This window comes from Durio zibethinus, chromosome 1, assembly GCF_047325235.1.
Source record: "Durio zibethinus cultivar Kanyao isolate XHJ-2024 chromosome 1, ASM4732523v1, whole genome shotgun sequence".
Classification (NCBI taxonomy): domain Eukaryota; kingdom Viridiplantae; phylum Streptophyta; class Magnoliopsida; order Malvales; family Malvaceae; genus Durio; species Durio zibethinus.
Genome location: NC_143162.1, coordinates 2,257,533 through 2,379,428, shown reverse-complemented (window position 1 = coordinate 2,379,428; position 121,896 = coordinate 2,257,533). Strand labels below are relative to the sequence as shown.

General features: G+C 31.6%; 16 protein-coding genes and 4 pseudogenes across 30 annotated transcripts; 10 read left to right on the top strand and 10 right to left on the bottom strand.

The window, feature by feature from the left end:
• The first annotated feature begins 1,134 nt into the window (after positions 1-1,134).
• LOC111311606 (eukaryotic translation initiation factor 3 subunit C-like) lies at positions 1,135-5,080 on the top strand. The gene is made up of 4 exons (XM_022911125.2): positions 1,135-1,195; positions 1,441-1,500; positions 1,616-3,409; positions 3,975-5,080. Exons 2-4 carry the CDS (start codon positions 1,477-1,479, stop codon positions 4,926-4,928), a joined length of 2,772 nt encoding a protein of 923 aa, XP_022766860.1. The 5' UTR covers positions 1,135-1,195; positions 1,441-1,476; the 3' UTR covers positions 4,929-5,080.
• Positions 5,081-5,229: 149 nt separating this feature from the next.
• LOC111311611 (Calcium-binding EF-hand family protein) lies at positions 5,230-5,983 on the bottom strand. Its single transcript, XM_022911139.2, has one exon. It carries the CDS (start codon positions 5,711-5,713, stop codon positions 5,429-5,431), a length of 285 nt encoding a protein of 94 aa, XP_022766874.2. The 5' UTR covers positions 5,714-5,983; the 3' UTR covers positions 5,230-5,428.
• A 2,411-nt stretch (positions 5,984-8,394) lies between these two features.
• Positions 8,395-12,136, bottom strand: LOC111311607 (uncharacterized). Its single transcript, XM_022911126.2, is given in 4 exon segments — positions 8,395-8,897; positions 8,900-9,176; positions 10,395-11,330; positions 11,995-12,136. Coding segments are annotated over 4 exon segments (1,488 nt in total). The 5' UTR covers positions 12,004-12,136; the 3' UTR covers positions 8,395-8,631.
• Positions 12,137-12,493: 357 nt separating this feature from the next.
• On the top strand, positions 12,494-15,005 carry LOC111311610 (mediator of RNA polymerase II transcription subunit 7a). 4 transcript variants are annotated; one of them, XM_022911137.2, is made up of 6 exons: positions 12,494-12,590; positions 12,833-12,978; positions 13,066-13,135; positions 13,454-13,620; positions 13,718-13,791; positions 14,547-15,005. In XM_022911137.2, the coding sequence occupies exons 2-6, from the start codon at positions 12,844-12,846 to the stop codon at positions 14,605-14,607; spliced, it is 507 nt and encodes a 168-aa protein (XP_022766872.2). In that variant the 5' UTR covers positions 12,494-12,590; positions 12,833-12,843; the 3' UTR covers positions 14,608-15,005. The 4 variants fall into 4 exon arrangements, with proteins under 4 accessions (XP_022766872.2, XP_022766873.2, XP_022766870.2 ...); XM_022911138.2 differs by having other exon boundaries at positions 12,507-12,590; positions 12,827-12,978; XM_022911135.2 differs by having other exon boundaries at positions 12,554-12,727; positions 12,827-12,978.
• A 392-nt stretch (positions 15,006-15,397) lies between these two features.
• Positions 15,398-29,405, top strand: LOC111311605 (Cleavage and polyadenylation specificity factor (CPSF) A subunit protein). 5 transcript variants are annotated; one of them, XR_016340887.1, is made up of 15 exons: positions 15,398-15,806; positions 17,175-17,309; positions 17,599-17,678; positions 17,799-17,882; positions 18,037-18,124; positions 18,230-18,390; positions 18,541-20,521; positions 21,872-22,182; positions 22,360-22,667; positions 22,763-22,918; positions 23,906-24,047; positions 25,357-25,433; positions 26,625-26,761; positions 27,883-27,991; positions 28,382-29,405. XR_016340887.1 is itself a non-coding variant. In XM_022911124.2 (15 exons), the coding sequence occupies exons 1-15, from the start codon at positions 15,618-15,620 to the stop codon at positions 28,577-28,579; spliced, it is 4,164 nt and encodes a 1,387-aa protein (XP_022766859.2). In that variant the 5' UTR covers positions 15,398-15,617; the 3' UTR covers positions 28,580-29,405. The 5 variants fall into 5 exon arrangements, 2 of the variants coding, with proteins under 2 accessions (XP_022766859.2, XP_089614428.1); XM_022911124.2 differs by having other exon boundaries at positions 22,360-22,675; XM_089758302.1 differs by lacking the exon at positions 27,883-27,991 and having other exon boundaries at positions 22,360-22,675; positions 28,382-29,036.
• A 1,057-nt stretch (positions 29,406-30,462) lies between these two features.
• Positions 30,463-34,863, top strand: LOC111311609 (serine/arginine-rich SC35-like splicing factor SCL33). Of its 3 annotated transcripts, none has more exons than XM_022911129.2 (7): positions 30,463-30,582; positions 30,700-30,859; positions 31,194-31,271; positions 31,791-31,955; positions 32,180-32,296; positions 32,377-32,519; positions 33,081-34,863. In XM_022911129.2, the coding sequence occupies exons 2-6, from the start codon at positions 30,711-30,713 to the stop codon at positions 32,498-32,500; spliced, it is 633 nt and encodes a 210-aa protein (XP_022766864.2). In that variant the 5' UTR covers positions 30,463-30,582; positions 30,700-30,710; the 3' UTR covers positions 32,501-32,519; positions 33,081-34,863. The 3 variants fall into 3 exon arrangements, with proteins under 3 accessions (XP_022766864.2, XP_022766865.2, XP_022766863.2); XM_022911130.2 differs by having other exon boundaries at positions 33,137-34,391; XM_022911128.2 differs by lacking the exon at positions 33,081-34,863 and having other exon boundaries at positions 32,377-32,739.
• LOC111311608 (F-box/kelch-repeat protein At2g44130-like) lies at positions 33,193-34,644 on the bottom strand. Its single transcript, XM_022911127.2, has one exon. The coding sequence runs from the start codon at positions 34,642-34,644 to the stop codon at positions 33,559-33,561; it is 1,086 nt and encodes a 361-aa protein (XP_022766862.2). The 3' UTR covers positions 33,193-33,558.
• Positions 34,864-44,891: 10,028 nt separating the features above from the next.
• LOC111310927 (uncharacterized) lies at positions 44,892-48,284 on the top strand. Its single transcript, XM_022910301.2, has 3 exons — positions 44,892-45,255; positions 46,194-46,538; positions 47,436-48,284. The coding sequence occupies exons 1-3, from the start codon at positions 45,049-45,051 to the stop codon at positions 47,961-47,963; spliced, it is 1,080 nt and encodes a 359-aa protein (XP_022766036.2). The 5' UTR covers positions 44,892-45,048; the 3' UTR covers positions 47,964-48,284.
• Positions 48,285-49,235: 951 nt separating this feature from the next.
• On the top strand, positions 49,236-52,160 carry LOC111310564 (fatty acyl-CoA reductase 2, chloroplastic-like; annotated as a pseudogene).
• Positions 52,161-52,832: 672 nt separating this feature from the next.
• Positions 52,833-58,646, bottom strand: LOC111286923 (akuammiline synthase 2-like). The gene is made up of 5 exons (XM_089768820.1): positions 58,445-58,646; positions 56,720-56,843; positions 56,540-56,634; positions 53,669-54,293; positions 52,833-53,634 (listed from the first exon to the last, which is right to left on the bottom strand). The coding sequence occupies exons 1-5, from the start codon at positions 58,644-58,646 to the stop codon at positions 52,833-52,835; spliced, it is 1,848 nt and encodes a 615-aa protein (XP_089624946.1).
• Positions 58,647-63,171: 4,525 nt separating this feature from the next.
• LOC111311602 (lipid phosphate phosphatase delta-like) lies at positions 63,172-67,492 on the top strand. Its single transcript, XM_022911120.2, has 8 exons — positions 63,172-63,501; positions 63,701-63,796; positions 63,881-63,955; positions 64,078-64,208; positions 64,611-64,714; positions 64,802-64,930; positions 65,330-65,445; positions 66,801-67,492. The coding sequence occupies exons 1-8, from the start codon at positions 63,340-63,342 to the stop codon at positions 67,209-67,211; spliced, it is 1,224 nt and encodes a 407-aa protein (XP_022766855.1). The 5' UTR covers positions 63,172-63,339; the 3' UTR covers positions 67,212-67,492.
• A 227-nt stretch (positions 67,493-67,719) lies between these two features.
• LOC111311603 (serine/threonine-protein phosphatase PP2A-4 catalytic subunit) lies at positions 67,720-72,586 on the bottom strand. 2 transcript variants are annotated; one of them, XM_022911121.2, is made up of 11 exons: positions 72,350-72,586; positions 72,019-72,075; positions 71,788-71,871; positions 71,275-71,346; positions 70,548-70,619; positions 70,304-70,344; positions 69,971-70,037; positions 69,094-69,285; positions 68,908-68,997; positions 68,447-68,554; positions 67,720-68,267 (listed from the first exon to the last, which is right to left on the bottom strand). In XM_022911121.2, exons 1-11 carry the CDS (start codon positions 72,440-72,442, stop codon positions 68,202-68,204), a joined length of 942 nt encoding a protein of 313 aa, XP_022766856.1. In that variant the 5' UTR covers positions 72,443-72,586; the 3' UTR covers positions 67,720-68,201. The 2 variants fall into 2 exon arrangements, with proteins under 2 accessions (XP_022766856.1, XP_022766857.1); XM_022911122.2 differs by lacking the exons at positions 69,971-70,037; positions 70,304-70,344.
• Positions 72,587-75,238: 2,652 nt separating this feature from the next.
• On the top strand, positions 75,239-79,984 carry LOC111311600 (DEAD-box ATP-dependent RNA helicase 37-like). 2 transcript variants are annotated; one of them, XM_022911118.2, is made up of 7 exons: positions 75,239-75,418; positions 75,609-76,496; positions 76,569-76,652; positions 77,353-77,595; positions 78,039-78,206; positions 78,405-78,518; positions 78,913-79,984. In XM_022911118.2, exons 2-7 carry the CDS (start codon positions 75,753-75,755, stop codon positions 79,396-79,398), a joined length of 1,839 nt encoding a protein of 612 aa, XP_022766853.2. In that variant the 5' UTR covers positions 75,239-75,418; positions 75,609-75,752; the 3' UTR covers positions 79,399-79,984. The 2 variants fall into 2 exon arrangements, with proteins under 2 accessions (XP_022766853.2, XP_089614410.1); XM_089758284.1 differs by lacking the exon at positions 76,569-76,652.
• A 448-nt stretch (positions 79,985-80,432) lies between these two features.
• On the bottom strand, positions 80,433-87,300 carry LOC111311601 (carbon catabolite repressor protein 4 homolog 1-like). The gene is made up of 12 exons (XM_022911119.2): positions 86,646-87,300; positions 84,206-84,959; positions 83,587-83,673; positions 83,419-83,502; positions 83,255-83,341; positions 83,077-83,163; positions 81,992-82,045; positions 81,809-81,900; positions 81,551-81,665; positions 81,219-81,363; positions 80,921-81,075; positions 80,433-80,729 (listed from the first exon to the last, which is right to left on the bottom strand). Exons 1-11 carry the CDS (start codon positions 86,801-86,803, stop codon positions 80,930-80,932), a joined length of 1,809 nt encoding a protein of 602 aa, XP_022766854.1. The 5' UTR covers positions 86,804-87,300; the 3' UTR covers positions 80,433-80,729; positions 80,921-80,929.
• Positions 87,301-89,067: 1,767 nt separating this feature from the next.
• On the bottom strand, positions 89,068-92,437 carry LCR56 (low-molecular-weight cysteine-rich 56). 2 transcript variants are annotated; one of them, XM_089758275.1, is made up of 4 exons: positions 92,048-92,437; positions 91,801-91,949; positions 91,166-91,345; positions 89,068-89,259 (listed from the first exon to the last, which is right to left on the bottom strand). In XM_089758275.1, the coding sequence occupies exons 2-4, from the start codon at positions 91,850-91,852 to the stop codon at positions 89,075-89,077; spliced, it is 417 nt and encodes a 138-aa protein (XP_089614401.1). In that variant the 5' UTR covers positions 91,853-91,949; positions 92,048-92,437; the 3' UTR covers positions 89,068-89,074. The 2 variants fall into 2 exon arrangements, with proteins under 2 accessions (XP_089614401.1, XP_089614395.1); XM_089758269.1 differs by having other exon boundaries at positions 91,801-92,437.
• A 151-nt stretch (positions 92,438-92,588) lies between these two features.
• LOC111311599 (large ribosomal subunit protein eL21z/eL21y) lies at positions 92,589-94,097 on the bottom strand. The gene is made up of 2 exons (XM_022911117.2): positions 93,754-94,097; positions 92,589-93,047 (listed from the first exon to the last, which is right to left on the bottom strand). Exons 1-2 carry the CDS (start codon positions 93,988-93,990, stop codon positions 92,790-92,792), a joined length of 495 nt encoding a protein of 164 aa, XP_022766852.2. The 5' UTR covers positions 93,991-94,097; the 3' UTR covers positions 92,589-92,789.
• Positions 94,098-96,183: 2,086 nt separating this feature from the next.
• On the top strand, positions 96,184-97,459 carry LOC111310926 (dirigent protein 22 pseudogene; annotated as a pseudogene).
• Positions 97,460-105,758: 8,299 nt separating this feature from the next.
• LOC111310925 (dirigent protein 22 pseudogene) lies at positions 105,759-106,632 on the bottom strand (annotated as a pseudogene). The gene has a single exon (XR_016329719.1). The product of XR_016329719.1 is annotated as a dirigent protein 22 pseudogene (transcript).
• Positions 106,633-108,423: 1,791 nt separating this feature from the next.
• LOC111310924 (uncharacterized) lies at positions 108,424-110,964 on the top strand. Its single transcript, XM_022910298.2, has 6 exons — positions 108,424-108,630; positions 108,749-108,799; positions 109,894-109,945; positions 110,020-110,078; positions 110,233-110,278; positions 110,587-110,964. Exons 1-6 carry the CDS (start codon positions 108,505-108,507, stop codon positions 110,727-110,729), a joined length of 477 nt encoding a protein of 158 aa, XP_022766033.1. The 5' UTR covers positions 108,424-108,504; the 3' UTR covers positions 110,730-110,964.
• Positions 110,965-118,703: 7,739 nt separating this feature from the next.
• Positions 118,704-120,468, bottom strand: LOC111310923 (zinc finger protein GIS2 pseudogene; annotated as a pseudogene). The gene has a single exon (XR_016329494.1). The product of XR_016329494.1 is annotated as a zinc finger protein GIS2 pseudogene (transcript).
• Between the last annotated feature and the right edge of the window lie 1,428 nt (positions 120,469-121,896).

The following is a 121,896-nucleotide window of genomic DNA, read 5'->3' as shown; positions in this document are numbered from 1 at the left end:
AAAGATCTGCTAGGATCCAATTAAAACACCCAAACACAGCTAAAGTCTACTACTTAACCCTTCCAACTAGTCTCACTTTCAGTCACTTAAGATACCACCAGCTCTTCCTTCAATCACTTTCTCTTCTATTTATGGTAGGAAAATCTGATTTTCCACACCTGACTTTCTTTATTTCTCTTTCTTTGGCTCACTTTTTATTGCGTTTTCATTGAGTATACAATATCCAAACGTAAAATCAAGTTTAGAACGTTGAATTTCAATACGACTAATTGTTAAATTTTACTTCCCATTGCTTTACTTAATCAGGGATTTATAAAAAAAAAAAAAATGGTAATGTTCAACAATTATAATTGTTCACGAATCGAATTATTAACGAAATTAACTGATTAGATTTTAGTTTTTTTTTTCTTTTGGAGTTTGAATTTAATTTAATTCTGTTGAATTATATTTTATTAATAAAATATTTTCGTTCAAATTAATTTTAAAATAGATTTAAAATAGTAAAATATTTACATGGGCATGACATAATTATAAAACCCATTATTATATTTACATAGGCATGATATAATTCATATAATGAGTCGAGTTAAAATTTTATTCTTAATAGGATTATATGTATGTGCTATCTAAAGCTTATTTCTAATAAGATTATGTGCTACATAAATATTTATATATACGTAATGAAATTAACAAGTATAAATTTTAATTACGAATTTTTATCTAATCTTATCGTAAAAGTTATAGAATTTGGATTGAATTAATCAATAAATGGATATTAGGAATTTAAATTGGGATTGGAGTAGTTAATCATAAGATCTGCTTAAGTTTCTAATATAAAAAACACAATCTTTATTAGTAGTATTTTTAAAATTTTTTTCACTTTTATTGGTAGTAATTTTATCTCTTATCAAATTTGTAAGTACCAATAAAACCTAATGGTTTTATATTGGGCTACTTGGCCTATGAGTTGAATCGCAGAATAAATTAGCCTTTTAAATTTGGGCTTTAAAAAATAAAATCCAAAATTGGCCCAAATGTTTCAAAAATTACTAAATCGACCCAATTAGATTAAAAGTTCAGACCCAGCCCAACTTGTTTGCCCTATAAATACATTATTCTTTGTTTTTGTGCTTCATCGAAACCTAGCGGACTCATCAACTTCCTTATTAAACGTTATTGCAACTTCTGTCTCCAGGTAATTCTTGTTTCTCCGTTTAAAACCGGTCGCCGATTCCGAGTTTCATAGGCGTTTAAAAATTTTAAAGCAGTAATTGCTTGTTTGTTGTTGATAAATTAACTGAAAACAAGAAAAAGATCTGTTTTTAATGTGAATATTAAGAAGTTTCAATAATTTTTCCTTAATTGTACTATGTGATTAACAGATTCGAAATTTGATTATTGCTAATTTTATTTAGTTTTGATTTTTTTTTTTTTTTGCAGCTTTCAACTAATTTAACTTGGAAAAAGAAAAAGACAATGGCATCCCGATTCTGGACTCAGGTTTGTTTTTTTGGACGTTTGAATTTAATATATGTAGCCTTTACGACATGCTAGTGGAAGGATCGATTTTTGCTCAATTCTGATGATACTTTATCTTATTGTGAATTTACAATAGGGTGGTAGTGACACTGAGGAAGAGGAGAGTGATATTGAGGACAGAATTGAGAAAGGTGGAGCAGGGGAAACCACGGCTAATGCGCCCGGAAGCAAATATCTAGAGAGGAATGCTAGTGATAGCGATGATTCTGATGGGCAAAAGCGGGTGGTTAGATCCGCTAAAGATAAGCGGTTTGAGGAGATGGCAGGTACGGTTGATCAGATGAAGAATGCAATGAAAATCAATGACTGGGTTAGCTTGCAAGAGAGTTTTGATAAGATTAATAAACAGCTGGAGAAGGTTATGCGTGTTACTGAGTCGGACAGAGTTCCGAATCTTTATATTAAGTGTCTTGTTATGTTGGAGGATTTCTTAGCTGAAGCTTTGGCTAATAAAGAAGCAAAAAAGAAAATGAGTAGTAGTAATCACAAGGCTTTGAATTCAATGAAACAGAAGCTGAAAAAGAATAATAAGCAGTATGAGGAATTGATTAATAATTTTAGGGAGAATCCTGAGAGTGAGGAGGAGAAGTTTGAAGATGGGGATGAAGATGAGGAATCTGATGGATCTGGTTCTGAGTTTGAGGACCCATTACAGATTGCTGAGTCTAGTGATGAGGAAGATGAGGGGGAAGAACCGGAGGATGATACTGCTGATGGGGCTTGGGAGAAGAAACTGAGCAAGAAAGATAAGTTGATGGATCGGGAGTTTAAGAAGGACCCTAGCGAGATCACTTGGGATACGGTTAATAAGAAGTTTAAAGAGATTGTGGCTGCTAGGGGAAGGAAGGGAACTGGAAAGTTTGAACAGGTTGAGCAGCTCTCCTTCTTAACAAAGGTTGCTAAGACTCCTGCACAGAAGCTTGAGATCCTTTTCAGCGTTATATCTGCACAGTTTGATGTTAATCGAGGTCTTAGTGGACACATGCCTATAAATGTATGGAAGAAGTGTGTACAGAATATGCTTGTCATATTGGACATTCTTGTTCAGTACCCTAACATTGTGGTTGATGATATGATTGAGCCTGATGAGAATGAAACCCAGAAGGGAGCAGACTACAATGGCACAATCCATGTTTGGGGAAATTTGGTGGCCTTCCTTGAGAGAATAGATAATGAGTTCTTTAAGAGCTTGCAGTGCATTGATCCACACACTCGTGAGTATGTTGAAAGACTGAGAGATGAGCCTATGTTTTTGGTACTTGCTCAAAATGTTCAGGAGTATTTAGAGCGTACTGATGATTTGAAATCTGCTGCAAAGGTTGCTCTAAGGCGTGTTGAACTCATCTATTATAAGCCTCAAGAGGTTTATGATGCTATGAGGAAACTGGCCGAGCTATCAGAAGCTGCTGATGGAGAAAAAGATGGTGATGAGCCTAAAGTGGAGGAGAGTCGGGGTCCAACTGCATTTGTTGTTACTCCAGAGCTTGTGTCTCGGAAGTCCACCTTCCCTGAGAACAGCAGAGCTTTGATGGATATCCTAGTGTCTCTCATATACAAAAATGGAGATGAGCGGACCAAAGCCCGTGCCATGCTTTGCGATATTTATCACCATGCCCTTTTTGATGAGTTTTCAATAGCTCGTGATTTGCTGCTGATGAGTCATTTGCAGGATAATATTCAGCATATGGATGTTTCAACACAGATACTTTTTAACCGGGCAATGGCACAGGTTGGACTTTGTGCCTTCTGTGTTGGACTAATTGCTGAAGGACATGGCTGTCTTTCTGAACTGTATTCTGGTGGGAGAGTGAAGGAATTGCTTGCACAAGGTGTCTCACAAAGTCGATATCATGAGAAGACTCCAGAACAGGTACCGATCACCATATCATTCATTGAAAGATTTAATCCACAATTATTTTAACTAATAATTGTAAAGTATGTATAGTTTCAGTGTTTTTACTTTTTGCATATGATGTTTTTGAATGTTAATTTCGGATTGGTATGGATTTTTAATAATAATTTTTTGATTAGTTGGTTAGATGGTATTCGTTCTAATGAGGTTGAATGGACGATTCTCTATTATATGATGTCTCTATTAGGCACATGGATGTTTAAGTGATGGAAACAAATATAATAGCATAAACAAGATGACGAACTCATGGAAATCTAGTTGAAGTATCTTTGCTACTTGTCATTTTTGTTATTTTGGAGTAATTGAGCTGTAATGGATATCCAATCATTGGCATAATTGTAAGAACTATTGTGATAGCAAGTAAATATTGACTTTTTCAAACCCATTTGTGGCTACTGACTGGTCTTAAATGTATGTAAATTTGACCTTTTGTAAAAGTTATAATTATGAGCTTTAATAGGGATTTCATGTTATTATGCAATTGTTTAAATGCTTAAACACGTGAATCTCTGGATTCTATCAGGAAAGGTTGGAAAGAAGGCGTCAGATGCCCTACCATATGCACATAAACCTTGAGCTTCTGGAGGCTGTGCATTTGATATGTGCCATGCTGCTTGAGGTGCCTAACATGGCAGCCAACACTCTTGATGCCAAACGCAAGGTAATAAGTAAGACATTTAGGCGGTTGCTTGAGGTGAGTGAGAGACAGACATTTACTGGCCCCCCTGAAAATGTGCGGGACCATGTAATGGCTGCCACCAGGGCCCTTTGCAAGGGAGATTTCCAGAATGCCTTTGATGTCATTAATTCTCTCGATGTTTGGAAGCTCCTTAGAAACCGGGAGAATGTGCTTGAAATGCTGAAAGCCAAGATCAAGGAAGAGGCTTTGAGGACTTACCTATTTACTTACTTCTCATCCTATGATTCGCTAAGCTTGGACCAACTCACCAAAATGTTTGACCTTTCAGATGCCCAGACTAATAGCATAGTTAGCAAGATGATGATAAATGAAGAACTCCATGCAAGTTGGGACCAACCAACGCGGTGCATTGTCTTCCATGATGTTGAGCACTCGAGGTTACAGACTTTGGCATTTCAGTTGACAGAGAAGCTCTCAGTACTTGCTGAAAGTAATGAAAGGGCAGTGGAGGCTAGGATTGGTGGTAGTGGATTGGATCTGCCACTAAGGCGACGAGAAAACCAGGAATATGCTGCTGGAACAGCTGCTGTTGGTGGTAGGTGGCAAGACTTCTCCTTCACTCAGGGAAGGCAAGGTAGCTCTGGTCGTTCTGGTCGTTCTGGTGGTGGTAGACCATTGTCGTTAGGACAGGCTGCTGGAGCTGGGTATTCAAGGAATCGGTCAGGTCAGTCACGAGGAACGGGTGGATATTCTGGGAGAACAGGTTCAGGAATGAGAGGCTCCCAGATGGATGCTTCAGCTCGTATGGTCAGTCTCAACCGCGGGGTTCGTGCTTAATAACGCTGCAGTAATCTTTAAGCTAATTTTGTTTTTTATATGTTATCTACCTCCAGTTAGAATTAGAAGTCTGTTGTACTTTGATTATTGGATTTTTAACTTTTTTATCTATGGATGCTACCATGCTAGTGCCATGGGAGTTATTGTTGCAATTTTCTGATGCTATCTTGTATCCATAAGATTTTTTTTTTTGCCAAGTTTCATTGATTCTTTCAAATGGTAAAACAAGGTTTTAATCGGGAGAATTAACTTCAGTTGAGGTTTTAAAATCTGATACTCAAGAATTCTGAAGTGAACTACATTGGAAGAGAATACTTGATGGGATATCTTATTGCAGCCATTATTGAAAGCTTGAAACAGCCTTAAAAACCCCGACTTGTTAGATTCGGGACAAAAGATGGCTTATACTAAAGATTTAGATCCCAACATTTTCACAACTGGCCGTAATTACAACAAGAAGTACATAAATTTAAGTTGAGAAATCTTGTAGGATCGATCGATCAGGAAGCCTCAGCATGGCTCGGGTCGAGCTTGGCAGCCTCAAGGTCAGCAGCCTTCTTTAGAAAACTTTGGTCATCATCCTCCAGAGCCATCTGGATAGGGCAAGACCCCAATCCATCAGCAATAGCAAGCAAGATCTTCTTCATCTCAGATCTGAACTCCCGGAGGTCAACGGTGCCGCTGCCATCGCAATCGAACTTATCGAAAATGGAGTCGTAAAGCTGGGTGAGCTGCTCGGGGGGCGTGGCAACGTCGACACCGAAGTGGGCCTCGATGAGTCGCATAGACTCAAAGGCCTTGCGAAGCTCGGACCTGGAAAGGACACCGTCGTTGTTGAGATCGAGAGATGCGAAACTCTCATCCACACTCTTCGTGAACTGTTACTCATCTTTCACAAAGTCTCTCACCGTTGATCCGTCGATGATTACCACTCCCATCTCTGAATCAATCAAACAAACAAACAAACCCTGTGCTACTTTCCTCTGCTTGAGTGTGAAGCGTGTGGCCGTGGAGGTATATGTAGATAAAAAGTGAGGACAAAATTACTCTGAGATTGTACCAAGATTTTTCAACTGTACGAGTGGTGGATTAGGTGATCGTGAGCTACGTGTAGGCTTCTGCTTTAATTGAGAGTTTGACTAAGTTGATTTCGAAAATTTTAATTTTCGAACCGGCCTTTAAATTTATTCAATCATCTATTTACTGTTTGATAATCTTAAAAGATATTCTTGTTAATATTTCAAAATAATAATTTAAATGGATCCGATTTACAAGCTGCAGTCAATCACCATAAGGTGTTTATAGCGAATTTAAAGTTAGAATGGGTGAAAGTTAAAATCATATGCCAGTAGTATGCTATAAAACTATGAAATAGATTGACGGTGATACGGAGCACGATGGATTAATGCTGCGGAATTTATGATATAGACCATATATTAATTGATGGGTGGATTTAAGGATATAAATGATTCGTTGTTATTTGTAACTTATTTAAATTTAATTTGATTATTATCTAATTGAATTTGAATTGTTTGATTTATCAATCTAATTAAATTCGAATATTTTTATTTTGATTAAATAATTTATGAGTGTAATTAAATTTTTATATTTTTATTATTTTAATGAATAAAATATCTCGATTACAAATAATTAAATTTTTATCGAGTATAAAATAAATTTTATTTTTATATATTAATTGAATTTAATTGAATAAATTCAAGTAACTTGATTTTTATCTTAAATCGAATTCGAATTAAAAAAATAAAATTCGATCTAATTTGAGCTGAATTTCAAATTTTAAATTTTGAGTTAAATTTAAATTTAATATTATATCAATTCAAACTCAATTAATTACATTTCTTCATAAAGTGAACTTAAATTTAATACTGTATCAATTTAAACTCAATTAATTACATTTATTGATGCACCACAACATTTTCAAAACTCTCGTATAAAATATTAAAGGAAGAATATATTATTGATTATTAATTATGATTGTATTATTAAAATAGTTATTTAACTAATTTTTTATAATATTTTTTTGATAATATAGATATCATTTAAATTTCATTGGATATTGTGATAATTTGGTATTGTGATAATAAAAACTCTGATGATTGTCGTGTTATTCATAAACTTTTAAATGATAAAATAATATTTTTTTATTAATAGTGATAAACAATTTAAATTAAATAAATTTTGATTTAATTTTTTAAATAATATATAATATTATAAAATTTTAAAATTCGATTTATATTTAAATAATTTTTTTTTGACATCGATCAAACCTAAATTATATAAGTTGGGTTTATTGATTTTTAAAATTTAATTTTTAATTTTTTATATATTATTTTAATATGATATTTAATAATTTAAATATATTTAGATATAAAATAATTATTTTTATTATATAAAAATTTTAAAAATATATAAAAGTTAATAAAAATATATGATTATATATTTTTTTAGTTTTTATTTTTAAATCCAAAATTAGACTTAAAATCTAATATATTTGTTTAATATTCGAACTCAATCCGAATCAAATAAAAAATTAAATTTAAACAAAATTAAATATTATATTTTTGAATCAATTTTTTATTTTTTTAATTTTTTCTCATATGTAATCTCTACAGTTAAAATTTAAAATTTACTAAAAAAATCTTGATAAATAATAGACTCAAGAATCATAAGATTTTTTTAATTCTTGTATGAATTTGATTTAATTTTTATATTATATTTGTTTAATTATTTTTTAATTTAATTTAATTTAATAATTTTTATATAAATATATATTTAATTATAACTTCTTTATACATAATTCTAAAAAAATTTGATTTCGAACCTCAGGATAAAATTAACAAAAAAAGAGAATTATTTTTCATAATACAGTCCAATATCAAGTATAAAGACAAAAACTGAATCAAGCATATGACTGAGCAGATATTTTCTAAAGTTGTCACACCGAAAGCAGTAGCAACAATAACAAAGCAGCGGCATATAATGGTAGTTGTGGCTGTCATCCTCTCATATGGCTGATGCATGTACTAGAAAATAAAAAATTTTCAAAATTTAAAATATCAAAATCTTTGTTTCTTTTTTGTAATAGATTTTTTTCATTTTATTATTTTTGTGCTTGCTAAGGGGAAAAATCCCAAATATATGAAAATAAGATACTAGATGTAATTTTTTTTTTTTCATTTTTCAAAATTTTCTTCTGTAAAATAAAAACTCAATATCCAAAAAGGAAAATAAAATTTTAAACATATAACATCTGAATTTTTATTTATTTTCCTTATCTATTTTCCTCCCATCCTTTTGTTTCTGCATTCCTAAAGGAAAACAGAGTTACAACTTGCAAATTTATATTTTTCACTTTTTCTTTTTTCCTTCAACATCTTCCTTGCTTATTATTAAAAAGGGAAAAAGCAGAAAAAAAATTAAGAAAGAAAAACGATTGCACAGATACTTTGCATAAATAGATATCCAAGCTGGTTCTTCTCTTATGGAAGAGAAGAACCAAGTTTACCGTTTAATCTCTCAAATTTGCAATGAAAAGAATGTCAAAAAAATGAATGCCAGCTAACAGAAAGGTTGAGGGGCATTGAACATAATCCAAGAATTCAACAAAAGGAAAGAATACAAGGGAAAATCCAGATTCAGGAAGATTTCTTCATTTCATGTATATGGTTGGTTAAAGAAACTATTAGCCAACAAGTGAGACCTTAGGAACATGGTTTGAAGTACCCTTACCATCTTCACTAGTTTTGTTCGTTGTGCTAACTTCTGAAGGCCAAAGCTTTCCTTCAACTTCCTTGACTAAATTTGCTGCATCATTAACTTTGTTAGTTGGAGTAACTTCTAATGGAGACATTGCTTCAGAAGGATTGACTGTTGTTTCTGGAGCTTCTTTACTATCATTGTTTGTTGTAAGATATCCTAAAGATCGTGGCTTTGCTTCATTATCTTGACTTCAGTTTTTGCAGCTTCTTCACTATCTTTGTCTGTTGGAGTGACTTCTAATGGAGGCTTTGCTTCAGAATTGATGACTTCAGTTTCTGCAGCCATTTCAGTATCTTTGTTTGTGTCACTAACTTCCAGAGATTCAAGCTTTGCTGCAGTCTTTGTGGCTTCTTCATCAATTTTGTTTGATGCACCAACTTCCAATGGCCCAAGCCGTGCATCAAGATCCTTGACTCTGGATGTTAGAGATCTCACATCTCGGATGTCTGCTAGCTTACGAGAAGATGCCTGTAGTGAAAAGAAAAAAAGTAGCTTTGTTTCAAAGAGACAAGAAATTTTCCATCTAGATGTTAACAAAAGAGGATCAGAACAGCAGAGCAAAATGGAAATTTATGTCAGAAATGACTTTCATCCGTTCCTGCACCACCATATATGGTTAATGCTGCAAAATTGAACTCGAGCATCACTGTGAACTTTCATGCATTCTGATCTCATTATAATTACATAATGAAATTTGGAAGGTCTATCAGATAGCAGAAACTCTTTTCTTCTAAACCTTCTTAGTATTTAGCATGTATACATGCACACATATCAATTCACAGATGGGTGCAGTAACTAATCATTTGTGTTTTAGTTAACTCTATGTGAACGGTTGTTACTACCTTTCTCTCCTGAAGTGTTTAAATAATATCACATGTTTGGTGGAAATAAAATTATAAGCACAAAAAGCCAGAGGAAAAAAATTGTCCAATTGCATGTGGTATTGCAAAAATGTGGTGGCATCAATAAAAGCTACTTGATGTTAATGATTGTGAAGGTATTGGTGATCAAAGGAAAAGGAAAAGTGCTCAAAGTTTGGTGTTCTGAAAACAACCAGTGACATGTAACAACCAATTCTTTAACTCCTAGGTTCGAATCCCCAACCCCTATCTGTGTGAGAGCATTGCTTGAATATAAAAAAAGGAAAAAAGAAAGAATCAATATGGTCACAAATATATGTAATCTACAGCTTTCATTTGAATAAACTACCTATAAAGCATATCTCGAAAAGCAATCAACCATATGAGAGAAAAAGGCTGCTAAATGCATGTGCATTAGCAACTCATCCTAATTTCATATCGATCTTGATATCCTATATCTTGCAGGCATCTTTATATGACCTCTGTTAACATTTCTTCTCTGCTTCCAAAGTTGCAGTTCAATAATATAAGTACAGACACTGATTTGGTTCAAAGCAACAGGTTAATAAAGTTTTCTCCTAGTGTGATTGCTTTGAGTGAGAAATTGAAGTTAGACATACAAGTTATGATGTTTGGTAATTCTATAAAGTCCTTCATCATGACGTTTCAAGGAATGGCTTCATAAACAAATGGAAAAGAAAGAAATCCAGTGCTTAAATAGTAATTTATCTCTCATTTGATATTTAGAAATTGGTTGCCTTCAGAAGCAAAAATGAAAAATAAAAATTTATTGGAGCAAGAAATTCTCAATGACATCTTGACTCACCTTTTCTAGTTGCTCCACCCGTTCTCTTAGTACCTCCATGGATGCTTCCTTGTGAATGCCCTGAAGAATATATAGCATATGAGAATGGAGGTTTGTGGAATGATGTTCTTCAATCTTGCATTGAGGTATGGCTGATTTGCAACCAACTGAATAGAAAGGGCAGTTCACAAGCTTCATCGGACAGACGGTTATGCAGTGTCTGTCCATCTCACGTCTCATGATGTTGTCTGAGCACTTTTGCTCACATGGAATTATCTTGAAAGGGCAAATAGAATCATGCTTCTCTGTTTGATTAGCTGAAAATCTAGCATCACAGCCCTCATTTTCGCAGTTCATTGATCTATAGCTGCAAGTTGGCACATGCAGAGCAAGTTCATCTGCTGAGTCAAATTTCATGTCACAGTGGAATTCATTCTTGAAGTCAACATTCTTCAGCAGAGTTTGTACAATTGCTTCTCTCTTGTCTATAGACCAAAACCCATTAATTTCCATTTCTTGTGCAAAATCATCTATCTTGTCTTCTCTAGTCTCACTTAGTAGCCATCCTGAAACTCTACTAAACAAATTCCTCTTTGAACTTGCAAAGTCATCAACAAGATAAGCAATGATATCATAAGGATGGTCAGATGCTTCTGCCTCTGGACCACCATCCAAGACAATAGATTCAGCCACAAAAGTTTCACTTCTTTGCAGTAGATACTCCACCATTTCTTTTCTAATATCGGCAGCTACCGAACGAGGGGACCTGAAAACATCACCTGTTGTATTGTCGACACAAGCTGTAGCTAACCCCGGGAGGAATGCTTGAGCTATATTGTAAACTAGTTCTACATCACAAAGGTCACAGTAAAATGCAGGACCTCCCTCTTTTCCATCTTTGATCTTCTCTGGTACGAGTTCTACATCACCTGCAGGAGGATCCGCACTTGGAGATTCCTACAAATGATGTCAGCTACAACATATCACTACCTGGTTTGATAAAAAAAACTACTTGGCAACCAAAAGGAGTAGTAGACTCAATATCTTTTAAATTCAAAATAGCCTTAACGGCAACAAGGACACATATTGATCCAGCTTCTAATACAAAATCAAAGACAGGCCGACATCTCATTGGGGTAATCAGATTTCGACTATCATCAAATTAAAAACATTAATCTGTCTACCTTTTTCTGCCCTTGGATATTCACCCAAATCAGCCACACAAAATTCACTAAAAAAAAAGAAAAAAGAAAAGGAAACTCCAGCAAATGATCATGATTTTCTCTTTAAATTTTAACTCATCAGAAAATAAAGTTAAAACTTTTTCTATCCTAAAAGATAATTTATACCCTAACTAAGAACAAATTTTCACTTTTTAATCTCTTAGCAAATGATTATGATTCTATTGACTAAATCTCAATTAATTTTCCGAAGATCCAAACACCGAAACTTTCAATATAAGCACTCCCAATTCCCAGGCAACGAAATAAAACAAAACCTAAAAATGCATTAAATTCCTAATCTCCAAAGGATCATAACTGAAGAACCAAATTCTAATAATTTCATTAATAAAATGTAGAGCTAAAAGTAGAAAAAAATTGAAAAAATCGAGAGAAAATACCTCCATCATTTCGAAATGCTGACGAGTCCAGAGATCTGATAAAAGAAAATCACCGCAACAGTAAGTAAAAAATAAAAAACAAGTTTAATTAGAAAAAAAATGTTTATCGAAGGTAAAAAATTCGAGGATTTAACATTCAAAATTGGCTTTAAAGTTCTCTTTTTTTTTTTTTTTTGTTTTTTTACCTCTCTCCTTCTCTCAAAAAGAGAAGAAAAGACAAAGTGAAAACCAAAAGCTAAAATTAGAGTATACTTTTCCTTCGTTTTCTTTTTATATTTAACTGTTTTAACGGTTCTTTCGGCTTTGACGTTGAATGAAAGCTCTCCTAGTCTGCTAGCTTTCTTTTCTAATTTACCCAGACGTCTTTGTCCCTGTTTGGTTTGCAGAATTACCCCATTCCGATCTGGTCCAATTCTGGGCCCATGGGCTTTTAATTTGGTCTGACCCGGAACTTAACCATCCTTTTGGATCCAGTTGTTTCATTTAGAACCGGTCGTTGTTTTTCCATCTCTATCTTTGTCTTGATCGATAAAAACTCAAACCGCTCAACTCGGTTGCTGTCGAATGTAGCTCGAGCAACTCAAGAAGTCAAACGAGTTGAGTTTCTTTTTATGCATATCTTTCAATTAGTTATTTACAAATTTACCACTCGCTATTAAGAAAAACCCTAATTTTTCTTTTTTAACGTTTCTCTCTATCTTTTTCACTGTTCAATTTCAAAGTTTAGTGATAGGTATTGCATACTACCAAGCTTGGTTTTTTAAATTTTAATCTGCAGCAATCTTAATCCCAAAGATTTATTGAAATTTATATTTTTAAATTTTTTTGGAAGTGTTAGGGTGACTAGCGATGGCAACAGCTACGTACCCTCCACCACCGCCGTATTACAGGCTCTACAAAGATTACTTGCAAAACCCTAAATCGGCACCGGAGCCTCCGCCACCAATCGAAGGCACCTACCTTTGCTTTGGCGGCAATTACACCGTTAGTTTTCCCCTTTTATCTGTAAATTACTTACTAGTATTATTAATTGGATCGGCTCTGAATTATTGGTGTTTCTTTTTGGTGTAGACTGATGATGTACTTCCAAGCTTGGAAGATCAAGGCGTACGGCAACTCTATTCCAAAGGACCCAATATTGGTAATTTCTTGTTCTTGCTTTTTCATTTTTGTTTCTTTGATTTTGTGAAAACATTAAGGGTATGTTTGGTGTATAAGATTATGATAAGATAAGATAAGATGATATTATGAATGGGATGACATTAAGGGTATGTGGAAAATTAGGAGACATTTTTTAATGAATTTTTCATGCAATTTATACTTAATACTTGTTCTTTCTGCAGGTTTTTATGGCTATAGCATAGTTGGATAATCCAATTCTCTCATCAATATTTTTCTCTTTGATGAGTAAAATGGATTATATGAGATACTTATTGATAAATATTTTGACCATTTTTAGATTTCAAGAAGGAATTAAGGTCGCTTAACAGAGAATTGCAACTACATATTTTGGAGCTTGCTGATGTTCTTGTTGAGAGACCATCACAATATGCAAGACGAGTGGAGGAGATATCTCTTATGTTCAAGAACTTGCACCACTTGCTCAACTCATTGCGTCCTCATCAGGTAAAACATTGTTGCATTATCTGGATGCTTTTTTATTTTTTTTTGGGTAAATACTTTTGAATTCATTTGGTTCTATGTTTGTATTTTGTTTATGCAGGCTAGAGCAACACTAGTTCACATTCTAGAACTTCAGATACAGCGCCGTAAACAGGCTCTGGAGGATATTAAAAGGTATGTTCCTAAACAAGCTCAGAAACTGCCCCAAAATCAATTTTCTGCCAAAAGAGCTTGATTTGTTCTTTGAGCATGCTTTTAATAAATAGTTGCTTAGAAGATTTATATGGAATAAGATCAATTATAGCAATTTGAATTTTACTATCATTACGAAGATTATGGTAATGCCTCGTTAAGGAGTTTGATTTGATCTTTGAGCATGCTTTTAATAAATAGTTGCTTAGAAGATCTATACGGAATAAGATCATTTATAGCAATTTGAATTTTGCTATAATTACAATGATTATGGTAATGCTTTGTTATGCATCTTGTGGAAAATGGTCAACGGCCTTGGAATGAAATTGAATCTTCTATTGTGTGCGTGTGTGTTTTTTTTTTCCTTGTCACTCATTCACTAGGGGTAATTTTACTCCAAGAATGTAGAAGAGTTACTACCCTTATGTTATTTATCGACTTAATTGCATTTCCTCTTCACAAGAGACAGAGACATTCCCCAAAGAATTCTGTGGTTATGAGATCTTTCAATGTCATTACCATACTAAATGCCCTTCTCAAACATTAACCTAACTAGTTTAGGCATATGGCTGGAGTTTCTTGCATTTAAAGCCATGTTGTTATGTGGCCAGGACTGCTTGTTGCTTTGTTGTGCTAATAGCCGGCAATTGTTTGCATACTATTTCTTACACCTAATGGTAGTGTTAGCAAATGACGTAGTTCAGTTGCATGGTTCTGACATATGGTTTCTTTGCCAGGAGGCGAGAAGAAGCACAAAGGCTGCTCAAGGAGTCACTCGGGACCTTAGATGGACAGTAGCAGACTGAGTTTGAGCTTTTGTTGCAAATTGCTTTTGTCATGATGTCCATTCCATAAACAAATCTTATGTTTCCCTGGAATCCTTGGAGTCTGAAATATAGATGGATTGTAGTTAAAAGCATGTCAGTTTCATTTTCATTCAAGAGGAATGTATCTCGGTCTATAAATGTATTGAAACCACTTGCAGACTGTAAAACCATCTAGGATTGACAATTTGTCATACCATTTTCGTTTCATTCAGCAGTTTAGTTTAGTCATTTTACTCGTAACTTTTGATTCCAAATCTCACCAGGGCTTTAAAATACAAGTTTGAATCTTGGGACGGGAAGGGATTATTTTCCATTGTGTACTGTAGATCAATATTATATGTACCAAAAAATTCGCATTGGTTTGATTTATTTTCATTTATCTTCATATTTCATTTTTTAATGCCCGTTTTAGGGAGTTAGGTAGATTGAAGGATGGGAACAAGACGGATGGAGACGAGTTTATGTTCGGTTCATTTTGATTTGATTTTTTAATAATTTCATTTGATTTTGTTTTGATTTAATATTCGATTATTATTTTTAATATCGATCTCGTGTAATTTAGATATGATTTAATTCAAAATTAATTCAAAAGGATTTTAACTTAGATAGAGATTAGAAGTTAAGTATAGATTGGAAATTAAAAAAATACCCTTCGTGTATGTTATTATTAAAATGCGTAATTTGCTTTTTCTGTCTCCGTTACATCCGCCTGTTTAAATCACGGTGATTCCAATAAATTACTAAATTAAGAAAAAAAAATTGAATTGTAGACTCTTGACGGAAGAAAACCTCGGATGTTTATTCTTACGCACCTCATGGAATTGGAGCCACTCTCCTCACCAAACCTTTCCTCTACAACTGTAACCTAAAGATTAAAAATCCTTCTCTTCTCCATAAACAATAAGTGGAATTCAAAAACAAAAATCCGATCAGGAAAGAGATAAACCCTAGCCCTTTCACTCCGAAAAAAAAAAAAGGTAAATGGCGCTCTCGGAGGAAGAGTGCTCAACCGCAAAGGCATCTTCCTCTTCATCATCGTCGTCATCGGCGACTGCTTCTTCCCAAGGCGTTAACTACCTTGCAAAGTGCGTTCTCAGAGGAAGCGTTGTCCTCCAGGTTGCTTACGGTCACCTCCGCTCTCCTTCTTCCTTCGACGTCGTTTTCGGCAAGGTCCTTACTTGTTTTCCTGGTTTTCTATTAGTTGTAGTTTTTAGTCATGGAATTCGATCAATTTTCTTACTAGTAGAAAGTAGAAACAATAATCGACTTGCATTTAGACCGTATTTCTTTTTCTTTTTTTTTTTTTAATTTTAAGGGTTTCTGTTTGGTTAGGCTTTAAATTTAGTTCTTAAAGTACACTATGCGTGGTCTAATCTTAATTTGTAAGAGATAAATTCCAATAGGAAAAGAGTTTAAATATTCCTTATAATTTTTTTACTGTTTTGATATTGTTTTCACTTTTCCACTAGGTGTTTTGTTCTATATATGAACTGGAAATTACTGGCATTCAAACTGATTTTCTTGGGTCATCAAAGCGCTTGTGCTGCCATTAACCCTGCCTATAACATTTCCATAATAACAAGCTTAAGCTCTTCTTAAAGTCCCCATGCTCGAAAAATTGTCCTTTCTAATATTTTTAGTTTATCTTATAGTTCCGACTTTTAATTTGTCATGCGTCTCTTGGAATCTATAGCCATTTAGTTGTTTATATTGTTTTTATCAGCTTACTCATTATTCATAATGGATGATGATACTAATGGACGATGATACTTTGATCTTTTGACTTCAGATTATAAATTTGCTTGAATTCCATATTAGGGAATCATATCAACACACACTTGCATACTTGCAAACCGCACATTATGCATGAGCAAAATACTTTTTAATGATTTACTGTAAAAATTACTTCAGAAAATTGGGAGAATTGTAGATAATGGAGAGAGAATAATGTTAAAAAATTTAAAGTACTCTTCTCTCCTTAATGTCTTTTGACTTTAATTGAACATTATATAAGGAAAGTACAGTAATTTAATTCCTGGAGATCACTAGGTAAAAAAATTGTGTTTTTCACAACTTGACTCAGTCAGTGACTCAATGCAATAGTTGAGGTAGGCATTCTCATGAAGATAAAATAATTTAGTAACTAATTAGGTGACTATCATTCGTTTCAATTTATGCTTGGAAATGAATTATATGCAGCGACAATTTTAGTTTTAGAGTTGTCTTGGAAAAACAATCTAAAAAAAATAAAGGGTCTTATTGTTGTGGAATAGTGGCATCATGAGCCAATATGGAAATTGGGTTGGCATTGGTTTTTTAAAAATGGAATATAAATAATGAATAAATATGGAAAATCGGAAACTTCACTCACATAGGTTTAGATGAAAGGCATAAAGGGTTATGGATTAGGATTTTTTTGGATCATTGATCTAATCCCCGAGAAAGCTGTCTAAGTTTGTTCTGCTTTGAGCGTGACTCTTTGTTGTATCAGATGAACTTCTTGCTTCTGAACTGATTGTTTGATGGTGTTTTATTCAGGAGACGTCCATAGAGTTGGTAATAATTGGTGAAGATGGTATTGCAACATCTGTCTGTGAGCAGCCTGTCTTTGGTACAATAAAGGATCTTGCCATTCTCCCCTGGAATGAGAAGGTCTCTGCACGAAATTCTCAGGTCTACACTGAAACTTATAATGGTAGCATTGTATGACATAACATCTTGCCTTTAATTTGTCAGAGTGAAGTGATTTCTTGCTTTATTTTTTTTTTTGTTAATAAAAAAATTTTTAGAGTGGAGAAAAGCTAGTAGCCGACCCCAGAATTATTGGATATAAAACTTAGTTTTTTGTTGTTGTTGTTATTGTTGTAGTGGAGAAAAGCTAGTATGCCATGAAGCAGTTTTCTGCAATACAATTATAGTAGAATTTTGTTTTGAATTAATTTTCTTCTTTTTCTTTATTTAGATGCGTGGGAAAGACCTGCTGATTGTTATTTCTGATTCTGGAAAGCTATCATTTCTCACATTTTGTAATGAGATGCACAGGTTTTATTTTCTATCCTTAAGTTACATTTTCCATGGTGAAAATGAACCTGCTTAATTGCTCTACTGTTGACAATGTGGTATGTTTACTTTGACTATGATAATACATATTTTTTGAGATAGGTTTTTCCCCGTGGCCCTTGTTCAGCTTTCTGATCCTGGAAACTCAAGGTATCAACTTGGAAGAATGCTAGCTGTTGATTCCACGTAAGTTGAATTGTGCCAATGACTAAGCTGTGTGTATTTTATTTTCTTATCTGTCTCTGCTTGTGGAAACTGGATTAATTTTGAAAAAACTGAAGAAATATTGTATCTAGCAATGCAGTGTATGACCCTAACTTACCTGATTTTCCTTTTACAGAGGTTGTTTCATTGCTACTAGTGCTTATGAAGACCGATTGGCTCTTTTTTCTCTTTCAATGTCTGATGGAGATGATATTATTGATAAGGTAGTGCTTTTTCAGACTAGATTTAATGTTTTGGCGGCATTTTGTTGGTGACTTCTGTTTTACTGTATATATGGAGTTATGAGGTCTTATTTGTGAGTGTTTCAGAGAATATTTTATCCTCCTGAGAATGACGGCAGTGGTAGTTCTACCAGAACTACCCAAAGAACTATTATACGCGGTACAATATGGAGCATGTGCTTTGTTTCAAAAGGTTCTGTCCAACCAAATAAGGATCACAATCCCGTTCTAGCCATTGTTCTAAATAGGTATGAACTGAATGTATAATTACCATCTAGGAAATAGTCACATTTATAGTTTATTTGTGTTCTTATGGGATAATTTATATATATATATATATATATATATATATATTTGGTTAGGCTAGTCTAAGGAAGGGTTACTTTTTGTTGCTGCAGGAAAGGAAATGTCCTGAATGAACTGGTTTTGCTGGGATGGAATATTAAAGAACATGCAGTTTACGTCCTTTCACAGTATCTTGAAGCTGGACCACTAGCACATAACATTGTTGAAGTTCCTCATTCCTGTGGCTATGCATTCCTGTTGAGGGTTGGTGATGCACTCTTGATGGATCTTAGGGATGCACACAATCCCAATTGTGTGTATAGAACAACCTTAGACTTTTCAGCCCATGCACTAGAGGAACAGAATTGTCTTGAAGAGTTATGTGTAGCACATGATGTTGATGATGATGGTTTATTTAATGTTGCTGCATGTGCTTTATTGCAGCTAAGTGATTATGATCCAATGTGTATAGATGATGACAATGGCGATGGAAAATCAACTTGCAAACATGTATGCTCATTTAGTTGGGAACCGAAAAGTGATAGATGTCCGAGGATGATTTTTTGTCTTGATACTGGAGAATTTTTCATGATTGAGATTTCATTTGATTCTGATGGTCCTAAAGTGAATGTATCTGATTGCCTCTACAGAAGTCAACCTTGCAAGTCCCTTTTGTGGGTTGATGGTGGGTTCCTGGCAGCAATTGTAGAAATGGGGGATGGTCTGGTCCTTAAGGTAGAAAGTGAGAGGCTAATATACACAAGTCCTATTCAAAATATAGTGCCAATCTTTGACATGTCAATAGTGGATTACCATGGGGAGAAATGTGATCAAATGTTTGCATGCTGTGGTGTTGCACCAGAGGGATCATTAAGAATTATACGAAGTGGTATAAGCATAGAAAAGCTTTTGAGGACTGCCCCCATTTACCAAGGCATAAGTGGAACTTGGACAGTTCGGATGAAAGTAACAGATCCTTATCATTCTTTTCTTGTGCTATCATTTGTTGAAGAGACCAGAGTACTGTCAGTTGGATTAAGCTTTACTGATGTTACTGATTCAGTTGGTTTCCAACCTGATGTCTGTACTTTGGCATGTGGTCTTGTGGGTGATGGCCAGCTTGTCCAAATTCACCAAAATGCAATTAGGCTTTGTTTGCCTACAAAGGCTGCCCATTCTGAAGGTATTCCTTTGTCTTCTCCAGTTTGCACAACTTGGTCCCCAGATAACACAAGTATCAGTTTGGGGGCAGTTGGGCAAAATTTGATAGTTGTCTCCACTTCTAATCCATATTTTCTATTTATTCTTGGGGTGAGATCACTATCAGCATATCATTATGAAATATATGAATTGCAGTATGTGAGATTGCAGTATGAGTTATCGTGCATATCAATACCTCAAAAGCATTTAAGCTCTCCTTTAAACCCGGTGAATGATTTTGGCAGAGCCGTTGTTCCTGTTGGAGTTGGCAGGGATATTACCTTTGTTATTGGTACACATAGGCCATCAGTGGAAATTCTGTCATTTACAACTCAAGGCCTAAAAATTCTTGCTACTGGAACAATTTCATTAACAAGTACTATGGAAACTGCAATCAGTGGTTGCATTCCTCAAGACGTTAGGCTAATATTAGTTGATCAGTTTTATGTTCTGTCAGGATTAAGGAATGGAATGCTGCTTCGGTATGAGTGGCCTTCTGCCTTTGTGACTTCTTCATCAGAATTACATGGTTGTAGTTTTTCTAGTCCTTTTCTTGGAAAAGTTGAGAGAGTTTTGTCAAATACAAAGACCGCAAATCTGTTTGGTTCAGAAACGTGTGCTGTTAATATGAGTGAAAAAGATGATGTTCCTATTACTCTTCAGTTGATCGCGACTCGTAGAATTGGTATCACCCCAGTTTTCCTGGTTCCCCTGAGTGATTCACTTGATGCTGATATTATAGCTCTCAGTGACAGACCTTGGTTATTGCACACGGCTAGGCACAGCCTTTCTTATACTTCTATATCATTTGAACCTTCCACGCATGCAACCCCTGTATGTTCTGTTGAATGCCCTAAAGGAGTTTTATTTGTTGCAGAAAACAGTTTACATTTGGTAAGAATCATTATCTACAGAACATTGAATTACTGTGGTTGTTTAGCTATCAGTCTGTTGAGGATTTTCGTTTTTTATTTCCATCCTTGAAAACTAGCTTCTTGACTTATTGGTACTGTTGGGAATAAATGCTCTGAAGTAAACCTTGGATAGGAACTATTTGTTCATGATATTTGTGGTTGTATATGTTTATGGGTTTGTCAAAGTTTTCTTTCCCTCTTCCGTAAATGCAGTGAGATTTGTCTGTCTGCCTCTGAACATATATAAAATGGTATGGATTCATTGGTTTTAGCATTGCTTGCATGAGATTATTGAATTTAAATGCTTTCTTGTGGATTGCTTGGTCTTTGGAATATTGTAGTATCACAAAAATTAGGTTGGAAAATTAGATGGTCTACATATTATATGTGGAACTTTAACTTTTTAGAGCTATCATTGGTGTCTAATTGAAAGGCATCTTGCCATTCCTGCCCAAGTTGGATTCCTTCTACTATCTGTATGAGTGCATAGAATGGGGTGAACCTGATTTCAGCATTTCCATACCCACACTATATCTAAATGGAGTCAAATAAAGCTGGTTAACCATTCAAAATGATAAATGAACTTGCAGGGTTCTAAGTTCTAAACTAATTGGTTCACTTTTACAAAAGTTGGGATATGATGTTGTCGTTCTTATCATTGATGCTTATCCATCCTGAGTCTTCCTGGATGTTTTGCATTGTATCCATAATCTATCCCTAATATATGAATTAATTGACAAATACTTGGAGTCTTGGATATTTTCCTCTGTCTATGTGTTTTGTTATTATCTGAATAGGTTTTTGCCTTTTTGTTTTCCTGCATATGTTGAGCTGATTTGTCACGTAAAGGAAATCCAAACACATGGTAGTGGATAAAAACTATTGTGTGCATTTAAATATTTACCTGATCAACTGAAACTATGTAACTTTCTATTAGTGCAATGTATGCGAAATTTTGATTGATGTTGGTTGCTGATGGATGTTATCATGAGAGCTGTAGGAATGAACAAGTAGTAGGTCATGAGGGACCTCCGAGTGGTCGATTGACGTAGGTGTAGTGGTGGGCATTTTAGGAATTTAGTAAAGGTGGTCTTACATGACTTAATTGATATTATTGGATCCTTTGTCTTCTCAAGAAAGAAACCCTGATTAATAAGAAAAGTAGTTCTTATTTATTATAAGAACAGCCCAATTTCAAACTGGTGAATGATTGGCTCAAAGTCACTAGCTGTTCTAGTTTTATGATATTATAATTTCTAGGTATTGCATTCAAATGCTTCTTTGTTTTCCTTTTCGGTTCATGTGTATGATCAATTACATGACGATTTAGGTGGAGATGGTGCACAGTAAGAGGCTTAATGTGCAGAAGTTTCATCTTGGAGGCACTCCGCGGAAGGTCCTTTATCATAGTGAAAGTAAGCTTTTGGTTGTGATGAGGACTGAGCTAAGTAACGACACATGTTCTTCTGATATTTGTTGTGTAGACCCCCTCAGTGGGTCTGTGATGGCATCTTTCAAACTCGAACTTGGAGAAACTGGAAAATGCATGGAGCTAATTAGGGCTGGAAATGAACAGGTTCTGGTTATTGGAACTAGCCTGTCTCCTGGTCCAGCAATAATGCCCAGTGGTGAAGCAGAAAGGTTCATTTACTTTGTTATCCCTATTTTTCTTATTTTTCAGTATTGAAATGCTTAAAATTGTATCTTTGCTTAGAGGTGTGGTGACTAATACTTGATAGTTTTCTCATTTTCCTTTTTATAGTTATGTATATTATATGCTTTTAATTCCATATATATAACTGGGCATTGCTGCTACAGCACCAAGGGCCGTCTTATTGTCCTCTGCATTGAACATGTGCAAAATTCAGATAGCGGTTCAATGACATTCTCTTCTATGGCTGGGTCATCTTCTCAACGAAACTCACCATTTTGTGAAATTGTTGGCCATGCCACTGAACAACTATCAAGCAGTAGTATCTGCAGTAGCCCAGATGATACTAGCTGTGATGGAATAAAACTGGAAGAAACTGAAGTATGGCAGTTACGGTTAGCTTACACAACCACCTGGCCTGGAATGGTACTTGCTATATGTCCATATCTAGACCGTTACTTCTTGGCATCTGCTGGTAATGCTGTAAGTTACAAATCATAATGTATTCCTTTAATATGCCAGAGTCATGCTATCAATTAGCTTACGAAGATGTTGGTCCTCTTTTTTCAGTTTTACGTATGTGCTTTTCCAAGTGATAATCCTCAAAGGGTGAGAAGATTTGCAATAGCGAGGACACGGTTTATGATAACATCATTGACTGCACATTTTACTAGAATTGCTGTAGGTGATTGTCGTGATGGCATTCTTTTCTATTCATATAATGAGGTGAGAAAAAATGCAGACTTTTAACAGTAAATTTGTTTCCAATGTCAACCATGTCCTCTAATGCTTATAATAGGTAGTTTTGGTATGATTTTTGAGACTACGATGGTAATCTAATCACTATGGTGATCTCATCACTATTGGTGATCTTGTCACTTGTGATTTGGAATCACCTTGTTTAGTTAATAATAATTAATTTTCTGGAATTAAAGATCTTTGTGTTTGGTATTACTACAATTCAATTATTATTTTGTCTGAAAGTACCAATAGCCATATTGTAGTGGTTAAATAAGTTAATAATTTCTATATTGTTTAAAAGATAACAATTTGTAAAATATTAGTAATATTTTATTTACTTTATAGTATAAGATATAACTAAATTATTAAATTAACAAATACAAAAATATATTAATTGATAGCTAAACTAACTTTCATAAAGTAAATTAGGGAAAAAGAATTTGAATTAGATCTATTAAAATTATAATAAAAATGAAACAAAAAATTATATTATATAGAAAACATTAAAAAAAAGCATGCAATTCTTTGTAAGTTTGGTACAATTAATATTATTTTGAAAAGGTAAAAGCTAAATATAAAATAATTACAATTTTGCTCACACATTAAAAAGGTTATATTGACTATAGTTAATTTTACATATTACCTCATCTTGATGATAAAAGGTCCCATCCTTTTGGATGGGACTTAGATGACCATCTAAGGTAGTAAACTAAACACTCTTTGTGATCATATGTCACTGTCATGGAAGATCATTGAGGTCTTACCAAACACGGTGATCTAATGATTCTAGTCACCATGTATAGATTACCATGGATTTTAGGTGATCACCTCATACCACCCAACACACACCACCGTAGCATAAGCAGTTGTTTGTAACCATCCCCAACTCCCTTGCCAATTGCATGGATGTGGTGTTATTAAATTATTGTCTTTGCATTTGTTCTGAACTGACTGTGCTTTCTCATGTTTTAGGACACCAAAAAACTGGATCAAATGTATTGTGACCCATCACAGAGGTTAGTTGCTGATTGTGTTCTTACAGATGTTGATACTGCTGTTGTTTCGGATCGTAAGGGCAGCATTGCTGTCTTGTCGTGTTCAGATCGTCTGGAAGGTAAGTTCTGTGTGAACTTCTATGTGAAACGAGGAATCTGTTTATAGTTTCCTGTTATATAATATTAATTCTTCAAGTTCTGTAAAGCCTACTTTTCTTCTTCAAGTTCTCTTAATATCTTTTGCTACAGTTGGCTAAAGGCTATGGCTTTAATGTTGAGGAAATAGACTCATAATGTGCAAAGGAAGAAAATCATTTTCTTTAGAAATTTATTTAATTATTTATCACAAGACTTATTAACCCACCTGTTGCCAATTTTTTTATGCAAAAACAGTTTTGTAATAGTTTAACAATATATACAGTTAGTGTGCTAAAAGTATTATTATGTTAGTAATGAATCCTTTGTAAAACATAATTTATATAAGTAAAGCATATCTTTGAAGTTTTCTTAAACAATAACAATTTTATGTTTAATTAATTGATACAACTACATTAAAATACAATTTAATTAAGTTATGATTAATCATATGAAAATAATTTTTATGTATATTTTTGTAGTTATAGGAAATATATTTTCTATGCTAAATTCTATTCTAATGAAAAACTTTGGATTTTTGAATATTACTTATACAGCTGAGATCTTATCATTGAGACGTTATAATTGCTTTGACCATATACACATAGCAGTGATAAATCCTAAAGCCTTAATTCTTTTCAATATTCCTTGCTTAAATGAGAATTTTATTCATATTGGTTTTCTCCCTCTCTGTTTTTTCTTTCATTATAAGCAACTTTTAGCATTGCATATTGTAATTTTCTTATGGAGATATATGCCAAGGGCAATGTATTTATTAAAAAAAAAAGAAAAAGAGAAATAATACTGTAAGTGCAAGGAGGGAATGTGGAAAACTGGAAACCCAACTAGCAACTACCTTCAAGACATTAAAATAGTTCAAAACCTAAGTAACAAAAAGGGCCCAAACCTTGGAAAAAGACAAAGTAAAAAACAGGAAGCATTCAAGGAGTGAAAGAGATGAGTAGAATAATAAAACTATGAGAGAAAGTAGTGTTTTAGGATCAGTATCAGTGGGGAGAGGGATTCTTGCTTGGCACTACCTGCCTTTTTGTTTGTGGAGCTGGCACCAGTGGTGATTAGATCTTGTTGGTGAATGTTAACAAAGCCTATTAGCCTGTGTCAAGGACATAATGGGATTAACCCCTTAGCCCAAACAATCAAAGAGAGTGAGAATGAGATGAAATAAAAAATGACAGTGTGATATTCTGTTAACTTGTATTTTACCTGCTGGTATGCTCGTGCTTCTGGCAGGGAAAACTTACTTTCTGTATTTATTTTTCTTTTATGCCCCAGATAATGCAAGTCCAGAACGTAACTTAACACTGACTTGTGCATACTATATGGGTGAGATTGCCATGAGCATCAGAAAGGCAAGTTGTTTAACCTCATGATTACTTTTTCTTTTGAGACATTTGGTAATGTGCCTTAGGTTTTATGAGATCCTGCTAGCAAATTTTTAGGCCAAGTAAAGATCATTGTTTTTGGTGGCATTATCAACTATAATATGTCTGGTATTATCAGTGAAATTGTAAAGGATTACATAAATTCCAGGATCTACTTAAACTGTGTTGCTTTCAGAGGAAATATATTAACTGAATTGGTTGTTCTACTGATCTAATTATAGAAGTCTTGCACGTGAACTTAGTGCTTATAGGAAAGAAGTAACGAGGAAGGTGAGAATGGAGTGAAAAGAAGTTACTATAACGAAAATCTAGTATAGTAATTCAAAGTTGGTGGTAGAGGTATTACTGTTTTCTGGATGCATATAACCCCAAGCAGCGGTTTGTTTTATATAATTCATGGGACCCCTTTTTGTATCCTGAGGAGCTTGATTCAATTTGTTCAAGTATGGAGTTCTTTGGGAATCCATTGGAGGGTTATCCTGAGAAATATGCACCATCAAGCCCAAGCATTGAACTTGGATTTTTTGAGTATGTGAAGTCAAAATATGCTAGAATCTGTTGTTTTGACTAGATAGTAACTGTATTTTATTAAAACTTTTTCTTTGGCATAGAATTTCACCTGTTACATGTTGTTAATTTGAAATAAATGGTAGACATCGTCTTTATAATTAGTTGCTATTTTCAGTTCAATGTAACAATTTTTTTTTTTGGAATTACTAGAGTATTCATAAGAAGAGAAAAAAAAATCTCCAGTAGCTTTTTTGATCTACCAGATTTTATCTGGTAAATGAAAATAATACACATAAATAAGAATTTCTAGTCTGCTACATATCTTCTCAAATAGATTGATCAAACTGAAATTAAGTTGTTCCTTTGTGATAATACCATTTTGATAGGTCAGACTGACATGCAGAATTCTTGTTTTCCCTGCTTTCTAGAGACTCCTTTTCTGAGCTTAAATGCTGAGCATTATACCGTGGTTATGTTGTCTTTTGTATCTTCTTTAGGCAAATACTTTACATTGTTCTTTTTCGGGCATGATTTTTGCCCTTTAGCTAGCTCCTCGATGATATTCTATATACTTAAATTGTTCTTTTTGGGACATGATTTTTCCCTTTTAGCTAGCTCCTTGATGATATTCTATATACTTTCCTGTAGGGTTCATTTATTTACAAACTTCCAGCTGATGATATGTTGAACATCTGTGAACTTAATGCAAGTGTTGACCCTACACACAATTCTATAATGGCCAGCACGCTCCTAGGAAGCATAATGATCTTCATTCCAATATCAAGGTATGGATTAATATTTGGGGCAAAATAGGCCTTTTTTCTTCTCACCTCTTTTACTCTTTCTCTTGAAGAATGCTATTGTTCTCTGTAACTCTATATAATGGAACTGGAGGGTCGGTTTAGGATTGTTCCTTTTTCCTTTTCAAGTAATGATTGTCTTAGGGAATCAAAGTGAGATAAAAGATTTAGATCTACGTGTGTGGAATTTTATCTTGGGATTTAATTATATACTCATGCTGCATTGGTTTAGTTTTAAACTTTTACGGTTGAACATTTTCATTTTTGGCTCTCTCTATTTTAAATGTTTTATTGAATTAATGTTTTATAAAATAAAAATATGAAAAACTTTTGATCTAGCGTATTAGGGATTGTTTTTTATTTTAATCAATAAGTTAAAATTAAAAGGTAAAAGATGAAATGTTTCACCTTGAAAGGTCAAAACCATACCAATGTTTTTGAGACTGAGGAAGTAGCTAAAGCTTTGATAGAAATCATTGTACACTAATGAAGTAAACAAGACTTATTACATTATAGAATTTTGCTGTTGCTATTGCCTTTCCTTTAGGTGGTTGTTCAAAGATTTTCTTTTGTCTATTGTGTATTTAACTAAACTATTCCATATAAATTGATGGCTGCTGAGTTGTTATTAGTATGGATTATTCTTGATGACTATCATGTTTAAAACTCTTGGATTTTATCGATTTATGAAATTTGATGGAAGGGCACTCTAGTCTGTATTTCGTTATGGTGGTTGTCTGGTAAATAAAATTGTGTTTGGATTGATATGTAGAGGATAAATGAAAAGCAATATCAAAGATGAGAGAATTGATTTCTAGTGAAATTTCGTATCTCTCTTTGTTGTGATCGGAGAGAAGTGAAATGATTTTACGAAATAGAATTTCTTTGTTTTTAATACTAGGGAAAGTAATACTCTATGACATTGAAGTGTTGGATCATTTAATTATGCATAGAACTAGACTGGGTGTACCTATTTCAATTATGAGCCAAGGTTGATGTCAATAAATGTGGTTGGTCATTAGTATGCATAGGCTTTCATATGGTCTGATATGTTTATTTATGTCTGGATTTGGGGTATTAGTTTGATAAATTGCATGCTATTGTAGGGAGGAACATGAACTACTGGAAGCTGTCCAAGCTAGACTCGTTGTCCATCCATTGACTGCTCCTGTACTGGGCAATGATCATAATGAGTACCGTAGCCGTGAAAACCCAGTAAGAAAAAGTTCTCAAAGAGACTTAATCTGAGCAGTAGGCACTAGTTACTTTAATTATTAACCTTGTGGAAGGTGATGAAAATTGTAATGGTTCTAGTTTTATTCAGCAAAATAATTATTGAAATCTAGGAGTAATTGAGTCTCTATATTAGCTGTTTGGTGTGCTCTGTTTCTTTCTTTCCTTTTTTCCCCAATCATCCTCTTATTTTCAGATGTTAATGCTTCTTCTGTCATTTGGTGATTGCAAAATGGGGCAGTTAGTGTGGTTGGGGCTTTAAAATATAGTCTTTCCATGCTGCTTCATTCTCCTCTTTTATGTTAATTTAGGTATTCAGAAAAGCATGCCACTTTTCTTACTGTCCTTCTGTGTTTGCTTGTCTGGAAAAAGGTTGGAGTCCCGAAGATACTTGATGGTGACATGCTCGCTCAATTCCTGGAGCTTACAAGCATGCAACAAGAGGATGTATTATCATTTCCCATCGCATCTTCAGATACACATAAGTTGAGTTTAAAACCACCGTCTTCACCCATCCCCATCAACAAGGTCGTGCAACTCCTTGAGCGGGTCCATTATGCCTTGAATTAATCACAGCTTTGTCTTTTCCTGTCTGACATATCATCACAAGTCAAGGAGACAACCTTGATGCATAAGGAGAAGAGCCAAATGGCTCGTGGTTGTATTCTCAACTCAATTAATATGAAGTGCAGCCCCAGGACCATCCAAAGCGTTAATTTTGAGGCTGATACAAGATAACAGGCTCCGTAAATTCACATTCATTACAAAGTCTTCAGGGTAGGCAAGCCAACAACTGCACAGGGAATAAATATTTGAAGTTGCTGCTATCCTTTGATGGTAAGGAATACTTTGTATAGTAGATATTTTAGATGAAATTGAAAGGCCTGGAAAACAGTTGAATGGGCTTTTCTTCTGCCCCTACTTAGGCCATTTTTCCTTGTAATATTATTGCATTGCTGAAGCAACAAAACATTTCATGTTTTTGTTCATTTGTTTGAAAGCACTGTCAAGTGCAATATTTCTTTCATTAGTAATCTCCTCATTAAGACAGAAGCTAAGTCTGTAGTAGACTTGGGTCTCTATGGTTATATCTGGTTGCTTGTCGGTATCGGATTGCGGAGGCAGAAATATCTTTCTTTCATGACGGGGCGACAGGCCAAGAAAGAATCGGTTTCCTGCTCTCTGATCAACACCAATATTCTAGAAATCTTCTCAAGCTCAAGTTTTTCTTTTTGTGTAATAATTAATCACTGTGATACACTCTTCGGGTTAGCAGAAACTTAAGCTGCTCTGTGCGGTTGGATTTCGAGGCATGAGTTAAGAGCTTATTGTTTGTTTCCATATTTCTTGTCAGTCGAAGAAATTAGCATTAAAATTATATTTTGAATCATTTTCATACCTTGTGTACATTGTTGGTGTGAATGCCTATGCCTCAAAATTGTGACATGTTTTGGCAATTATTTAATAGTACTATCATACATAAAAGAGACAACGACTTACTTGTATGTTATTTCTGAATGTCAAGATTTACCTTAGACAAATGTGACTTTGATCCTATTTTAATTATCTTATTAACTTCATCTTGTTAATTACGGTTTGACGAGATAGTTTGTCGTTACATTAAAGTTATATACACATATATTGAAATATATAGAACTTTCAAATTATTTTCTTTCACTTTTTTTTTTCACACGAAGGCATCATTTAATATTGAATCCCCGAACTCTGGGCAATTGTTTTTCCTATTTATTCCTATTAATTACAAAATATTAATATTTGCCTTTTTAGCCGTAGATAAATTTCCCTCATTTTCATTTCTGACCTTGCCTTGAGATTGGCGTATGAAAGTGATTTTTCCTCTGGCTAGATACCTTCAATAAAATTAAATTCGATAAGATCAACACCACTTTCTATGCAAATTGAACTTTGGTTTCCCTTAATTGGATTTTTCTTCTGAAATTTCTGTAAAGACGCTGCCATTTTTCCTTGACAAAAGATGGGAAATTCTAAACCCTAATTAAAAAGAACGGTCTCCGATTAAGAAAAGAAAGGCTACGAAATATTTGAAAAAGTGGAGAATTTTTGGGAGTTCAAAGTATGGGGGAGACAAAGGGTTTAGAGACTAGAGAGGTTCAAGAGGCAGCAGAGAACGGAAGAGTATAGGGCACAGCGGATGGCAATGTCGGGTCAGGTTTTTATATATTGACCTACTTGGATGGAGGCCCATGATCCAATTTGTTCAAAAGGACTCGTTATTTCGGGTCATTTAAACTAGAACCCTCAGGCTTCAGGCCCTGTTCTAGTTGGATCAAGGTGCATGTTGTTGGATCCAACCATACCAACTCAAGTGACGCTCCACCGTTGAGTTTCTTGTTGGAGTACACGTGGACGGCTAGGATGCGGAGAAAGGTTTGAACGCGGCAGATAAGAAGAAGCTTCTGGAGTTTCAATTTAGAGGGTAGGTGAACATCTTAAGAACGCATGTTCAACAACCAGAGGCCAAAACCTTTGAACAACAGGAAGAGCAGAGAAGCTTGTGATTTTCTTTGTCTTCTTAAAGCAATTACTAAACTGTACGTTTTCAGTTTCATCTCGCTCCCTTCTTCGTTTATTTTTCCTTTGGATTTCTGTGTAAATCTCTTCTTTGTTTCATTAAGATTTTAGATTTAATAGTGTATTTTTGTGCGTAGGTTTGTTGCAAATGAGGGGAAGAAGCTACAGTTACAGTCCCTCACCACCAAGGGATTATGTCAGGAGGCGTCGCAGCCCCAGCCCTAGAGGCCGCTACGGAGGTCGTGGTGGAGATCCTCCCACCAGTCTTCTAGTTCGCAACCTTCGCCATGACTGCAGGTTTGTAGTGTCTTCTCCTTTCAATTCGTGTCAGTTATTTCAAACCAAATATTTTCTTTCTGTATTCCCTTTTAATATTCCTGCTAGTGATTATGCTTCACATGTACTTAATGGTAAAACTATATGCAAAGGTTTTTGAGGAGACCAAGACACCTAAACACTTTACATTTTTGTATGATTTGTTTTTTTTTGCTTACCCTTCCAAACATAACAAACAGCTGGGTTCTCGTCTTTTGTTAAAAAAAAAAATGATTGACATAATACAAGTCAAATTTTAGTCGCATCATAGTCTTTTCTTAGAGCCAATAAATTTGTAATTGTGCTTCATTTGCAGACCAGAAGATCTGCGTGGGCCTTTTGGGCAATTTGGTCGCCTCAAGGACATCTACCTGCCTCGAGATTATTATACTGGGTAAGTATAATCCTTATAGGTTCCTGAAAAATGGTAACTCAGTGTGTGTCTGATAATGTCAACTTGTCTGTCTTCGTCCCGTTTCACATGCGTGTTTGGGTGATGGGGGTTATTTCTTTATCATGTGCATTGGTTTATGGGAATTTGGTTGTTTTTATTGAAAGTGTTGAAGACACCAATGAAGTATAAGAGTACTCTGTTGAAGTTCAAGTAATGAGTATTGTTCAAGATTACCTTTATTTACATCAAGGTTGGAAGGAAGTTGGTTTTGAATTCATTGTGAAGAAGTGCAAGTCTTGAAGAATATCAACTCAATTAAAATTTGACTCCCACAAGGTTAGCAGCCACATAATCATATTTACTTGTATTATATGAAGTATCGGCTTGCTATCAAGATCTTCCTGTTACTCTGGAATCTAGATCATGTTTGTGATTTTGAAAATCACTGAGCATGTGTGGCTTATGATGTATAATCTTCTATCTTTTATATTTATGATAGCTACCTTGTTTGTAATTCAGGGAGCCCCGTGGTTTTGGATTTGTCCAGTATCTAGACCCTGCTGATGCTGCTGATGCAAAATATCACATGGATGGTTATGTTCTTCTTGGCCGAGAACTGACTGTTGTATTTGCTGAGGAAAACAGGAAGAAGCCTTCAGAAATGAGAGCAAGAGAACGTGGAAGGTGAGCATGGGTTCTTTTTGCAATGCTCATATTTTACCCCACTACTTTCTCAAATTTGCTACTGTTCTTAGTTGATGTTCTAATTTTGTTATGCATTAAGGAATTTAGGAAGATAGGAGACTTTTATTTGTTAAGGATTTCTGGTTAGAGAAATGAAAGGTGTTAATTGAACAACGGTAATGCTGATTACATGTATTGCATTATGTTCTTGATATTAATGACAGTGGTCAGGCATATAGGCAGTTCCCGCTACAATATTCTCGATCACCACGATATTCTCAAAGTTATGCCCACAGTCCAGACTATTACTCTCCTTTGCGTAGGCAAAGACGCTACTCGAGGTAAACTGTGCAATATTGTTGTTTTAATCATTTGTGTTTTGTGAATGGTCTTGTTAATGTTGCCTTCTGTTTTTGTATAGGTCTATTTCACCTAGAGATAGGAGATATAGAGGGCGATCTTACTCGAGGTCACCCTATGGCTCAAGGAGTCCAAACCAGAGCTTTAGTAGGAGCAGGAGCCGAAGTCTGGACTATCCTAGGTGACTGATTTGAAGGTTTCTGGGTTAGTATGTGTCAGGAGATATATCTCTATGCTAGTTGTCTGGATAATAGTTTAGCTTTGCTTTAGCAGTGTATGACTGACTACAAAGCTGATTACTATTTTTAGTTTCTAGTGCTTATTATGGCTAGTAATAATGTTAAACAGAGACGTGCTGTTTTGATTCTTCTATGTTGACAATGATTACCTTCCTTGAATGATCTTTCTGAACATTTTTCAATCATCAGTTTTGTTTCTTGCACGGGTAATTAGATGCATGTTTCTGTTGGAATTCCTACCTGGATTTGATCTATATGTGATATGCAGCGGATAGTTTTGATTGTTCTTTGTTATAGATATTGTTGCCACATCCAAGCACTTGTAAAAGATTGTCACAAAAGGGTCAAAAAAACAAGGCGTTAGGAAGTTAGAAATAGGGTAGGCCCTTTTACATAACGTCTATGGATAGGCTTTCTTTCTCTCGTTGATATACCAAAGTCAATGGCTGTGCTGACACGTTGATGGGGTTAATGGGTTAAAGAGTTGATGTCATAGCCTCATGCTGTGCTGTAACTGCTGTTTCAGTTTGATATGGAGTTAGCCATTGGATACTCAAAAATGCAGTTATTCGACTGCTCTAGGTCCATTGATCTTGCGGTTCATAAAACCAGAAACCAGAGTGAAAGGAGAAAGCATCTGCAGACAAGGTATGTGTAATACCATAATGTACATTATATTGCAAAGTTTATTATACATATATACATACACATCATTTTTTATAATGCTAGATTTTATAGATAAACTCTCAACATCGCTCACTGCATTAATGATAACAAATGTTATCCTGCCTAATCTTAGCATTTCTAGACCATCATGCGACTGTGAGCTTTGGCTCACCTGTCTTACAAGTTACACCCAACTTGGATGAGGGAGTCTTCATGCTTCGAGGGGACCGAACAGGGCAGCTCTGCATTCTTAATGGAATGTCTGGTTCTGTCCCAAATTCCCAATTTAACTAGAAAAGGGAAACAGGTATGGTATAACTTTAGATCTAGATATTGATTTAGATATCCACGCAACAACCAGATTGTACAAACCCAGAAAACTCGACTGGAACAGCTATACTGTTGAATTTTCCACTCTGTTCATCCACCAAGAAGAACCCCTGTGGACCACCCTGGTAAGCTGATCCAGACACAAACGTCCATTCTCCCAAGGGGACCGCACATGCACCGACTCGTATCGCCGAGTCACAGTCAGCCCAGCAGAAGAGTGTTTTCTCTTTCTCAACTCCCACACAAGACCTAGGACACTGACTCGGCTCCCAAGCCTCTTCAACTCGGCTCCATTGACCTGTCCCCAAATCCAGAAACTCAGCGCTCCCCTCAAAGCCTCCTTGAATATCTGTTCTATATCCACTCACCGCCCAGAATTCCGACCCAATCACCATCCCTTGACACTCATCTCGCTCCTGACTCATCCGGGTCAACTCAGTCCACTCATCCCGATTTACATCATATTCCCATGCTGTGCTTAAAGCGTTTTTGTTCTCATCGTGACCACCCGCCACGATAATGCGACCATCCAACTCACCAGTCGCAAAGAACGATCGAGTTTCCGGCATCTGCTTCCCTTGTCTCCACTTCTGACTTGTGAAGTCATATATGAACACGTCCCTCACTGGGTCATAACTTGTCGGGTCCCATCCGCCCATCACCACAATCTTTCCTTCAGAGCTTGTTATCTGACAGAACAAAGGAAGCCCATCAGGGTACTTAGGAACGGGTTCAATTCGATCCCAGGTTCTGCTAACGGGATCAAACACGGTGATCCCGTACCTGAGTGGACCAACCGATTTGGACCCATCAGGATCGGAGTCACTGTTAAGTAATTGAACCAAGCAAGCCGCTTTCTGAGTGTATCCGGTTTGCTTTCTGAGATGGTAAAACTCTCTGCTTTGGAGAAGGTCTTGCCATCTTCGGCAAACTCGAGCTGCGATACTGTGAGTTGAATAATGAAACCGAGCCAAGCACTCGAATCCGATTTCCTCAGGTAAACCCGGAATCAGCTCCGATAATAACTCAAATGAAAGCATTTTGTGTTTCTTTTTCTTGTTTTCAATTTCCACTTTCCAGTCTTGAAATGGCATGTTAAAAGAAGGCTATTTATAATTAGAAAAAAGGAATTTCGATAGGATGTGCTGTGAAGCAAATCCTGTTGTACCACGTAAGCTAGGCTGATTTTTTCTTGTCGGTTTCTGTGTCCTTTTGAGGTTTTTGCATTCTTTGTTTTTCCGGTTTTTTTTTTTTTTTAATGTATCTAGACTGGTTGCTGCTTGCAATCCACTTTTTTCGTTTTCTTTGACCAATTTTTACCTTTGTTTTAGTGGGGATATTTTGCAAAAAAAACAAGAAAAAAAAATCTTCTTGTATCCCAAAAAAAAAAAAGTTAATTTGATTTGTTTATAAAATAATTTAAACTGATTTTATTACAAGAAAGAACGTTTGTTGATCTGAACGGCCTGATTGATATCAACGATTGAATTTTGTTTATTGAGATTATTATTGAAAATTATTACATGAATCAATTGTTTTAAGTTAGTATATGGCAATTTTGTTTAAATTATATCATGTGATAATATTATTTAAAAAATTAATTATTTATTACATATTATTTTTATGAATTTATTAAAATAAATATTTATTATTTAATTGTCATATGTAATATGTAATAAATAATTTATTTTTAATAATATTATTACATTATATAATTTGAATGAAATGAGCATATATTAATTTAGAGTAATAGTTTCATACATTTTTTCTATTATTATTATCTTTTAAATAAGATATTTTTTTGTAATTAAATATTTCTTTTTTTAGAGAAAATTATAGAGATGGAAAAGCCAGATTCAAGGGCACCATATTCTTTTATGTATAATAGTTAAATAATCAATTTTTTAAGAATATATTTTATCTAAAAAAATTAATTGGCTCATATATAAAGATACAAATTCATTCTTTCACGTAACGAAAACAAGGAATAAAGTGTAATAATACTACTAATGGAATAGTTAGTGCGTTATAAACATTTAAATAATAAATAAATAACATGGAGATTATATAATCAATAGAAGCAACTGCTTCATATATTAGTATGCATACGTATAATCCCGGCTCCTCAGTTACGTATTTGTGTACTCTACAGTCTACATCAATCAATTATTTAAAAACTCGGTGCAAATTGCAATTAAATTATTCTATTGAAATATTAAAAAAATTTCAACAAACATTAAAAATGAATTAAAAACACAAAAGTCTTAAGCATAATGGATTTTAATATTTTTTTATGGTAATCACAATTAATCATTTTAAAAATTAAATAAAACTACTTTCAAACTCTTATTAATATTAATATGAATTATATTAGAACTGAACTAATTAAAACTAACACCAAATAGAATTGTTAATTGATTATAATATTAATTTTTATAAATAGTAAACTCAAAATAATTTAAAATAACAGATGGCATTTTAAAGATAAAATAAAAAAAAATTGTCTATTTTCACTAGTTAAAAAGATTTTTCACATCTATATTTATATTTTTATATATTATTACATGCCCAGGATATCTGCATTAAAGGAAATAATTCTATATTATCTTATACTTAAATCTTACTTCTTTTTATTTTTGGATTTGAATTAATTCTAGTTTTTTTTAATTAAAATATCAAATTAGACATTTGGAACTAAAATTCTAGAAGTTACCGATCCTGTTAATATCATAATTGGTCCATTATCGAGATATAAAAAACAATAATACAAATATCGAATTTAGATAAAGGGGGGACATTATCCGGATACCAAAGCAAAGAAGAAAAACGAGTGGAGAAACGAAGTGATTGACTGAGACCGACCGTTGTTATGGATGTGGATAAGAAGAGTTGTCTCGAGCTTAATGAGTAAGTGGGACCATGCCAAGCAGATGCTCGTATAGATAAGTGAAAGAGAACGGAAGCTTCATTGGAAGCGCTCGCTCAATGATCAGAATTGTCGTCAATTGAGGAAGTTGATGAGTCAGATAGATAAGCTCTTACGCTTTTTTTTTTTAAGGGAAACACGACAACTATGGTACTCTGTGTTTCTGTCGGCCAAATTAGTGGATTTTAAACATTTTTTAAGATAATTATCATATAAAATTAGAAGTAATAGGTTTATATGTGATTTTTTTTTTTTTAACGGGAGGAAGAAGGTTAGAACATGATTGTTTAATTTTATAATGTGGCCGTTGAATTGCGATAATGCCAAACAAATTCAAAAATTTATAGTGATTTGCTACTTGTTAAAAGTCTATTATGGAATAGCATTTGGTATCTTTCATTAGATGACCTAACAACTATTTATATATTAAAAGATTTGTCTGGCAATCTAATATCTAAGCATATTACATTAACATTCAACTAAGCTAACCCTTCTTACCATTGGAAAGTTAATACTACAATTTATTAAGGTTCAAATCATTCAAAACTTAACAAATTTTCATATACATGTTAAAAAAAAAAAAAATTAAGCTCATTCACATCATTAAAATGATATTATATTACATTTATTAAATTTTAAATTTATCAAAATTTTATATTTGACTTTAATCTTTTTATTTATAGTCAATTAATTTTATTTTAAATGCTTAATAAATACATAATTTTTTTTGAATTATTTATAAGAACAATATATAATATAATAAAATTAAATTTCAACTCAATTATAATATAGTCTCCAAGCAAAGTAAATATACTACTAGTATTAGATACCTCAATTTTGCACAACTTGTCAGATGGTGAATAATGGCTTGAGGAAGTTTCTTCCAATAGAAATGGGACTACTCTATTGAAAGACTTTCATAGGATACATAGTAGCAATTATATTATTCTAGAATGTTTAGATTCTAGGCTTGCCAGACTGTGGGGTCTCTTGGCCTTTGTTTTCTTTTTTAGGTTACTCATTTTCTCTATTGTTTTCTTCTTCTTTTTTATTCCATTGGAAGAAAATAAAAATGAATAGTAAAACTAAAAAAAATTTACATTTTAATGAGTTGCTATCAAAATGATTTCAAAAGTAACTCAAAACAACTCATTAAAATTTATATTTGATATATTATTAATATATAAATTTTATATATAAATTTATTAATTAAATAAATTAGATAATAATATTTTATTAATAAAAAAATTTTAATTTATATGTATTTATTTAAAAATTTTATATTTATTTATTAATAAAATATTACAATTTAATTCACTAATAATATATAAATTTTATATATTAACAATGTATTAAATATCAATTACGTTTTATTTATTGAAAAAGATATTTCAAATTCAAAGTAATGATTCTCATGTCATTAGTGATTTTAATATAATTTTAATTTTTTTATAGGATTAGTTGGCTTTTGAATTTTTAATAATTTCATATCGCAATCACATCGAATTTTATATGAAATGAAATTGTGAACATTCTCGTCTAGCTAGATTTCGAATAAAAATGGTAAAAGGCGTAAAGAATTCCGAAGAGATGGCTAACATTTTTGGATTGTAATCCAATGATTTTTTGCGTGTTTTCATGCAGGAAAGAGTAACGACATGAACTTAAAATCTATAGATAAATTGCACTTCAATTTTAGTACTTGAGTTAAGTTGAATGGCTTAATAAAATAAAAATTCATAAAAAATTTAAGTTCAATTCAATTGATTTTTTTTATTTTTAATAAAAATAAAAATATATTAAAAACAAGAAACAAATAATAAAAAAATAAAAACACTAACTTAAGGACGTAAATAAGTAAGGAATGGAACGGATAGAGTATTTTTTATTCTTATTTTTAAATCTTTATATTATATTTATATCTATATTTATATTTAATGAGTATTTTAAATTTATTTTTATTTTTACGGATATTTAATAGATATGAGTAATATCTATACTCGTAACTTTTTTTAAAAAATAAAAAATTTATTTTTTTGCTTTTTTATTTTTTACATTTACATAATATTTTAATAAATATATATTAATAATATATATTTTTAAATAAAAATATATTAATTATAATTAATCTAAAATAAAAATTAATATACACAAAAAAAAATTACTAAATATATAAATATATAAGATACAGTCCTCATATCTAATAAAAAATTTAAAATCATTCTTATTCTTGTATTTATCTTTAAATTTTAATTTCCATTTTAGACATTCTTACACCAACTAAACAAGCCTTATTAAATATCTAAAAAAGGAAATTAATATATCGAGAATGGTAAGAATAAATTGTGTTTTTGATCTTTTTCCTATTTTTAATTTTAATTTTCTTCTCACATTATCTATTCTTATCTTATATTAATAGAACAAAAAAATCCCACCCGCTATTAGTGAATTTAAATAAATCACATTAGCATGTGACATGTGTTCCTATAAGATATATTAAAATTTTAATATATTAAAAAAATATTTATTAATCTTTTAATTTCACTTATGAAATTTAAAAATTCAACCACTAATATATATAAAAAAAAAAACTAAAACAATAAATCAAGATTGTTAATATCATATCGAATAATGCTTCGATTTTTTTTTTAAATATGATATATATCGATATCGGTTGTTTTGACATATTGTTTCGGGTTATTTAGTTTAGTATAAATATATTTATAAATATATATATGAACTTATATATCATAATATTATTAATAATCTACAAATAAATATGAAATAAATTCAAAAATCAAATAAAATAAATTTAAAATATAAAAAATAATATCATAAAATTTTTATAATATTTTTAAACGCTTAATTTATTCATAAATATTTAAATAAGTATTTTTCATATAAATATTAAGATAAAAACAAAGAGATGAAAATAATTAACTAAGATTTTATTATTATTAAACTTTATAAAATGAGTATAATTATTTTTTTGAAAAATAATTGAAATACTTATAAATTTTGGTTTGAAAATATAAAATATAAAAAAATAAAAAAAACCCAACTTTCAATGGTTATTTTGTTAATTAATTTTATTTTTATTAGATTAAAAATAATTAAATAATAAAAAATAAATTAAAAATTACTAAATATATTTCATATTCACGTACTGATCAAAACATGCTATTTCATTGAAATTTATTGAAACAGATTGAAATTAATGAAAACAACTGGTATTATTTATTATCAAATATGATATGAAAAATCATTTTTAGATATATCGTATTTTGATATAACTAAAATGTATCGATCGATATAATTGATATCAAAACGAATTTAACAACTATGCAATAAAACATAAACTTATCTCATCATTTACTCAACATAATTAATCCTTTCATGGGTTAGATTTTGTGAGAATAATAAACCCTTAATTATACTTGCATGGAATCACAAAATTAATAATAACAAACATGGTATATTGGTTTTTTTTTGGGAACAAATCAACCAAAAAATTAAATTAAAAAAAATCATAAAATGATAAAATTAGGTTAAATTCAGGTAATTAATATTCCTATTTTGCAGCGTTGAAATTAGGTTTCATTTATTATTAATATTTCCACTTTCGTACTTGCCCATTTAATTGTGAAGTTATTGGTACATTGTGACTGATGAATCGACAAATTACTGCATGGGAAAGTGGGCAATTATCAAAGGTCATTAATGGAAGAGTGATGGTTTCACAAGTTCTATTCAATGGAAGTAACCATAAACTTTTCAATGAGCCTGCAATTTCTTCTGGTACTACTTATCAATCAGAAATTTTTTGGGGACAATACTCATGATGTCTATTTATTGGTAGAGTCTGAATTATTATTTGAAGTAATTAGAATTTAAATTTTTATAGTTTTAAATATAAAAAATATTCATAAAATTTTTTTAAAAATTATTAAAAAATACTTAAAATCGAATCCCAATTTTATTAGAAAACATCTCTTAAAAATTTTTGAACTTCTTGAACAACTTACGACTTTAAAATTTTCAAGTAAGATATATACTTATGCTTTTATAGTATAAAAATCCTTTAATAAATAGGATTAAATACTTAATAAATTATTTATTAAATACAAAATAAACCAAATTATTTATTAAAATTACCATTTAGTGTCTCAAATAATCATTTTATATTCACCTGGCACACCCACAATGTGGATGAAAAAAGAATTTATGTTTTAAAAGAAAAATAAAGGTTATGTGATGAGTTTCATATAAAAGTTCATCTCGTACATATATCATTTGTAATTCCATTTTGTGAATCGAATCTCACACTTCAAATCTTCAATACCAGAACTGGGCCTTGATAAAGTTTTCAGTATACAGCAGGCTTATCCATGACTTGTCTGAGGCTTTAATTTCCAAGTCCAGGATATGATCCCATTTGGACCTCAAAATTTATTCAAGATTGCTTCTAGATAGCCAATTTTAAATTATTGAATGGCCCAAATTCAGACTATTATCTTGAATACTTGAACTATTCTTTTTTGAAAATTTTAGAAATAAAAAACTTTACTTGCCACTTCTTAGTTCAATTCTATGGTTGATCCTCCTAAACTTTACTTGAACAGGGAAACAGTTTAGTAAGATTTAATCTTCTAGTGTTCATTTTGCAAAACAAAACAAGTTTGAGCTTTAATAAGTTGTTTTTAGAGGCAGTTTGAATTGGGGAATATTGTTGTTATTATTATTTTTTTTTCATCTAGATTTCACTCACCTTACTACAACATTTCAAGCAACATTTTGATTTTGTTTATCTTGTTTTTCAAACTATCATGGTAGCTCTTTTATTCATTTTTGAAAGGAAGTTAAGGCTTAAAATTTTTGGAGGAAGAAATTTTTCTAATGTTATGGATCACAATTTCTTTTGTTCTTCTTACATAAGTACTTACAAAATTTTTTTTATCCTAATGAACGAATCGATTAAATCACCCTTTTGACTATCATTTGCAATTGTTAAAATAGTATTGTTTCATATTTATTAAATTTTAAAATTTTAGTGATTTTATATTTATTTTGAATATTTTTATTTATTGTTAATTGATTTTAAGTTGAATATTTAATATGATACTAAATTTTAAGTTCATGTATGTAATTTTTATCTTATACCTTTTTTAAGTTTGTCACATTATAATTACATGTTTCACATATGATAAATCTTAAGGTTTTTATTTTATATTTAAATCAGACTCTTATGTATTGCCAATTGCTTTTAAATTAAATATTTAATGTAAGACATTTTTTAGCCATTTGTGTTTATCTACTTATTTTTTGCTAAGACAATTTTTTTTAAGCATGATGCACTGATAAAGTGATTTTTTTTTTCTTTTAGTGGTTAAAATGAAATAGTGATTTTTTTTTTTAACAAATTTTCAATAAATAATTAAAAATAATTTTGATATTTGTATCGATATGATATATTAAATTGATCTGATACATTCAATATCATATAAGTTTAATATTATTTTTATTATTTTTTAATAATTTTTTATCATTTATCTATAAATATAAAAATTAAAGCATCTTGAAGATAAATTTTTCGTACCCCTAATATTTTTTATTATTTTCTTTTTTACTTCACTTATTTTTAATTTATGTATCAAAATATAAACGTAAAAAATATTTTTTATTTTTGCCTCTATGTCTTTCTCTTCCATGAGCTCAATATAAACAATTAAAACAAAAGCTTGAGTCAAGACTCAAGACAAACAGAAACATTTTAATTTTCCCAAACCAACTTTAAAAAAAAAAAATCATAAAAGGTTATTTTCTACACAAATGGTATTCAAAGGAACAAACGAAAGAATGGTGAACGGACAAGCGCTGTGTTTTGCGGGTTATATTATAGCGTGTGCCAGAAATTCCTAACCAAATGAAAGGCAATTAAAGCAAGAGCCAAAATGTAACCAAACTACCGGAAATGCCATAATCGCTTTATGAGAATGGATGTGGACATTTCACCGGCCTTGCCTCCCTTAAAAGCTCTTCGTTACCCCAACCGACACCTTCCCCACGCGCCCATTCTGCAATTCCTCTGTAATATTATTGTCAAGTTCTTCGACCGCCAGGGAAAAAGTAGTATTTTAGGCAGGGATGGGAAAAAATTAATTAAAAATTATAGTTTTGGTGTGATTAGATTGATTTTTTTTATTTGATTTGGATGAAATTTAAATATTAAATTTAAATTTAATTTAAATTGAGATGTAAAAATTTTTAAAAATCTAATTTAATAAAATTATATATTTTATTAAATTTTATATATTTTTAAATTTTTATAAATAAAAATTATTGTTTTATGTAAATTTATTTAAAAATATTAAAAATTTTATTAAAATAATATATTAAAAAAAAGATAAATCAAATCAAATTGATAAAATTTAATTTGAATTGAATCAATTTAAAAGAAAAATTAATTCAAATTTTAAAAATTTATAATATTATATTATCCTAAAAACTTGAATCAAATTTAATTCGATTCAAATCATTATTACTTATAATTTTAATTGTTTTTTTGTTAAAATAAACTAGTTAAAAATAATTATTATATTTTTTACTTTTTTTTTTGTCACACACTACTTTGTAGTAAAAGAATACTTAAAACATGTGGTATGGAGTTAAAACATTACTATGTTAAATGCCACATCATAAAAACACGAATAATTAGTGAAATCTTTGCCCTCTATCAATGTTATTTATTATCTTTTTAATACTGGTTTAAGGGTCTATTTTTCATATTTAATTGAAAATCTTAAAAATGATTTTGATGAAATTTATTGGATATTATTTTTTAAAAAATAATCGTATAAATTAATTACTAATATTATCATCGCTTTTTTTATTTATCCTTTTTTTCTATGAAAATTACGGTTGCTTTTTCTTTGTGTACTTAGCTTGGAGAATTATGCTAAGGTTTTTTTTTTTGAAAAAAGTTAAGTATTCAATTGCAGGTTAAAGCTATTGAATGATAAAAGGAAAATAACACAGAATCTGCTATAAGGTTACCATCTCATAATTACCCTTGTACAACTTGTCGAGTAGGTGAGGAAAACATTAGATGTTTGGTTATAACTTGCCAAGGCTTGTGTTTGCTTTTCCAAGATTTATAACCGAAATTTTATTTATATACACATAAAGCATATATTATATAAATTAATTTATAACATAATTAAAGTTTTACAACCTCCCATTACCATGATTGAGAGGAAAATGATTTTATGTATATGATCCTTAATGTGTTATTTAATTAGTTGGTTTTCATTCTTGTGTTTTTATTTATTCAAGAATTTTATTATTTGATTTATTTATTTTTTTATGTTTTTAATTTCTTTTTAAACTCTTCTTATCCTGTTGTATATCTGATTCAAAAAAAATATTATGCATTTAAATTTTTTTGAATTTATAATTTTTAAATATTAATTCTAATGATATGCTAATTATTCAAAGGAATAATCGACTGTTATTTAATTTATTAAGTATTAATTAAAAGATGAAAATTTATGATTGAGTTCGTTTTTTTATTTTATTTTTTTTTACCAACTATTTTTTAATTAATCCATTGTTGTTTTTTTAAAACAAAGTTTGATATTAATATTTATGAAAAAATTGTAAATAAAAATAAAACCTTAGAAAATATTGTAAAATCTCCAAATATTACTACTTTGGCAACCATCGTTGTTAACTTCAGGTTTCACCAATACATTTATAGGAGTAGTTTAGAAGGAACAAATAGTAGATAGAACAACACAACTAATTACCTCGGCAAGTCCAAAATCCAAATGCTGGCTGTCACTATCTTACAAAAGTTGTGCCATTTGGAAAAACATTACTTTTCAGCTACTTAGATCCCAAAGAATTTGCGAAAAATGTGTTCATTCTAATCAATTTTTAATTATAAAAAAAAAAATTCAGATTCCCTTTGTCATTTTTGCATGTCAAATAGATTTAATTAGGACTATTCACCAAGATTAATCAAACTTGCAAATAGAGACTATCTAGGTAAAAAAAAAAAAATGAAATTCCATTCTTCTGTTTTATCATTTTTTTTTACATTTTTATATCATTAAATTGTTGAAGTGCTACAAATCTGAAATAACAAATGTTAAAATGGAAAATTATATGTAAAAAAAAAATCAAATGAAAAATTATTTTTAAAATAAAATTTAATTAATCCTAACAAATATGGCAACTCCACCCTAGTTTTTTCTTATTACTTTCTGAATTGGGGAATAAAATAATAGTAGTTTTAATTTTTTCCGTTGACAAAAGTCAACTGAACCGAATAAAAAACAAAAAAGAAACATGTGCCTTTATGTCAAAACAAAGGAGGGAAAAGGAAAGCTGAACTGCACGCACTGAAGCTGCGTGTGCACAAAGTTGATAACCAAAGGGGAGTTCTTTAAGTAATCTTTCTCTCATTTCCTTCCTCTGCTCTGCTGCTGCCTTCTTGATATTATTATTATTACTTCCCTTCCTCTTTCTTTCTCTCTTTCTCTTTGTCTGGTAACAGAGGCAGAAGGGGCAGATGAGTCGCCTAGCACCATTATCTGAAGAACCCATAAACGAAGAAGACTCTGCAAACTGTTCAAAGAAAGGCTTGTCATGGAAAAACTGGCTCAAAACTCATTTCTCCCTTGTGTTTAACAAGAAGTCTGACCTTAAGATCCTGTTGAGCGTTTTGGGTTGCCCTCTTTTCCCTGTTTCAATCCTTTCTAAACCACCCATCAATGAGGTAAGCAAATGTGGTCATGTTTTTGCTTTTAAATACATTTTATCTTCTCTGTTTTGTTTACTAACTATTTCTTGTGAATGAAGTTTACCGGTATTTGGATCACTTGATATTAGATCCATGTATTGAGGTTTAGACTCGTCGGAGCTTGTTTTTCTGGGTCTTTTTTTTATTGTTTTTAAGACGAAAAGTTAAAAAGAAGTAGTATTTATTTATTTTTTTAATTGGGAATCTATGAAAAGCAACCAATGGCTTTTTGATAAAGTGTTACTGCCGAAGAGAACAAGGTTGGGTTGGTATCGTTAGTGCCTCACCACTGATCTGGCCTGAAGTCCCCACTGGCCTCCCACCATGAAAGCATAAAAAAAATAAAGTAGCATTTTCTGTGGGTCCATTTTTTTTTTTTATATAAAAGTTGAGTTTGTGTAAAAAGCTAGGAGATCTAATAAATTAGAAAGTCCTTATTGATTTTTTTTTTCCTCAAAATGAGCACACTTTCAAGATGGAATTACTTATATCAAATTGGTTGGGTCTTGATCCTTTCAATCATCTTTTAAAGGATGTTTTCCTAGGAATCATGGTTGAATAGTATCCAAATGCCTTTGTCCTCCTCTAATTTATTGCCTTCTTTTTAAGGATGGACCCATTGAATTGTCATGTTAGATGGTTTGATAGAGTCTAGGCTTTCAAGCATATTTTGTTTGATTTTAATGAACAATAAGGTTCCAAAATTGTTGGGCCAAAGAAAATGAAAAACAAAGCAGTACTGATAACTGAGTTTATCTTTGGTCTTTTTCTTTTTTTTAGGTTGGTATTAGTTGAATCTAATACTCCATATGTAGCAGATAGTTCGTCTTTCTCGATAACTTGAAATTGAAAATTTCAGATTCAACTTAAAGAACCATCTTTAATTAAGAACCAAAAAGTGTTGTGCATAGCAGGTATCTTCCTCAGCACAGTACATTATACAACATTTCACAGCAGCAACAGGATGCCGGAAATCAGAAGGGAGAGTAAAGAACATTTTTGTGACAGGAAAAGTAACAATGGCAATGGTAGATGAGCTAGGTGCCACAGCAAGCTTAGTGGCTGGATCTGCTGAAGTTGCAAAAAAAGGTTGTTTTGTTATGTGGCAAATGGTTCCGAATAAATGGCTGATTGAACTGGTTGTGGGTGATCACAAGGTTGTAGCAGGTAGTGATGGCAATGTGGCTTGGCGCCGCACGCCTTGGCTAGGAGCACATGCAGCCAAAGGTGGTGTTCGTCCTTTAAGGCGGACTCTTCAGGCAAGTAACCTTTGTTAGATTTAGTTATCTGCGAATCATTGTTATAATTGCATGTTCTTTTTCCATGGCTTCCCATTGCTATAGCAATTAGTGGTTTCATTTCTTAGCTTAAACTATTATTGGTCCCATTTGTTGGTATAAACAATTATTGGGGCACATTTCCTCACTTTTTAATAATTTCTGAGCTAACTTAGATCTATGCTATCTTGACTTGTGTGACTGTTTAGGTGTAGTGGGGTGGGGGTGAATTACCGTGCATGAGAATATGAGATCAGTTTATTGGTGATATTTTGATGACTTGACTTGTTTCCACTAAACCAAAAGCCTAATATTTTTTAATCCACCTGCAAAATATGACTGTTGAATTCATAGTATGAAGCGCATAAGACACTTGGTCTATGTTAATGTCTAATATACTCTTGTATGTGGGGATGTTAATTAGAGATTAATCCACTTTTGGAGTCTTGTTTTCCTTACAGACAGCCTGGCTGATCCTGTTTTCATCTGTAATAAATCTTACCTTAAAGTAGATTTTTATTCTGTAACTGATTCTACCTTAAAATTAGATCCAACAACCCAAGATGTCGGAAATTGTTTCCCTGACACATTCTAGGATATGATCAAATCAGTAAAAATCATTATGCCATTTTTAGAAAAGAATAGTCAAACAGTGAAAGTTGAATGTCTGAGACTAGAATTGGTTATTACCCCATGGGTTTCCTATCATTACTTCTGAACATTGACCAATATTTTCCAGCTTTCAATTATGAAAAATCAAAACACATTTAGCTTTCAAAAGTAAAAAATGTGCTTTTGACTACCAACAACCAATACATAATTGTTTCTTTTATAAGTAGATGGTCCCATTTTATAATCAATATCAAATAATTCATGTAGGGACTAGATCCTATGGCAATATCAGCAGTGTTTTCCTCAGCTCAGTACACGGGAGAGAAACGAATCTCTGGCACTGATTGCTTTGTGTTGAAACTATCTGCTGATCAAGTGGACCTGGCTGATAGGAGTGATAACACCGCAGAGATGATCAAGCATGTTATATTTGGCTACTTCTGCCAAAGAAGTGGGCTGCTTGTGTTTCTAGAGGACTCTTATTTGACGAGAATTCAATCACCTGGAACCTACCCTACATATTGGGAAACCTCAATGGCCACGAAAATTGAAGATTATAAGATAGTGGAAGGTGTCATGATTGCACATTCTGGTCAATCAAGTGTTATCATCACAAGATTTGGGGACAATTTAAAGGCAGGCCTTTCTATAACTCGCATGGAGGAGATATGGACCATTGATGATGTTGCATTTAATGTCCCTGGCCTTTCCCTCGATTGCTTCATTCCTCCCAAAGAAGTTCAGAAAGATTATCCAAAGGAGAGTTTGGATTGGCGATCTCCTTTGCATCAATGATAATGGCTGATCTACATTGCTGCTAATTGCTTCATTGAAAGTCATTATGTCATTAACTTTGACTGGAGTAGGCACTCATGTGTATATAAAACACATTAAATATATATATTTTTGTGTTTAGAACTCATAGAAGGCTTTGATATTCATTTAACTGATTATGGAATCATTTTGTATCACGTAAAGTGTATTTGTGCAATTCATAGTACTTTTGTAATCCTCGGATCTTTACAAAATTTTGAGAAATACTACTCTATTGTTTTGTATCAATGAAGTATCAAGGAATAAGCTGTATATACTTTGTATGTTACTGACCACTTCACTGTTATTATGTTTCCCATAATTAAAATCATTGGAAAAAGAGTTTAGATCTGAGGAAAGCATCAGTTTCAATTTTTCATCGTCATATGATAGATGAGGCGAGAGATAACAGTAGATGTTTTCATACTTGTTCATTCATGCACACAAAACGAAATGGCAATGTTGCAGCACATAAGTTAGCTAGGCATGGGATAGGGATTGATGAGGACATGTATTGGGTAGAGGATTTTCCTTCATTTCTCCATGGCTTTGTGTTTGATTACTCAAATGGTTTCATTAATGAATGATTAAGAATGTTTAGCTTAAAAATTTTTTTCTTCCTTTTATATATGCACCAAACATAAGATTACATGATAATCATTCAATCTTATTTATAATTCTATTAATGATATGAAAAAATAATATAAATGGGATATGGTTTAAAATTTTAAAATAGTTATATATAGATTTAACAAAATAAAAAATATATTTGATGTTTTTGTGAAGATACAAATTATGATATGTAATTTTTATGTAAAATATGTCACGAATATAAACCAACATATAGTCAAAGATTAATGTTATTAATGGTTTTTGAATTGTATTGAAATATTAAATGTGATATTTAAACTTTAAAAATCTTCAATGTTATTTGAACTATAAATCTATTAATTAATATGATATTTAGATGACCTTTTATCTGGTATCGTATAAAGTTAATATGATATTTAGATATTTAGATGCCTAATTCTCATCTCCTTCTCCCCTTAAATTCACCCCATTGTTCTTGCTCTTTTTAATGCTCCTTTCAATCTATTCTTATGATTCCAAACCAAGCTATTTCTGTTTTTGTTTTTCTTCTTATAGACTAGTGCTAAGTTGTTAAGCCAACCATTTTTTTTTAACTACCAAAATTGCATTAATTTGTTGATCATATTTTTCCTTCTTCTCGACTTCTATTTTTCTTGGAACCTGATGGGAGCCTTGTCCCTCAATTCTTTCTCTGTTGCACGAAGCAAAGTTGCAAGAGTTTCCAATAAATTAAACACCATTTTTGTGCATTGCCAGGGAAGAGGCAATGCCATAAAGACTAGTGGGGTTTCTTCAGTTTTGAGAGAAAGATAAAAAATGGTTAATGCTGATCGTAGTACTGCTGTCAAGGATGCAGGAACCTTAATTGTGTCTCCAAATCCAAATGGGAATAGTCGGTCAGATATTGCAGTTAAAGATTTGGTGCCTTACGGAGGATCAACTGCTTCTTTAATGGAGTTGCAACAGGGCATTGGCATTGTTAAGTTTCTTAGAGGGAAACAGTTTTTCATTACTGGTTCAACTGGGTTTCTTGCTAAAGGTATGTTTTTCTACTCATCATTTGCATTCTACTTTCATAACTTCATGTTTTTAGATGACATTTTTTTACCAGAAAACTATGTACTATAATCTTCTCAAGAAAGCATTTTATTCATTCAATCTTCTTATTATATTAATTATATGCAGTTCTCATTGAGAAGATTTTAAGAGCTGTGCCTGATGTGGGGAAGATATTTCTCTTGATCAAGGCCAAAAACAAAGAAGCTGCAATGGAAAGATTGAAAAGTGAAGTAGGTTATGTATAATTGTGTCTTTTGTTGCTTATGCATGATTGATTCTCACATGTTTGAACGATTTTTCCTGGTATTGAGTCAAATTTTAGTTCTTTTTGTTTTGTTTTAGATCATAAATGCAGAGCTTTTCAAGTGTCTAAAACAAACATATGGAAATAGCTACCAAAGTTTCATGTTGAGCAAACTGGTCCCTGTTGTAGGAAATGTGTGTGAACCTGATCTTGGATTGGAGGGTGATTTAGCTGATGTGATTGAAAAAGAAGTTGACATAATTGTGAATTCTGCAGCTAATACAGCTTTTGATGAAAGTTTATGGTTTTTTTCATCTGATCTCTAAGATTGTGGAACTGTTAAGAATAAGATCATTACCACAGAAAATTTAATTAAATAGTTGTCATTATTGAATTCGCAGATATGATGTTGCCATAGGTATAAATACAAAAGGGGCATGCCACCTCATGACTTTTGCCAAGAAGTGCAAGAAACTTAAACTCTATTTACAAGTATCAACAAGCAAGTATCAAAACCAAAATATGATCAAAACTCGTGATTTGAGGAAATTTTCTTCAAGAACAATTGATTTCTAGTGTCAATTTGGACATCTAGTTCTTTGTGGATAAGCAGATTTGTTCTATTTCATGTGCAGCATATGTTAATGGCCAAAGGCAAGGAAGAATTATGGAAAACCCATTCAACATAGGAGACTGCATTGCAAGGGAAAATTTAATCTCTGAAACTACTGCAACATCCATGCCTGAGTTAGACGTTGAAGATGAGTTAGTACTGGCTCAAAATTCCAAACATACTGGCTCAAAATTCCAAACAAGGTTTTGATGAAAGTGAAGTGGCTCAGAAAATGAAAGAATTGGGTTAGAAAGGTGAGAATTCTCATTCTCTTATTTTCAGTATTTCCTTTGTGAACTGTGATTAATGAAAGCTTTCTGTTTCAAATATGACAAAGAAATGGGGCTTTAATCAAAATATTGACATGATGATGACTAATACCTGATCAGGGCTAGAAACTTTGGATGGCAAGACACATTCGTGTTCACAAAGGCTATGGGAGAAATGATGATCAAAAACATGAGAGGAGAAATACCATTAGTGATAATTCGACCTAGTGTTATTGAAAGCACCTGCAAAGAACCATTCCCAGGATGGATGGAGGGCAATAGGTATCTCTTATTTGACTTTTTACATGATGCAATTATTTCTGACAAAATTTGAGATACTCTTTTCTTTGTCTGTTAGGATGATGGATCCAATAGTATTATGCTATGGGAAAGGGCAGCTAACTGGTTTCCTGGTTGATCCAAATGGAGTACTTGATGTTGTACGTAATTGTTGTCAATGTCATACATCATTTTTGTACTCTAGTGTTTGATGAATTAACATTGGAAAAACATCCATCCCCCACATTTTATTTCAAACTCATGAATCTTATTGCATTCTTGCCATGGCGGATTACAGGTTCCAGCAGACATGGTTGTCAATGCAACCTTGGCAACCATTGCGACACATGGAATGACTCCAAACCAGATATTAACATCTACCACATTGCATCATCAGTTGTAAATCCACTGGTTTTCCAGGATTTAGCCAGATTGCTCCATGAACACTACAATTCCTCACCTTTTCTGGACTCGAAGGGTTGCCCAATCCATGTTCGATCAATGAAGCTGTTCAACTCCATGGAGGATTTCTCTGCTCACCTCTGGAGAGATGCTTTTCATAGAACTGGATTGACAGCGGTCGCATCTTGGAGCGGAAAACTGTCTCAGAAGCTTCAAACAATACGCTGGAAGTCAGGAGCAAGCAAAGTACTTGGCTAATATATATGAGCCATACACATTCTATAGTGGAAGGCAAGTCAATTGTGGCCTTAATCACTGTTCGGTCATGGATTACATTCCCCTGCAATCTTCAAATAAAAACTGACATAGATGAATATCAAATCAACAACTGTCAGGTTTGACAACAGCAACACTGAGAGACTAATGGAGATCATGTCCGAAGAAGAGAAGAGGAACTTTGGATTTGATGTGGAAAGCATAGATTGGAAAGATTATATAAAAAAATGTCCACATTCCTGGTTTAAGAAGACATGTTATGAAGGGTAGAGGGATGTGTTCTTCACCTATTAGCTAGATCTTGCACTAATTATGTATGCAATAAATGTTTTCTAAATGTTACAAACACTAAACAAGGCAGAGAAGTTTTGCCTTCTTATTTGTGATATAATTAACTCTCATGAGGGTTTTATAAGTAAAGTTTTATAGGAGTTTTACAATTTAAATTTTTTAATCTCCGGTTATGAAATACATTAAATTCGGTAAACCTTAAATTGTACGTTCAAATACATCGAATCTGATAAATATCAATATCAGAACAAAAATAATACGTTTACTAATACAATATGGACTACTTTGATTCATACCAAAAAAGAAAGAATTTATTTTGCAAGATTCATTTGATTACAAATTATGTTACCTAATTTGGAAACCAAGAAGCAAAGATCAACATTTGGATTAAAGAAACAATTAAAATAAAAAAAATAAAGATTAACTCTATTATTTATTCCATTCAATTAATTATCAAATAAACATTTTTATACGAAACTGTTCACTTATATGATGCATATACTTCAACATAAAATTATTGCTAAAAAACATAAAAGCCACTAATTAAGTATGCATCATACATGACCAAAGAACAGCTCGCTTAGGGTCCATTTAGAGCTCAATTGGAAGACTTTCACCGTATTGAAAGATGTGTTTTATGATTGAGATCTTCCGTACGTGAAAGCCCCACAATCGGCTGCCAAATGGACCGTTATTCAACAACAATATTATTAATTAACAGAGCTACGACTTTGTCCTGTAATGGTGTGAAATTTTGATTTTTTTTTTCTTGGATGATTGAATTTCCATTCATATCCAAAGAAGCAGGGAAAAACCTCACATGAAACTTATTGAGGATTTGAAGAGCCAAATGCAAGGAACTCGGGATGATTTTCCAGTATAGCCATATTTTTTTTCTCTGAAGTAATCCATGCTTCTATTGCCTTGCTTTGCGCAATCTCTTTGAGAAAGGTGGTTTTAGCATGCCCACTGCTGCTTCTCCCTGGGACACCAAGCAAACTTGGGTTTCCCCATCCACAGTCAACTTCTTGAAACCCAAAATTCAACCAACTAGCGAAAGAATAGAATTCCATGTCTCCTTCGGAGGCAAATTCTGCTGACAGATCATTTAGTTTCTCGCTTATGAATTTGACACCTTCACCACTTTGTAGACGAGTCAAGTGATCCCCCTTGAAAGTCTCAAGTCCTTCCTTCACTAGATAAGCCAATTGTTGTAACTCTATGTCGTTCTCAGCTGAGTTATAGGCAGAAATTGAGTACCAAAACACATTTCCAATGGCATAATCTGGCAACTGTGGCTCTAGTCTTCGCCGTATGTTAACTGCATAGGCACACAGAGATGGCCTTGAAATTCTAGATGCTGATCTAGAAGCCAACATGGAATATTTCCATATGAATGCAGTCGGTGGTTGGACTCGTGTAGGATGCCCAAGATTTTTGCTTCTCACTTTGCTCTTTAGAGTGTCAATAGATATTTCATCGAACGCAAATCTTCTCGTCTTGCGCCTGCCTTCACTAAACCATATGCCTTTTATCAAAGACAAAGTGTTTGATGGCATGCTATCCACTGCAGGAAAGAGTTGTGAAGCTACCGTAAACAAATCCGGACCGGGTATTTCACCATTAGACCTCGAGAAAAGCTGTCCAACTTCTAAAGAAAGCAGATGCGGTGCATGCATCAACTATCTTGTGGGAAGTACAAACAGCTACTGCTATTCCACCACAATTAAAGATGTTAACTTGAACAGTTAGCAGTGGCGCTGTTAGGTCTGGAAGATAGCAGAAGGGTTTGGATGGAAGCAGCTGGTTCAGTTCATCTACTAATTTGGCGCGTTGAAGGTAATCAGATAAACAACAGTTTACCCGAGTTTCAATGTATGGCACACCCTCGTCATAAGAATCAATGCAAAGGTTGTCCCTAGGCCTGCCAGATAAAGGGTAAAAATGATTCAAGGTTTTAGAAAGAGATGTTTTCAATTGGTCTGAAATTCGGGCACTGTTGGAACTTGGAACTGGAATCACTCGAGTGGGTTTGGGAGTAGAAGAAGTTGGAACATAAGATGGTGGAATGAGTTGGTCTAGAAATGAGAGCTTAAGTGGCTTTAGAAGATGAAGTACTTCCTGGGAAGATGGTTTAACAGTTTGTCTTGAAGTAACACGAACTTCGGCCATGGTGATCCTTCTGCTAAACAAAAGTGTATATGCTCTTTGGCTGCTATAGGCTAAAGTTGTAAAACTTCGCTTGAGACGATGAAACAGATGATTGAGCAGGTATTTATAGTTAACAACTAAGGACGAATTGTCAAACTAATATGCTATAAGCTGCATTCGAGTCAAGAAGTGACGGTTCCATTAAAAGACAGAAAGGAAGCAGCAAACCTAGTTCTATCTCAGTATTTTATAACCATGAGATTAATTTTAATAAAATTAAAAAAATAATAAAAATATTATAATTATAATTTAAAAAATTCATAAAAAAAGTTATGTAGAATGAATTTTATTATAGTTAACATTTAGATTTAATTAATGATATAATAAATTCAATTATATTGTATTAAAAATATAATAAAATTTAAATTTCCACTTACTCATTAAAATAATTAAAAATATACACTAAAAAGAATATATATATATATTCCAAATTTCCTCTAAAATTTTTTTAATATAATTGGTTAACACGTCCACTTTATCAATAAATATAGCTTTTTTTGTATGTACGAAAAGTTCAAAGTTTAATGGAGAATTTTTTTTAATAAATTCTGGAGCTTAGTTAATTGTTCTTAAGAGGGATAATAACTACTAGACATATAAAAAAGTGTACACCTAGTAACTCCAACCAATCCCATATAAATCATTTATTTTCTAAAAATAAATGGCATTAAAAAATAATTTAAAAAATTAAAAAATAGAGGGGTGTATGGCTTAACAACTCCCACCTTTATAAATCATTTCAATTTTTTTTTAAAAAATAAATGACATAAAAAAATTTTTAAAATAAAGTGGACTTTAGTTCTTCTACTCCCATCAATCCTATTTAAATTATTTCATTTGTTGGATGAATTTTTTAAATATTTAATACAAACAATTCAATAAAAAATGTAAATAATGTTTCAAAAAAAAGCAAAAAAAAAAAAAAAGAAAGATGAAATGGCATGTAATAAGGTAAAATATTTTATTTGTGATTGATGCGAGGTTTAATAGATAATAGGCTTTATTCTTTAGAAGAAAGTGGGACACTTTATATGCATTAATAAATTTTTTTAAAAAAAGTAAAGAAATGTTAAAAGAAAAGAAGCTAAAACTAAGACATGACAATTTTTTTGCTCATTTATATTTTTTCTCATTTTAATTTATTTTCTATTAATATATTCTATCGAGTATTTTAGTCACCAAAACAATTAATACATGTCAAAACATCAATCCAAATTCTCTCTTGTTTTTTCTTTTGTAAGAATTTATATTTAATGTATTATCTGTATATAAATTTTATATTATATTAAAGAATTAAATGATGTCATATTATTAATAAAATAAATAAGATGATGTCATTAATAAAATGGGTAGATTTAAAAAAATATTATTTTTTATATATTTATTTTAAAAATTAATATTTATTTAATAATATTATCTAATTTATTAATAATATATAAAATTTATACGATGATAATATATCTAACATAAACTCTTTTTCTAATTAGCTGTTGCGTCTAACCTAGGCCCATTGGATCAGATCATGCCTCCAGTGCAGCTCCAATTTAACGCTTTTAATTTCATTTCGTACTACTTCAAGTATTTGGATAATAAATATCCGCATGTTTACATCCATTTATCTGAAAATTTAAGATAGAGGGAAAGGCGTTCCTTTTTTTTTTTTTTGTAAACATTTAAGATTATAATATAGGGACGAAAATGTCTTCATACTTAGGCTGCGATTGATTAATGAAAATATATATTTTTTTAATTTTTAATTTTTAAAAATAATTTTTATTTCTTATTTTTTGAATTTAAAAAAACATATTTAGCACATAAAATAAAAATTATAAAAATATGTTTGGTATCTTTATTTTTATAATTAAAATAAATTACTTTAAGAGAATTTAACCATATAAAACATTCAAAACTTAAACGTTACATAATATGATAATATAATGGGCAAAACATTATACAAAAAATTAGGAAAAAAATCAAGTTTACTAATTAAAATATATCGATTCATCCAGATCAAATGTAACATTAGTAACATCAACCCTTTTTGGAACAATGCTTGTTTAGGTTCTAGATGAATCATTAAATGATTATAAAACACTATCATTTCGATGAGAAATATTAAGCATAAAGATAGATGAATACTTTTCATCGTATTAAAGTAATATAGATAAATCATTAAATGATTTATATTGCTGTAATGTTAATTATATATAAAAAGATGAAATAATCTTTCTAATAATAATGGATAGCAAAATCCAAAATTATCACTCAAAATTCATAAATTCACTCGTATCTCAAAACCAAAACCCTAGTTTCACCAAAAAACCAGCCTTCAACGCTGCAGCACTGCTTATCGGAGTATTGGCCGGACTTTCAATTTTCGCCAGAGAAGGTGTTGGGGAGATTCCAATGTATTTGTGCCTTGGAGACAACACAACCACAAACAACTTCTAGCCTTGCTCATAATGACCCTTAGCTCCATTAATGAAATATTAATGGCCTTGACTTTTTGAGCTTAACGTTGGTTTTGCCATCTTTCTGCCTTACAATTGGGTTTAAGGTATTGTAGCTTGCATAAGCCTCCTTAGTCACTTGTAGCATTGAGTCTTTGCCATCATCATATTCCCACACTAACAAAAACACCAAAAAGGAATTAGAAAAACTCAAGCAAAACAATCCCATAAAGTGAAGTGCATCGTCGTATTAAAACTCAGAAAAAATAGATTTATTATTAAGAGAGTCGCCAATGCAAAAATGGGAATTTTCAGCCCATTTGTTGAGAAAGTCTAATTCAGAGAATGGGATCTTCCAAGTGTCTGTCTCCCACCAACTAAGATTTCTCTTGCATTTGTAAAGCTTACAAATAGAAACAAAAGCACAAAATAAGTTAAGCCTCGTTGGAAAAACGGCCATGGGAAATCATATTTTGTAAAAGCTGAGCAGAAATAGCAGTCGAGGAAGTGAAACAAATTTGGGTAAAACTCCTGTAGAAAAGAGAGAAGTGAAATAAGTTTTCGTGGAGCAATCTCTTCGAAACTAGGACCTTTGTCCCAAAATTGGAAAAAAAATCTCGTATTTTTATATTCTCCATTTCTTTTAAATGTTTCCAAGTTGAAAATAATTTTTTTTATATTCTCTAAATTTAGTCTATTTTTATTTTCGTTTTTCAAAAGACAATTTTTGTTTTTTTAACCAAACAAGTTTTTTCATTCATTCTCTATTTTTTATGAAAAAAAAAAAAAATAGAGATATTTTAACGAACCAAATATACGCTTTATTTTTTATTTTGAATTTTTATTTAAATATGTTCAAATAATTTCAAATTTAAATATAATAAACTAATTAATAATTAATTAATTAAAAACTAAATAAATACATATACAAATTATTTATTTGATATATTTCTTTTTTTAAAAAAAAATTATCTATTCTCGAATCTTATATCTTAAACTTATTTGATTGAAAAAGATATTATACATATAAATTCTTTCGAATTTGTAACTTTCAAACATCAATTTTAAAAACATGTCAATTGATTCAAAAATCAATTGGCATTTATTTGATATATCTCTAAAAAGCAAATAATTTAAAATTTTTACTATAATTCTATAATTATACAATTACAATTAAAAATTATGTAAGAGTTTATCACTTATAAGTATGAACTCCATATATAATTTTGATAGATTCTATATAATTTTAAATTGTGATTGGTTAATTATGCTAAGAGTTCTTAACATCATTTTTTTTTTCACTACAACCCACCTATCACTATTATAGTAATTTTAATGTCATTTCTAAACACTTATCACACTATTGATTTTAATATATTATTACAATAATTAATCTCACTTCTATCGTTATTTTTATCTTACTATCTATTTAAATGAATCTTAATAAACACGAAAGTATAGTAAAAAATTTAAAATAAAAAATATATATTAAAAATATATAATATTATTTATTAATATATTATATTAATAGTATATTATTTATGAATTAACATTATTTATTTATTAATATAATATTATTTATAAGTAAAATTATTTTTAAAAATATTGATAAATAATTTTACTTATTAAACAGTTCTTTTCGTAAAATATCTTTTCTTTTAAGATAATTTTAAAAAAATTGAACTTATTTTTTGTTGACCAATAAATTATTTTTTGTTAATCAAATAAATTTTTATTAAATAAATATCTAAAAATACAAAAATTATTTTTTACAAAACATAAGGAGCGATAAAGTGGTGGAATGAGAGCTTGGATGGCTTTAGAAGTCGAACTTCCTCGGAACGTGGTTGAATAGTTCCCCTTCAAGTAACACAAAGTTCCGTCTTCGTGATAATTATTTTTTGCAATAAAAGTGTACATAAAATTGTTGCAAACACATTTCTTATAGCTTGTATATGTTCTATCGGTATGATTATTCATCTCGGCAGTGATTTTAGGCTACTATTTAATACTATAGTAAAAGATAATTTCCAACATCTGTGTCTAACCCCCAAAAAAAATTTTTTTTAAGCAACCAAACCAATTTTCTCTAGAATATTTCAATCGAAAAGAATTGGTCCTATTTTTCTTAGAAAAAAAAAAAGAAATTAGGCTCCAATAACAATGGAAATGGTGAAGAAACTGCCAGATTCTATCATATAATATTCAACCTAAATTTGACAGGTCTGGCTTCATGTGATGGCAGCTGACCTAATTGCCAGAGTCCCCAAAACTTGAATTAACGAAAAAAAAAAAAAAACACTTTTAGAAGCCCAAATTAATATCAAAATCAAGACTACATAAACAAAGTTATAGATGGAAAAATCTGATGTAATTATCATTGTTTTATATTAACTAAACAAGGGTGCAATAGGACCGTTGCTTGACATGAAACAATTAACTTGGACGGTCAGCATTTTCTTTCCTCCCCCTTTGATTAAGAGGCCATCAATGTTTGGTCAAAATTGAATGGCGTCAACAAACACTCCTCTAATTGTTTTAAGTTTTTAACTAACCTAAGAGACCCTTTTATTTTAACTTTTAAGTATGTTGAAATTTATGATTCATTAAGTCACAGAAAATTCACTTTAACATGATTAATACGATGATATAGTATAAAAATAATAAAATAAAATAATTTAAAATTTTATAAAAATTATGTGTTTAACATAAAGTCGATTGAATTTGAGTTTTATGAATATAAAATCGTATTAGATTTAAAACAAATAAAAATTTGTTTTGATCTGATTTGTTGTCATCCTAGCATAAGGGAAATGTTTTTTTTTTTTTTTTTTTTTTTTTTTTTTTTTTTTACTTTTAAGATTGTAATATAGGGACGAAAATGTCATGATACTTAACTTTTGTTTTTTTATTTTGAATTTTTATTTAAAAATATTAAAATAATTTTCAAAATTAAATATAATAAATAAAATTTGTATGATTATATAATAAATTATATAATAATTAATTAATTAAAAACTAAATAAATACATATAAAAATTATTTATTTGATATATTTTTTCTTTTTTTTAATTGTCATTTATTCTCAAACATTATATATTAAACTTATTTGGTTGAAAATGATATTACATGTATAAACTCTTTTAAACTCGCAACCTTTAAACGTGAATTTTAAAAGCATGTCACTTGATCCAAAGATTAGTAGGCATTTATTTGATATATTTTTAAAAAGTAAATAATTTAAATTTTTTATTATATACAAACTTTACTATAATATCTTTAAGAGTATTTTACGTACAATTATTTTTATTACAATTTCATAATTATTCAATCACAATTAAAATTTATGTAAAAGTTTATCACTTATAAAAATGAGCTTCATATAAACTTTTAATAGATCCCGTACAATTTAAATTATGATTGATTAATTAATATTACAATTATTATAAATAATAAACTCCCAATGTCCTTAATGTCATTTTTTTTCACTATAATTCACCTATTATTATTATAGTAATTTTAATATTATTTTTAAATATATATCTTACAATTGATTTTAATATCATTATTACAATAATTAATTTTAGTTTTATGGTTATTTTATCTCATTCCTTATTCAAATGAATCCTTAATAAACACAAAAGTATAGTCAAAAATTAAAAATAATATATATATATATATATATATTTAACGTTAACTCTGCCCCGTGTACCATGGCTGAAAATTATAGTCCAAATCTCAAAATTTTGCTATAACGAATATTAATTATCTCTCCCGTCAACTCCACAAAGAGTAGAATTACTTTCAATCGTACCATGAGTTGTCGCAACTCTAAAACAAGCACATCCCTGTCTCCAAGGACATAAACCTGCCTAGTTCTAATGAACTAGTACTAAAACCTTGGATAAACAGTGACAAACCTTGGATTTTGGATTAATAAATTATCATCAGCCTTTCATAAAGAGGAAAACAAATTGAGATTACAGTTATTTATGAACCCACTAGTTGAGGCATATACTGTTGGGTATGAAGGGTAGCGAAAGGGTTCGCAGGGAAGCAATTGATTTAGTTTTTCTAATTATTCGATTTTTTGTTTATTTATGATTTTTTAATGTTCGATAATTATTTTAGATATTAATTAATTTAAAATTTAATCATTCAAATCTTATAAAAAAAATAAAATTTTTCAACGTTTATTTTTTTTATTCATAAAATTTAAAATTAAAATTTATTTTAAAAAATCGAGTTGCTTAATCACTTGGATAAACAGTAAGTTGGATAAGGTTATATATTCAGATAAGCAGCCATCTACTCGAGCTTCAATGTATGGCACTTCCTCATTAAGATCAAGGGTAAAATTGGTTCAAGGTTCTGTGAGAGTGACTTTTTCAATCGAGCCGAGATTTGAGCGCGTCGAAATACGAATCAGTAGCTCGGGTATAGAAGAAAATGGCTGGAACATAAATTGATGGAATGAGTTGGTCCGATTTTTCTAAAAAAACAAGAAAAGAAATTAGGCTCGAGGAACAATAGAAATGGTGAAGAAACTGCCAGATTCTATCATATAACATTCAACCCGAAATTGACTGGTCTGGCTTCATCGTAATGGCAGCTGAACTAATTGCCAGAGTCCCCAAAACTTGAATTAACATTAAAAAAAAAAAAAAACTCAGTTTTGGAAGCCCAAATTAATGTCTAAATCAAGATTACATAAACAAAGTTTTAGTTGGAAAAATCTGATGTAATTGTTTTGTTTTATATGAACTAAACAAGGGTGCAATAGGGCCCATTGCTTGCAATGAAAACAATGAACTTGGATGGTCAACAGTTTCTTTCCTTCCCCTTTGATTTAGATGCCACCAATATTTGGTCAAAATTGAATGGCGTCAACAAACACTCCTCTAATTGTTTTGAATTTTTAACCAACCTAACAGTCCTTTTATTTTAACTTTTAAGAATGGTTGAAATTTATGATTCATTAACTCACCGAAAATTCATTTTAATGTGATTATTTAAAATATAATACGATGATATAATATAAAATAATAAAATAATTTAAAATAAAATAAAAAATTATATATTTAATAAAAATAATATTTTATATTTTTTATATTTATATAAATTATAATGCATAATTTTTATGTAAAATATAACATAAATATATAAATCATTAATATTTTATGTAATACTAATATGCGAATTGTCAAGTTTTATCTATGTTATATCTAACCAACTTTTTGTTATAGGTTAGTTTTCGTTTTCAAAATTAGATTAATTTTTTTTTACAAAAGAATTTGTAATTTAAAAATAGGAGAAAGTGTAAAAATATTAGAATTTAAATTTTAAATTTATCAGATATCATTTTTTAAAAATAATTATATAAATAAATTAAATTAAAATTTTGATTCAAATTAAATTAATCTTTAATAAAACAATCTTTCTAATAAAAAAGAAGACAAATTTGGTCAAATTCTTTAACTTAGCTAGCCACCATGATAAATGCTATTAATAGTCATAAATATTATTTAACAATCTATCATACGCAATAATCCACCTTTAAAAAATTGAAAAAACATTGTTGTAACGTAAAGATTAATAAATTAAGTGAATAACATAGTCTTTAGCATTATCTCGTTTCCTACTTCATTTTCGTACATGAGAGATAAGATAAAACATACATAGGCATATGCTTTAAGTATTTTTAATTTTCTAAAATTACATTGTGCTTGTTGAAATTTATAAAAATTATAAAAGAAATCCATAAATAAATAGAACTTTTGATGCGTTTCATTATATATTTTTTTAATTACATCAAAAAGATAAAGTCTTAATACAAATAAAAAAAATTAATTCGAAATTAAGTTCTTTATGTTTTCTCAAACAATTTTAATTATTAAATTAAAGGCTTGAGGACCATTCTATTATGTTTTTCACCTTAAGAAGAGTGAATATTTTTCAATCAATTAAAATGCAAAATATTAGAAATCTTAAAATAAATAAATTTCATCAACAATAATGTGATTTATTAATTAAACTTGAACGTAATTTTTATTTTTAATAATTAAAATTAATTTTAATAATTTTAAATATCAAATAAATAATCTTTAATTAAAACGTTTTAATCAATTGAGTTAATTAAAGAAAGCGTTAAAAGGAAAAAAAAAATCCAAATGCCATTATTAACACAAGCAAACACATAAATACCTAGGGAACGAAGGACATGGGAGTTGGCTAAACCGGCAACAGCTTATTGTCTTTAAGGTTGACTAATTTAATGGGAACCTAAAAGGTGGAATCAAGCATGCAATGCTCCATGTCAAATGTGTGGTCTTAACTTTTTTTTAGTTGTTTAGAATGTTCACCCGTGTTATTGCTGACCGTTCTCACTGCCAGCCAAAGTCCAACAAAGCTATGGACCCAATAGAAAATTCTCTTTTTTTTTTTTTTAAAGAACAAAATTTGAACCAAATTATTAATTAGCTCACTTTCTTTCTTTTTTTTTGGTGAGGGGAAAATTGAAAACAACAAAATTTAGCCAATTTCTGCCTAAGTTTCCTCGCCAAGGCCAAGTCTTTCTAATAGTTTGAAAGTTCAAAACTTTGGATTGTTTTGGTTTGTTTATTCTTCTGATCGCACGTTTGTAGGAGGGGAAACAAAGAGAAGGAGAGATTGAATGGAGACTGTTGCAGTGTGGCAAGGATTGGCTTTATCTGGAATTTTTTCATGGATTGTAATAACTTCATATTTCAATGTAACCAAAAAGATTAGATCTTTGCTACAACCTTGGGTGGCTCACCATGTTGTAACGGGCACTTCAATCATCCTCAAGATCCAGGTTTGGAACGAAATAAACAATACCCAGATTGTCATTTTTTTTCTTTGATCATTTGGGTTTTTCTATTTTTGTTGGTTGTCATTTTTTTTCTTTGATCATCTGGGTTTTTCTATTTTTGTTGGTTTTTAAGCTTTTTCTGGGTGAGTTTTTTTTTTTTTTTTTTGGTTTGGCGGTTTTATTTTTATTCTTTTTTTGGCAGAAATATCAGCATAAATTCTGGGATGCTCTCTTCTCTGGGTTGTCCTGTGTAGTTTCTGTGCCCTTTTACACTGCCTTCCTTCCCTTGCTTTTCTGGGTATGTATCTGTCTCTCTTTCTCTTTGTGGTTAGTTTTGATTTGTAATTGTTCTCATCGGGTATTTCTTTTATGATGTTTCCAGAGCGGGCATGGAAAATTGGCTAGGCAGATGACCCTGTTGATGGCTTTCTGTGATTATTTAGGGAACTGCATAAAGGTTTTTTTTTCTTTTTTTTCCCCTCCTTGCATGGTTTTATCATTTCTTTGGTGGTAATGTTTTCAATGAAGTCTTTAAGCTAATATTTTATTTGGTTTCTGCTTGATGGTCTGTGTTTTTAGGATGTGGTGTCAGCTCCTAGACCCAGTTGCCCTCCCGTTAGAAGGATAACAGCCACAAAAGATGAAGAAGAGAATGCCTTGGAATATGGATTGCCTTCTTCTCATACTCTCAACACAGTATGCTTATCAGGGTATTAAAGTTTCCTATTTACATAAACCTTTTGATCTACTGCTGTTCTAGCTCATATGATTCATATTTTATCAAAACATCATTAGAAATAATTATTGAGACGAAAGTCTTCAAGGATATCTGCCAGGTGTGAGTGTTACTTCTTATTAACCCTTCAATATTTGTCAAGAAACCCCTCAACAATCTGGGAACATAGCAGATATATTGTTGTTGGCAACCTCATAATCCTCATGTGTTGATAGGACAGGTAAACAAGGAAAACTAAAAGAAAAATCATGGGTCTGATGGGTTGCCAATCATTTACAACAAATTAAGTACTCTTATATATTTACTTGTCAATTCATCAGTCGGTATTTTCTTGAGAATTGAAATTAATACTAAATTATTATGCTTTTGCATCCAGATACCTTCTATACTATGTTCTATCCTACACACAGAGTGAAGGTGCTTGCGTGAAACTTCCTGCAATCACCCTTGGTTGCTTGCTTGTGGCCCTTATTGGTTTTGGTAAGTTTAATTGTTTTAAAAAATTCTTGATAGTACTCTTAGCATTCCTTATTGCAAATGTTTAACCGAATTTTGTTTCCTTGGTAGGAAGGATCTACCTTGGTATGCACAGCTTGATTGATATCGTTGGTGGTCTTGCTATTGGATTGGTGATTCTTGCAATGTGGCTAACAGTTCATGAATATGCAGATGGCTTTATTGTCTCTGGACAAAATGGTAAGTAAACCTATTGTTGGCACATTTGTGCTTTCAGCAGGTTGAATCGTTATTAATCCAATTACATGAATAGGGATCTAAAACAAGTATAGATTTTTTTTCCTGGTAGGGATAAGAACTCCATTTGATAGAGTGATCTTTGTAGGAAGAGACATTTTACGGAGGTTGAGTTGTAGTTCCTGTAAAGATGGGGACTTTTAGGGGTAGTTAAGTCAAGTCTTCGATTTCCCTGCCCTCAGTTCTGTTGATTAAAATGACCAATGGCTTTTTAGGTTACAAAGTACAATTGTTAATCTAAATCTTGAAACAAAATATATACTCCCGGTTCTAGTTGAATATTTGAATGTTGAAGCATAATACACGCTTTCAATATTTTTATGCTTACTTTTCCTGTTGCAGTTACATCCTTTTGGGCTGCCCTGAGCTTCCTCTTACTTTTTGCTTATCCCACTCCTGAGCTTCCAACTCCAAGTTTTGAGTATCATGCTGCCTTCAATGGTGTTGCATTTGGAATTGTAAGTAATTGATCATCCGCATAGCATTGAAACAATTCTTAGCCACTTTCTGTTATCACCAGGACTGTTATAGTGAATGCATCTTTCACTTATTACTGTCTCTAATAATTAATTAACATTATTGAATGCATAGAGTTAAGATCATAGCCATAGGCACAGAAAACAAGGAATTGATATTTGTGAGATGCATTGTTTTCATTTAAGAAAGTACGAAACATGTATCGGTCTCTGGTGAAAAACTATATTATCCTGTTTTAATAAGTTAGCTGCTGTTGCTTGTGCGGTGAAAATGTCAGAGTTGGTCTGTACTGTTTTGTGTCACATCATTTGCTTATACAAACTTCATGCTTGACAAACAACTGATAACCTTGACATCTATGGTTAGGATTAGAGGTATTTAGAGGTGATTATTAGATGTTATAGGGGTGGTTTCAGGGTATATAATAGCTTATGGAATTACCATATTAGACTCTTTATCTATTGAGTACAATCATAGTTAGCTTTGGTTTTTCAAATTCTTTTAGGAACTTAGGATTTGCGTGATTTAGCACAACAAAGAGAATTTCCCTTTGCTTCCCTCTGGAAAGCCTCTGATTAGATGGAAAATCAAAAGTTTTCACAGTTTTATTGCTCTCCTAACTTAGGGGAATGCTGGTTGTTGTGTCAAAGAAAATTTCTGAAGCTTTCAAATCATTTAGAAGATTCATCTGGAGTAATTATAAGCGAGGGTTCTGCATTTTGACAAATATGATTAGAATGAATAAAATAGATATCAGCATATATGACAACATAGAAAAGATGGACCAAATGCCGTGGGTAGAAGTTATGAAAGTATGTGGTGGGTGTTTTTAAAAAATCTGTGCCTTATTTTTGGTATAGAATGTGGTTATGGAGATAGCATTCATTTTTCTATGAAATGCTTCCTATTCAACCTAGTGTATTAACTTTAGATCAATTTACTGGGTAACGGGACCTTCATCTGGGTGGCATTGCATTCAGTTCTTCCATTCCATAGGCAGTTAAGCACAATACCTTGTAGACGAAATAGATCAAATGATCAACTACTCTACTAACATCATAATTAATGCCTTTGTATTTATAGGAACTCACTCAAAATTACTCATAGCAGTGCAAAGACGTGCATGTTACTTGATAAGTGAGCATCATTTATTCAGATAATATAAATATCTCTTGTTTAATAAATGCCATTATATAGAAACAAAAGTTTGTCATTCCTATTTGCATTACCAAAGAAAATATATAGATCCCTCCCCTCTTTCAACTGCACCCAACAGAGACAAAAGATTATGCTTTTAACATTCATCCATATAACCTAAAGTGGTAATGTCAACCAGGTTGCTGGGATTCAGCAGACGTACCACCAGTTCCACCATGAAGCAGTTCCACGAATATTTACCTCGCAACTGACAATCCTTGCTTTTTTGGGTAGAATGCTTGTTGGGATACCAACAATCCTGATTGTCAAGTTCTGTAGCAAGGCGCTTGCAAAATGGATTCTTCCCGTAGTATCAAATACGTTGGGTATCCCAATAAAATCAACCAGCTATATCCCCATGCTTAAAGGTTCAGCTACTGAGAAGAAATCCAGTGAGATTAAGCAATCAGGTTATATCCATAAGATGTTATTTTTCTCTCGCCAAGATTTATTTGACGTCGACACAGGCATTAGATTCATTCAATATGCAGGCCTTGCATGGTCCGTGGTCGACCTCGTCCCAACTCTCTTCTCTTACCTGAGATTGTGATGCTTGTCCTTGGTAGTACATGATTAGCATGTTTTAATGCTGCAGGCAGCTAATCTGTGAATCGTATTTTTGTTTAGTACTGAACTCTCCATTTTTTAATGTGTTAATGAAATGGTCCCAAAGGGCACGTCCAAGCGGTTAGAGCTTAAAACTTCATCTTGGAGATCTGGAATTCTCATATAGGGCTGGAGAGGACTACCTCCCATTGTGTAGTTCAATATTCCATGTAAGATTAAAAATGAAAAATCATCTGTAATTATAAGGTCCAATTTAAAGTTAAATTTATTGGTGACTGACAGGAAATATCATGCTCCGAACTCTGAGGGAGGGCATATTTTTGGTACTAGGGGGAGGGATCCTGCTTGAACTCAATTATAGGGTACTCAACCATTGTTAAATGAGATCATTCTAGCAAAATCCCCAGTCCCATTCTATGATTTATCCGTGCATCAGATCATTCATGTTTATCCAAAAAACGTGACAATTATCGATAAATGAGGGAAAAAGAAACACAAAATGATAACTCAAATTAATCGAGCTGAGGCGTAAGAAACGGAATAGCAGTTGAATGTCCACATTTGAGTCAGTGGTAAAAGAAAAAAGATAGAAAACCCACTAAATATTAAACTTTTCCATCTCCGGTACAGAACCCAAAAAGATCGGATGAACCATAAAAAAAGGAGGGGAGAAACAGAAAATCAAAACAAACACAAAAATCTACATAATCAATACATTCTGTCAGTGTCAGTCTTTCATCCGCTATGGCAATCTCTTTGACAGAATATCCAAGTGTAAGATTAAAGGCCATCTTCCTAGCCTCGTATACATGCTTTTGATGCTCATCATCACCAAAATAAGCATGACATGTAAACAGGTAGGTAGTAGATGAAACAGACTTCGCCAAAGGATGCACGACTACCTGACTATGTAAGGGGAGGGAGGAGAGGAGGAAAGTAGAGTATCTTGAATCAGTTAAAGCATAGAGCTGCTTCAGAGGAAGTAATCAGGCGTTCTACGGGTAACATCAGGTTCTCCTCTCCTTGGAGCTGGCTCAAACTGCAGCAAAATGAACTTAACAATTTTACAAACACAAAAAGCATCCAAGAATTCAATTTCAGAAGTTAGCTGTTGCTGTTTTACCTTTTATTTGTGTACAAACATGCATGAATGGATAGGAAAAGGAAAAGAGGGAAGGGAAGAGAGAGGACAAGGGGGAGATATGAGAGACAAGAGACCTGGATGAATGTGTGACTCTGGCAATCATCAACTTCCAAGATAGAAGCCATGTTTCCACAGCGATAACAATAATTTGGGGCACTAAATATAGTAACCACCTTTTGTTCCTGTTCAAAGGAAATAATTGTGAATTCAAAACAGGAAGCAATTTATAGAGAGCATACAAGCAAAAATAATACTCACTCCGTCCCATTTTCTGTCTCCCTTCACTTTTTTGGATGTCCCAAAATTATGTCTTTCTTTTTTTAATACTAAATCTCTTTTTCTTTATTCCAAAACTATTTTTCATGATTTTTTTTACTTTTTGCATTAAAAATTATGAAACCTCAAATTCTTTAAAAAAAGTTCAAAATTTAATATTATATGGACCAAAGCCAAAGCTTTTTTCTCGAACTCTATGAAAGTAAATGACATATGGGACGGAGAGAGTAATAATTTAACTTTCGAGAATCATGATTACATGGGCCCAGTTAAATCCATCCATAACCAGCTGATGAGCTCTAGCAATCAATTTTAAGCTGTTTGTGTGATTGAATTGTTCAGATATATCCTGCAGAGAAGAATGTAACATTTCCTTATTAAAAAACTGAAAAAAGACAAGGCAACCACAAATTGTCAAAGAATGGTCACATTGAACACTAGTTACCTGGCCAAAAGTATATCCAGCACCACGTGGTGAGATACCCCAACCGCATCGATCATCTGGATCAGACCACAATAAATCACACATAGGCCCTTCGTGAGGAACCTCTTGAACACGATCAAAGTTTCTTATATTATCCAGGGTTTCAATAGAAGGGGACAATCCACCATGCAGACAAAATATTTCTGACTCCACCTAAAATGAAGAAAACTGCACTACATCAGTGAATGGAAACACCAAAATCATTTTAACTACCATCATTTCCACTTCAGTTCTATGAGGTACAAAGGTAACATGTGGACATTATAAAGGTTGCATATCTCTTTAACCAGCACTAAAACAATATAGTAACAAAGTTGGTTATCTTCATTAAATAATTAATCTTGTGCAATGAAAACCATATTTGTGAAAATTTTTAGCAGCGTCTTTAATCTAGCTTAAACAAACACAAGACAAAGCCAATTGCTTCCAATGACATTCTAGAAAGATTTGAAGCCATTTTTAAGGCAGGAACTAAGAGACCTCTAGTTTCTGCTTAAAATGTTCTCAATATGCTCTACAATGAAATTATAGATAGAAAGCTATAACCCAAAATTTTCTTGCCTGACCAAAAAGGCAAATTGCGAGTTATTCAAACTCCAAAACTGAAATAGGAATACATATTTTAAACTAAGATTATAATACTAATACCACAACAATAAAATGTATGAATGGAGGACAACAATAATAGTCAACTGCAAAGCTAAATGAAATAGAAACCCAATAAGCGTAAAGGTCAAATACCAAGAAGACTAAGGCCGATATCTATGTCTTCAGTTCTTTCTTTCCTTGAATTTACATTGCTATTACTTGAAATATACCTTGTATTAGTTTTACTCACCAAAGCAGTTAACGGAAAATAGTCAAAAAGGTCTGTAAAGATCTTCCAAACATTAGCATTGCCATACCTGTAAGTACATCAGCAGAAAAAGTATTATCACAGATTAGCAAGAGAAAAAGCAATTATATTGTCTCTACATGACTACAATTTATCTGAAAGGGATACCTCCAGAAACTCAAATCTACCACTTTATTTTCTTAACTGGAAAAAAGAGTAGTTTAAAAAATATCATTGAAAAGAAAAAGGAAAAAGAATAAGTCATTTAGTAAAGTTAGTACATCTATGGCTCATAATACTATATCCTTTCATATGAAGGTTGTTCACAGAACTCACTTTCTCAGACATTCGTCATAAAACCCATAAACTTGAGTGATCTGCCAAAAAGAAAAGGAATGACTAAAGAATTAGCTTGACATTAACTAATATAGTTGGTCAAAATTTCATATCAAACTCTGAGTTATGACTCATATGCAAAATATAACACAATAAAATGTCAATCTTTTGTGTATGTGTCTGTGTATATGCACATGTGTTTGGACAAGGAGGGAAGGGCTGGAATAAGATGCAGACTTCATACCTGGCGGCTTTCATGATTTCCTCTGAGAATGGTAATCCGCTGAGGATAACGGACTTTTAAAGCCACCAAGAGCTGAAAGAGCAAAAACAGAAAAATCAGTATCATCCAAATGGAATGCATTTAAGGTTTAAGTTTGCTATTGATATCTATAATTGTTGATCTCAATTTACAAAGCTTATGCTAGCAAATGCAAAACTGTTGATGAACATAACATAATATGCATCTTTATGAACGGAAAAATAATAGTAGACAACATCATTTGACTCATGTTTTAAGAAATATCTAGCATCAATCTAGCATGGAGTATGCTCTCATTGAAATGGAATGTAGTGATAAAAACCACCAGAAAAAAAGTTTCCCATCATATTCCTCCTGAATTACAAAGATGCTTCCACTAGACAGAGAACTAAAAGTGCTAAATAAGAGAATAAAGTAACTCTAAACTCAAAACTCCATCCAAAGGAAAATCTTCCAAAAGGCAAAGGCATCTCAAATTGATAGTGTTACTGGCTACCGATATTAAACTAGGACAGGTGTTTTTTTCAGGTGCTGATAGGAGGATCTGACCAAATACATTCACACAGCTAGCAGCCACAACCCTAAAAGTCTTATCAAAATTTCTTCATAATACATTGTTTCTGCCTCTAGACCACACTTTAGCAGAAATTAAAAACAAATTTCCATGACAAGGATAGAAAAAGAAATTTGTAACTCAACATGTACATACCGTAACGGTTTCAACAGAATAGTAACCACGATCCACATAATCTCCCATAAACAAGTAGTTTGTATCTGGACACTGTCAATTAGGATAAACCAACTGTAAGGCATAGGCTCAATGGAATGACTGATCATGAGCACAGAAGAAAGCAAAGCAAAATTGTGTAACAAATGAGGGAATCCAAAGCATATGCTAAGTTGTAATGAATCCTAAGAATGCCCGAGTGACACCGGTAAGGTCATTATCTGATGATTAAATGAGGTACAAAATTTTAAAAATCTCTTATCAAAACAGAACTCTTATGCATGAAAGTCCCAGTGACAAAAAGCTTACATTTAACACATTCAGAAGAACATAATCTAAAACTATTCTCAATACAGTGACATTTGCTAAATCAGAATACCTCTGCAGAGCTCCGATCTTCAAAACATTGATGTCTCAACTAGTTATTTCACACATTCCCTCAGCTGAAACATAAGAACTGAATACAAAGAAAAAGGTCACAATCAGATCAAGTACCTTCCCTCCAATTCGAAAGAGTTCTGCAAGATCATGAAACTGCCCATGAATATCGCCACAAATTGTCACAGGGCTTTTCACAGGCTGTGACAAAAAAAAAAAAAATCAACATTTTCCCACTTCAAGGATGAGGAAACTCAACATCTCCAAAATACACCGGCAAATAAACACATAAAGATCACGGATGCCTGATATTAGAGACTAAACACAAGCAAGACTAAAATAATAAACCTGGACATTGCTTTCTTCCATTAATATTTCCTTTGCCTTGTCGCATACTGCTCTGACCTAAACAAGGTAACACAAATAGAGTTTACTGACAATTATTAATTGTACTACAATTAATACTATTCAAACGGCAAAACAATTAGTACTAAATATTGCAATAATAATATCTAAAACAAATTCAATTCAAAATCGTTTCGGATATTCATTTCGCAGCCAAAAAGAGTCTAATCGACTATTCAAAAATTATAAAAAAAATTATATTATTGAGTTAACTCCTCAACCTTTTCCGTACTTTATAGGGAAACAAACAGATCGTGAGAAAAAAAACATGTACCTGCTGCTCCGAAAGTGGCTTACACTGCATGAGCTGCGAGATCTGCTCATCGAGATCAGAGCTTAGGTCTGTTGGTGACGGATTAGCGCCCATCTTTGATTTATCAGTTGGATGAATCGAGCGTGGAAATCGTTATCCGGATTAGGGATAACCCTAACCCTAGTTTGGATTGGGAAATTTTCTTTTTTATTTTGGTCTCAAATTTCTTTTTTTTTTTTTTTTTCGTTTTCTCTCTACACTCTCTTTCTGGCTCGCTTGCTTCTGTCACGAAAACGAAATGACAGAGCGCGTGAAGAAGACAGCGAGTGGAGCATGAAGCGTGAGAGTATCCGGCTTTAGATCTGAGTTTCAAGTTTTTTTATTTTTTTATGACTTTATATTTGAAGATGATGGTTAATGACGTGATATTAGTGAATTATATAATATTTTTGTAAAAAAATTAATTTTAAATTTATGTTTAGAGTTAAGTGCATTTTTTATAACTTTACAAATTTTTAAAATAATTTTTATGAGATGCAATTGAATGATTTATTAATAATGTAAAATATTTATATATTAACAAATATAAAATCTTTTTTATTTTTATAATAATATTTTATATAAATCATATGAAAATATATATTTTGCTTTGTTGATTTTATATAATAAGTTATTTACGTAGTAAAATTATAATTTTATCTTTAATTAATGTTTATATATAAAAGTTCATTAAATTTAAAAAGTATCTCCTCCATCCTCATCCATTTGTTTGCTTTTTATTTTCATAAAATTTTTAAAAGATAATATAAAAAATTATTTGTGCTTTTTAATAAATAATTTAAATTAATAAAAATTAATATATCAAATAATATTTTATCATATTAAATTAACAAATTTATTTTATTATTTTAAATAAAAAATTATTTTGATAAAATAACAAGGTAACAACATTTTGCATAAAATGATACGAGAAAAGTTAATTTTGGATAAAATTTATTAGGGATGATAATAGTTTAAATTGGATCAAATTTTATTCGGATTTTTAAATAATATATAATGTTATAAAGTTTTAAAATTTGATCCAAATTTAAATCAACTTCTAATTATAACTAATATGATGTTAATTAAATTTTATAAATTCAGTTAATTAGTATTTAAATTTAAAATTTTTATTATATTTTAATTTAATTTTTAATATATTTAAATAAAATTAAATATAAAATTATTATTTTTTGAAATTTTAAAATATATATTAAAATTAATAAAATATATAATTCATTCAAATATTTTTTTATTTTTTATTTTTTATTCAAAATTTAATTTAAATTTAATAAAAATATTTAATATTTAAACTTGAATCAAATAAAAAATTGAATATTACAATCTCTTATTATTATTATTTTTTTACCCCAAGATTTAGTAAAGATTTTCTTTAGCTTGGCCTGTCTTCCATTACAATCAGTCGCCAGACAATGGAAGGAAGAAGAATAATTGAACTAACAAATCCACCATCATACCCACTCAACAGTAAAAACCACTAAAGCATCTTTCGTCCTTTTCACACACACGGAAAAGTTATTCACCGACAGTAATTACTCATTCACTTTTACATAACCACAATTTATAGCAATTAATTAGTTAATTAATTAATTAATTATAAAAAGTTACTAAAAAATTCATCATATTATAACAAAACATAAATAAATGAGGTTATTTTAACTTTTCATTTTAAAACAATATAGTTTAAATCTAATTTTTTTAACACTTACATTTTCATTTATTTTTTTATTTTTAAAATTGTAAATGAGTTATATTCTTATTTTTTATTTTATATTTTCAAAGAACCGTATTCTTTCGAACTTAATACTTAGAATATAATTATAGTGCATTTGTCAAAGACTATTTTAGTTAATACATTTCACAAGTAACAGTTATATAAATATGGTAGTATATTTTTAAATTTATTATTTATATATAAGATAAGAGTTTAATTAATGAATGTGATGTTTTTTTAAATGTTAATTATAGTAATATTTTTATATTAAAATTAACCTTTTTCACACCCATTAGGTGAAAATTATTATACACATATAAACAAAATAAAAAATAAATTTAATAATTTTAAATACGAAAGAGTTATATGACATGATAATAATATAAATAAAAATAATATAATTTTAAATTTTAACAAAAATTAAATAAATTATTAATATTTTAGATAATACGAATACATAAATTATTAAATTTAATAAAAAAATTAAATTTTAAAATTGAATTTTCTCTCTTAAAATTGAATTACTAATTTAACCTTCTTAATAGTTATGTATTTTTTCATTTATATATATATTTTTAATTGAATTAGTATTAATTGACCCGTGATGCTAAATTTGATAAGAAGTTTTATAAATAATATAGATATAATAATTAATGATTTATATGATTTTTTATATATTTAATTTAATTTATCTTCTTAAAAATGAAAGCTATAAGCTTCATCGATAAAGTTAATGATTTAATACATCAAAAAAATTATTTTTGACAAAATGGGAAATCTAACTATGAAGTCAAAATCGGTCAAAGAAGAACTCCGATTTTTTTATACAATTATTTTTAAAAAAATAATATTTTAAATAAATGATTATACTTAATTTGATAATTAAAAAAAACTGAATTAATATGTTTGTTTAATTAAAGCAGGTAAGATTATTATTTCTTAAATAAGATCATTTTATAATTAGACAAATTAAAAATTAACTTGAACACTTTATTATTATTATTATTATTATATCCATAATTAAACATGGATTTGAGAAGCCATTGGCCGTTGGGGAGCTTTTAATTATGACGCAAGCCCCAGATTGTACGGTCACCAAATACCTTTTTTAGATTTTTTTTCTCACTCTCTCGTTTGTAGCTGCAACCTGCACGCAACAGCAAAGCAGAGAAACGAATAGAAAAGAAAAGAAAAGAAAAGAAAAGAAAACACCAAAGAAGAAAAAGCTTTGATCTGATTTTTCAAAACCTTAAAAAATCAAGGCACTCGATTTTTCAGCTTTCTGATCCCATTTTTCAAAAAGAATTTCCAGCAAGGTTTCTGCCGTTTCTCTCATCAATTCTCGTTGTTTTTGTTTTAATATTTTTTCTTTGGAATTTTCTTTTTGGAATTTTCATGATATTTTTAATTTTTTTTAGCAAAATTTTGGGTTAATTAATTGCATTTATTTAATGTTTTCTTTGTTGATCTTTATTTGTTGACTTTGCTTGCATTTTCATTGATCAGGTTTGATCTACAATAAGGGAGAGGATAAGAAGACTTTTTGGAGGATTTAAAATTTTGGGTTTTTTTTTCTTTTCTTAAATTTTGGTTCGATTAGGTTTTTGTTAGAATTTTTTTATTTTTTGGTTTTCTTAGGTTTGGGAAATTATGAGAACTGCATGGGCAGATTCTGTTTCAAACTCTGCATTTGAAATTGCAGTTTCAGACAACAATTCCTTACCTCGTCCAGCTCGATCCACTTATGTCCCGCCCCACCTTCGAAACCGTGCAGCTTCCAACGCACCTAACCTGTCAGGTCCGGCTACTGAGAGGGCAAGTTTTAGCGGGACCGCTGGTGGGTCCCGATGGAGTGGCGGTGGGACTAAGCCCGAACTGGGGCGTCCGGGTCAGGGTTATGGCTATGCTGGTACTGGACGAGGTGGCAGCGGCGGTGGTTGGAGAAGTGGAGGTTGGGATAGGAGAGAAAGGGAAGTAAACCCATTTGGTGATGATGATGAAGCTGATGTTAGGGAACAAGCGTTTAGTGAACAAGAGAATATGGGGATCAATTTCGATGCTTATGAGTATATTCCGGTGGAAACTAGTGGTGAAAATGTACCACCGCCTGTAAATACATTTGCTGAGATAGATTTAGGGGAACTGTTGAATCAAAACATTAGGAGGTGCAAGTATGTGAAACCGACTCCAGTTCAACGTCACGCTATCCCTATAGCATTAGAAGGCAGAGATTTGATGGCTTGTGCTCAAACTGGGTCAGGGAAGACAGCTGCTTTTTGCTTTCCAATTATTAGTGGAATTATGCGGGAGCAGTATGTACAGAGACCGCGTGTAGCACGAACTGTTTACCCTCTTGCTCTCATTCTATCTCCCACGAGGGAGCTTTCTTGTCAGGTGAGATTCTTAGAGCATGTAGCCTTTTAGAATGGTTTAATGTGTTTTTGTTCTGATAATTATATGCTTTAGATACACGAGGAGGCCAAAAAGTTCTCGTATCAAACTGGTGTCAAGGTTGTAGTTGCCTATGGAGGAGCACCAATTAACCAACAGGTTGTTATTCCATTAAATTAGGTTTTGAACATCATTCTTGTTCTGTATTATTTGACATGTATAGTTCTTATTTACTATGTCTCATGCTGAACTATCGATTTTTCTATTTTATATCTATTTGTACTACAAATTTGATCTGTTTTATTTTGACATTAATCACAATATTGGAATTGGTTTCAGGATTTCTTTCCAAAATTTATGTTGTTTTTTTTTTTTTTTTTCTGGTATTTCTTTACCAATGGAACTAACAAAAGGGAAGGGGTCTATGTATTGATGGGAGGAACAATGGTGCTGATAGATTGCTGATTTTGTCTCAATTAGTTCTTGGTTTGTTTAAAATGTGTTGTAGTTTGCTTTCATTTTTGTGTACCATCCTCATTAAGCTGGGGTGTGAGAGGGAGGAGTCTGTTGTGCATAAGTTATTGGATATATTCTCCCTGGAAGATGTGATTAGGTTGAATTGTGCTAATAGGGATATTAGCCTGTTTAGATTAAGTATCAAGGAAATTCTGTTTATGTGCTATATCTTATTGTGTTGCCTGACTTTTCACTTTTATGTTGTTATGGGATCTTTTGTTTTTCCTCTTTTTTCTAAATATCTCTTCTGACATTTGGCTTATCAGTCTTCTTACAAATCCCCTCCTTTGAATACCCGATTTTCATTTTTCTTTTGATTACTAATGCTTTGTCCTATACTTAGTTGCGAGAGCTGGAGAGAGGAGTTGATATTCTTGTGGCAACTCCAGGACGGTTGGTTGATTTGCTAGAGAGGGCTAGAGTGTCATTGCAGATGATTAGGTACTTGGCCCTCGATGAGGCAGATCGCATGCTTGATATGGGTTTTGAGCCACAAATCAGAAAGATAGTGGAACAAATGGACATGCCTAACCGGGGTGTGAGACAGACGATGTTGTTTAGTGCAACCTTTCCAAGAGAGATACAGGTTGGTTATAACTGTTAAATAGGGTTTCTCTGTGGGCTATAGCTATTTCTTGAGATATTCCATTCATGCTTTGCACTTATAATTGTAATGTGTTTCAAGTTGTGAATTGATTTTCATGTTCTTCTGGAATATAATTTTGGTACTGGCTTGAATTCTTTTTGCTATCTTTATATATGTTTTGTAGAAAATGGAAATTGTTAAATTAATCGGAGTAAAGTTGACTTTGCCCTTGGCATTAGCTCACGCACCAAATGGTTGGGTGGGGTTACTTATTTCAATTTAAATTTACTATTCCAAAAGAAGTAAAAATATTATTTTACCTTAAATTTTACTTTAGAATAATTGTCAAATGCAATTAAGATGATAGTGAGTTTTTTATAATAAAAAGAAAGACTATCCAAATTACATCGCATAATTCTTTTTGTAAATTGGTGGCTGTGCAGAGACTTGCATCTGATTTTCTTTCAAATTACATATTCTTGGCTGTTGGAAGGGTTGGTTCAAGTACAGATTTGATTGTTCAAAGGGTTGAATTTGTTCTCGAGTCTGATAAGAGAAGCCATCTCATGGATCTTCTGCATGCACAGAGGGAAAATGGTGTTCATGGCAAGGTAATGTGAGACTGTCATGTATGGACTTGCTTATTGAAGTTCCTTTATCCATATATTTTTGGATTGAAGTTAATTACTGGATATATTTGTTTTAATAAATATTTACTGTTCAGGTGCTAATTCTGGTATCTAATCTCATTGAATCTATAGGTCTGAGATAATTAATAGTTGTTGATAGGTGTTTCCTTTAATTTGCAGCAAGCTTTGACATTAGTTTTTGTGGAGACTAAAAAAGGAGCTGACTCATTGGAACATTGGTTGTGCATTAATGGATTCCCAGCAACAACCATCCATGGTGATAGGACTCAACAGGTAATTGTTGAAAAATACATTTGCTAAAGAGAAGTGAAAGAATATGGTCTTTGTGGTTGGGTGGAATGATATACTTGTCCTGTGATATACTTGTCTTGTGCTGAGAGGTAGTTAACAAGTATTTCCTCAATCCTCAATGGGGATGGCTTTTATTTTTTGTTCAAGCTTAAATTTGACTTGAAATACTTATACACTAAGGGGGCTTTTAAATTTCTTGTGTCTGATTAAGTTTGGTTTAGGAAAAAGTTATTGCGTCCGCCTCTTAGTAGTACAACAGGTTTTTTAGTTGATAGCTGCTTTGAGATGTGTTGCAATGTTTCTGCCATAGACTAAATATTTACCTTAATCTGGAAAGAACGTCTTTACTTAAATGCTAGGGTTTGTTTGTATGCAGGAGAGGGAGCTAGCATTGAGATCTTTCAAGAGCGGAAAGACCCCAATTTTAGTAGCAACTGATGTGGCTGCTCGTGGTCTTGATATACCCCATGTAGCTCACGTGGTCAACTTTGATCTTCCCAATGACATTGATGATTATGTTCACCGGATTGGAAGGACTGGGCGTGCTGGTAAAACAGGGTTGGCTACAGCTTTCTTTAATGAGAGCGATTTGTCACTGGCAAGGCCACTGGCTGAGCTAATGCAAGAAGCAAATCAAGAGGTACCTGCATGGCTCACACGTTATGCATCCCGAGCTCCTTATGGTGGTAACAAAAATCGACGATCTGGAGGAGGGCGTTTTGGCGTGCGTGATTTCAGAAGGGAGGGTTCATTCAGTAAGAATCTGGATTACTACGGTGGTGGGAATAGTAGTAGTGCATATGGAGTTCCTGGCAATTATGGTGGAGGATATGCTCCAGAGGTGACAAGTGCTTGGGATTAGGTCCCACCTTTATACTGGACTATTTTTTCCTGTTTTTCTTGAGTACGAGTATATATATTTTCCATCAGATTTCAAGGATTCTTTCTCCATTTTCACTATTTCAATTTGCATCTGGGTTCTGACATAGGTCATATTCTGGCGAGTTCTGTAGAGGGCTGTAAGATGGTGACATAGGAAACTATAACCAGTTAGACTTATCTGCTGGTCGCTGATAAGGAGGCTGTGGTTGGGGAGGGTGATATAGGAAACTAACCATTTAGGCTTGGTTGCATCTGCCCTTATGCATGCTCCATTTGGCACAATATAGCTAGGAGCCTAGGATGAAATGTAATATGGTGTGCGTCTAGGTACATTTGCAACCAAATTATAAGGAATAGGGTGAAGAAAGAAGAGATGGGCATCTGCAGGCCTTCTCCTGTTAACAGGATTCTGCTGATTAAAATGATTGTTTGTTTCACATACCAGAGATAGGGATATAGGAGGAAATGAAACATGATCATCATGTTTTAATAATGTTTCTACGTCTCTCACTAATTGATTAATATCTATGGGAGAAGCAAATGTGCCTTTATTTTCTATTATTCTATCATTGTTCTTGATGTTCTATTCTGATATAAACAATGATAAAACATGCTTCATTTTGATGTCTGTGCCGCTCTCAACGCAGAGCTGATTTATCTAAGAAGATACATGTTATTATAATTTGCTTAGATGAAGAAACTTGGCAAATATTACATGTTAAAGATTTCTACGAGATAAGGAGAGGCAAGACAGAAACACCCTTCTTGAGAGCTTCCATGTTTACAAGCACCGACCACATTTTAAGTTTGGAGTTGGAGGGATGCTTGAGTGAAATAAAGATTGAATTTTGGGATTAAGGCCCGCTTGGTCTAGCCTACCATTGATTATTTATTTGTTTTGAATAAAGTCGAAATTTTAGATATAATCCCAGCCAAATCTGGTTGAATTTGGTTGCAAGAGAGAGCAAAAAGTGTAAAATATATACATCATTCCTTGAAGACAAAAATGAAACATTGAACTTAAAGATGGAATGCATGCCACTAACCACTTGATTTCCAGAGAATTTGGAGGTACAATGACAATTGGCTAATTATACCGAGCCGGTAGACATTTCTATTGGAAAAAAAAGAAAAAGAAAATGAAAAAAGCATAATGATTTTTCTATGAAACAAAGGTGTGACATATTACAAAGCAGATCACAGTAAGGATCCCTCATAAGGATGCCTTGAAAAGGCAGGGAGCATGATCTACCATTTCTTACAATGAACTTATCTGTATCCATCGGCCATTTTCTTGGGCATCTCCGAGACCTAAACAACAGGCAGCAGCTTGTTATTAAGTAAACAAAGCCTTCAGGAGACCTCAAACCGCATAGATAGACACATTGCATGAGCACATATGCATAAACCTAGATGGATATGCATTTTATCTTTTCACTGAAGAATCACAAGCTCAGTTGTATATGTTGTGGAATTTAAAATCAAGGGTAGTAATAGCATACCTTAAAGTGTCAGCGTCTCAGCCTGGGCATGCACCGAAATTCAGCTAACAGTGCTATATGATCAGAGGACCACTCTGGAGAAGGAAGGGCTGTATCTTTCCTTAAGCTATCCTCGTCCAAGAGTTCCAATAACGATTCCACCGTTAATGAGTCCGCTGAAAGCACAAACCAAATACTCGTAAGCAGCTGCAATAACTAAAAATCACATCAAACATCTAGAGAAAATGGCATTCAAGAAACATTAAAAAGTAGTACACGCACAATTCAATTGGCCAATTGTTTCAAAAAAATGACCCACCTGTGTAAAATATGTAATCTAGAGTGCCAATAAAATCCCTTGTGCAATTTGTGAATAAAGGTTCATTAGTTGTGGGGTCCATTCTTCTTCTCTGTTGTTCCAATCCAAGACCAACACCTCTTGCAAAGGATGAGTAAGCACTAACCTGTTCGAAAACCTTACTTTGTCAAAATAACCCCAGAATAATGCATAAATAAAAACCCTGCCCCCTTTTCCACTCAAGGCTGTTTCCATTGTTCTCTTAAAACCCTCTTAAGACATCATTAACCATGATGGTAGGGTAAAAACATAAGCGACCTCTTGAAGCAGTTCATTAATGGAAGAGAGGTTACCAGTGGCAACTGATGAGTCAACTTGCTGTGAGGACGCAAAATTGCAAGAGGATCTATCAATAAATCGGGATGCAGTGGATCTACCTTTCCCATAGCAAGAAGTGAATGTGGAGCACTGCACAAAATTCAACAGTATATTTACTTAAGCAAAAGTCTAATGCGAACAAGATGGGATCTGAAGCAATAAATAATCTAACATTGTGTAATTGGTCTAAAGCACTAAATAATCTAACATAATGTAAAGCATAACAGACTTACCTCCCAGGAACTGAACTAAAATCTCCACACACCAACATTGGAATGTCTGCACTTGCAGCTATTTTCTCCAATCCCTTTAAGAGAGTATGCACCTAAATTAACATTAGAAAAACACAGTAATTATTTTGAATTATAGAAACATGTATGTATAAACAATTATACAGATTAAAGAAAAATTAGAACCTGCCAGATTTTGACATCCTTCAGCTCTTGTTGAACATTTACATGTGTGTTTGCCTGTATTCCAAAACCAGGAATAGTACGAAAAATTACATGATGAACGTATAAATTATGAAAGAGTTGCAAAGAATATGAATAAACAAGTAAATATCACCATTTAGATGAGTCTACTTTCATGATCGTGCAGAAAAGCCCCATTTGAGAAAACAAAAGAGCAAAAGGAGTAAGGATGGGGGGCTACAATAACCAAAATGTGAACCACATATGAGTGTGAGAGAGAGAGACAGAGAGAGACAGAGAGCATATAATAATCAATTCAATGTAATACAATTTGGGACTTGATTAGTCATAATGAGATACAGGGAAGTTTCATGAGATTCTTATACTTTTAATTGCTAGAATGTGATTATTATTCACAAGACAACTTCCTGCCGACCAAATTATATCATTTAAGTAAAAAAATCAAAATCCTATTATTCAAATATTGGTACGCTTATTAATCAATCTAAGTACATTACAACAGTTTTCTGCATCACAAGCAGCCTGCCACCTGCAGCCCACAGATTTTGTTTACACCTCTATATGGTTTAGACGAACCATCCTGCCTACCAGACCAATTGATAGGACTAGATAGCAACAAATCAGGCAATTTCAGTTTTATGAAACCAGCCAAGGCTACTTTACTCAAACCTAGGCAGACCCCAAAAATATTACTCCTCTTACAACATGTGCAACAAGTTGTGCTAAACTAGCCATTTTAATTCTTTTTAGATTATATAGGACGAAACCCAGGTAACTTAGCCCATTAGTTAAATTCATGACTATAAGGCTAAAGATAATCCCAAACATCCTTTCTGATTTCAGAGCAGAACAGCTGCAGCACGATTAAATCACGTTCAACTTGCCAATGGCCCACTAAAAACCCCTGATCAAAAAGCTAATCACAGAATAACAATCACAACTAGCAATATGACATCATGTTTTGATCATAAATAAGGCATGAAAGTAAAATCATGCAAATTACAGAAGCCCATAATAGAAAAGGCCAGGAAGATATAGCGTAGAAGAATAAAATCAACAATCCTTACCACACAAAGTAGCTGCCGCTTCCCAGGATTGTCAGCTCCCTGATTACTAAATTTTGCTTCCAAAACCACAATTAGTGCAACATTATCCTGCAGACAAGGAAGAATTTACATGATATCATTAAAGAATATACCATAAGGGAATGGATATATATCCAAATTAGCTATAAATGTTTATTACCTTAACCAAATGATTTAAAGCAGCCTTCTTCTGAGTAGTTTGAACTGCAACCTCAGTCAAGGATTGAGCAGCCTTATTAAATTCAACCTGCAAAAGACATGATTTACTTTAGCATGGCAAAAGCATGCATAAATCCATATACCATGCAAGAAATACTTCCAAACCTCATATTTTTTGACATGGGAAAATCTATCTCTACGGAAAAATGTAGCACAGCCATCAATAGTATCGATATTTCCACTGTAAACCTGCATCATAAACAACATAAATTATACATAAAAGAGCAATGTTACTAAATTAGTGTGATGAGAATCATGGAGTTCTTAAGCAACCTCATTTGTCTTCCTCTTGTATAAAGCTTGATACCCATGTTTGTCCAGCTCTGGGGCAAAAAATTCGTCAAAATGGTCATTTTGCACCTGAAAAGATGAGAGCAGTTGATATTGAGGCATGTTCAACATTCACCTAGATGCTCAAAGGCTGAAGACATTTTCGCGCTAATTATGAGGTGAATCTACCCAAAAAGAAATTCTGGCATCCAAAACCATTTCTTCCCATTTAACTATGGTCTCTTCTTTGTTTTCTAAAAACTGCATTCTTTATTAACAAAAATGGAGGAAGGGTCAAATATTTCCTAATTAGCATTGCTCATACAATATCTTCACTCTTAGATTAAAAAATTACAGGAGCAAATAAATGCTTCTAGGCTAAATATACCTAAAGACACTTTCCATCTAAAAGGAAAAAAACAAAAAGGATACAGTTGAGTATAAACCCATATCTAAATTTAGACCAATCAAGGTGCACAAGATCAGATATCGCCACCCAAAAAATAATAGATTTTAAACGTAGAAGCAGTTTTTTGTCATACACTAAACTTCAAAGCTGTTCAGTTCAAAATGACAGTTCTGAAAAGAATAACTATCATCAAACAATAAATGAAAGTATCACCTCTTGAAGACAAACAATGTCGGCACGATAACCAACAATTTCCCGCAACAAATTCTGCCTGCGATATGGCCAAGAGAGAGCCCATGAAGGGCAATAGCTGTATAACTCACTGCTGGCATACGAGTCAGACAAAATGTTGTATGAGAGAACAGTAAAAGTTCCAGAGGATGAAATACGGCCATCTGAATCTAGATGTCCCATCATATCAGCTCCACTAACTGGGATCAAGTGTCGAGGACTAGGGGATGGCGCTGGAATAACACGAGATGTCAAAATAGTATTGGGATGTCCCACAGGCAGTCTCGTTTCTGCATCAACAACAACACATTCGAACTTGAGAACATGGCCAATATCATCTGCTGTTGGTGTATATGTTTTTGAGCGTCCAACTTCAAACCAGGTTTCACCACCACTCCTCTGTGTAACTGCAGCAGGATACAGAGGTGTTGAACCATTTGCAAAGCTAGTGCTTGATGCTGAACCAGTTAAACTAGCATTAATAACTCCAGACCCTGTGCCATTGAAACGGCCAAATATCTCTTCCTCCTCATTTCCATTTTCGTTTACAGAACTTGCAGCACGGTCATGCAGAACACGGTGATGCTGCCATGCATCTGAGAAGCACTTTGGAGAGCAATGGTAACTTTTAGCAACAGGTATTTTAGCCTTAACACAACCTAAGCACTGCAATGTGGCTTGCTCAGAGGGATGTACACTACATATAGCAACTTTTCTATCACTTTGTATGCGATACCTGCAAAACAGACCAAGAAAGGAGCAACATGGATCAGATAGGTAGCACAAACGGAAAATTTTGAAACAATCAACTTACTAAATAAATTTCCACCTAATCCCACAAACAGACAACACAAACTAATGAAAAGATAAAATTACGATAGGCACACAAGATACAGTCAAAATAATATCTTTTCTAATATAAGAATCCAGCAATTACAACAAGAACGCATAATATCCTTGTCTCAGAGTTTAGTGAAACGACAAGTCACCCAAAGCATGTGTCAATCATTAACAGAGATAGTATCCCCTAGAGGTTAAAGATTTTTGTCTTACCACAAAAAGATCTAAATCCCATCCAAGGACTGAGCAATCAATTAATTCAACTTTATATTTACTAATCATCTTTATTATATTGTGAAACATAACTGATATCAAAACCAAAGGATAAAGTTCTATTATCTTTTGGATGTAACATATGGCAACTACTATAACTTTCTATTACCTTTTAAAGATTCTCTAATAATTTTGCTAGTGCAACTAGACTTACTTGGTCCGCCAGCAATTTACTTTAAATAGCAAAAGCTTGACATAGGTAGTAACACATTAAATGCCTCAGCAGTACCTTTTCAATAGTTAACATGGGGTGATTATTATGCATCCACTCTTTCAGCTGAATGATTCTTTCCTTGTATGACCAAGATTTTAAGTGTAGTACTTCTCAATCTAAGTTGAAACATTCTAACAATCTTCACAGACATAGTGGAGCCAGGGTGGCCACAATAATGAAAACAATGGTAACAATTATTATTAGTGATGGAACATTCTAGATCATAAAGTCCAGTTATCATGACATGTTGTATCTATGACGTATCATTCCAATTTAAGCAGAGACAGCAGATAATGACAAAGAGATCGATTGCAATAACTTTAATTTTTAAAATTAAAAAAGCAGTGCAAACTAATTCCAATTATAACCAAACAAAATAATGTGAAACTCAATGCCATAACCGGAATGAAGAAACTACTTTTTAGGCCTTCAAAAATTACAAAAACACATCACTAAACATACAAGATAAATCCGGCACATAGAGAAACAAAAGGCGGATTGCAATCAAATCAAAAGCAATCACACTATCTCCAAATGCACAGGCAGAAAAGCTTAACTTATAAACCTTAATTGCACGCTTCCCCTTATGAAATTATTTATAACTACCTAACAAAGAAGATCATATATACCCTATTTACTAAAAACAATCAAATTATATCACACCCAAAAAAATAGCTCAAAACCCAATTGGCCAAAATGAGAACAACCCAAAAGACTAAAAAACCGAAGAACTAATAAAACATAAATAAGCTGAGAACTTTTCTTAATGCAAACACTTATCACACAAAGAAAGCAACTCAAATCAGATAATAACACACCCAAAAAACTAGCTCAAAATCCAATTGGCCAACATGACAACTAATACAAAAACCCCAAAAATAAATAATAAAGCCAAAGAAAAATAAGAACTTTGACTTTTAATTCAAAAGTTCATATATTAACAAAAACACTAAATCAGATAAGCTTAGCTAAAACCCCAATTAGCTAAAATGAGAACTACCCAAATGACCAAAACCCCTCTCTCCCCCCACCCCAAAAAAAAAAAACATAAAATAGCTTAAAAATGACACTTTTGACGGATTTTAAAACACTTACCACTTGTACCTCAAGAAGTGACCATCAAGTGGGGCAGACTCGGGCACATCATCGGTGGTACCGGTCTTGTCAGGTCGGCGTAAGAGAACGTAAGGCGTGAGCTCGCAGCCAACAATTGGTATTTCAGAAGGGAGGTGCACCCGTAGCACGCTCAGCATGCTTTAATTACTCCGGCTTCCTTTGTGTGTCACAGTTCGCAACGGTCACCGCTTTGCAACCCTATCAAATCCAATCCCACACTAAGAGCAGTAGCAGACCTACAAATGTCCTCAAAACGATGAGCAATCTTATCGGGGCGGAGTCCAGGCGGATCCGCCATTTACTTGACCTCAAAACCCGCCAGCCTCGACCCGAAATCACCCTCTCTTTTCCAACCAAAACAAACCCTAGAAAACCTCTAATCTCGAAGAAATGAAATGTAAAGCTAACAACAGATCTTGGAACAAAGTTTAGGGTTTTGAAAAGAAATGATCGAAAAAAGAACAGAAAAATTGGGATTTTTGAGAGAGGGAAAGAAAGGGGGAAGAAAGAGATCAAATGACAAATATTAGGGTTTTACAGAGAAGTGAATAGGAAAATCTTTATATATCTATTTATAATAGAAAATTAGATAAAAATTAGTAGCACTAATTAGTTATGAAAAAATAATTTGTACGGATTTTTAAATTGGGGGGGTGGGGGGGGGTTAGTGGAAGGTGGCTTTGTATGGGTTTCCCTTTTCCACGGGAAGCTAGCTCTTTGTATAAACAAGAGAAGGAGAGGGAGTCATAGTGTTCTTTTTATCTTCACCTCTTTTTTGTTTTTTTACAATTAAGAGTTATTAGATTTAGGAAGTGTAATCGTGTTGAATTGAATTAATATAATAAAAAACTTAAATTTGACTCTCAATTCGATTCAAATTCAATCGAATTTTATTTTTTTAATTCGAATTTGATTCGTGATCGAAATTGAATTATTCAAACTCACTCGATTAAATTTGATTAATATATTAAAATAAACTCGATTTTTATATTTTATAAGAATTCGATTATTTGTACTCAAATTCAAAATATTTTATTAATTAAAATAATAAAAAAAATTAAATATAAAAGTTCAATTAGTCTCGTAAACTACTTAAGTCGGATATAAAAATATTCGAATTCAATTCGATCGATAAGTCGAATTACTCGAGTTTGAACTCAACTCGATAATAATCGAATCAAATTCGAATTTTATTCAAATCAAATTCGAATAACTTACGAATATTAATGTATCATTTACACCCCTAATTAAACTCAAGTTTAAATTTTATAATACATCATAATTTTTTTAATAAATATGATAGTTTATATATTTATATAGTATTTATTTTATAATAAATAAATAAATAAAATTTTAAATATATATAATATAAAAATTATTATATTATAATTTTAAATTATATTAATTTATATATTTTAAAAAATTTTTTGCTATAGTATCTTATTTAAAATTATATCAGATTTATCTTTTAATTATTCCATCAATATTATACTAATCGTCTAATTGATAAATATAATAACTAATCTCATTATTAAATAAAATAATTATATGATCTCTTCATTTTTATTCAATTTTATTGTGATATCGAACAATTAATGACTAAAATTGTAAATATTTTTTTAAGACACACCATAATCAAGTAGAGTTTCAAATTCTATTTTAATGATCTCGAATTTCAATATTGATGAAAAAAAATGAAATAAAATTTATGAAATTAGATTAGTTGGTTTTCATCACATAACTTTAATAGAACAGGTAAAAAAAATTATAATATATATAGTTTGAAATTGATGGGTTTTTTTTTTTTAGTACTTGATGTATGTGTTAAGTTTTTTTTTTTTTTTATGACATTTAATTTCTTTGTCTCTATGGTTTGAATATTATTAAAAAATAAATTTTCAATGAAGAGCGTTAATAAGTTTAAAAATATATAAATTTTTTTATTTGATTTGATATTTTAATATAATTATATTAAATATAAAATTTATACACTAAACCAAATAATATCTCTTCGTTACTAATTAATTTTTTTTTTTTGTGGCAAGTAGTGAAACTTGCAAAGCCAAGTCCATCCACATTGAATTAATTCTTTAAGGTTCCTTACGAGCTTTCGTTGTTGTTATCAACTACGATTGATCTTTTCTCAATGTTTCCTTGATATGTAATGTTTGACTTTTATGAGATAAATAAAGCAATAATTACCCATTCAATCTAATTAAGAAGAAAACAAAATTCTGTTGATGAATTTATACGTACACACACGTAAGAAGTAATAATTTGATAATAAAAAATTTTTTTCGAACTTATTAAATATTATCGAAATTATATGAATTAATTAAATTAAATTTTATATTCAAAATTAAAATTAATTTATCAAGAGATATTAACATGAGTAGTAATATTCTTCTCTAGCTGCAAGGCCAGGTACAGTGACAATTGTAACGGTTGATGTAAGTTTGAACGCAAGTTCCCATGCTTCCTGGGAAGGATTGAGCACAGTGGCCGTTGCAAGTTCCAGCATCGCAAGAACCATTACCAGGAATTTGCCCATGGCACATTTCTTGCCCGTGGACTTGATGCATCGTCAAGGCAACTGCAACAATTACAATGGAATTGATCAGATTATAGAAGATGGAAACACAACTTAATAATAATAATAATAATAATAATAATAATAAACCTGTGAAAATGAGGAGTATGGCAAAGAAGATGTTGCAGGAGAGCTTGGACATTTTTGAGAAACGATCTATCATGAAAGCCAAAGAAATGAGTTTTATGGGAGAATGAAAACCGTACTAGAGTGGGATTGATATTTAAAAGGTAGAGTGGAACAGGGCAATTTGTCTAGCGAAACAAGAAATTCCTATCTTGACTTAAAATTTTCGGATCTCTTGCTATATATGTTCTTTGATTTGAGGCCAAGTTAATTCCTATCCTTATTAATCCTTTTTATTTGTGAAAACGGAGATTTTTAGTAAATGATAAATATGCACTTACCATTTATTAGATTTTTATAGCTTTATATAATGATAATAAATGAAATAAGATTTGTGAGATGAAGAATAGAAGAAAACTACCTCTCATTATATAATTCAATATCACACATAAAATATATTTATATATATATAATGAGGAATGGCAGTCCATATAAATCCATATGAATACACAAAAATATAAGTAACTTATCCTTGGTTGTTATTATAGGTTTCATCATTGTTAATTGTTTGGACAAATCAGCATGGTTAGCATTGCAACAATCATTGAATCCTGTTTAGAATTTGGGTCATGTTATTTCTCTCTGGTTGATGTTTACCAAAAGTATAGCTTTAACTTTTAATTGATAAATTTTAATTAGTAGCATCAAAACGTTGTTGCTTCACTTGTTATTTTTCTCTCAATTGATCCATTTCTTATTCTTAAATGAGTGTTTTTTTTCCTAAGAAAAACACAGATTGTTCTGTACAAGGACAATATGAGCTTGAAGCACTTTTTTTCACTTAACTACATAGTACAATTTTTTTTTTCTTCCAAATGATTTTGAATTTTACGATACGAAAAAATTTTAATTAAAGTTTATTTATAATTTTAGCTCGTAATATTCACTTCAATCAAGTGTGTAATCGGATAAAAATGTTTTAAAAAAAATTAAGAATTTCAAAAATATATATTTAATTACAAAACAACTCTAATTAAAAGTATAAATATATATATATATACTTGTTTATTGTATTTGTATTGTGGGTTCAAAATTTTTGTAGTAACTCCTTTTTCCAAAAGGAAAGAAAAAAGAAAATTATACTTAATGCCAGTCAAACGTGGTCGATGACTAGTAGTTCTTTTGAGTGAGCCTATGAGAACATGGACTCAAAATTCAAATTCATAACTTTAGCTTCACTGTTAAGCATAAAAGTAGAAGAATGCCCTCAACTTGAAATGCCTAAAAAGTTGAAGGACTTGTGAAGGAGACATGACATAATCAATTCTGGCAAATAAGTATTAAGAGGAACTTCGTTACTGGGCTTAATTGTCTCGTTTCTTATACGCTTATGCTGAAAACATTTGTCACACTCATAAATTCAATGAATTTTCTTATAATTCGGAGATAAATAGGTTTTTCCTTTGAAAGATCAAAACAAGATATGTTATATTCTATAAGAATCATCCATTCGAGAGGCCATAAGTAATGTTTGAAACTAAAACTCGTTATGGTCAAGTCATTATTGATTAAATCTTTTTAAACAAATGGTTTAAGCTTTCTGTTTCCTCTAGTAACCTTTCATTTATATATAGTTCCTTCGTTAATTTTGCATTTAGGCATTGAACAGTTCTAACCATACGCAGACATTTGTACCCTGATGAGTCGCAGGGTAACTCAAACATCGTTAAGTGTCTGTCATAGAACATGGAAAACAGTATCTTTAATTTCTAATCTTTAGCACAAACTCAAAACAACAAAGGCCGAAGCGGAAAGAAAATGAATCACACTGGGGGATCCTTACAGTAGTATGTGCAATAACAAATATTGTCTCTGCAATCTCCCTCGCCAGCAGGTTCCTTGGAACATTCCTGCATGCATTTCTGCAACTCGCACGTGTTTGTCTCAGTAACCTTGTGACATGTATGCTCAGGGATCCTTGCCGCGTACACCCCACGTGTAGCCAGGACGGGGCTAAACTCGGCTGTTAACATGAGAGACAAAAATGGAAATGAATAGTTAGCATTATCAGTTTGAGACACCTGTACGCAAATAGCAGCTTATAATATCACTGGAGAAAATGCTCTCAACCCCACAACTCTGAAAGTTTTGCTAGAAACAAGAACTTGATCTTAATGAACGCTAGAAAACGTAAAATCTTCTTAAGTATTAAGAAAATTCAAAAAGCACTTGGAAAAACTTTAAATTTGTGAGATAGAGAACATTAGGAAATGAGTCCTTCCTAATGTTTTTCCGATATAAAAGCAAGACTACGACACACGAATAAATCCTGTCTAACATTTTATTGCCTGATCCTAGATGTATTTCTTGTTTGGTTATTCATTAAGTGCAAGGCATGAGTAGAAGTGATTTCAGAGGGAGAGAAGCAAAATGAAGATAATTACTAGTTTGTAATTAAGGTTGAAGTGAAGAGACAACCTGAGGCAAGAAGCAGGAGCAAAAGAGAGAAGAACATCCAGGATATCCTCATCTTTAATCTTCCTGGTGGCCCAGACTCCAAGATTTTGCTCTGTAAGATTTGGGAGTCCCCTCAAGGCAGTCTCTTGTTTTATGTACTGGCAAAGATTCTTCCAATAAAGATGGTCAAGATTAACTTAAAAAAATAGCATACCAATCATTACTGAAAGTGTTCATTCAAAGAAGGAATAAATTGGTGTCGTTCTACCCCGGGTCACTTTCTGTAGTACTTGTGGCAAGCTTCTTGCTTTGAGCACATATTCTTTACTTTGTATGTACTTCTCAAAACTGCAATTTGGCATACGGAAACCTTCATACTTTTCAACTGCCCTGGTTTCAGCAAGGTTCAAGAGCTGTCCATTTCTGTTTCTCCTTCATTTTGGAATTATGATTACTCTCAGAAGATGCATTATCAGCTACCCCATCCCATCAAGAATCAATTCTATAACCCAAACACCTTGATTTATGATATGATGTCGAGAGCAAAATGTATTAGTAAATACGCCAATTTGTTGCATATCGTTGGATTAGTTAGTGGGATTTGATGATAGTTAAGGGCAGCAGAAAACCGAGCAACAGACCCTTTACATAAAATTTTTCAGAAAATTAGAGTGAAATTAGAATTAATATTCTACTGATTCTGTCAATTTCGATTGTAAGGGATTATTATCAAGTTTTTAGCCTCCCATTCCATCCTCAAAAGAACATTTGAAGATTTGGTGAAGTTTTGGAACTTAAAAAACAATGCATAAACAAATATAAACTTTGCATTTAAAGGCATCCATAGTCTCTAAAATGATTGATAAGTTCAAAGTCTCGGGAGAAGCAGTACCTCTTAAAAAAAAAAACTATTAATGAAAACAGCACATCCAAATGACTAGACCAGTTCACTTATGTTTGGCAAAAATAAACCAAAACAACAAGACCACAAGAGAACAAAAAGAGTAGATCTAGTAACCACCCTTGAGATCATTAACAACATCATATGGGATGGGAGTAACGGTTTCCAATGTAGCACCCTCCACCATGAAACCAGGCTTAGGGCCCTCAGGTTGCCTCTTTGTACTAATGACCTCACCCTTTGCCTTAGCCTCTGCCTTGAGTTGATCATTCTTTACCTTCCTGAGCTTGAATTCCTCAGTGCATCTTGAAGGCTGAACATGCTCCACCCGCACATGAATCCTCTTCCTGATAATCCTGTTACCAACCTGAAATCCATAAACATATTAATGCAAGTACACAAATTTCCATTCTCCCATATATGAAGCATGCATAGATCACATGAGAGTAAGGCACAAGATTAAAATATCAGTCAGGCAAAAAAATCAAACAAGCCCTACAGCAAAAGTGACAAGAATGCAATAGTGCTAATACGATGACAACCTCAAATGCTGGCACATTACAGCCGATTCATCAAAATGATTACAAAAAATTGTAAGTCATCTTTGTTGAAACATAAAATTTAAGCTCATTCAAAGAGTGAATTTAGATTTTTTTCGATCGACAGCAGCCCCTACATGTCATAAAATTAAACAAATGTTATACTACTGCTCTAAGAACCAAGCAAATCTAACCTTAAGATAAAAGAAGCAAAATCGCATTCCACAAGTAGACATAGCAGAACAGAATAACACAAGTTAAGAAACAAATCCGATCGGATTATCAGAAGCAGAACCTATGTAATATTTTTAATACATGATACCCATTTTCTAACCAAAAATTGAATATCAATGATCAACATTTGCAAACATGAGATGAAACAGAGATTCATAGTAAGACAGATAATAAATCAAAATGCAACGAAAAACTCACAAATATCATAGACCACAATCCCATAAAACAAAAACCGATGAATAAAAAAACTTAATTACTCAACAGAAAGAGTACCCAAATTAAGAAAACCCCTTTCTATACCTGCTTGTTGACTTCAACGCCGATGGCGCGTTTTGTGACGTTCCAAACACGACCGGTGCGGCCATGGTAGAACTTGTGGGGCATACCCTTATGAACGGCGCCGTTTACCTTGATGTCAACATAGTCACCGATCTTGTAGGTCCTGAGGTAAGTTGACAAGGGAATGTAACCCTTCTTCCTGAAGGGTCTGGCAAACAGATCCCTTGTTCGAGAGCGGAGACCGTGACCAGCTGGCATTTTTTTCACTCTCTCAAATTATCTTCTCTCTCGCCCGTTCTCAAATTATCTTCTCTCTCGCCCGTTTGAACAAGTAAGTGTGTGGATGAGCTCCGTGGACGAACAAAACCCTAATTGTGATCATTTTATAGCAACTTCTTACTTCTTTAGGGTTTCCTTTTTTCGGGTTTGGGCTTTGGTTCCTATTTGGGTTGTTTTGCATTTGTATTGCTATGGACCAGAGCTGGAGGTGTCCGCATTCACGAGGGCCTATCCTGGCATCCAAGATAGACAAAGAGCCGTCAAATGATATAAATACACGAATTTTAATATTTTATATTGCATAAATATTATAATCATCAAATCTAAATTCAAGATGAAAAATTATTTTTCAATTCAATAATATCTTAATATTTGTTATGCACAATTAATTTTCAAGTTGATCTGATATTTATTTTAAATCAATTGAGAATACTTTATTTTATGATATAAATTTAATGATTGAAAATTCTTAAGCGAGTTGAGATTGAAGTTTACTAGATTATTGAAAATTAACATATAAAGAGATGAGGCTATTGTTTCAATGAATCAGCTACATTTTTCACTTAGTTTATATATAAATATTACTGCACAAACATATATGCTATCACAATCATTGTTTTGGAATGTTTTGATGGGATTAGAATCCCATCTTTTCTTTTTTATTGCAATGTTTTTACAAGCTTCTACCTTTATTAGGAAGGAGTAGGAATGGTATTTTAATTTTACATCAAACATGAAAAAGAGATCATTAGGGTTGAAAAAACGTTGGTATTACATATCTTGATAAGTCGATTTTGAGAAGAGAGGATAATGGTCATATGACAAGTGATATCAGAACAGAATCTAAATTATTTGATCCACGTTAAGTGTCTTAAGAGAGATAGACAAGGTGATTAATCTCCGTGACAAAGGCGTCACGAGATTAAGTGAAAAAGAATATAAAAAAAGAATAAATAGATACTCAAATTTCACATCAAACATAAAAAAAAAAAAAAGAATCATTGAGGTTTAAAAAATGTTAACATTGCACATTTTGATAAATCGATTTTGAAGAAAAAAAAAATGGTCACGTGACACGTTCACGTGAATCATACCAGAGTTTCTTGCTATAATTGTTAACATCCTGAATCCGAATTTTGCATCAGCTGATCATTGGGCGCCAGGAAAGCAATATATCACCAGAATTTTATAAGCACATCTGATAATTTATACATTTCTGTTGTACAAAATATTACAATTTATTTAAATCGAGTTATTTTTATATTTTTTTATATCATATTTTTATTATATTATCGTATACTATTTCCAATTAACATGTCTACTTACAGGAGGAGAAGCAACCCTTGATCCTAAGTCTCTCAATTCTCCAAAACATGCGAGATTTTTGGACAATTTTTAAACGTGGGGACCTTGCCCCCAAGGCCAAGCTCTTTGTTTCCTTTTGCAAAGGCGAGACTCCTAAATGCCCGATGGGACAGGTCAATTGGCCATCTTTATACCTCGACAGCTGCCCATATTCCTCTACTCGCTTTCCTCTTCCATCAGAGTACCTTCTGTTCTTTAAGCCTATGTTTCCTTGAATTAGTGCTAAGATACTTTAACTTGGAAATGGTAGAAACTCCTTTTTCTTTTTGCTCCTTCCATGAAATTTCCAAAACCAAGTAATTTTTTTGCTATTTTTTGTGCTTTTATTTATTGAAATCTTGAAATGGACATGAATTTGGTTACCTCGATTTTTCATGAAAAATTTTGAGATAGTAAATCGGGAATCTAATATGATTTCGTTACAAGAGAAAGGAAATTTCTTGGAATCCAATGCTTTTGACCAAAAGGCATATATTTTCTTTGCGTAGCTCACACTGCTTGGACATTGTTTTCCTCTCATGGTGGTAAAGATTTATTCTTCTGGGGCTTGTTGTGGAACATTAATGTAACAAAAAAAAAAAAAAGGACTGATAATTGACTTTCTTCATTTTCTTAGCAGCGTCAAGTACGCTGTTAGAATTGTGAATTTGGCAATCCCATCGCCCAAAAAAACTAGAGTAAATTATTAAAAGATTAATTTCATTTGTTCACATGGGACGACGGTGGAAGGAGTTTGAAAATAAAATTAGAAGTTATTTCATATATTATTGGTCCCGTCAATAATATTTTGAATGTTATGCTATCATGGTTTATTCATAATAGGCTATTTAGCCACATCATTATCTGTGAAATATAAAAGAAAAATTAAAGCTAAATCTGTATCATACTCTTAACTCGAATTTTTCTTTTCTTTCTCTTGCTACTTTTTGTTCTTTGCTGTCGTCTTTCTCAACATATTTTTTTTGTTTCAAGGGGTGGCAAAGCCTTATTACAAGAGGGGAAGAAGCTTGATTCAAAATCAAATTTTTATGTCTTTCTAAAGGTTTTTGTGACCACTAGACCATGAAGCGAAAGACACTTTCTCAACATTTGATTATTGCTGTTTCTGAATTGGCTTGCTTGATGCCTGATTCGTTTATTTTCAGCAATAATTACATGCTTGTAATTTCTTTCAAACAACCCATTTTCCATGGAACTTCACTCCAGTAACTCAATTCCATTACCGAACCCACTTTTTGTTTCATTATAATATATATATATATATATAGATATATATATTGGTGTTCCCAATCTTAGTTCTTCATAAGCCTGAAACCTCTGTAGTTTTCAACATGGCTAAAACCCTCTCAAAACTACTCTCCTTCACCTTCCTTTTTATGTTTAATCTCTTCTTCTTCTCAATTACTCTTGCCTTTGCGAAATCTGATGGCTTCTCAAACATTCTATCTCCTGCAAAACTAGGCCTGCAGAAAGAAGAGAAACTCAGCCATCTTCACTTCTACTTCCATGACATACTCAGCGGACGAAATCCCACAGCTATACCAGTAGCCAGCGCTGCCATGACAAACCAATCACAAACTGGTTTCGGTGTTGTAATGATGGCCGATGATCCTTTGACGGTTGCACCCGAGCGGAACTCCAAGCTTGTGGGAAAAGCACAAGGAATTTACGCTTCTGCAGCACAAGATGAACTTGCTTTGTTAATGGTAATGAACTTTGCTTTCATGGAAGGCAAGTATAATGGTAGTTCCCTTAGTCTTCTAGGGCGAAACACCGTCTTCTCAACGGTAAGAGAGATGCCGATTGTTGGTGGTAGCGGCCTTTTCCGGTTTGCCCGTGGCTATGCTCAGGCAAAGACTCACACTATTGACTTCAAATCAGGGGATGCTGTTGTTGAGTATAACGTCTACGTCTTCCACTATTAATACGTTGCCTTTAGTTTTTGTGGCCCATGTTCCTTCTTTCGTTCTATCGTTTTGTTTTTTCTGTGTAACTTCATCTTCTGGCTTAGCTTTGTATGTCTTGGGCCACCTTTCATGGAGCCATAATAAACTTTGTTAAGAAGAGCTCTAGTATTTCCTTTTATGATGTTAAAATATTTCAAATTAATTTACAATTATAATTGAATATTATAAGAAATTAATTAAATAAAACCAATCAACAATTGAATTTGAAATTTAATTAAATTAATTTATATAATAACTTCTAAAAGATAATATCTTATTGAAATTTAAATTTCGATACTTATAATTTTATCCATTATTTTTAGGCTACGGTCAACTTTGTAAAAAAAAAAAAAACAAATAAGATTCTACACGAAAACTTGAAACATGAGAAGTTAAAATTATAAGTTTTTTTTTTTCTTTGTCAATGGGAGAATGTTTCGTTAGACTACTTCTTGCCAGCTAGTGAAAGGTGATACTTTAGATTTTGTTGAGCATTTTATATTTTGAAAATTAATATAATGTCTAAATCAAATGATGCTTGGTGAGTGAACTTATGTTTATTTTTGAAACATTAATAACTTGTAAAATTAACCAATGGTAGCATGCTGCTGTGATACCAAATCAGCCCACTAAATCCTATTTTTATTATTTTTTTTCAGCAAATTGGCTGCCACAATCACACAACTGAATTATTAATGAAATTATGCTATAAATTAAAAGAGATTTATTCCTTTACCAAGCTAAGCGTGTGATGCAATAAGCCAAGTCCTCAATTGAAAAGTTTGCACAACTTTCACAAGAAACAAAATGGAGGGAGAAATTCATTCTTTTCTTTCTTTCTTTATTCAATAAGTTTTGAGCCATCATTACAGTAGAAATTAAAGCTACGAATCAACAATTTACTGAAAGATGCAGAGAGATGTCAGAGGAAGAATGGACATTTGAATTTTGAAATTAAAAGCCATGGTTTCCAAAAGGTTTTGTTGCTGATTGGTAGTACAAAGTCTTCTCTATGTCAACGTTGGGCTGCAGAATCAATGGTGGTGGGGTACTCGAAATTCATATGATCTCTCCTAAAATCTATTCTTTTTTCCGCTTGGGTTTGAAAAAAAGATGCACCATGCGCTACTAAAATGAAAATTATGAGTGGAAATTAGGTTATATATAAGAAAGTCTAGAGGTAATGACCCAAACTTATGTAAAAAATATATATATATATAAATAAAATGCTATATACATTTATTTAACACATTCATTTTACAAATTTGCATAATATTTAAATTTTCAAAATTTTATATAACCCATAAAACTTTTATTACTTTTCACATAAATCACTAAAATAAAAAATGAATGAGTGAAATGAGTGGATGAAATAAGTACATGCAACATTGTTCATATATATATGTATAATTATTAATTAATAGTATATAGCTTTTGCACTTAATTTGTTTTTTTCTTGTTATAGTTTGACAAAGTTATTGAATTTTATTAAAATATTTTAAAATTAAAAGTTATTACAATTTTATTGTATTTAAGCATTTGATTCAATTATATGTGTGCATTTATCTCATACTTAAAAGCAACAAATTTATATACTTCCTTTCTCTCAAATAATAAATTTTAAAAAGTCATTACATTTGTGTTTAAATTAATGAAATCAATTTGAACTTTTATTTTGATGTACTTAGTGCAATTACTAATAAATTTATCATTTTTAATTGTTAATAGATTTATAGTTAATCATATGTTAACACTTGTAATAGAAACTCATAAAATAGCTAAAAAATTGATGTTTTATATTTTGTTATTGAGTTACTTTAGCATTAGTAATTCAATGATTTAACTAAGCCAAAGCATAAAATTATGATAATAATTAAATTGAACATTAATTTAGACAAAAATTAAAAGGACTTTTTCTATGTTCCCATGTTAAGTCTTATTTTAAGGTATAAATCTTCAAAGTTAGGTATAATATCACATGAGGTTTTGCTCCCCAAAAGTGTGAAGGATATTGTCTTCGTGTCATTGGTTTTTGGTGTCTGCTGTGGCATGCTGAATGCTGATTCACCCACCTAGACTAAGAGGGTTCCATTATTGCGGAAGGCAGGAAAACAACTCACCTACCTACCATCGTTCAGTGGCAACACAACGGATCTTGCACTGATAATATTTTAGAAATATTAATGTTATGAATAGTAACATAAAAATAAATAATGTAATATTTGAATTATTAATATATTAATTAATATTATATTTATTTTTAAAATTATTAATTCTCCGAGACGGATCCTAATACAAGTTAGAGGGGGGCTAAAAATGTTAGAAACTCTCAAGTAATACTAGGTGTTTGTTAATAGAATTAATGAATCTAGAGGCTCTTACTCTCAATGTAAATGCATTTTGATTCACTTAGTTAAATCATCTAATGATATTCAACTAAAAATACTCCAAATTCCTTATAGCATAGGTGTGGTTTCTTGAGCAAATAAAACTTAATAATTTATGCATGTGTGTCGTATAAAATATTAATTTGTGTATTTTTATCTTGTTTTAAGTTAATTTAACAATTGATTTATTTATGCTTTTATGTTTCAAATCGTTCACAAATTTCAAGTAAAATTATTTATTTGATGTATTATGTTTGTTTGTATATTTGCTTATGAATTAATAAAATTTTTAATTTTGTAAATTATTTGTAATATGTTTCTTTCATATGTATATATTTATATTAATAATATAATAATATATATTTGAAAAAAAATATATAATATTAATTAATTCTTTCAAAATTAAATGTTAAAATCCGTCACTATTAATTTTCAATGATGAATGTGTTTGACAAATAATTTTAAAATATTATATTAATAAATAAATTTATAATTTAAATATCACATTAAAAAAATTTTATATATAAATATCACATTAAATATTTTATTATAATTTAAAGCTATTATGACATTATTTTTTTTAAAGAGGTAATTTAAAAATAAAAATAATTATAAGTATTATAAATTGAATTTTAAATTTTTAGAATAACCCTCTGGTGGTTGGGCGAGAGTCCATCTCCAAGCTTGTGGGAAGAGCACAAGGAATTTACGTATCCGCGTCATAAAAGAGAAGTTGGGCTTCTGATGATTTTAAACCTTGCTTTCACTCAAGCATAATGGCAATTGGCAGTGCGCAACCACATATTTACTACGGTGAGGGAGATGCCGATCGTTGGTGGAAGTGGGTTTTTCAGATTTGCACGTGGCTACGCTCAGGCCAAGACCCACTCCCACTCGCTTGATTTCAACGCTGGGAATGCCGTCGCGATACAATCGCCGTCATCTTCCATTATAGATAATTGAAAGTTAGATATGATAATTTATATATTTATATCATATAAAATATTAAAAAATTTTATATTTATATCATATTTTATATAAAAATTATATATTAAAATTTATATTAATAAAAAATATTAAATATATATTTTTGTTAAATTTATTTATGATTTTTATTAAAATTTTAAATTATATTATCTTTAAATTTTTTTCATATTATTTTCGTTTTGTATTATAATATCATATTTAAAATTCATGTTTATTGATGGTCTCATTCTTAGGGATTTTTTAGCTCCTACTATTGAGTTTTTCATTTTCTTTATGTCTTTTTTTTTCTCTTTGAAATCTAATGCTTCGTTGATTTTGTCCCGGAAAGGGGAAATAAAAAAAAAAAAGAGAGAGTAATTTGATTATATTTTGAATCCAAAGACTCGAACCAGCTTCGAATTCGAAAAGTAAAAGTTAAATTTTATAGGATGAGAAACAACGATCTCTTATTATAGAATTAAAATCATATGTTAAAGAAAAAATGGATTCAAAATTTCAATTTCTTCCTTCCTTTCTTTCGATAAAAGAAAAATTTATTGATTGAAAGTCAATATCATTTATTATATTATTATTATTGTTGTTGTTGTAAAGTATTGATTGAGCATTTATTTGGAAGGATGATTGATGGTACACATGTCCGAATCAAAATTGAAATCTCTGTTAAATTTAAAATAAAAATAATTAGTTATTTTGATTAGTAAGAAATAGTAAATAAAATCTTAGCAAAAACAAAAATGAAAGAAAAAGTATTTGTTCAATACTTTCGACAATTTCCTTCAAGTTGACAAAAAATTTTTTATTTAAATTGACCAATTTAAAGAAAAATACAAAAGTTGAGATTTGATGAATTTTAATGAAAATAATTGCAGAAAAAGAAAGATTCCGAAAAATAAAATTTACCCAATTTAATTAATTTTATGTGAAAAAGGGAGATGTTGAACCCTTATATAGTACAGCGATCTTTTAAAATAAATATATAAAAATATTAACTCATCTTGAATTGAATGATTAAGAGGCTAAATGAAGGTTGGGAAAAGTAAGGTTCATCATGTGAAACAAATGGCTTATTAAGAAACCCTAAAATATGATAGCGAATGAAGCTGAAAATGACCATCTTAAATTTTGGATAGGCATCAATTACCTTTAATTTAACATAAATGAGATTTCTTTTATCTTTATTTTAATAACCACATATCTCTTTGTGTTTTGGGTAAGAACCTTCTTCAATACTCTTTTTCATTTACAAATTAATTTTATTTAAAATTTTCCACATCAGGTAACTTGGACATATAAATATAATATGGATATTTTTATTTATAGCAAATTAATTTTAGATTAAATGTTCTTATAAAATTTTAAAATATTAGTGAAAATAAAAAATTTTCACATTTTTTATTAGGTAATCTAAGCACATAAATATAACAAAATCTTCTCTACTTAAGTATGATCATAAAACTAAAATAAGTAGCCAAAAAAAAAATTGCTTACTGCTAAGGCGATTTTCCACATCCAATTCTTACTATCTGTTTTATATATTTTAAGCATATGTTTCATTTTCAAATTATCTTTTCATTTAGCCAATTAATTCTTCAAAAACATTGTGAAGAAAGTAAGACCATGAAATTCTCTCAAGTCTATAGAAGTATCACTATAGTAATTACTTCGATTATTATATTTATGGTCAGCTTTAAAATCCCAAAAAAGTGTCAATCAAAATATATAAAATAAGAATAAATCTTTATCAATCCTAAAGTTTGTATTACTTACCCACATTATTATTATTATTTCTGTGTTTTCAGATTTGGACAATTTAACATATCTCTATGTTTAGGTAAAGATGAACTTTCTCGTTGTACTTCAAGTTCATTGAATTTTATGACTATATTTTATTTTTATTAAATTTCATAAGCCTAAAATTGTAATAACAAAATTTCATAAAATTAGAGTATAATAATAAAATTTAATATTTTCCCATAATACTTATAAAGAAAAATATTTACCCCACAATGAAAAATTTTGCTTTGATTCACAAACAAACGGCATGGCGGTTTAAATTGATAGCTAAAGATGATTTATGTATTTTTATCGTATAAAATATTAAAATTTATGTATTTATATTATATTTTATATCAAAATTATATATTATAATTTATGTTGATAAAAAAATATAAAATATATATATTTTAAATTTTATTAAATTTAGATATAATGATTTTTAAAATTTTAACTTATATTATTTTTATATTACATTTATATCGAATTTTAATCTATCAGTTTTAGTCAATATTTAGTGAGGGCTTTCGCAAATCTTTAATTTGGTAGGATACAGATTTGACTTTTGTTGGTCCCCGGTGTTCTCCATCATTAACGTCCTGGTGGACGAGTTTTTTTGCCTTTCGTTTGGGGCAACGACGGGTCTCTTACGTTGCTTGTTGAAACCGCTACATAACAAATGACGACATGCAAATATCACCTTTGGCGGGTAATAGGGTCTTGACTCTTGTGTCTTCTAATTTATTTAAAGAGTAGGTTTTGGGTGATTTCCTATAGGCAAGTTGATTTAAATTATAAACATGCCTAATTTCATCTCAAGTGACATGAAAATTTATTTGTATTTTTCTCACATGTTGATGTTAGTCTTGTCCAAGAATTAGATTACCTACCTGATTTGATTGAGTTCGATTGAAAATATTATTTAATTAATAAGAATTATTTTTATTTAATTTTAATAAATGTTTAAAAATTTGAGCAGAAGATTAAACCAATAAGAGTATCGGTTTTTGATTCAATTGAACCAATTGGGTTAATCGGGCAGTTCAATCGAAAAAAAAATTTATTGTTAAAAATATGATTTTCTTAGTAATTACATATTAAATGTAACAAATATTTAATAAATGCAGCATTTGATTTAATGATTTGATCATTTATAAATACTTAAAGTTTAGTATCGAATCGATTTGATTTGTTCAATATTTACTCGATTTTATATATCTTGTATCAAATCGAACAAGTCTTTGGTTTTTGATTTAACTATCAATTGGTATTTTTTTTATCATTGATTTTAATTTTAAAATATGTTTTAAAATATAGAAAATAACAATTAATGATATTTTATTGTTTAAATTAATAATATATATTAATATTGATGGCATCAAACGTACATATACTAATATTAATGTTGTCAAAATCCTTCAATTTAATGATAGAAGTGTATGCAATTGTGAAATAACTTTATCATTCAAAACATAATATTGAAAACGAAATTATTTAATGAAAATCTCAATTTCAATTATTAATAACAAAAATCATAATGTATATCATACTTTATTTAAATTATTATGTATCAGCGTATAATATTTTTAATATAATATAGAACAAATATAAGTTTTAAAATAATTTATAATATTTATGTATTTTAATTTTAGTCACATTAATCATATTATTATTGATATAATTATTTAATTTGTTCATTATTTTTTTAATGAAATATTATTTGAGAAATTTCTTAACCATTTTTATTTTTTTATGAATTATTATCCTTTAAAAATGGTCAAAGCTTTTTTTTTTTTTACTTAATTTACCAATTTTCTAAATCTTTTTCTTAATTTTGTTTTCTTATTTCATGTTTTCATTCTATTTTCAAATTAAATAATTTAATAAATTTTTATAAAAAAGATACAAAAGAAAACATAGAATAAATACAACAAATTTACAATAAAAACAATGTGTAAATTGACTCTAAATTATATTATTTTTCACAATTTGATACCTATAATATATATATATACACGATTGATATGATAGATATTAGCCAATAAAAATGTGTCACAAGTCATAATTTCATTCATTGATTTCTTGAAACATTAGCTTATTATTAATGGAATTAGTATATATTTGGAGCAAATGACATGACATAATGAAAGTTGGGCTATTAAATTGTAAATTTTCTTCTATAAGTATTAAATCGTAAAAGGTATTTTGGTTCAAGGACCAAATTAGATATTAATAAAAAAATAATCAAAACATTTTTTCCTTGAGTCTCAAAAACATTTTTGTTTACCAACCAAAATTTTATAATTTACTTTATGTGTTTTCATTTCTTTTTATTTTATCTCAAAATAAATAAATAAATAAAGATGGTCATGCGGCAATCAGCTAGCACCTCAATTAATTAGCTGCCAGTTAATTAGAAGTATTTTGGGACAACTTCATTGAATTGTATAAGATGTAAGATATTGTAAGGCTATGTTGATTTATATAAAATAAATGGATAGTGTGGTTGGCACTTTGAACGGAAGCCACAAATAAAATAAACGAGTATGAAAGTCAAAGTGAAATCAAACTAAGGAATTAGAAAATACAATCGGATATATAAAATTAAGATATATATATATATATATATATTTACCATTTTACTAACTAACTGCTCCAACCAAAATGTCCTACAATCGGTTTCCTTGTTGTAGGAAAGTCAATATGCTTCCTATAATTAATATTTTTATAAAGCAACAATAATTTTTTCATCATTTTTAATTCATTGGTTAAATAGGTTTTCCCTAGAAATTGAGAAGGTAAAATTTAATAGTATAACATCAAATCATGGGCACCGCAACTATCATTACACAACTTCAAATAATTCCTATTAAATAAAATTTATAAATTATGACCACTACTATTCAACTCTAGCATACATTATGCTTTATACAAATCCATATGATAAATCAGGATCATATATTATTTTCCTTTTTTTTTTTTTAAAGAAATGTTGCTTTTTATTATTATTTTAAAAATAAAACATGTATCTCATTATTCAAAGGTTTGTTAAGCATCAACTCTAAAATCACGAAACTGCTGACCTACTCCCATGACATAAAACAAAATCCTCGAGATTTACTAATTAAAACTACTTTCATTTGTTTCATGATTATTTTTCAATGGCAATTTTTGTCAATTTCTTTGAAAGGCAAATCATCTATTTATTTAGCATATAATATACATCAATGGATACAACAAATGCCATATCTTACTTATCATCTTATCATATTATGTAAAATTAAAAAAAAAATAAAAAAAAATATATATATATATGATTAAATTAAAGATTAATTAATTCCACAAAGTTCAGAATTATTATAGCCAAGCTTGAAAGCTTGGTCAAAATTCTGTTAAGAAACAGAATTATTATGAAACAAAATTAAATGGAAACAATTAAAAAGATGATTATTACAGCAAATTCATTGCTAATAATGGAAGACATAAACATTATACTCCACAGTGGTATGGATTGGAGTGTTTGTGTAAGTCCTCGCCTGAGCATAGCCACGAGCAAACCGGAAAACCCCACTGCCACCGACGACTGGCATCTCCCTCACGGCGGAAAGAACCTTGTTGCGCCCCAAAACGCTAAGAGTGCTACCATTGTATTTGCCTTCCGTGAAAGCAAAGTTGAGCACCATTAACAAGCTAAAATCACTTTGCGATGCAAATGCATAGATCCCTTGTGCTCTTCCCACGATTTTCGAGTTGACGTCGGGCTTGATCGTCAAAGGGTCATCCATCATCACTGTGGCTCCGAAGAATGTTGAGGAACGGTTGGTTGAGGGTGCTTCGGCCACACGAACAGTAGTAGCATTTTTCCCAGAGATTATGTCATGGAAGTAGAAGTGAAGGTGGGATAGTTTCTCTTTCTTCAGCCCTAGAAATGATGGAGATATGTACTTGGAGAAAACCTCAGAATCTGATTGATGATCAGCGATGGCTAGGGATGATAAGGAGATAATGGTGAAGAAGAGAATAAGGAAGAAGATGGAGCTGTGCTTTGTTAGCATTGAGGAGGCCATGGTTGGCTTTGAAGGTAGACACGTAGAGCTCTAGAGTTGAGATTTTAAAGAATTTTTAACACTTAAAAAATAATCTGTTTTTGGGTGTTCGTGAGTTGTCACCTTCTGTTTCTTTACTATAAATAGGCCGGTGGGTTTTTTTAATTAATATAAATAAAAATTTTTATTTATTTATTTATATTTTATATGCATTTTAATACACATTAATATTAATAATAAGTAGAACAATATATCTGAGAAATAAAATGATTATAAAAAATATAATATTAATTTACTAACAAACAACTCACCCGTTATAATATATTTTAATTAATTTTAAGGAAAATCAAATTACTCTTAACATTTTTAAGCCTTGAAACTAACACATTAAATACTTTTTAATCAAATAATAAAAAATATGATTAAATCATAAAATTTACAAATATAACAGAAAATTATATATATTTTCTAGTCAACAAAGAGATATAATATTTTTAATTCAATAAAAAGTGTTATTAAAGTATTTAAACTTCAATGTAACGATACTAAAATATCTCTTAAATAAATATAAATGTAAAAAAAATCTGTGATATCAATTTCATTTGTGATAATATATACGATGTTAGCAAAATTTATATTTATAAGTATTTAAATTTCTAGTAATTATTATTATAATTTAAAATCATATATTTTTTAATTTTTTCCTTTTTGCATTAATTCCTTCTTTATTTTTTTTTCTAATTTTGGAATATTTATTATTATTTTAATAACTTATTTATTACTATGATTTTTTTTTTTTTGGAAGGGATGTTCTATACGATGAAAGAGTTGTAGGCATTAAGATTGAAATCCCAAGTTGGAAACCAACTATTAGGATATGTTTGGATAAGGCATTTGGAGGAGGGATTTCATTTTAATTAAAGTTTTTTAAATTTTGAAAATAAATTTATTTAATTGGGTAAAAATAAGAAAGAAATTTAAAATTTAAATGAGAAATAAAAAAAAAATAACTTTTGAGATGCTCAAATTCCTTTTGAAAATTCCAACTGAAGAGATTTTTTTTCAAAATTTGTACGGATATTCGACCTTTTTAATGCAGCACATGGTCTATCATGAAATAAAAAACTTAAAAAATAAAATATCATTTTATTTGATTCTAATATATATACATATATATATTTATTATATTAATAATAATATCTATATATTTTTACAAATATAATGATGCTCACAGTGCATATTACATTTTTATATATTTTTATTTTATTCTTCTTTTATTAATATTTTTTATTTTATCAAATTTCAATAGACTAAATTTTCTTTTAAAAAATATTTATTCAAACAAAATAATTATAAATACTAATATTTTAAAATGATGCATTTTAAAATGTCATAATTTTAAATTTCTTTAAAAATTTAAAATTTCTCATCTAAACACATCGTAAAGGATGCTTGTATGAATTAACCGGGCTAATACCCAAGTTCTATATAATTTGTACTAATTTCTATAATATGATTCAATGACAAAAAAATTTAAATATTCTTGTTAGAATATTTTTTAACACTAAAATTTGATCAAAATATGATAATTCAAAATTATAAATAAATAAAATTAAAACGAATAAAAAATTAATTAATTTTTGAATCAGTTGACATGATATTAAAATTAATATTTAAAAATTACGGGTTTATAACAGTAATATAATTTTAAATCAGATAAATATAAAAGTAAAGCTATTGGACTCTAAAAAATCCGGGCTTAGATTCTCCTATTTGGATCTACCTGTAGCCCATTTCTTCCTAATTGGGTCACTTTCTTTTTTGAGGATCTGGCCTAATCTAGTGATTAAGTAATTGGGCCAAGGAATCCTTGAAATAAACCGTGACAGCCCATATCTGGTGTCTTCCAACACAACGGAAAGAAACCGAAGTTTTGTGCCTCCTGAGTTTGAATTCGTCTAATTCTAAGAAAGAGAGGGTTTGGGAAGAATGGGGACAAGAGAGGTATACGAGGAAAAACTAAGGAATGGGAATCTCCACCATGATCCAACCACCAACCTTGGCTTAGGCTCCGCTCGTTGCCCTCGTTGCCTCTCTCTCTTATACCCTGATTCCGTAATCCCTTCATCTCTCCTTTTCTTTTTCTCTCTGTTTCATAGCTTAAAGCTTTGACTATTGGTTTCTGTTTTATTAATATACTATATATATGTATGTATGTATGTGTATTTTACAGGATAAAGCTGAATGGACAATTACGTCAGTTTTGCATGATGCTACTGCAGTGGTCAGTTCCTTCCTTCCAATTATTTTTGCCTTTGTTTTACTTGCAAATGATAAGCAAAAAAGGGAAGAAAAATAAATGAAAAAAAAAACCCAATGTTCTAATTTGTAGTATAGGGTTACTTGCCTTTTTAATTGGTCTTTTGGTTTAGCAGAAGGGTCGTGCTTCTTTGTTTTTGGGCTGGAAAGCTGTAATTTTTTAGTTGAGATTCGATAACTATTTATTTCCTAGCTAAGACTAGCTAGATGCTATTACGATGCCATAACTTTTTTTTCATCTAAAATAGGGTTCTACTAGCCGCAGTTCAAAAAAAAAAGACCATAATGGTATACCCCCAATGGTTAGAACTTAAAATTTCAAACAGGAGGTTTCGTGCTTGAATCTTGAGATGTGAGACCACTAACCCTTAATTTGTAGCTCATGGCTGGAATTTAAAATTTCAATATGGAGGTTTCGTGTTTGAATCTTGAGGAGATGGAGTTTGGGGTTTTAGGGATGTCAGACTGCTACCTCTCGATTTTTAGCTCAAGCCCAATGGTTTTTGTATGTAGGATAAATAGTTGGTGTCTATTCAGGTTGGGCATGCCTTTTGAGAATTGAGAGTAAAATTTATGTTTTCTGCAATTGAATCATTCTAGTTTTGAATCATTCTAGTTCTATCTTCTAGATATCATTATTAATTAATTTGGTCTTGTTATAATCTATTTATAATAAGAAAGAATGTATATTAATTGGAAATTGTAATAGTTTCTCTTTTTTGACAATCTATGTTTCTAGAGGTGGAAAAACAATATGGCTATTTTCAGTCTTTGTCTGTTAAGCTGTTTCTTGCTCTAGACCATCATAGTGTGGACCATAATCGTAAAATGACAATTATTTCATATTGGACTGTTTATGAATTAAGTACTTGCAGAAAGATTGGAGATTATTTGTTATGTGCTTGAATTAAGTATTTGCAGAAAGATTGTAGATAATTGTGATATGTGTTGCATTTTTTTTAAATGCCTTTTCTTAAAAAAATAAATTTTATTTTATTTTTTGGTCAGTTGTGTTTAGTGCTTAGCTAATGTTACTTATTTGTATTTGTTTGCAAATAGGCTGGCTCTGGTATTGGGGGAATGCTTAGTGCGGTACATGGTTTCAACACAGGTATACTTGGACTCCATTTTCTTCATAAAATTTCTGCTTTTGCATGCACACCTCTTATGATGTTCTATTTTCAGGGATCCAATTGCTTCAGAGTCACATTAAGGGACCAAAGTGGCTCCCTTTTGTAACTGGGGTATGCCTCTTCTATGTTCTAAATTTCGTTTCCAACCCTTTCAATCTATGACAATTCTCTAACACATTCTTCCCTTTGACATGTCTGTATAATGCTTATATTCGTATATTCTAAAGCTCACTTGATTGAATTCGATTATCTTGTTTGTTGACAGATTCCTCTGCTGCTAATGTTTTCGGGTGCCAGTGCAGCATTTGGAGGTATAAAGCGTGCCCTTTCACTCTAGATGTAAAGTAGTTATAAGATAATTCTCACCTTGGATAAAAAAGCTTGTTCTGCAAACTTACTTCTTTTATGACTTGAAGCTATCTACCGCAGCCTATAATCAAAAGTGATTGACGAGGTTTTTAAAAAAGGACCTCATATCCTTTATGAAGTCCTCTAATTTAATGAATGTTGTTTCCTATTGTTGAATGTTAGCACATCTAAGATTATATATAAATTGTAATAATTCAAGTATACTGGTACTCTGGTAGACTGTAATTTGACCTTGATATGTGAATTGTAGGATATGCACTTCCAAAGTTTACTCAACTCACTGTGACTTCCTATTATGCTGCCTCAAGTGCCTCACATTATGGAATTTCACTCCTCACACGATACATTGAGGAGACCTACGCTTCTTGGAGCCAACAAGAAAGGCTAAGATGACTTCTTTCTTGCTGGTGCACTTAGCCACTTACTAAAGATTCTACTTTCATAGTTCTTTAAGCAAATATAATACCTATGTGCATAGAACCTTTAGATGAAATTTGCTTTTTGGGGGTTTTTCCTTTTGTAATTTCTTTCTCTCGTTCTTTCTTTCTTTTCCCCTTCAGAGTGACATATTTGTATACTTCTAAAGTTAAATATAATAGTAATATTATGTTATTAAGATTTTTTTCCATTTGGTAGCATTGTTGGGTATTTTTATGTGAGGTTAGTGATGAAGGGTGACATCATAATTACATCATACTGACATCTAATCTTGAGGAATTTACTTTTGTATCCATATCATTGACTAAAACTAAACTCTCTTGATATCTTATTAAAGAACTCACTGGATGCCATCATTTCCATTGTATGGTAGCGTGTTATAAACTACTGGGATGCCATATGTTTTAAGATAGATTTAAGAAACTCTGTTCTGAACAGAAACATAGCTTATAGATGTGATTGAATCTATTACTGATTTTAGCTGTAATTTTGGAAATTCATAAAAATTGGCTAATTGAGCATATATATTGCCAAATTCACTTTTGGCTAGATTCCTTATTGACAAAAAAATGGTAATGCAATGTCAGGTTCAGTTTTTGCTGCCTGTATTATCACTAGAATTTGCTAACCATATTTAAAACTTTCATCGTTTTCATAGGGGATTTTCTTAAGAGTTTATGTGCTGAATTTTCCTGCTAAAAATATTTAGATATGACACTAAAGCTGTTCATATGTTTCAATCTCTAGTTTTCTACATCTAAATGCTTTTAAATTTCTGTTGAAATTGTAAGCTTATAGTTGAATTTTTTCACTATGACCTGGATGCCTGTGAATAGAGTACCATTCTTCAGTAAAACTATGGAACTACGTTGAAGAAGTCTCTGCAACTATGTTATGCCAGTTGCCTTGTGCATTGATACAAATAGCAATTGCCACAGTTGAGTGCAGAATTGATGCATGTGTAAGCTTACAGGTTTACTATCAGGGATGCATGCAAGATGCTTGTGTAAGGTTAAAAGTTTATCAGGGTTGCATAGATGCTTGGGCATAAGCTTACAAAATTAGCCCAGATTCTATAGTAAATGAATGTGTAAGCCATGGCTATTACTTGATTTGAATGGTAGCCATCTTGTAAATGCATCTAGTCCTTACAGACAACTTGCAGTTACTCTTATCAGGTGTACAACAAAAATTGATGTAGAGGGCAGAAGAAAATTTTTCTTGTGCCATGCTGCCTGGCAACAAGCTTTGGCAGTGCATCAGGTCAGATTCAATGAGTTGTCTGGACTTAGTTTTCTTATGGTGTTCATGCTTTTAAACCGGTTTGAGTGAAGTGATGGCAATTTTCTAGGTCTTGTTCTTGTGTTAGATTTTGATTTTTTTCTTTTTTTTTTTTTTAAATACAATGTTTCCTAGAAATATCTTAGATATAAAGATATTACTATTAGGCAGATCAAGCCAAGTAGGGATCTGTAGGCCCAACCTTGCTAGGCATGTATATGAATATGAAATTCTAGTCATTGCTCTTGCCAAGGCAAGCGGCTTACATCATTCTCCCAAGTTTAGTAAATTTGAGTAGGCCAGGCTTAAAACACTTGCTAAATGAAATAAAGAGAAAAATATGTGAAAAGTTCAGAAGAGGCAGATTCGTCCTGTTTTGCACGGCTCTTTGCTGCTTACTTCTCATTGTTGCAGTAAATATGTGTGGGGCTTTTTCTGTTGTATAAGCAAGTGAAAAATTTAATTGGTTCAGATATTATTACAATAAGCAATTGTTATAGCTATTTTGAGGCTTTTGTTATGATTAATTAATATTAGGTATATGCCTTTTGAACAAGTTCATTAATGACAGTTGGAGTCCATTGCAATGTCAGACAGGTCTGCATTTTTCTGCTAATTCATTATGTTGATTACTTTGGTTATGTATTGCTCTTTTATGCTGCATTACTGGCTAATTGACTGAAACTATGTGCAATTTATGAATTAGATGCTTTCACTCTTGGGTCACGCTCAAAAGTTTACCGTTGCAGAAAAACATGGATCCTAATCAATTTATGGTATTACACCAATTTGGGTGTTTAGAAAGCTCTTGAAAACAATGTTGAGGAGAAATAAATCAAGGGTAGAAAGCAACACAGAAATAAAAGTAAGAAGTAATAGGAAATAAAAAGTGTGTTTGAATATCGGAGATTTTTGAAGGATTACTAATGATTTTAGTGGGCACCTTGTATCTCTTTAATGGGTTTTCATTTTGCAATTATATCGTATGCTTAGTTCACGTATCCCTTTGGACTGAGAATCTCGTTCCTTCTTAAAAGGATGAATATCTTAAGAAATAAGATACAATGAATAGCTTGAAAATTCTCCAAATACATATATATGCTGAAAAGGAATAAGATATAAGAAAACTTGTTTGGTTATCTTATTATCAGACACTCTTGAATGTCTGAAGAATTGACTCGGATATATTGAGAAGATATCTAAGCTATCTTTAATTCCCTAAATGAAATGCACCCTTTACTGGTACAGAACTGGGTATCCAAACAAGCCTTTGGATCCTCTAACATGGCCTATAAAGTTTGGTGGCATTTATTGCAAAATGTTAACCCTACATATATATGTATACATGTATATTATCTCCCAAACTCTTCCACCCAATAGATAGAGACTATGAAAGAGGCGGGGGGGGGGGGGGGTGGGCTGGCTCTTTTCTGGTATCCTGTGAGGTTTGCAGTTTGCACTTACTAGGGGCAGGTTAGCTACTGTATAAACTGTCAACCTCGTTTCCAAACTTTATAGGGGTGTGGGCCGATGTTTCTTAAATTCCATTGGTCTCTCTCTCTGGTGTAAAAATATAGAGCCAAGGAGGAAAAAAAAAGTGGTCCTAATAATGATAATGTGTGTACTCCTCAATCGTCTTTATTGTATTTGCCTTTTTTATCATCCTTCCTCATCACATGCTCCTTCTTCTGCATTTACTTGTGGGTCCCTAGATAGTTGGAGTTGATGTTAACACTGTTGACTCTGTTTTTAAGGGTTCAAAGCAAGGAAAAGAGAGAGAAAAAAATCAAAGGCACCACCCTATTTTGAAATCCAAATGAAATGAGTGATCCAATTTGCCGTCTTGTTGCATGTTAGTTGATTGTGTTATCCAACTTAAATCTAGGGTAGAAAGGTCTTTCCCTCATACCGTGTTGGTCGGTGAGGTTGTCCTAGCCAAGTTACTAAGCTAGATGTGAAAAAAACTATATAGTACTTGTAGTATTTACAGTTTTTCAATTACTGGATCTCAGTGTGTTGCAATGTCTTTATATGCATTTTCTTTCCAAGCATCTTTTCATCAATGTTTTATCCTATGCCAACCATAAATGCCTTATTATTGCCCTTTTGATGCTTGCTACCACACAGTGCACCTGAAGTACCTCATCAGGGTTGCTATTTTCCCTCTAAACATAGGTTTGATGATGTCTTCCCAAAGTGCATTTAGGATTCATTGGTATTCTTAGTTTTTCTCAAACAGTACTTAATATTATTCTTATATTTTTCTCCACCAATTACTTGTATACGTTTACAATTTTTTTTTATTTGAAGAATGAAGATTCGAAACTTACGTTTTGAATAAAAATCATGCATCACTAATGAACCAAATGTTCGGGTATTTAAATATGTTTACTTACCTACATATTATTACTTGATTAACTTGGTGCTCGAGTTAATTAGGTCATGCTGGTGATCAATTCCCACTACTTAGGTTTAGATCTCTTTTAAATAATTGTGTTTCTAAAAATAGTAAGATGGTATTGGTATATTTTCTTCTTTCCATGATGGGATTTTGGAGAAATGCATTTTCTTGGCAATGTGGATGGTAATCTGGATGGTAATCTAACATTGGTGCATATGTAAATATAGATAGATAGTGCAGAGATTAGTTAGAATGGAATGAAAAAGAAAAGCATAGATGGAAAAAACCAGTGGTGACCATCTCATAATTGTCTTATTATAAGACATTAGTAGATAAAGAGTCCTGGACAAAGAATTTCTCTTAATCTGTTTCTGAGGGCAACTGATTTTCCACCTAACTAATACTGAATTTGTGAAGTAAAGTTGAAATTAATCATGTCCCATTGGTCATTGTTCTCTCTCTCTCTCAAGGGTAGTGCTCTTCTGATGATTCTTTTTTTTTCAATGTTTAAAGATCTGTTAAATCACATTATTATGACTAAATGTTTAGGGTTTCCATAAATGGTGGTAAGCTCTTTACAGAGCTTTTGCTTCTGTTTTGATCTTCATTTCTTAATCAATAATTAATACCCACTTTTGCTTACAAATGGAGGTTTCTTCCATAACTCTACAAACTTTGTTTGAACTTCAACTTTGAGAATTTTTTTGTTGTCTTTTTTCCAGTACAATTAAATCCTTTTAATTAAAATTGCCTTAATCAAAGTTTTGATGTGATTTTTTTTTGGTCTAAAAAAATTCATAATTTAAAGATTAAAAAAAAATTGCAAATGTCATAATTTGAATTTTAAATTTATTAAACTTTATTTTTTTTAAATGATTATATAATCTAATTAGATTAAATCTCGAATTCGATTTTATGCGATGTTAACTAATGATAGATACGTTCGAAAGATGCTTAAAATTTTTGTTAGGTGTAAATATTGAATCATTGGCCAATCTAAGACAGCTTTTTATATGGGATTTGTTTTAATGTTGATGACTTCTCTTACAAATTTCTTAATAATTCAAGCTGTTCCATCGCATAAAATGCACTTAATTGCTGTTAATTCGAAACCGGTATGGGAAGATTAACATTATATCCTTCCAAAAATAAGAAAAAAACAAGTTAAAAAGAGAAGATAGAGATGGTGATTTAGGATATGTGATTCCTTTTGGGAGCTTTTCAAGATATCTTTGAAAGGGATGCACTTCCTGATTAAGTTCAGCTTGGAAAATAGCTAGCTAGCTTCTAGAGGAGCCACCATAAGCGTATATTGATAGGGCAACTTATATATATATATATATATATATATATAATTATTTAGGTAAAATTTATGGGATTTTTAGAGTAACAACTAAATAAAATTTCAAAACTGAAAATTTGATAACATATGAATTAGTACTACATCTGAATGAGCAAATTTTTTGCATGAAAATTTGGATGAAGTCGTGAGGGGATATTAACTCATTTTAGGATCAAGTATCTCGTAAGTTATAATGAGAATTTACATTGGATTTATAAATCGATCATCAAAGAGAATTGCAAAAGATTTTCGAATGATATATATATATATATGTATGTGAATGATTTTCTCTTAGATTTCTTGAATGAGTTAGCATCATCTTTGTTTAATTATGAGCAAAGTCTGAACTTCACCAATGTTTTGAGAAAGTATTATTGAACGAGAAAGCAACGCGAATAACTTGTGTCATCAACATCAGGGCTCGACATAGGGTGCTAGAAAGCTAAATTTCATCGATAAGTTAACACTTGCTTGAAAGGGGATCATAGCACACCCTTAGGAATTGCTTCAACAACGGAGTTACTTGAAGTTGAAAAAATTGACATGAAATCTTTAAATCGTAACTCAAAGCAAAGAAAGCCTCATCGCAGCTATTTTGAAGTGAGCTACACTAACCGATTCTGTCATTTTGTTGAATCTGTTAAGCAGTATATATCTTTTATTGGGCAGATAAAACTATTGTGGTTTTCTAAGAATAAACAATATTATTATTATTATTATTATTATTATTATTATTATGTTGTAGCTTCAAGTTAGCTTGCTGAAACAAGATGATATTCCATGGTATAGATTGCTATAACCTGGAGATTTATAGGAGGAAATTAAATTAATGTTCATTTTTAATGCATTGTTACTCTAATAATTCCGCTATATCATTTTTTCTGCAGTTGTTATAATATTGTAGATCTTTGTATCAGAATGTCTTATACAATTATCAAACAAATCATTGATCTACTTAAAAAAAAAAAATTACTTATAGTGAAAGACATGTATCCATAAAAATTAAATCATCAATTCGACGTTATGTCAGGGGTTGTTTAGTTTTAAACACTAACTAAAATACTTTGATTATATATTTGAATAGTATATTTGGTTATTCTAATTTTTAATATCAAAACTACTAAATAATACCTTTTAAGGATAATTGCATTATTTATTGAATTAAACTCTGATTTTACTTCACTGTTTAATTATATTTGAATTTAGTTTTTCCTTTATAAAGTGAAATTCACATTTAATGTTGTTGGGATCTTGGATGGGATTTTGATTGATACCTTTGTTTTTCCTTTAAAACCCTAGCTGGGTTATTATTATTATTAATGAACAACATGCTTAGTCAACATACTTCTCCCGTTCAAAAGATCATCTAGCCGGATGAAAATAAGAAAAGAAAAAGTAATACTAGTAGTACAAATATTTGTTTTGGGGGCACAATTTTTCTCGTGCAAAATGGGTGAGACAAAACACAAATCCCAACATTAAATAGAAGAAAAGTTAAAGCTTATATACTGCTAAATTTTTATGAAAATAGGATGGCTTTTTTTTTTTTTTAATTTATTGCTGCTTTTTCCCACAATTGCAGACACATTAGAGAAGAAAAAAAAGGAAGAAGACAAAGAAAGAGTACCAACTCTCACTGAATTATTATTTTTATTGTCTTTGTTAAAAAAAAGATGCCCTTTTTTCTCTGTATATCCTTTGGTAAGAATCTTCAAATTCTACAGCATTACTCTCTCTCGATTCACCCATGAAAACTAACCCACCTAACTTCCTTCACTCTCTCTCTCTCTGTGTCTTTTGCAGGCATAAAAGCCAAGGTACAAAGAAAAGGTGAGAAAATAAAGATGGCAGACTTAACTGCCTTGTTCGTATGTTTCCTTCGCTTCATCAAAGTCTTTCTCTTTCTCTCTTAGTGCAAAACAAAGGGCACAATACCTTTTGTGAGGGGAAGCTTTGATTTTACCATTTTTAAAAGCCATGAAAGCTTTGGATGGGATGGGATTGTACTGTTGCCCCCCGCTCTGAGAAATAAAAAAAATGTATGTGTTTGCAGATTTTAAGGCAAAAAAAAAATGACCCATCCCCTTCTAAGCCCCTACATTTTTTCCGTCAACAAACAAATCAATTCATCAGTTTACTTTATATAAGAATGTTATGTCCCCTAGCAATAATCGTCCTCTTCTCTCCAATCTATGATTTTTTTTATTTTTTGCATTTAAAAAAAAAATGGTCCCAACGCACCACTTAAGTCCTGAAGATTTTTCTTTAACTGCTTAAACTAGTGGTTAAGACAATTTAAAAAAAAAAACATTAAGATCGGGTTCGAATCCTTTTCTCCTTTAGTGTAGTAGGGCTCTGCCTTCTTTGACAAAAAAAAAAAAAAATTCTGAAGATTTCATGTGATTTCAAATCAGACGGAGGACAATTTTTTTTATATATTCATTTATTAGTTGCTGTTTTTTTTGTTTTTTTCATAAATCATGCTGTGGCCTTAAAAGTGCCACCTTTGTTCCCTCAGCTTCTGGTCTCATGACAAGAGGTTCCACCGCAAATCTTTATGCAGATCATCAGACATCATTTAAAGTTTGATTGGAAAACAGACTAAACATAAACCAAAAAAAAAAATCTTCTGTCTCTCCCTCTTTCTCTGTTCATATAATATTGAATTCTGATTCAATACGATCATGATCAGGAAGAGTGATGTCCTATCCGACACCCTAAATGCCATGAAGAAAAAATTATGATTTTTTCATGGCATTTTTCATGCAGAGGAAAGAGGCATTATATCAGAAAAAACCTTATTATTATCTGTGATTATATTCACCCTTTTTTCTCTCTGTTGAAGTACTACTGAATAGAAACCCACACCCTAAATCTTTTTCTCTTTCTCTTTCTTTCAACCTCTACACCTGTTTCAGACAGATAACATACAGATTTATGTACACGTGTGTAGCTACAGAAACGTTCATGTGCTTCTCACTGATAGCCACTTCGAAAACAATATTCTTCACACGTGTGAAAGTTTCTGAAGTAGGGAAGACATAGATTGCAACTGTAACATGATCTTTTAGCCCGACGGATATGACAGAAAAATTAATAAATCCTGAAAAAAAAAAGATCAAACAACAATGGCCAAAAAGTAAAAGATCAACAAAAAATGGCGGCCTTGTAATTTGTTTCTGTTAGCATTCGGGATTGCAAACTAGTTTTCCTTGCTTTTGAAAGCCAAATCAGTACAGATTTCAAAAGCAAGAGAAAACGTTTCGAAATTCTAACCAAATGAAATACCCTAATGAAGAGAGTGAAAGAGTTTGTTTTTCTTTTTTTTGAAGTACGTTCCATTTCTCAGCTCATGTTTTTGATTCGAAATTACACCGCCATAGGCTTATATGAGATTAATGATGAGGAGCTCGTAAATAATTTCATTTACATATGAAATCATACTAAAAGTCAAATCCAAGATGTTAAAAAGAAAAAAAAAAAAAAAGGAAGAAAGAACAAGTGAACATTTTGTGTGCTAGGAATTATATATAATCGCCTCATTTGCAGAGCAAAGATTTTGTTTTTTTTTCTCGTTTAAATCAAAAGTTATTAGGAAATTAATTATTACAGATGTAGATCCAAACTCACATGGTCTTGCACGCTTGGCTTTGATTCATAAACGTACCGATTCTGGGAACTTGAACCACCACCAACACCCTGCGACGGCTTCAACTCATCACCAGCAAACAAAGGCAATGGGTGCGATGATGAACGGTCACGGTTGAAATTAGAAGAGTTACTTTGAACCGTAGCAGGGATTCTCCATAACCCCAGTGGGCTGCCATTGATGGGTGACTGAGAAAACGAGCTGTGGTTCCCATAAAACCTACTGCTACTACTGCTAATGCTAGTGTTCCACGAAGGGTAAGTCATAGCTGGTGTTGGAGCAGAGCCTAGCCTGTAGTTAACAAGCCCATAAATATGAGCATCAGATAAAGAGTTGTGCATCATTGCTGACTGAAGATGAGCTCGTTTCGCATGTTGGCGTTCCCTTTTGTGAGCGTTTTGGTGACCGCCTAAAGCTTGGGAAGTCGGGAAGTTTCTGCAACAATAGTGACACTCAAATCTTCTGCTGTTTTCTCCATTCCCGTTCTCCTTCGTTGTATCTTCATTGTTCTCAGCTGACTCTGACTCGTTGCTGGCCGTAGCTAAGTCACCACCGAATTCTTTGCCAAATAAACGAATACCCTTTTCTTTAATAGGGGCAGGACGGATAAAGGGAAGCTGAGAGAAGGATTCTACGTTCATGAAGTCGTGAGTTTCTCTTTCATTCTTCTCCATGAAGAAGAGAAACAAAGAGAGGGTGGCGGATGTGTGTTTTCTTGGGAGAGAGTTGAAGTGATTGGCAAAGGAAATGCAAAACGAGGAGGAGAGAAAAGGAAGAGAATGGGGAGAGAAAAAGAGAGAGAAGGGAGGGGAAGGTAGCGAAGAGAAGGGGGAGAGGTGGGGCCTATAAAGAGGGGATGGAGGAGTGAACCACGGACAAATGGGGGTGACCCATGGCCGTGATCTGAGAGTGAGCGCTGACAAGGCCACAAGTTCTGTTCAGATGAGAGTGGCTTTGGCAGTTTGGGTTGTCAAAGTACTACCTCGCTTCCTTTCACTTAAATTTTTGGTTTGTTTTGGAAAGTTCTGCCACACCTCCTAAGATCTTGAAAATTTATGTTACCACACCCCTCTTGCTTTCTTTCTTTCTATCCTTTTATATTTTATATTTTTATTTTATAGAGGAGATGAATGTAGACATATATACAAAGAAAATATTTACTTTTTATACGGGATTTAACTCAAATGATTCATCATTTTTAGGAGGTAGTTTTCAATAAGATTAATGTTCAATCAGTACCTTTTCAATTTCTCTTAACCTTTGGCTTCCTATATGACTTTATAAAATAATGATAACAACATTGAGGCAATTCTTCTTAAATTTTATTGTTGTTTTTCAAGAAATGATCAAATGAATTAGAATGTTTAACAGGTGGGATTTTAATTTTAGAACTTTTCAAAATATCTACTTTAGTTTGATATTGTAACATGTTTTCACTATTAAATAATTCGTGCATGAATAAACACTTAATTATATGAAGTTTTGTGGAATTAATTTGTTGTATAATTACTCTTGATGTACTCAACGAAATGGATGATTTAATTTCAATTGGATATCAATATAAAACTGGACCTAAAAAAATATAAACAGCATTTTTCTATATGGTTAGCAAGATAAGTGTAAGTTTAAAACTTGAAACCTCTAAAAGAAAAAGGTGTTTAAATCTAATTCATTTATATTATCTGTAGTACTATATATTAATTTTTTTAAAGAATATCTTTATTATTAATAACTTTTTTTGTGGTATTTAAAACTATCATTATTTGAACTTTGATTATGAAAATTAGGAGTACATCAATCTATCAACAAATTATAAATTGTTGGATTTAATATTAATATTTGTTATAATGTGCATATTACTAAATTTTCATGTGCATATATATATATTTACTGATTTACCAAAGAATATTAATCACATTGCTGTCCATACTGTTTTCAAATTATAAATGTGGGTACTTTTTTCTTTCTTTCCCATCGATCGATCTCATATAAACACATGTTCCCTTCACTACTTATTGTGATGTTAACAAGATAGCTTATTGGAAAGGCTGCAGCTTGGCTATGTGTTGCGTGGAAAAGCACACATCAACCCCTATTGCTCTTTCTCATGTGGATTGTTTAGGTTTTGAAATGTTGTTTTTTGGATAGGTGCATGCCAATGTATCTTATTATTTTCATAATGATTTACATACTTTTTTATATCATAATTGATTAATTAAGTTCCTCTTTCTTTTTTATTCCTCCTCTTAATCATAAACATAAGCAAGATCTCCATAGTTTGTTGTATATGTGAGGCAAAGATCTTAGCCGTTGATTACAATCAAAACAAAGAGTAGTATGTAATAGTGAAATTGAATCTGTTGTTTATTCAAAATTTTAGCATAACTTTTATGAATGTGATGAAATTTAATGTTGATTTACGAATTTGTTTGATTTGGTTCGACAAAAT

Coding starts and splice junctions, on each gene's coding strand:
- LOC111311601 (XM_022911119.2), bottom strand. CDS start 86,803: ATGCTGAGCGTGCTACGGGTGCACCTCCCTTCTGAAATACCAATTGTT. Junction 84,960..86,645: donor CACTTCTTGAGGTACAAGTG/GTAAGTGTTTTA, acceptor TCTGTTTTGCAG/GTATCGCATACAAAGTGATA. Junction 81,364..81,550: donor TGACTCATCAGTTGCCACTG/GTAACCTCTCTT, acceptor GTTTTCGAACAG/GTTAGTGCTTACTCATCCTT.
- LOC111311608 (XM_022911127.2), bottom strand. CDS start 34,644: ATGCCATTTCAAGACTGGAAAGTGGAAATTGAAAACAAGAAAAAGAAA.
- LOC111311602 (XM_022911120.2), top strand. CDS start 63,340: ATGGAGACTGTTGCAGTGTGGCAAGGATTGGCTTTATCTGGAATTTTT. Junction 64,931..65,329: donor TATTGTCTCTGGACAAAATG/GTAAGTAAACCT, acceptor TTCCTGTTGCAG/TTACATCCTTTTGGGCTGCC. Junction 65,446..66,800: donor ATGGTGTTGCATTTGGAATT/GTAAGTAATTGA, acceptor AATGTCAACCAG/GTTGCTGGGATTCAGCAGAC.
- LOC111311603 (XM_022911121.2), bottom strand. CDS start 72,442: ATGGGCGCTAATCCGTCACCAACAGACCTAAGCTCTGATCTCGATGAG. Junction 71,872..72,018: donor TGGAAGAAAGCAATGTCCAG/GTTTATTATTTT, acceptor TTTTTGTCACAG/CCTGTGAAAAGCCCTGTGAC. Junction 70,345..70,547: donor GAAATCATGAAAGCCGCCAG/GTATGAAGTCTG, acceptor TCTTTTTGGCAG/ATCACTCAAGTTTATGGGTT.
- LOC111311611 (XM_022911139.2), bottom strand. CDS start 5,713: ATGCGACTCATCGAGGCCCACTTCGGTGTCGACGTTGCCACGCCCCCC.
- LOC111311610 (XM_022911137.2), top strand. CDS start 12,844: ATGGCAACAGCTACGTACCCTCCACCACCGCCGTATTACAGGCTCTAC. Junction 13,136..13,453: donor TTCCAAAGGACCCAATATTG/GTAATTTCTTGT, acceptor GACCATTTTTAG/ATTTCAAGAAGGAATTAAGG. Junction 13,621..13,717: donor ACTCATTGCGTCCTCATCAG/GTAAAACATTGT, acceptor TTGTTTATGCAG/GCTAGAGCAACACTAGTTCA.
- LOC111311606 (XM_022911125.2), top strand. CDS start 1,477: ATGGCATCCCGATTCTGGACTCAG. Junction 1,501..1,615: donor CATCCCGATTCTGGACTCAG/GTTTGTTTTTTT, acceptor AATTTACAATAG/GGTGGTAGTGACACTGAGGA. Junction 3,410..3,974: donor ATGAGAAGACTCCAGAACAG/GTACCGATCACC, acceptor GGATTCTATCAG/GAAAGGTTGGAAAGAAGGCG.
- LOC111311609 (XM_022911129.2), top strand. CDS start 30,711: ATGAGGGGAAGAAGCTACAGTTACAGTCCCTCACCACCAAGGGATTAT. Junction 31,272..31,790: donor CCTCGAGATTATTATACTGG/GTAAGTATAATC, acceptor TTTGTAATTCAG/GGAGCCCCGTGGTTTTGGAT. Junction 32,297..32,376: donor AGGCAAAGACGCTACTCGAG/GTAAACTGTGCA, acceptor GTTTTTGTATAG/GTCTATTTCACCTAGAGATA.
- LOC111310924 (XM_022910298.2), top strand. CDS start 108,505: ATGGGGACAAGAGAGGTATACGAGGAAAAACTAAGGAATGGGAATCTC. Junction 110,079..110,232: donor GGCTCCCTTTTGTAACTGGG/GTATGCCTCTTC, acceptor GTTTGTTGACAG/ATTCCTCTGCTGCTAATGTT. Junction 110,279..110,586: donor TGCCAGTGCAGCATTTGGAG/GTATAAAGCGTG, acceptor TGTGAATTGTAG/GATATGCACTTCCAAAGTTT.
- LOC111286923 (XM_089768820.1), bottom strand. CDS start 58,646: ATGAATAATCATACCGATAGAACATATACAAGCTATAAGAAATGTGTT. Junction 56,844..58,444: donor ACCACTTTATCGCTCCTTAT/GTTTTGTAAAAA, acceptor TGTTTTTGTTAG/TGTGGGAATATGATGATGGC. Junction 54,294..56,539: donor TGCTGCAGCGTTGAAGGCTG/GTTTTTTGGTGA, acceptor ATTCGTCCTTAG/TTGTTAACTATAAATACCTG.
- LOC111311600 (XM_022911118.2), top strand. CDS start 75,753: ATGAGAACTGCATGGGCAGATTCTGTTTCAAACTCTGCATTTGAAATT. Junction 76,497..76,568: donor CGAGGGAGCTTTCTTGTCAG/GTGAGATTCTTA, acceptor TATATGCTTTAG/ATACACGAGGAGGCCAAAAA. Junction 78,519..78,912: donor ATGGTGATAGGACTCAACAG/GTAATTGTTGAA, acceptor GTTTGTATGCAG/GAGAGGGAGCTAGCATTGAG.
- LOC111311605 (XM_022911124.2), top strand. CDS start 15,618: ATGGCGCTCTCGGAGGAAGAGTGCTCAACCGCAAAGGCATCTTCCTCT. Junction 26,762..27,882: donor ATCTTCATTCCAATATCAAG/GTATGGATTAAT, acceptor ATGCTATTGTAG/GGAGGAACATGAACTACTGG. Junction 27,992..28,381: donor ACCGTAGCCGTGAAAACCCA/GTAAGAAAAAGT, acceptor GTCTGGAAAAAG/GTTGGAGTCCCGAAGATACT.
- LOC111311599 (XM_022911117.2), bottom strand. CDS start 93,990: ATGCCAGCTGGTCACGGTCTCCGCTCTCGAACAAGGGATCTGTTTGCC. Junction 93,048..93,753: donor GCGTTGAAGTCAACAAGCAG/GTATAGAAAGGG, acceptor TATGGATTTCAG/GTTGGTAACAGGATTATCAG.
- LOC111310927 (XM_022910301.2), top strand. CDS start 45,049: ATGAGTCGCCTAGCACCATTATCTGAAGAACCCATAAACGAAGAAGAC. Junction 45,256..46,193: donor CTAAACCACCCATCAATGAG/GTAAGCAAATGT, acceptor TGTGCATAGCAG/GTATCTTCCTCAGCACAGTA. Junction 46,539..47,435: donor CTTTAAGGCGGACTCTTCAG/GCAAGTAACCTT, acceptor TAATTCATGTAG/GGACTAGATCCTATGGCAAT.
- LCR56 (XM_089758269.1), bottom strand. CDS start 91,852: ATGAGGATATCCTGGATGTTCTTCTCTCTTTTGCTCCTGCTTCTTGCC. Junction 91,346..91,800: donor GCTCCTGCTTCTTGCCTCAG/GTTGTCTCTTCA, acceptor TCATGTTAACAG/CCGAGTTTAGCCCCGTCCTG. Junction 89,260..91,165: donor TTGTTATTGCACATACTACT/GTAAGGATCCCC, acceptor TAATTGTTGCAG/TTGCCTTGACGATGCATCAA.